Raw genomic sequence first — 144,179 nt, forward strand, 5'->3', positions numbered from 1 at the left:
CCACTGCATGAATATACCACAGTTTTTAAAAAATCTATTTTACTATTAATGGACATTTGTTTCTAGGTTTTAGATACAGCCAATAGCGCTGCTGTGAACTTCTTTTCCAGTATCCTCCAGCACAAGTGCAGGCATTCTTCAGTAATTGAAATGAACAAAAGTTGGAACATTGTCATGGTTCTGGGAGGAGGGGTGGTATCTCACTGAAATTTGAATTTCCATTGCCCATGTCCTGATGAGTTGAGTACCTTTTCATGTTTATGGGCCAGCTGGATTTCCTCTTTGTGAAATGTTTGTTCAAATTTGTTGCCATTTTGTTTCTGGAGAGTCTTTTGTTCATTGAATATATTCTATATACTTATATTCCTCCACTGTGTAATTGCCTTTACACCATCATAATGCCTTTGGATAAACAGGTGTTCTTCATTTTAGCATAGTCTAACATATCAATATTTGCCTTTATTGTTAGCACTTTGTCCTGTTTAGGACATCTTTCCTACTCCTAGATTACCAAGGTATTTTCCTGTGTTATCTTCCCTCCTTAGACTCTCATGTTTAGGCTTTGAATCCATCTGGAATCAACTTTGAACATGGTATGAGGCCAAGTTTCATTGTCTGTCAAATTGTCCTAGCATGAGTAATTTTTCACTTACATCAACAACACAATTGCTTTATTTTGAAACGTAATGGAAGCATTTCTAACGTCAGTGAAATAGAAACCACCTCTTCTTTATCTGTAGGCAATTTGAGGATTTTGTTGTTTTTTGTTAGGGAAAGAAATCATTGTAAAATACATTCACACTATTTTACTTAAACGTTTATATGTCAAGATATTTTGATTTTATCATAAATGATTATTTAAATCACTGGCATTAGCATTCCTGAATTTTGAATCACTTTAATTATGTTAAACATAAATTTTAAGAAGTTAGATAATTTCAACATGTTTTACATGAAAAACATCAAACATCTGATCTTTTTCTTTCTGCTCTCACTTCTAGATTTTCTCAAACAAAAATAAGCAAATGACCTTAAGAATTTTTATCTCCATCCTGGTCTTCTTCCCATGCTTTCTAATAGTTTATGCATATCCTCACAGAGACTATTGACTTAAACTCAGGATGTTTAAAATCAAAATTTTCAGTTTCTCAAATGAAGTAAGGGTCATCATCATCCTAGCCTTTCAGGCTTTAAGATTTGGCCTCACTTTTCGACACTTCTTTTTTCCTGTCTTCTGGATCTAAAATGTCAGTACTAAAAATTCTAATTAAAAATTGCAAAAGGCCTTTAATTTTTTTCTTCATTCCCATTGCTGCCCTCTTAGTCCAGGGCCTTGCCCCTCTCATTTTTGGACCATTGCTTAGGAAGGCCTCCAAACCGTCAGTCCACCCTGCTCATCAATTAGCAAGCACATAATGGGTGCCTGATGTGTTCAAGATATCATTCTGTCTGTTGTGGAAGACACAGACAGGGGTGTGTTCTGGAGTCCGTGCACAGGCTCATAAGACCTGCTTGGGGGGGCACCTGGGTGGCTCAGATGGTTAAGCGTCTGCCTTTGGCTCGGGTCATGATCCCAGGGTCCTGGGATCGAGCCCCACATCGGGCTCCCTGCTCAGCGGGGAGCCTGCTTCTCCCTCTCCCTCTACTGTTCCCCCTGCTTGTGCTCTCTCACTCTGTCAAATAAACAAATAAAATCTTTAAAAAAAAAAAAAAAGACCTGCTTGGGTATGTCTTTTCCCAGCTCTATATTCAGTGATGTCACGTTGTTAGCAGGAACTCAACAATGGTGGGAGTATTTACAACATGGGAATCATCAGATACTGGGAATCAAGGCTTACTCCCTGCCCACCCCCACCAGAACCAACTGTCAAACATTTACCAGTACACCATTAGAGAGATGACTAAGACCCCTCCCTCCTTCAAGGAGCTCACAATCTAGTTGGGGTGACTGGTGCACAGACAACTAGTTATACACTATTAAGCTCAGTGAAAGCTGGGCACCAGGAGAGGCATACTCAAAATGTAATAGAGTAGGAGGGGTGCCAGGGAAGGCTTCATGGTCAGCCTGGGATGTCAGGGAGGATCCTGGCAAACAAAAATGGTGGAGGGGGGAGAATGAGCAGCAGGCTGAAGAAACAGAATAAGCATGGTTTGGAGGGGAGCAAGGCTTGCTGTAGAATGTAGTCCTGGGTGCACATGCATGGGGTTCAGGACCCAGATAAAGGTCCAGTGTGGCTGGTTAGGGAGCGGTGGGCAATGGGGTTGGGTAGGGAGACTGTGGAAGGTGTAGGCTCTCGGGGCAATGAGGTGCCACTCAAGATTTGGGGTGAGGGGCATGCTTTGAGGTTCACCTGGGCGGCTTCTCTATAGCACCACCAGCAATGCTAATGTGCTAACAACTCAAGATAGTCCTCACACTGTTTGGTGACCACTTGCTTTGGGACGTACCACTACACCAGGGTTAAGTCATGAAGTTCTCACAATCTAACTGTAAAGGAACCCAGCACCACAAAGAAGACATGAATAGAAAGGGAAACCCTTTGTCTTAAGATCATAAAGCTCCAAAATGATAAGGCAGTCAGTTTTTACATTGATAAACATTTTTATTCTAATATTATAGTAATAATTCAAGTGCAATTTTCTTTGAAAAGTCAACTCTGTTAAAACAAAACTTGTTAAATATCTTTCATCAAACAGAAGCGTATTCTTTTCAATCCCCACAGCAGTCAGAGCTCTGTAGCAGAGATGAGGTTTCTTTTTTTAAAGCCTACATTTTGTTATTGCTAAAAAATCTGAATTATTTGTCACTATCTCAGAAGCAGTGATTAATTAACTTTTGAAAGCTCTACCAGATACTCTGACATAAAATCATGAATCCAGATATCTGTGTCTGGCAACGACGTGTCCACTAAATAGACCACTACTTTCCGGTCCCAAGGGTTAGCATTTTCTATAACCGTCTGCACCAATGCCACCAGAGGTTTCTTCTCCACATGATTTCGAAATACCATCGAAGCCTCCTCAGACCACTGGTTGCACTTCACCCCTAGGAGCAAGACAGGGAGTAAAAGGGTCAGTGAGGGGTCGGGTGAGCCTTTCTTCGATCCATAATAATGGAAAACTATTCAGTCAATTCCAAAGTAGCTGAAACACACCAGGTTAGACTTTCTAATTAAAGAAAAACCAACAACAAAAGAGCTGCTCAACAATCTTAAAACAGTCCAGCTTATAATAGTTTCCGTATTCTGAATGGGGTTACTTCTGTAAACCTTTACCTACAGACAGAAGTTTCACTGAGATTTATTGCTGTGTTATAAAATGAAGTTATAATAACTACTGCCCATTTCCCTATATAAAGTATATGCAGATTTAAACTGATAATGGGGATAACCAAGGGGAATAAAATATCAATAATATCTGTAACATTGTGTGTCAACTATACTCAACTAAAATAAAATATCAGTGATCTCAATGGCATGTCTCTTATTTATAGACTTTTTTCCTGATGAACCAGATATAAGAAGGAGGAGAAAGAGAAGTCATATACTTAGAGCATACTACTTTTTCAAAATTATATACAATATCATGGCAAAAGCACTGGATTGAAAGTCTGGAGACCCAGTTACCATTCTCAGCTCTTCTATCATGTGGTATGATCTTGGGCAAATCAACTGGCTTCTCAGGCCTCAGTTTATTTATCATAAAATAAACCGGCTGGACCAGATTAATTGTAAACCCCATGTATTTCTAAATCCTTATGACTTTTAAGCTTGAGGACTCACGTTAGAGAATTCTAAGTTAGAATTCTAAATTAGGTTTTAAAACAAAATCCAGGTAAGAATATGTGCTTTTCAAAAAATATTAGTAAACGAACATGAATTAAGTCCACATATACTAGATTGCAGAAACTATAAATGACGTCCCATGGTGAGGAAGGCCTGGGAGTTTCACACATAATTTAACAGACCTGCTATCCATGTAGTGAGTGGTCTACGTTCTTTGAGAACAGAAGAAGCCTAGAGCAGCCTCTAAGCTGTTGTTTCCTGACCCGGGTAATAGCGATAAGAACAGTAGGTAACCCTCCTCGTGTGGGGGAGAAGTCAGTGAAACGGAGCGGCTGGTAGAGGCCTGGTGCACACAGTAAGTCCTGGTGACTGTTAGCCATGGTGCTGGCGATGGGGATGATGGTGCCCTGCACTTGTTCCTCACAGAGATGCCCTCTCTGGACAGTTGACTATCATGCTTAACAACACGTGTTGTTAGCAAAACCTAACATTCAAAACTCAAAATAAAAAAATGTGATCATTAAATCTGGAGAAACCCTTTAGAGGCCTGAATTCAAAGCAGGTCAGTGGTAGCCATGCTCATCTGCAAGATGCCACTTTTCGTTCATATCTAACTACCATGGGCATTTCCTCTGAAATCTAGCAGGAAGGACACACAAAGAAACTGAAAAATACTTCAGAATAACACTATATATAGCTATCGATATCTCCAATAAAAGCTGGCCAAAAATTAAAAAGAAAAAATCTATATACGTAATTTCTTTCATTTCCGAGATCAAATCACTTCTGCTACTGTGCTAAATGTGTGGGATGAGCCAGGGTAAGGAATCAGGGTGGCACCATGTGGTCACAACCCACCATTTCCCAGCACAACAGGACACAGAGAGCCCCAGATGGCTGGAGGTCTGCATCCCTCAGCCCTTCGGCTCCACACTCTATGCTAACATCGATGGACTTCTGGGTGAAACTTCACCGAACTGTGCATGCCCCCCACCGGTGGAATGCACACAGACCGGCCACCAGCATTTGTACTGCTGTCACAAAAAACTAACTGGACAATTTAATTTAATTTAATTTTTTTTAAAGATTTTATTTATTTGACAGCGAGAGACACTGAGAGAGGAAACACAAGCAGGGGCAGTGGGAGAGGGAGAAGCAGGCTTCCCGTGGAGCAGGGAGCCCGATGCGGGGCTCAATCCCAGGACCCTCGGATCATGACCTGAGCTGAAGGCAGACGCTTAACAACTGAGTCACCCAGGCGCCCCACGGACAATATTTTAAATAAGTACCCCTGTACACCTACTAACTTACATCCTCAGATTTTTTATTTTTTAAAGATTTATTTATTTGAGAGAGACAGGGCGTGCAAGCACAAGTGAGGGAGGGGCAGAAGGAGAGAATCTCAAGCAGACTCTCCGCTGAGTACGGAGCCCGAGTCAGGGCTTGATCTCACAACCCATGACCTGAGTCGAAATCACCAGTTGGACGCTCAACTGACTGAGCCACTCATGTGCCCCAACACCCTCAGATTTTAATAATAATAGTCAATACGCCATATGAATGTGGTGAAATTACATACTTGCATGCTGTTAATGGCAATGCAACTGGAGACTCACTTGGCCATAAAGATGGTCATATTCTGGGCGCCTGGGTGGCTCAGTTGGTTAAGCAACTGCCTTCGGCTCAGGTCATGATCCTGGAGTCCCTGGATTGAGTCCCGCATCAGGCTCCCTGCTCAGCAGGGAGTCTGCTTCTCCCTCTGACCCTCCCCCCTCTCATGTGCTCTAATTCTGTCTCAAATAAATAAATAAAATCTTTTAAAAAAAAAGATGGCCATATTCTATGACCTAGGAATCTTTTCTAATTGTGGAAGCCTATTATGTATTTGTATTATAATTTATAAAACGTTATCACCTATGAAGTGAGCACTGTGCTCCTCTATTGGTTATTGAGGTTGTTTCGTTGTTTCTGTATTTGTTTTGGTTAGTATACTCAGGTGCAGGTGTTTTCATAATATTACAGTAAGAGTATAATGACCTAAAGGCTTAACAAAAGGGAAATACTGATTAGACAGAATCTTTTGCAGCTATTAAAAATCATTATCCAAACATAACAATAAAAAAATAAATAAAAATACTTCATGAAAAAAATCATTATCAAGACCATCAAACACACACTCAAAAAGTAGTTAGGACAAAAAAAAATGCTAAAAAAGAAGAAAGCAGCATGCAAGATCGTCCCTGTGCTAAGATGACAGCTTTACGAACACACCCTTATGTGAGACCACGGACAGAAAGGAATACGGAAGAACAGCAGATACGGTAGGAGGGTGTGACGGTGAGATGATTAAAAATTATTTCCAGTAGGGCCAGGAAGTTGTTTGCCAAAGGGAAAAAAAAGAAAAAGGAAAAGTTACGTCAATAGGGCCAGTAACTGTGTGCTCCCTGAGGGCCCAGGACGAAATGACACTATACGCCGTGTGGAGGCACAAGTTCGAATCCTGCAGAAATTACCTGCAAGTTGAGCTGTGACGGCTTGAAAAGGCAGCTTCCGGAACACGTCCACCAGGGGCTGCACCTTCCTTATGTTGACGAGTTCATGCTTGCCATAGTCCAGCTCATACACGGACACCAGCCCGTTGGTCAGGATTCCTTTTAAAAGCACCCGGTGCCACCTAGAGGTACATTGGATTAAAAAGGATGAAAAAATACACAAAGTCAACATCAGCTTTATGGGTAACAATGTATGATAAAAAGAAAAATTAATGTAAATGACGTTTATCGAACTATGGAACTGTACTGTCATCGAGGTTTTAAAAGAAATTGTTTCTTCTTACCCCAAAGGTTACTATTCTCTGCTTTGCCACTGGCTCATTTGATGGAGTCTGTTCACTCAACCCCTGTTTATAGGCATCGTGGAACTAGTGCAGGAGACCAAACACAGAAATCAGCAACCACCACTAAACAGACTCTAAACAGATGGAGGCTGATCGGGACAAGGCAGGGAGATCCCTCCTCTCTGACAGGGGGACAGAGATGGCCACAGGTCTGAGACAAGGGATGGACGTGTGTGGAAGACGGGCAGAGGGAGGTAAGCAGAACTGGCCAGGCTGAAGACACACATGAGAAGAAAAAGCACAGAAGATGCTACAGGGCATGGCAACTGGGAGTGGAGCAAATACCCCCGGAGAGCAAGGAGGAGGAACGTGCGAAGGAAGAGGAAATCAGAGCGTGTGGGAAGAGATTACAAAACATTCCGAATGTGAAGATGACAATTTTAGTCATGCCAAGTGAGGACACTGGAAAACAAAATAAAACAAAACACAAAGTCCAACCCACTGCCCAGAATAAAGAACCTGGACAGGATAGGGGAGTATGGGGGAAGAAGAACATGGTTTCAGATCTGCAGTTCGAGGCACCGGAAAGAAATTCACATGAACGTATTTTTCTCCTCTGGGCCTACATTCATCGTCATTACAATTAGAAAAGCTTAGACTTCAAAGTTAAAATATGAAGGGCCATCTTAAAGTCCTGTAGTCTTGAGTACATGATTGAAGAGTATTACTAAACTAAGGGAAGGAAGATTGTAACATCTAAAAGGTAAGCGTCTATGGAGGCAGCCTCCACTCCTGCATGGTGTGAGTTGGGCTCCGCCTTGGATGGCAGACCCAGCCACCCTCTGAAACAGGTTCATTAGTCATAAGCCCCAAGCCCAGGGCAACAGCAGGCCCTTCCCTGCAACACACTGTTGGGCTGGGGCTGGGGCTGGCCAGACTGGACTGATTCTCCAGCACCCTGGTGGAGAATGGGTCCAGGAAACCCCCAGAGCCGCTATAGGGTGAACTCTAGTAAGAAAACTACAAAGAGGCCAGTTTTGGACACTAGTGATTGGGGGCTTTGGGAGGAAACTCCAGAAACCTTCAGATAAGCCCACAGTGCAGCAAGCAATAATCCATGAGTCATAGAAAGTTGTCATAATAAGTATATGAACTTTGGGGGCCAACAGACTTGGGCTGGAGTCCCCCCGGGACCATGTTCCAACTGTGTCATCTTAGGCTCCTATTTAACCTTTCTGAGCCTCAGTTATCTCATGTGCAATATTTAATTTTAAGTCACTTGCAGAAGCCATATATATCAAGTGCCTAGCACATGACTAGGCACATCACCGGGGCTTGGCAAATGGTCGCCATCATCATCGTTATTATAATTATTACTAAAATGAAGATAAGCTGTGTAAATATAAGTACGTCAGACTGTGTAAGTGCAAAAGGAGAAAAAAATATTTGGTTTCTACCTCTAGCATCGTCTTTAAATTGTACAAGGCAACAGCTGGTGGTCTGTACTTTTAGTGTGTAAATAAGAGGGACAGAGCAGCAAGGGGAGAGTGAGCGGAGGACTTATGTGTCGTGCTTCTCTGTAGCTTTTAATTTTCAACACTAATAGCTTAACTAAAGGCTTCTGTTTGCACTAGATTACTAATTTCAGTACAAGGCCCCTTGTGAATCATCTGAAGAGTTTGTGAAAAACACTGATTCTGGGGTTCCACCCCCCAGAGATTCTGATTTAGGATGTCTGGGGTGAGGAAGGAGAATTCTGGCTCTTCTTAGCCAAGGTGGATTTGGAAACCACTGCAATCAACAGTGTATCTGAAATTCCTAAGCCTTAATTTACCACAGTTGGGAACAGGGCTTAGTAAATAGTCCTGGGGTATAGGCAAGATAGAAACTCTTTATACTTTACACTGATGCAGTTCATGAAGTTTAAGAAAATATCGGATAATCTGTTCTCATATATGATATCCTTGATGATCTAGATACAGATTAGCTGGTTAAAGTCCCAGAGCCTTGGAACAGGACTGTTGGACCCCTGTGGGAGGGGGTCGAGTCTGAAGCACTGCACTACGGGTCTCTGGTTTAGGGGTTCTCCTGCCCCACACGACCCTTGCCCCCAAGTAGGACCTCCCCACTGCTAATCACCATTAATCTGCCCCTCAGATAACAGTTAACATTAGTTTCGTTTTAACTGTGGTTAAATTATTCTGTGAGGAGTTCTGATGTAGGCAAATTGACACAAATGATGTTCCCGGGGGGGGCGGATTAAACCCATGCACACTTAGAGTTGTAAATAACATGACATCGTAAAAATGTTTTTTTTGAAGATGAAAAGCTTGTGACATAGAAGCTGAATGTTTTTAAAATGAGAGCTATGATACTTTTCACTCTTAAGAGTTAAAAATTGTTCTTTTTTTCCTCTCATGAAAATAACAAAACTTTTACAAATGCCTATGCTTGATGTCTTAGGAATGAACAAAAGCATTCTATAAAAAAAATAAAATAAAAGCAGTTTGAACTTCTAAACTGAGTTCTGGGGTGTGTGTGTGTGTGTGTGTGTGTGTGAACAGTTCTTTGTGTGTGGCATCATCAAATAAGCTCTGTCAGTTCTCCTGAGAAAGTGGCAAAGGAGACAGGACATGGGTAGGTTGTTCCTTTGGCCAGGGCTTTTGTGACCTTGTAGTGCAGAGAGTGTAGCACTTGGGCTTCCCTGGGTTGGAACCCACACTTACTGGAGGGCTTCAGGAAAGGAGGATGTGGATCCGAATGTGAATTGTGAGAAAATGGACTATAGTGCTCTACAAATGAGGAACTGTGGTTCTCACTGTCCGAAGGCTGGAGCAGTGAACTACGCACTGTTGCACCTTATAAAAGGTGGTAAGCTCTCTAGGAGCAATGGACAACATTTATCAAGAATCATGTAATCTTTAAACAAGTGATTTCTCTTCTAGGAATCTACCCCAGAAATAAATAATCTGAGATGTGAACAAAGATTTATGTTCATTGTTATTTATAATAGTGAAACACCTGGGAGAAAAAAAGAACCTACATAAGAGAACGGTAAGTAAATTATGATTTCTCTAGACGACGGACTATTAAACATGTTTATGGAGAAATTTTATCGCATGGAAAAATGTTCCCAGGATTATGTGAAGTGAAAAAAGTAGGTGTGGAATTATATATAATATTACTTTGCCAATTGTATGAATATGTATAGAAAAGAACTAGAAGAAATAAATAAGTAGTTTAAAAAAGGTTATTATGTGTGGCTGATTTTCTTATACTTTTTTGTATTTTCTAAATTTTCTACAATAAGCATTTAGTTTTTAAAATGTAAAAGTCATTCTATTAAAAAAGTTATTTTCTGAATAAACAATATTTTGTCTAATAGAAAAGTAGAAAAAACATTTAAACCTTCATTTTAGATATAATTAGGTTTTAACAGGAATTTCATACATGGTCACTAGATTTTTAGATAAATGACATCATTTCAAATATTAAAAAAGGGCATAATTCATTAGTCTCATTTCACATTCAAAATTTCCATTTGTGCAGTTCAAAGTCCCTGTGCAGGGATTAAGGACTCTTAGTATCGCTCTACACATTTTTCTTAGAATAAAATGCTTTGTCCAGGGACCTACTTATTTTCCACTTTTGCAGCATACACTTGGTCTTTTTCCACAGCTACGTGGCGCTCCTCGGACATACTGTAGTACAGAATCATCTCCTCCATCAGAACTTCCAGCTTGTGTATCTCCTGCCAGGGCTGGATGACAAAGTAGCCTGGGTGACAGGCCACTGGCACGTACACATCCATGTGCTCCCCTGGCTTCGACAGGTGGACAGGAGGTGGCAGTTCCACTGTGGAGAAGGAGCTGCTGTGGTCCACCACGGACTTCTTGATGGCATCTGTGAGGCTCTTTCTGAAATTCTCTCCAGTGTTGCCCGGAACGGGGGTGCCACCACTTTTGCTGTTGGGAGAGCTAGCTCCACTGGATACAGCACTCAAAAACACATCCTTCTGATGCTTCCACAAGTCTGCATTCGTAATCTGCCGATTGATACTGCGGTGAGGATCGGGGAAGTTCTTGGGGGTAAATAAATAAACATGTGCAATGCCTCTGGTTTCGTCCACTTTTGTAACCTATGGAAAACACACAAGACATTTCTACAAGTCCAAGTTCACACTAAATTCCAAGAGGCAGTTATAATATTAACATTAAATATAAAACAGAGTATTTTGCACAAAACCCCAACTTGCTAAAATTAATTTTATTTAAGGTAAGATAAATTATCTATCACGGCTGTAGTAGTAAATAGGCTCATAAGTCCAAACAGTCTAGATGCCAGCAGCTGGCTTATGGAAATGAAAACCTCATTAACCTCTAAAAACTGAGGATCCCTTGTAAACCCACTAGAGGTCATTATCACTGAGATGGAGTCTACATATCATGATTAAAAGCTTTTTTTATTAATGACATTTAAAAACACTCACAGTAAAAAAAACAGTATGATGAACCCTCATGTGCTCATCTCCCAGCTTCAACAATAAAAACTAATCACAAGAATGGCAAGATGTTCCATGTGCTTTCCGCCTAGGCTGGCGCACCCTCAGACTGAGGAGCAAGGGATAAAGCTTTGACATTCACTATACCCTTGGGGACCTCTGGTCCAAATGCCTTGTTTGGTCTTAATATCTGCCCTCACCCTTTCTTTGCCCCCTTTCCCAGTAACATGGAGGGAGGGAACCTTTCATGGGAGGGAGAAAAAGAGGGAAAAAGCTACACTGAATAGGTCAAAATTACAGCTTTGCCCCCTTTGCCCAGGAGACCTTTGTCTACCCGGCTACTTCTTTCTGCCAGAGGGGTGAGTGTTGTACAGGAATCCTATAGACTGACAACTGGGATTGTACAGCTGTGTGTCCCAAAGGGCTGGGTGCCTGGTAATTTTTACCAGCTCCTCTGGCTTACCCTGGGAATGACAAAAATAAGATGCTTCCAGCCACATCGATCTCGTACCAAATAGGGCTGGGATTGAAAGGCAGGAACAGAGGTCTGAGACAGGGAGACAAAGCAAGCCATCTATAGTAATTTACTTAAAAATATTTCTCCTAGCAAGATGAATCTATTTAAATTAATTAGCACTTCAAGGTGGTATGAATGAATGACTGCTAATTTATTTTGACATTTATGATAGAGAAGTACCATTTCAAAAATCAATCATTAAAAAACATTTTTATTGAGTACCAAATACTCTGGCTTTAAGATCTTAAACCATAGGTGAGAAAACAATATTCCTTATCATGTGGCAATTGAAGAATATAAAATGGTAATTAAGTGTATAATTGCATAAACATAAGAAAATCCATGTGAGCTAGAAGAATTTAGAGATTTTCATGAAGATATTCCTCAAAGATATTTCATTGTTAAATGCTTATATAAAATAACATTGTTTTCATTAGTTAAAACAGAGAAATATCTTACATTTCTATTCTTGGAAATAAGAGCAATGTTTTTGATACAAAAGTGCAAAAGTACAGAAAAAGAAATAAGGGCTTTTAAATAAAACAGTTTAAACTTTTAAAGGCAGAAAACAGGATTATAAGCAAATGATTTGCTTATAAGCCATTCTACTTTAGAAAAAAAAAGAAATAGAAGACGATTTAAATGATCTTTAGAAACATTTATCAAGAGATAGATGGTCCCTCTGTTGGGAACTTAATTCTTTATCATGGAGCAAAATAGGAGCAGAGAACTATCTCTGATACCTTATTAATAGTGGAAAAATTATATAAAGGGTTTAAAAATAATATTGGAGATACAGGATAAATTCTTAAATAAAAATCAAACCATGAAATATCTTAGCACGCATGTAACCAATCTCTTAACTATGAAAATGTGTCAGATCTGAAAGCATCAGTTTATGGTAAGATAAAATTCTTTCACAGAGAAACAAATAAGCCCTTCTGGCTGACAGCTCTCTTTCCAAATGTTATCAAGAGAACTAACCTTAATGCTACAGTCGGAGCAATTCAAAACAGAATCTCTCAGCCAAAGCACAGCATCTGGTGTCCACATGCCAATAGACTGTGGAAGATCTGCTAAACAGCACTTGATAGCCTGGAAAGAAAGCATGATGGAAAAGCAAACACACCATCTTAAAATAGGTACCGATAAGAAACGTCAATGTTATTTTCCTATAAGTCAGATGTTGCTAAGATAGAAAGCAAGCACCAGCGATAGCTACTAATGATGATTGAACTCTTGGGCTGGACTGTCTGCTATGTTCCTGGCTCTGCTTATTTTTCCACTGCTGTCTTTACTCCTGTTGCTAGCCAGAGCTCACACCAGGCACTTCGCAGACTTATCCTACGATACTTCTGCATGATGGGTCAATGTTGTGACCCCACTTTACAGATGGTGAAATGGAATCAGAGAGTAACTTGCATCGGATCACAAAGTTGTGAAGACAGGTTTGGGACTTATATTTAGGTCTTCCCTCTAAGGACAACTGAAAAAATGAAGTGTCATTTGAATGAAATGACTCTGGTTGCAAAAATCTTTTCAGAGGCTGACATGCTTCGTTCAGCAGTTCCTGAGTACCTGTGGATGCCAGACATTTGTGGTCATGTTTGGAAGGAGGTTGTAATGAGAGTTAAGGAGGGTAAGAAAAACTGAAATTCATAGATACCTAGATGCCTCATTTTCCTCAATGCCTTTTACCTCCCACCACCACTGCACAAACTTCTGTAGAATGACTACAGCAGGGAGTAAAAGGTGACCTTAGGGACTCCCTTCTGTCTCATGGAAGCCTTGAATTGTTTGAGGCAATTTTGTGAAGGGAAGAAACCTACTTCCAGGATTCCTGGATTCCTTATTTCCTCTCTGAGTCCCATTCTTCTTCGGGGGCTCCAGGTCTCTTACTGTATCCCCTGGATGAGGGATGTTTCTTGGTGGGGAGGAGGTCACTTAGAGCAGAGAGAGCACTCTCTTCATGCCTGCAGGGGCCAGGGGGCAAGATGGGCCAGATGGAACCAGCACACTGGAGAGCAGGGGCCGTGCAAAGCAGAATGCCACTTCCTAAGCTCCCACAGAGCACTGTCCCATTAAGGACAGTGTTCAATATAGCCGGATTTTCTAGTTTGTCAGGAGAAGCTGGAAGTCAGGATTTTTGTGTGAAATTTTCTAAGTTTTAAATCTTGGTAACCAATTCACAGTTTAAAACCCTATAACAGGGGCGCCTGGGTGGCTCAGTGGTTAAGCGTCTGCCTTTGGCTCAGGTCATGATCCCAGGGTCCTGGGATCGAGGCCTGGATCGGGCTCCCTGCTCAGCGGGAGGCCCGCTTCTCCCTCTCCCTCTCCCCCTGCTTGTGTTCCCTCTCTCGCTGTGTTCTCTGTCAAATAAATAAATGAAATCTTTAAAAAAATTAAAAAAAAATAAAACTCTATAACAGCCAAGAGCCCAAACCCAATATTTATAGGTCAGCCTGGGCCAACAGGCCATCAGTTTGCTGTTCTGACTTAGACCTCCTGGGGAGATGCTGTCAGCCAGAGGCTTGGCCCCACGGGCTCTTAAGGTTCCCCCAATTTCATATCTATGAAATAACAAATCTAGGCAGGATTAATAGAAAAAATTTGGAGTGGCTTTTAACACTCTCGACAGTCGGAGGCAGAGGGACGGATGCCCTTTCCTCTCCAGCCGGGGAGACTTTTCCAGGTAAGGCTGGCCCCAGGTGGATGTTCCAACAAGGGGAACAGAGGCCAAAGCTGTTACCAAGTGAAAGTGGCATTTAACAAGTTTTAGTATTGTGGCTGAGCAGCAATAAAAGTGATTTTAAAAATTGGCTTCAACACAAGCTCAACAGCTTTTCTGTAAGAGTCATTTTAGAAAAGGCAGTGGTGACAGGAGAGAAGGTACAAAAGCCACGCTAATTATGGTCAAGCACTTTTTATCCACGGAATTTTCATGGTATAAGGTATCTTCTGGCAAATATAAGTCAAGCAGCCTTTTGAAATGATAGAATGTTGGATAACTTTGTTCAAAAAACTACTAATTTCTGTACAAAATCCTCTATTTCTCCTAAGGGTAGGAAATAGTTCTTAATTTTAATGCAAAATAATGCAAAATTCTTATTACCTGAATTTTTATTAATAGAGGAAGATTAGGCAGAAATTAATCTTTTTACTCAAATCTATGGGGGAAAGTCATATAAGAAAATGTTGAATATAGATTGCTTTTTTTTTTAAAGATTTTATTTATTTATTTGACAGAGAGAGACACACAGAGAGAGGGAACACAAGCAGGGGGAGTGGGAGAGGGAGAAACGGGCTTCCCGCGGAGCAGGGAGCCCGATGCGGGGCTTGATCCCAGCACCCTGGGATCATGACCTGAGCCGAAGGCTGACGCTTAACAACTGAGCCACCCAGGTGCCCCTGAATATAGATTTCTTAAGAGAATGGCCACTTAATTAAGCTAAGAACTCTGGAAGTAAGAATTTACTTATAAGATCTTTTTTTTTTTTTTTGAATGTGTACCAGTTTTTATTTATTTGTATCTGTAACATGTACCTGAGGAGTGTGTAGAGAGTCTCAGTGCCCGTGACATTTCCATATTTAAAGCTGATAGACTGTTTTTATTTGTGTACATGTGCATGCTGAATCACAGGTCTTATCCAATATCAAGTTTTCCCCATAATTTCTAGAACAGTTCCCATACACAAAGCTGGGGAAGTCCTGAAGCCATGGAACAATTTCCCAGACTCCTTCTGGATCTCACATTCTCTTTTAAAAAGGTTCCACTGTTGAAAAGTCACATGAGGCAGAATTTTGGTAAAAGAAAAACGTTGTTTTGTCCTCCATTTCCAAGAAACCCAGTATCACGGCCTGTGGAGCCAGGTAACTAGCTACTGTAGATTTCAAAATTCAGATGGGAACTCTGTAGGTGCCAGTAGCCAAGTGGAAAAGACACAGAAATGTTCATACAGATTTTATAAAAAGTTATTTAGAGATGTCATTTAAAATGCAAGAGCGGTGTGGCCCCGGTGCTCGGCCAGTGAGGAGGTGGCTTTATTAAACCCTCTAGCTAAATTTGGAGCCACAAATCCAAATTCATAAAAAGCCAAAACCTTTAACAAATTTTCAATATCTTGCAGCAGTAAAGGTAAAACTTCTTATCCTTTGTCCTCTGTCTCCCAGGCTGGTGCTTCCTGAACGATGATGCCAAGCTGCCTCTTTGCCTGATGGTCTTTCCACTGGATAGGCAGCCCATTCTTTTTACAGCTTCCAGTAAGTGGACGCTTCTCTGTTCAGAGAGTTGTTGCTATTCTTTTCTTTGATCTCCTGTTGAGTTCGTAGGTGTTCAGAATGGTTTGATCCCTATTCAGCTGAATTCCTGAGACCAGACGAAATCCAGGTCTCCTACTCCTCCACCATCTTGCTCCGCCCCCAGAATTTACTTATAAGATCTTGAAGCTGTATAGAAGTCAGCACTGACATCCCATTAGTAAAATGGAATCTCTAACTGCACAACTTAGCCTAATGATGAGACATACTTGAAAACAAACATTTATCAAATGATATTCTGTAAGTTTGACTGGTCTTCTTGTCTAAGTCGGCTAAATTTTACATCTGAAAACCAGTGAACAACCACATCTGGACCATTTCCAATTTTGTTACCAACTTGGACTTCACTCATTATCAAGATCAAAACTGAGAGGGCATCTCACAACACAACTACAAATACAGCCAAATCTCTTCCAGCAAATCTCCCAGCTTGTAACATATAGTACCTGAGGTGGGATCACAATTATTTCTTGTAGAAACCGTGGCGGGATTTCCCTGAGTTCGGACACTTTCACAGATGTCACAGTGCCGGAGTCCAGGAACTGAACATCAAGAGCTCGGCTGCTGTGAACGTTCGTGATCTGCAATGAGATAAATGTTGGTTAATTTATAAGCATATCCAAAAGGCCAAAACACTTCTGTGCAATTACATTTTGTATAACTCTAAAATGCATATAAGAAGCAACAAAGACTATCAGTGTTAAGTTTTCTTATTTTCTATTTTTAAATTTAAATTCAACTAATTAATATATAATGTGTTAGTGGTTTCAGAGGTAGAGGTCAGGGATTCATCAGTCTTATATAATACCCAGTGCTCATTATATCACCTGTCCTCCTTAATGTCCATCGCTCAGCCACCCCATCTTCCCACACCCCTCCCCTCCGGGGTGTTTCCTCTGATTAAGAGTCTCTTACGGTTTGTCTCCCTCTCTGGTTTCATCTTGTTTTATTTTTTCCTCTCTTCCCCTATGATCCTCTGCCTTGTTTCTTAAATTCCACATATGAGTGAGATCATGTAATAACTTTCTCTGATTGTAAATTTTCTTATTTTAAAATGTACCTATTTACCTAATAGGTATTCTTTTAGAATATATTTGATTTTAACATTGAATTGTTAAATAATTTAATCAGTAGTAATCACTAAACTAATAATAAAATGCACAAATATGGTAATATTTACAATGTTTACAATTCTAGGACACTATTGATTATAAAACAACTTGATACATCATTATATATTGATTAAAGATGCAGTCTGTTCTCCAAAATATTAAAATATGAGAAAAAAAACTGTTGTGTCTTAGCAATGAGGAAATAAAGAATAGAGAGAACTCAGAGAAGTTTTCTTGTAATAGGTAAATACTATACATTTTTAAATAATAACAGATTTTGGCATTTTATAGCTTTGTCAAAAAGCCCATTGACAATTTTTATCATTTGTCCTAAGAAACTGAAACTCAGAAAGTCATAGAGAGGTAAAATAAGTCCAAATTAATAATTCAAAAATGGGAAAATTACATACCGAGTCAAAGCAATAATTACCTGTGATCAAATGGCAACATTACAATATAAGATTCTGGGTATACCTTTAAATGTCCAAACTTCCCTTAAAAAGCCTACGTGATATCCGCCATCATTGGATATATAGTTCGCATTTGCCAAATACAGCCCCATCAGGATGGTTATATGGGCAAGGACTTCGTACCTACAACTGCTCTCACTGCCACCTTAAGAATGGTGGTGCTTTCAGTATGTGAGTGTCACGAGCTGGACCACTCTTGGCATGGAAGTCAGACATACCAAAAGTAAAGCCTTTTTCTACTGCTCCAACAAAAATGCTTTATTAATATAATAGCATAACTTTTTAATCTCTTAAGATGATGATAAACACAAACAATATTAAAACAATATCTTAAAATGTATTTTTTATTCAAACATATATCCTGAACACATGTATTGGTATGGCTGGTGTATAATGAATGCTTCTTATATCCAGGCATAACTGGTCAGAGACATATACTTCCACATCTCAAAGAGTTGCTAGTCTCATGAGAGACGATGACACAAATATATAATTAGAATATAATGGAGCAGGACAATAATAAAGCTAGGTACAAGGTGCTATGAGAACATAGAGAATGGGTACCTGACCCAGCGAGGAGGTAGATTTTAGGGCTAGTTTTCAGGAGGAGGGGATGCCTAGAATTGGTACCCTCCTTTACAATGTACTTTTTACTTCTTATATTAGTAAAATGCCTTTATCATAGAAAATTTAGATACTTAAAAGAATGATATGAAAATCACTTATAATCTGTGACAGATTACAATGATCCTCCTAGTCTTTTATCCATACATGTATAAAGAATTAGATTTATTAAAATTAGAACGTATTTGCATATACTATTTCATAATTGGCTACTTTTCACTAAATGTCTCAAAAATACTTCATGTCATTATCTTCTATATCATTTTAATATTACATAAGTCTCTCATACAGGTACATTGTGACTTGTCAAACCTTTTGGCTGGATAACTTAAATTGTGTAAATTTTTGCTCTTTTGAGAAATAATCATACTGGACATTTGTATTTCCTTTTTCACAAATTAAAATTTCATAAATATCACAACTTCAGCTGGACTTTACATGAGGAATGGGAGTAAACTAGGTTGGTAAGAGTCTAGTTAGGGGCTAATCTGAACATTTCAAACACAGGGAAAAGGATGGGCAAGACATACATATTTCTTACGTGTGGGGGCTACAAGCATTTTGGTTATGCTGGAACGTAAAGTGAGAGACAAGGCAAGGCAGGGAATGAGGCTGAGAGAAAGGTAAAGGCAAGGTCCTGGAGAGCCAGACATTATGTCTTAAAGAACCAGACTTTACCCCGTGGATGAGAAGAAGCCAATGCCATGTCTTTTTTTTTTTTTTTTTAAGATTTTATTTATTCATTTGAGAGAGAGAGAGAATGAGAGAGAGAGCATGAGAGGGGGGAGGGTCAGAGGGAGAAGCAGACTCGCCGCCGAACAGGGAGTCCGATGCGGGACTCGATCCCAGGACTTCAGGATCATGACCTGAGCCGAAGGCAGTGGCCTAACCGACTGAGCCACCCAGGCACCCCCAATGCCATGTCTTAAGGAGAAGAATGAGATGGTCGTCTTTATAAGAAGCCGCATATTGTTGGTGATAACACTGGGGGAGGGCTTTGGAATCTGATAGATTTGGTTTTAATCTCAGCTTGTACTTTCTAGCTGAATGACTTCCCTCATTAGTAAGAAGGGGATCATAGGGCTTTATGAAGATTAAGTGAAATCAGTCATATTTAAAAAAAAATTCTGTGTCTGGGAAATAACAAGTCTCATTAAAAGTTGGACGTATTATTATTTGCTATTATTTACATTTTGGGTGACTCACTCTAGTGGCATAGAGCTTGACTGGAGGAAGGTAAGAGTAAAGACAGAGTAAAGACATGGTATTCCAGCGATCTAGGCAAGAAATGACAAAGCTGTGAAAATGGCAGGGTTTGGTGATTAGTTAACACTGGGGGCGGAGGAAAATGCAGGAATCCAAGATAACTCTTCCAGAGCAGGCTGAATGGTTGCATGAATGGAGGTACCACCAAAACACAGACATAGGAGGAAAAAAAGGATGGGAAAAGATAATTTTGGTTTTGGACATTCAGAGCTTGAGGAGTTTGCAAGATGGACAATTCGGCTGGCTTTTGCCTAAATCTAAAGCTCATCAAGGGCTGGAAAACAAACTGGGGAGTCATGAGGACCAAGACAGTAACTGAAGCAACGAGATGGCATTGCCTAGAAGGATGCAGAGGCTGAGAAGAACCGTGAGGCGGGACAGGAGTTGGGGGCACAACACTGACACTGCAGAGCGCAGGTGGGGGGCAGGTTTGAGTGAAAAATAGGAGAAGCAATCAGTTGAACATCCTCTGGAAAATTAGGAGGATTTGATACCATGATAGCCTAGTGAGGAGGGAATTACAAGTCTCAATACTATTAGTGCAGCCCAGAGGCCTGGTAAGAGAAGCCCTGAAAGACACTGGTTGAATTATGCAGCTAAGCTGCTGCTGCAAGAACAGGCTGTTGGAGAGCAGGCAGAAGTCAAGCAGCAGTGGCTGAGAGGTGGCCAGAAGGCGGCACAGGAAGTGAATGCAGACCACTCGGGATGGGTTTGGAGGAAAGAGGAAGAAGTGACGGCCACTGAATAGCATTGGCTGGATGACCAGAGTAAGTTCAGAAGGTGCAGGCACTAAATAAAGCTTAGGCAAGTTACAATGTCAAGAACAATTACATCATTTAAACACAGGATCTGCTTTTCATTAACCATTCTCCCTTCCCTAACTTTCTATGCATCACTAAGAGAATGAACACTTTTGCTACCTCCAAGGCAGATATTGCACAATTTGAGAGAAAAACAAAAATAATACTAGATATTTATCCAAAGTATTTGACATACACCCAAAAGGTATTTTGCCAAAAAGGCAGAACCTGATGCTACACGGGAAGAAACTCAAGCTGTCAGATGCTCTACAAAACGCTGCTACTCTAAAAAGAGAACTACCCTATGACACAGGATTGTATTACTTAGTATTTATTCAAAGGATACAAACATAGTGATCTGAAGGGGCACATGCACCCCAATGTTCATAGCAGCCATGTCCACAATAGCCAAAAAACAGAAAGAGCCCAGATGTCCATCGACAGATGAATGGATAAACAAGTTGTGGTATATATACAAAACGGAATATTACTCAGCCATCAAAAAGAATGAAATCTTGCCATTTGCAATGATGTGGATGAAACTAGAGTATAATACACTAAATGAATTAAGTCAGTCAGAGAAAGACAAATACCATATAATTTTACTCCTATATGGAATTTAAGAAACAAAACAAATGAACATAGGGGAAGGGAAAGACAAATAAGATGAAAATTGAGAGGGAGGAAAACCATAAGAGACCCTGAATTCTAGGAAACAAACTGAGGGTTGCTGGAGGGGAAGAGTTTGGGGGGATGGGGTAACTGGTGTGATGGGTATTAAGGAGGACATCTGATGTGATCACTGGGTATTATATGCAACTGATGAATCACTAAATTCCACCTCTGAAACTCTTCAGAGTGTAGGGATAGAGGGTACATACCTCAATATCATAAAAGTCATCTATGAAAAACCCACAGCGAATATCATTCTCAATAGGGAGAAACTGAGAGTTTTCCCCCTAAGGTCAGGAACATGGCAGGGATGTCTACTATCACCACTGCTGTTCAACATAGTACTAGAAGTCCTAGCCACAGCAATCAGACAACAAAAAGAAATAAAAGGCATCTGAATCAGCAAAGAAGTCAAACTCTCACTCTTTGCAGATGATACAATACTTTATGTGGAAAACCCAAAAGGCTCCACCCCAAAACTGCTAGAACTCATACAGGAATTCAGTAAAGTGGCAGGCTATAAAATCAATGCACAGAAATCAGTGGCATTCCTATACACCAACAACAAGACAGAAGAAAGGGAAATTAAGGAGTCGATCCCATTTACAATTGCACCCAAAACCGTAAGATACCTAGGAATAAATCTAACCAAAGAGGCAAAGAATCTGTACTCAGAAAACTAGAAAATACTCATGAAAGAAATTGAGGAAGACACAAAGAAATGGAAAAATGTTCCATGCTCATGGATTGGAAGAACAAATATTGTGAAGATGTCAATGCTACCTAGAGCAATCTACACATTCAATGCAATCCCTATCAAAATACCATCAACTTTCTTCAAAGAAATGGAACAAATAATCCTAAAATTTGTATGGAACCAGAAAAGACCCCGAATAGCCCGAAGAATGTTGAAAAAGAAAAGCAAAGCTGGCAGCATCACAATTCCGGACTTCCAGCTCTATTACAAAGCTGTCATCATCAAGACAGTATGGTACTGGCAAAAAAACAGACACATAGATCAATGGAACAGAAGAGAGAGCCCAGAAATGGACCCTCAACTCTATGGTCAACTAAGCAGGAAACAATGTCGAATGGAAAAAAGTCTCTTCAACAAATGGTGTTGGGAAAATTGGACAGCCACATGCAGAAGAATGAAACTGGACCATTTCCTTACACCACACACAAAAATAGACTCCAAATGGTTGAAAGACCTAAACGTGAGACAGGAGTCCATCAAAATCCTAAAGAAGAACACAGGCAGCAGCCTCTTTGACCTCAGCCGCAGCAACTTCTTCCTAGACACATCGCCAAAGGCAAGGGAAGCAAGGGCAAAAATGAACTATTGGGACTGCATCAAGATAAAAGGCTTTTGCACAGCAAAAGAAACAGTCCACAAAACCAGAAGACAACCGACAGAATGGGAGAATATATTTGCAAATGACATATCAGATAAAGGGCTAGTATCCAAAATCTATAAAGAACTTATCAAACCCAACACCCAAAGAACAATGATCCAACCAAGAAATGGGCAGAAGACATGAACAGACATTTTTCCAAAGAAGACATCCAAATGGCCAACAGACACATGAAAAGTGCTCAACATCGCTCAGCATCAGGGAAATCCAAATCAAAACCTCCATGAGATACCACCTCACACCAGTCAGAATGGCTAAAATTAACAAGTCAGGAAACGACAGATGTTGGCGGGGATGTGGAGAATGGGGAACCCTCCTACACTGTTGGTGGGACTGCAAGCTGGTGCAGCCACTCTGGAAAACAGTATGGAGGTTCCTCAAACAGTTGAAAATAGAGCTACCATACGATCCAGCAATTGCACTACTGGGTATTTACCCCAAAGATACAAATGTAGGAATCCAAAGGGGTATGTGCACCCCGATGTTTATAGCAGCAATGTCCACAATAGCCAAACTGTGGAAAGAGCCAAGAGAAGATGTCCATCGACAAATGAATGGATAAAGAAGATGTGGTATATATACACAATGGAATATTATGCAGCCATCAAAAGGAATGAGATCTTGCCATTTGCAACAACGTGGATGGAACTGGAGGGTGTTAATGCTGAGTGAAATAAGTCAATCAGAGAAAGACATGTATCATATGACCTCATTGATATGAGGAATTCTTAATCTCAGGAAACAAACTGAGGGTTGCTGGAGTGGGGGTGGGGTGGGAGGGATGGGGTGGCTGGGTGATAGACATTGGGGAGGGTATGTGCTATGGTGAATTTTGGAAGAATGTTGAATCACAGTTCTGTACCTCTGAAACAAAGAATGCAATATATGTTAAGAAAAAAAAAAAGAAGAAGATAGCAGGAGGGGAAGAATGAAGGGGGGGAAATCGGAGGGGGAGACGAACCATGAGAGATGATGGACTCTGAAAAACAAACTGAGGGTTCTAGAGGGGAGGGGAGTTGGGGGATGGGTTAGCCTGGGGATGGGTATTAAGGAGGGCACGTTCTGCGTGGAGCACTGGGTGTTATGCACAAACAATGAATCATGGAACACTACATAAAAACTAATGATGTAATGTATGGTGATTAACATAACAATTAAAAAATTTAAAGAAAAAAAAAAAAACCTCAATGAGATACCACCTCACACCAGTCAGAATGGCTAAAATTAACAAGTCAGGAAATGACAGATATTGGTGGGGATGTGGAGAAAGGGGAACCCTCCTACACTGTTGGTGGGAATGCAAGCTGGTGCAATCACTCTGGAAAACAGTATGGAGGTTCCTCAAACAGTTGAAAATAGAGCTACCATATGATCCAGCAATTGCACTACTGGGTATTTACCACAAAGATACAAATGTAGGGATCCGAAGGGGTATGTGCACCCCAATGTTTATAGCACCAATGTCCACAATAGCCAAACTGTGGAAAGAGCCAAGATGTCCATCGACAGATGAATGGATAAAGAAGATGTGGTGTGTGTGTGTGTGTGTGTGTGTACACACACACACACACACACATACACACACACACACTGGAATATTATGCAGCCATCAAAAGGAATGAAATCTTGCCATTTGCAATGATGTGGATGGAACTGGAGGGTATTGTGCTGAGTGAAATAAGTCAATCAGATAAAGACGTATCATATGACCTCACTGACATGAGGAATTCTTAATCTCAGGAAACAAATTGAGGGTTGCTGGAGTGGTGGGGGGTGGGAGGGATTGGGCGGCTGGGTGATGGACATTGGGGAGGGTATGGGCTATGGTGAGTGCTGTGAATTGTGTAAGACTGTTGAATCACAGACCTGTACCTCTGAAACAAATAATGCAATATATGCTAAAAAAAAAAAAAAAAGAAGATAGTAGGAAGGGAAAAATGAAGAGGGGGAAATTGGAGGGGGAGATGAACCATGAGAGACTATGGACTCTGAGAAACAAACTGAGGGTTCTAGAAGGGAGGGGGATGGGGGGATGGGTTAGCCTGGTGATGGGTATTAAAGAGAGCACATATTGAATGGAGCACTGGGTGTTATATGCAAACAATGAACAATGGACCACTACATCAAAAACTAATGATGTAATGTATGGTGATTAACATAACATGATAAAATTAAAAAAATGGAAAAAAAGAAAAAAAGAACCTCTGTAACAAAGACAAAAAAGGAAAAAAGAATCAAACCCAAGTTTGCAATTTTAGCAATTGAACAAACCAGGTATCAAAAATAGAAGGAAAGTTTCCAGCTCTATTACAAAGCTGTCATCATCAAGACAGTATGGTACTGGCACAAAAACAAACAAATAGATCAGTGGAACAGAATAGAGAGCCCAGAAATGGACCCTCAACTCTATGGTCAACTAATCTTTGACAAAGCAGGAAAGAATGTCCAATGGAAAAAAGACAGTCTCTTCAACAAATGGTGTTGGGAAAATTGGACAGCCACATGCAGAAGAAAGAAACTGGACCATTTCCTTACACCACACACAAAAATAGACTCCAAATGGTTGAAAGACCTAAATGTGAGACAGGAGTCCATCAAAATCCTAAAGAAGAACACAGGTAGCAACCTCTTCGATCTCAGCCACAGCAACTTCTTCCTAGACACATCGCCAAAGGCAAGGGAAGCAAGGGCAGAAATGAACTATTGGGATTTCATCAAGATAAAAGGCTTTTGCACAGCAAAAGAAACAGTCCACAAAACCAAAAGACAACCGAGAGAATGGGAGAATATATTTGCAAATGACATATCAGATAAAGGGCTAGTATCCAAAATCTATAAAGAACTTATCAAACTCAACACCCAAAGAATAATCCAATCAAGAAATGGGCAGAAGACATGAACAGACATTTTTCCAAAGAAGACATCCAAATGGCCAACAGACACATGAAAAGTGCTCAACATCGCTCAGCATCAGGGAAATCCAAATCAAAACCTCCATGAGATACCACCTCACACCAGTCAGAATGGCTAAAATTAACAAGTCAGGAAACGACAGATGTTGGCGGGGATGCGGAGAAAGGGGAACCCCCCTACACTGTTGGTGGGACTGCAAGCTGGTGCAGCCACTCTGGAAAACAGTATGGAGGTTCCTCAAACAGTTGAAAATAGAGCTACCATACGATCCAGCAATTGCACTACTGGGTATTTACCACAAAGATACAAATGTAGGGATCCAAAGGGGTACGTGCACCCCAATGTGTATAGCAGCAATGTCCACAATAGCCAAACTGTGGAAAGAGCCAAGATGTCCATCGACAAATGAATGGATAAAGAAGAGGTGGTATATATACACAATGGAATATTATGCAGCCATCAAAAGGAATGAGATCTTGCCATTTGCAACGACGTGGATGGAACTGGAGGGTGTTAATGCTGAGTGAAATAAGTCAATCAGAGAAAGACATGTATCATATGACCTCACTGATATGAGGAATTCTTAATCTCAGGAAACAAACTGAGGGTTGCTGGAGTGGTAGGGGGCGGGAGGGATGGGGTGGCTGGGTGATAGACATTGGGGAGGGTATGTGCTATGGTGAGCGCTGTGAATTGTACAAGACTGATGAATCACAGATCTGTACTTCTGAAACAAATAATGCAAGATATGTTAAGAAAAAAAAAGAAGATAGCAGGAGGGGAAGAATGAAGGGGAGTAAGTCGGAAGGGGAGATGAACCATGAGAGACGATGGACTCTGAAAAACAAACTGAGGGTTCTAGAGGGGAGCGGGGTGGGGGGATGGGTTAGCCTGGTGATGGGTATTAAAGAGGGCACATTCTGCGTGGAGCACTGGGTGTTATGCACAAACAATGAATCATGGAACACTACATCAAAAACTAATGATGTAATGTATGGTGATTAACATAACAATAAAAAATTACTAAACAAAATAGAAGAAAGAAAAGAAATAGCAGCCACAAAAATCTAAAACCTGCCTTTGAAAAACATATAGAAATATGTGATAAAATATAACAGTCCTCTTTTCAAATTCATAACTGTGCTTGCAAGAAACTAAGACAATTATGAGGGACTAGAAATAGTAGAGGAGTATGTGAACACTGAAGCCAAAGCCATCCTGGGCAGGATGGAAGGAGGATCTGAGACCCCTTCCTCAGGAAGCCAGAACTCTCAAAGGGCTACGCCCTACCCCCGGTTAAAGGGTGACTCTAGAGAGCATTAGGCAATATCTCATGAAACTGAAGACATGCACTCTCTCTACCCAGAAGCTCGGTTCCTTCCTGGGTACCCTGGGAGACCTGCACGGGAAGGCTCCTGGCAGTGCCGTCCATAACAAAACTTTAGAAACAATCTGAATATCCATTGTCAGGAGAATGGGAGTAATCACATTGGCATCTTCATAGACTATTATTAATCAAACCGCGCAAAAACAAATGAACAAGAGCTGCACACACCAACATGGATGAATCTCACATATAATGAAGGAGCATGTGTCAGAAGAATCAATACGTTCTACTATTTACATGCATTTTATAAACGTTTATCTGTTCAGTTATATTTTATTAAGTCTTACTATAAATATTCTATACACATTTTCATTTCTGTATTTCCACTGTATCTATATAAAATATATAGATAGCAAAAATTTGTATGTATAAATACAAATATAGTGAATGTATAAAGAAATGAATGGGAATGAGAAACACCCCATTTGGCTGGCAGCTCCCCCAGGATGGGAGTAGAAGAAGGGGATGCAGACACGGAGCCTCAACCATAATGGGCATGTTTTCTTTCTCCCATGGTGATGAGTACGTGGGTGCTTATTTCATTTTTCACAAAACTTGTTTGTATGTCTAAAATATTTCATAATAAGCTTAAAAAAGAAGTCAAGTAACTGATTTTACCTCTACTCGTAACCATTTTCCTTTGCAATGGAAGAGGCAGACTTTCCCACAGAAGGGTAACGAAACGAAGTACTGGGAGGTCATGTGCTACAAAACAGAAATGCAGGACACTTTTATTACTCTTAGTAAAGAGCGGATTGCTACACCGTTAGAAAAACATCGCTGTGGCTCAGGCCAACCAGCGCACGGGTACTTAGCCAGGCTCCCCGTGAGGAGTGCGCGGTGGTGCGTGTTTGAGGGTGATGGTCTGTCCTGTTTCTCAGACATTTGTTGATGGCACCGTCTACTCTCCCTCCTCACACACAGCTCATAAATCAGCCCTGTTAAAATGTCTACAAACGTTAGTGTGCAGGTCAGTATGATTCATCCAGGTACTAATGCCATCAGTCAAACATGAAGAGGGAGGATGAATCTGCCAAAAAGGAGAAGAGCCTGGATGAAAGTGAGGTTGGGCTAGCCATCCAGAAGGCTTCTTCTTTTCAACTTTTAAAACATTTAGATTCAAAGATGAGATTTTACTTCCAAAACAAATGTTATCCACACAAATAGGGATATCAGTGCCAGTGAAATGTCAACACATCACAGCCGTGGACCTCTGCACCCTCGTCTTTTGCTGTAGTTTGAAGCTGGGGACCTGCCAAGGTCTCTCTTGTTCAGGGTGAATGTTTCTACTCTCCCCAGAGGCAATGTTTGCACTCAGGCTACCAGTGCACTAGGGACTATCAAGAGAGCTTTTCACCACCATAGGTAAGAAGCACATGCATGCAAATAAGTCACTGGAGTCAGCTTCTGGGGATGTCTCCGATTTCTCCAAGACAGATTAGCAAACTAAACTTCAGTAATGACCCTGAGATACAGCTGAGACATCTGGAATGCAGAGAGAGGTAAAGCTACAGATCTAATGCCTACGTTCTAGGCTGTTGTCTGAATACAAGTTTAACCTGATTCAGCAAATATTTTGGAATACCTATTCTATGCATGACACTAGATTAGATACTGTAGTACCTAAGTGAATTAGGTACTTAGCAGTACCTGGTAAAGCTCTGCCTCTGCCCTCCAGAAGCCTATACTTTGGGTAAGGCAAACAAATACCCAAATAGCTAAACTACCATGCTGCAGATGATGCCAAGAGGCACGTTCAGAGGTTAGAGGGAAGGGTTCACTTCTAGGGGCAAGGGGGTCAAGATTGAGGTGGTATTAGGGTTTACTCACTCAAAACCACAGCATATTCTGGATTACAACTATAAAGCCCTAATGGAGGTAAGAACATCACCTTAGAACCTTAAAACAAAACCTCTACAGACCCTGATTCAGAAAAGAATACTAGAATCAAAGGGTAAGGAGCTTATTAATAAATTTAAACACAGAGCCACATTTACCGAGGTGGTAGGTTCTCAGGGACCAAAAAGAGCTTGGAGAGTGATGCCTAGAAGTTTTATTCTCCTCCTAAACTCCACGGTTTTGTCTTTGCCCGAGGAAGAGGACCCTGCTGGCTCTAGCAGACAAAGTCACAAGCAGCTGCACTGTAGCATCATCAGCTCCACCTTGTAAATCACAAGTCTGTCAGTTGCTGAGCACTTACTCTGTGCCAGGCACTGTGTTAAGCAGTCTTGCCACTAGTCTTCACATCAGTCCTACGGATGGATATACACTCTACTATTGTCCTCATTTCATAATGCAGAAACCAGTGGGGTTTTTTTTTTCTTTTCAGTTCCGCAGTCTGGGGCTCTTACCCACTATTCTACAGCTTCTCCCTCAAACTATTCAAAAGTTACACACAATTATACTAGTTAGTGACCCCTCTTGTTTGCAATTTTAGGATTAATTTTAGAGGTGGATGATGCTCCGCCGTACCTTACAATGGAAGTAGTCCTCTATCTTATGCAGAAGATCGTTGAGCTTGTTCAGACCTTTACAAGGCACCTGGCAGTAGAGTGTGCCATCAGAGCAAATATTAGTCACTCTGACATTTGTGTACATAGCATCAATCTGGAACAAAGGACACACCAAGGACACTTGAGAATAGAGCGTAGCTCCTGTCTACTTAAGGGGTATCTACCTCAATCATCTCATTTGTCTTTGCATTTTAAAACCTTTTAAGTAAGCTGGAGAGCAGATTCGATGACAGAATAATGTGAAAAACTCATTTGGATACCTCTCTTTCCAAAAGGAATATCTGATATCATTGGGTCAGGCACAAAGTAGACAGTTTGCATACATTAACTTATTACCGCATTTCATTACCTGAAAGGCTAAGAACATCTTAGCCTTTTGGTTTTGGTTTATTTTCTCCCCATTAATTTGGAGAAATCATTATTACATAAAACATATTTTTGCAACATTAACGGAAATGAAAATAAAAAACTCTCACAAAATCAATCCCATTATCAGCCTACTTTCTAACCTATGTTTATCGGCCACATGAGTTTTAGTAATTTTTAAGTTATAATCATAGTAAAGCCTTAATTTTGGCCATTTTTTAAGTCAAACCATAATATAAAGACAATTCACTGTTGTTCTACCTATTAAACAAATGTTTTCCCAGTGTTGCCACAAAGTCTTTACAATGACCATTTTTAACATCCTGTTCTTCAGAGTGGCTGTTCTATAATTTATTTAAAGACTTCCTTCTTTGAAGAAATTTGTGTTTTTCACAGTTTAAAACTGTAAAAGCTAACAGTTTAAAAAATATCTTCATGGATCTAATTTTCCCTTCTTTTGTATTATCCGCCCCTATTACCTTTGCAAAATAATTTCATATAAAATACAATTTTAGTGTAGAAACTGGAATATAAAATGAAAACCCAATTCTTAATAATGACTGCTTGTGTTTTGGCCTTATTTTCCCCCCTTCAACCACCCCCCTACCTTTTTTCCCTCCATACACAGGTGATCTGTCCCTATCTATTGCTAGCCTAAAATTTGTAACATTCTTTTCCAAAAACTTTCTTCCCTGCGTATGTGTAACAGATGACTATAGCAGTCACCATGCTACCTGAAGGTGAGCCTCCAGAGACTTGTCGCAGATCGCCTTTAAGCAGGTGGCATTAATATTGATGTCATCTTCTCCTGAGGTGTCGTATAGGACAACAAGCGGGATATCCGCTTTTTCAAGTATTTCCACTGCAAAGATCTTTCCACAAGTTAAAGATTCAACCACCTTTACTAAATCAGGATCATCACTTAAAACTTCCAACCCTAAAAAAGATGGAATATTTTAATTTCTACTTAATTAGCAGAATCATTTTAAGATGGAATGGGTTTGTTCTGGCCACTTATTATAATTGTGATGCTACTACAAAATTCTTAGAAAATTTTCTAGGGAAGTGTTGTTTTACAATCTTCTTCACATTACCCATCCTTAGGTCTTAAAATACATATTATAGTGTGAATGCCCTTTTAAATGATTACACAAAGGCAGGCAATCTTAAAACAAAAAGAAAAGTTGATGACCTATCAGAATTTGTACCTCAGGAGAATGGCCTTCACTTATTATATATAAACACATATTCAAACCAAAAAGACTAGTACATATAAGAAGCTATCAATCAGTTATGTCTGCCAGTCATGTATTTGTAATGTTTTTCCTAAAAATTTACCCTTGACCTTTTTCATTTTTTCTAATTAAATAGACAATTATTCATATAAAATGAACATGCATGCATTAGAAATTTATAAAATCACTTTTTTCCTTATTTTTTCTTAAGTACACCATGATGATTCTGAGTATACCAAAGAACTTTGTGATTTATCAAAGAAGGATTAAATCGTATTTAATATTTAACATAATATGGGTATTAGGTGAGTTTTACTGTAGTCTCATTACTCCTTAAATTCTTTGAAAATTGTAATTCTATGTAGCATATACATGATAACTCTAAGTTATTCTATTAAACTAATTAAAACTAGCTCATCATTTCCCCAATGGTGCTATAAGGTCCATTTCTGTATTCTTCCCCTTGAAATCCACAGCACAAGTTCACAGACTCCCTCTGGGCTACCTTTCTCTTGTTCTCATTCTGTTCTCTAGACACGTAACATTACAGCTTTTACCAAACCTCTCACTTCAGCATCCTAAATCTTGGCCTATGTTCTTGATATATTCTTTCAAAACTACCTCCCAGGGGTTTGTAACAGGCTTCTAACATTACTTCAGATTTATCTCACAGAGCCATACCCAGCTCGTCTGATAGATGCATCCTTGCTGAGAAGGAGGTATTTCTCTGTGGGCTAATTTTCATGAAAGAATGGCGGTCATTTGCTGAATCTAGCTCAGGCTCTCCTGGCATGATGCTTACACACTCCCATGTCTTTCCTGGTATGAACGTGGCCACCGCATCCTCCATGGTTGGAGGTTATCCCTACCATGTCACTTGCATACATGTGCCGGAGACGCACAAGGTGTGTTATTTGCTAATTAGCAGCACCCAGAGCCCACCTCAGTGGGAAAGAAGTGGAGAGTCCAGGTCAAACAACAGGATTCAGACTGATCAAACCCCATGATCCAGGGCCTCTAGCATTGTTGCTAGGGCAGTTAGAACAACAACAAAACCTTTAAGATGGCCAATACACATTTTTATAATAAAATATATATAATATAAAATAAAATAAAACATTATAACATATTTACAATGATCACATCTTATAAAGAGGACATTAAGGACATTTTAGGATTTAACTACCCAAAAGTACAGTGGTAATAATGTATCAAAGTGGAGAAAGCTTTAAAAAAAAGTTCCTCTTACCTGCTAGCTTACACTTTGTAGCTTGGAATGAGAGTGAACAGAACTTTGGGTTCAATCTGTATGCTTTGCTCTTTTCAATATTTTCACTAAAACCATAGTCAACATAGCATACCTGATGATAACAGAAACATCATTTAGGTTCAAATAAAAAAAATTTTTTTTTAAAGATTTTATTTATTTATTTGACAGAGACCATAGCAAGAGAGGGAACACAAGCAGGGGTACTGGCAGAGGGAGAAGCAGGCTTCCCGCGGAGCAGGGAGCCCGATGTGGGGCTCGATCCCAGGACCCTGGGATCATGACCTGAGCCGAAGGCAGATGCCCAATGACTGAGCCATCCAGGTGCCCCCAAATAAAATTTTTTTATCCTCACTTCTTAAAAAGCATCTGACACATTTAACTAGTTGCATTTATTTCATAATCAGCATGTTAAGTGGCACCAGACTACCTGGAAAATGCCAAGGGTGGTGCCCCTGACTTAGCCCAGAAGAGAAAGGCTAGGGCTGGGAGCAGGGAAGCCAGGCCTCCTGACTCCAGGCCCCACTCTGCCTGGCCAGTGGGAAGAACGAGGGAAGACTGCTGAACTCAGATTCCTTCATGCCAGCTTCTCAGCAGCACCACCGTCTGGTTCTGCCAGCCCTCACTGCCCCCGTCCTTTCGTTATAACATAAGGGGATGCCCGCCTCACCGTATTCTTTCTCGATTTACATACTTCCACTAAGGATGCGCATCCTTAGACAGCAGTACTTGTTTCTAGAGAGGGCATCACCCATAGAAGGGTACTGATCAGATTCGAAATCCCCAAAACAGCACTTGCGGTGGTCTACTCCCAGCAACCAAGCTTCAGGGGACCAAACTGCTTTCTGTCAATGACAACAGTGATGCCATGGCTAGATGACAGGGAATGTGACACTGTAAAAATAGGTACTTCTTGTTCGTTTCTTTTCAGTGCTGCAAAGCTGGGTTAGGCCTTCGGCTAGCTCAGCAAAAGGCCCAAATCTGCTGGACAGAGTTCTGTGTTTGCAGAAACCTGCAGGACTCTTCCTCACCATTGGCACAGATCATTTACAGCCTGGATGTTACTTCTGGAGTATTAATAACACCTTAAATTGGAAAGGACTATATAAACAAAGCCTCTTTTTTTCGAGAAAAATAAAATCTAGAAACACAGAGCTGTGGTTTAAATGATAACTATAGGATGATAACTAAGAATCTGAGGGAAGGAGTTGAAAACCTAGTATGCTTCTCTAATTCAAACAGACATTATTAAAACAAAGCAACAACCGAAACCAGAGCAAAGGCATGCCTAAGAAATACTGAGTAGCACAGAGCCAGGTGCTTTCATGTCGTGTAGAAAAATGAAGTTCAGAGGCCAGCTTCTTAATACCTAGATTACGGTACTAAACATACAAAACAGAAATTCTCCCCAGCAGGGAATCAAAGGGAAAAAAGAAGAGATGCAAAGAAGGCGAACACCCTTCCAGACCACCTGATAACTGGGTGTGTGGGGCCTGTATGTCCCATGCTGGAGACAATCACCTCCCAGAATCTCTATCCTGATTCAATGCTCCCATAGGCTGAGATCTCTGGCGGGGCTCCCATAGCAGGTGGCCAGCCATTTAAATGTAGGGGCTCATTTCTCCAGTCCCTGATCAGCACCTCTGCTTTCTCCCCAGAGGCCTCAGGAGTCAGGAGCAGTCCTTTCCTTTAATAGCTATCACCACCTACAACTTGGACTCTGTTCTTCCCGGACCTAGAATGGAGATAACATGGTCTAACAACAGGACATAATATGTGAAATCATCATTCCTGGGAAATTCAGAATGTATTCCTAGCATCAAGAGACTAAAGAAAAAGTGCTCCAAAATCTTCAAAAGGTTTCTGTAATGTTTGGAGCTTGTTCTCTTGTCTTTCTTTCTTTCTGAATCAAATATCGTCTATTTATATGGCAGCTGCAGTTTACAAAACATCTGTTCAGGGACTGAGAGTTTGACACGCACCACACTCTGCCCTGTGTCCTTTGCTCTGTGAGGACTGAGTGGAATTTCTCTCCCCAGTGCCCTGGGATCAGCACAAGGAGGCTCACAGTCCTGGCATCCAGCCCCAGGCGATTCCTGGTGCTCTGGCACCATCAAGTGGCCGCAGATCTCCCCATGCCCCGTGAGAGAGAAGTGGCAGACCGTACCCACTTCAGGGCATGACTTCATCCTCCTGTTTTCCATTCTCACCAGGGATCTGACAAGTGGAAAGCAAGGAGGGAATTGTACTCGCTGTCGGGGATAGCACCGTTCGAGAGGAGTTAAGACTTCCTAAGTAGCTGGGGTTTCTCCAGATAAGGGGGGAACTGCATGTCTGTCTGCTTCACGGGGCTGTGGGGAGCCAGCTCAGGCCAGAATTGCTCCAACCACTGCTGTGTGAGAGCTTAGGACTGTACAGCATACTGAGGCACCCCTGTACCCCCAACACTCTCAGCAGCCACGCCACAGCGAGCACTCCCTCCCCATCAGACACTTGCTCCTTCTGGCTTTTACGACCCTGCCCTCCTGGTTTTTACTTCTTCTTTAGCCATTCTTAAGATTGTGTGAAAGGTTTTCTTTCCCAGAGGAGGTTCCAGTGAAGACAGGGTCTCTCGACTGGAGTGTTTTCACCCAGGGAAGGGCATCTGAGACACAGAGAAGGGAATGGAAGGACTTGAGCAAGGGCACAGGACATTCACAGGCAGAAATAGGACTAGGGCCCAAGCTGCTAATCACACTGTGGTCCCCACTGGTTCAGTTCCCTGCTTGGTCCTTAGCTTTTTCCAGATTTTTTTTTCAATTTTATCCACATATAATTTATATTGAATGAAAAATGCCCATTTAAAGTATACAGTTTGATGGATTTTGACAAATGTATGTACGTATATAATGACCACCCTAATCAAGATACAGATCACATTCACCACTCCAAAAAGCTCCCCCTTACCCCTTTCCAATTAAGCCCCCTCCACCTCCTGTCCCAGGCAACCACTGATCTGATTCCTATCACTACAGATGAATTTTACCTGTTCTTAGACATCATTTACTTAGAATCATACAGGATAACTCTTTTGTATCTGGCTTCTCTAACTTGCACAGTCTGTGGGTTTTATCCACGTGACTGTTTTCAGTAATTCATTCCTTTTTATTGTTGAATAGTATTCCATTATATGAATAAACTACAATTTGCTTATACATTCACCAACTGGTAAACATTTGGGTTGTTTCCAGTTGGGACTCTTAATAATAAAGCTGCTGCAAACATGTGTACAAGCTTTTTTGTGGACCTATGTTTTCACTTCTCTTGTGAAATACTTAGGGTCATGTGGTAAGTTTAACTTTATAAGAAACTGCCAAACTTCCAATTTTCAGATTTTTAAAGTCAGGTCAATTGCTCAAAAGTTGGAGCTTTGTAGATTTAGTTAAGGGATTTCCCAAATCTCTCTGTGAATGGCCAGGGATGGCTAGGTGGTTAGGGTGAGCTTGCCCCTGGGGAGGGTCAGCGCCTCTACTATGGAACCATCTGGGGAGGAACAGCAAGCATCCCTTTCTGACCCTCCTGACACTGATCTTGGGGCCAGGGGTTTCAGGGGAGAGTATCTGATGGACACAAAAAGGGTTATTTGCCAGGGACTGACATCACCACAATAAATACGTTTCAAATTATGGGACAGAGGCTGCAGAGATAGAAGTGTATTTCCCTGCTTGCAGAACCTAGACAAAATTGCGCCTTGAGAGTGAGCGAGTTCTCCTTCTCAGTTTGCACTGAGGGAAAGAAGAGGTCATGCGGCAGAGTCTGACCGCCATGAACATGGCCAAGCCTGGAAGTCTTGGAGCCTGCTGATGGAAGAGACTGGAGAAAGAATCCTCTGACCTCCCCAAGAGGACCATGAGGGCTGCCCACTTGGACAGCTCTTGGGGCACGACCCGAGCCCTGTTCACGGTTCTCCTCCACTGGCTGCGGAAGAGGGGAGAGGAAGAATGTCATGTCCTCTGATCTGTATGCTTCCCTGACTCCAGAGTGCTGACCTGGATAGGAAGCCCACGAAGCTCTGATCACTGTTTATTATATATCTCCTGGGAATGGAAATAAAGGCCTTTTCCCGATTACATCACGGATTCTGAATACTACCATGGACTTTTTTTTTTTTTTTTTACTAAAACTCTGAGATAATATGACTACCACTGACTTAAAACCTGACAGGGTTAATCTTTTACAGATATTATCTTGTCAACTTCTGGAAAAAACTAAATGCAGTTAGGAAGGACACAATATTAGAAGTAACACTTACATTTGAAAAATAATGTGTTTGTCTTCATAATGCTATGACAAAGTAAACAGTGCTTGCCTTTATTTTGTTCTCTTCCGTTGAGATGATTTGTGCCCGTAACCAAGCATCCTCCTCTGCATTTACAGCCAGTAACTGCCCGACATGCACAGTCTGGACTGGAGTGACCTTAGGGTTCTTACTGTAATACTCCTTCATCTCATCTTCCATTAATTCCTGAGCAGCAGAATAGTCTTTGCCCACATACCTGAATTAATTAAAGGAAGAGAACACAGATGAAGCAACCCAGGAGGAGGGAAACCATAGGAGTTCATTCACGTTACTCTGTTTTTTTTTTTTCCCATGGCCATCTTTGGTTCCAGTCTCAGACTTGGCTTATACCAACAGGTAAGAGAACATATATTTAGTAAACATTTCCGTCTTGATAAAGGAAAATGTAATATTGTGGAGCTCATGCAAAATAAGACCAGGTCAAACCCAGCAGAGCAAATGCTTGGCAACAGTCCAGACAGCTGGAGGATGTCACAGTAAGCAATCAGGGAACTACAGGGGGGACGCGGCTGAGAAAAAATTCAAGGGAAGGGAAGAAAGGAGATACGGTGGAAAATGGAGATGCCAGTGCAGGCCAGATTAGCAAGAGTGGACTTAAGGTTTTGACTAAGGCTGCTGGAAGTCTTTATAGATTACTGAGAAGAGAATCTAGTTGACAGGTTTGCCCTGAGGCTGGGTTTGAACAAGATTCAAGCTCTGAAAACAAATGAAATTTTAATAGAGAAAAACAAAGCCTTAAAAACACTAAACACGACTATGTGACAACCCATCCTCCCAGCTTACTGAACAAATTTGAACGAATTACCACAAAATGTTGAGTTTTGATACCCTTAAAGAGATGATATCTTCTAGTTAAATCTCTCTTAAATTATATGCTTTCCGAGAAGTCTTTTTCAGGATACGGCCTATCCCCTTCTACAATTTTCTGCTGTTGAAACTGCAGTCATCTTGTTCTAGTTTATGTTATCAAAACACACTATTTCCCTTTCTCCCACAAATAGGCTTTGTTTTTTTTTTTGCCCATCAGTGCTCAGGGACAATTCCATCAAAGCCCTCCTTCCAGGATGTAAACTCCAGCAAAACCAAGTTGGGCGCCTATAGCAGGAGCTGTCCAGGCCACAGGATGCAGCCTTTTTGGCTGGAAGCTATGCTGACCACGGAGATGGGGACGTGCCACAAACACACTGCCCTTTGCATTGTTCCAGCTTTTACCCAGGGCCCACGTGGTCCCATAGAGCTTTAAGAAACTATTCCTTTGGGAACGTTCTCATGCATTCTTAGTAACTATCAGCAGGACAGAACATACCCTATTCAACCTATTTGTTACTCGAGGAAAAAAGACTTTAAAAAGTCCTACACAATACAGAAAGAATGCCTCTTTTGAGGCAATGGCTATTTTAAAACCAAATATGACATGGACATCATTTACTCTAGAAGCCGAAGAAGCCTTGTCACACTCTATGGGTTCCGCTGACTGAGCTCCACAAATGTGAAGGGTCCACCTGCAGTACAGCTGCACACTCGGCTCCGAAGTCCCCCGGGGGGGGGGGGGGTCTGCAGCTCCACCTAAGGGCCCATTTCCTGTGACCTGGACTCTCCCAGGCCTCCTTTTAGTGCTGCTACAGCCCTCGGAGCCCGACGGGCCGAGGCCTGCTCAGCATGGGCCTCTGCTAGGGAGGAGGAGGAGGGGGGAGAGAAGCAGCATGAAATCTGCTCTCTATGGCAAGCAGTAGAGAAGAGTGGCCACACGGCTTTGGTGGGGATGATATTACGGTTGGTCTGATGGTGGGTGGTGGCAAGAATGAGCTCCTGCCTTGTCCCCAAATTGCCTGAGCAAGTGGGCAAAGAATGACATGTAGGCCAATTTGAGTATGCCATTAGTACAAAGCTTTTACAAAGTCAATTTCTGAAACCAGAGACAAGGGATTCCCATACTTGATCGGAGGATTCTGCTACGACACGTCCTCACACCCTTTATGAGTCACCTGCCAGTTTCTAGAGCCTACTGCCTGCCTCCGTGAAGATGTAAACATAAGATAGGGCTCAGCCCAGCTGGAATCTACCAAGTCTCTGGGACTGGGTGGCGGGGTGGAGGGGGGAGAGGATGCCAATGACCTAGGGTCAACCTAACAGCACACATTACCCCTTGTGCTTGCTGGCTGCCAGCCACCATGCTGAACAGGTAGAATACTGACTCTAGGGTTCAAATTTGTGCTGGAGAAAGGGATCTAAACAATCTGAGGGCCTGGATCTAATCATCCTGAAGTAGATTAGAACCTTTTTACTAAAGTCCTGGACCTGATCCAGATTCCTACCAATGCTTGGTAAGAACACCAGAAATCACATGATCTGTCTAGCCCAGTGCCGGGTGCTTGGTCTGACAACAGAACCAACAACTAATAGTAACAGACACCAAAAGATCCTGCCAAGGAAGCAGATTTAGATTCCTTTCTAATGCTAAATGGTAGAAGTCAGCAATGTGCTCCTCAGCATTCTTCCTCTACCTCAATTTATTAGTGAACCACAGTGGGATCCCTAACCCTCAACAACCCATTTACCTCTTCAGGCCATACCACATGTTAGAATAAAAGCTTTATTCATTTCCTCTCTCTGTACCAAACAAGACCTGTCCAAAGCTTCTGTATGTCCAAATGGAAGAACTTGATGTTTCTTGTCTGTTCTTTCACTGAAGGAATTTGATAATTTTTTGTGGTCTTTCTTTAGGCATCCCCAGTTTAGCTATGATTCTCTGGAGAAATAAGAGCCCAAACAATATGGATGTTTTGGTTGAAGAAGCCAGATACTATTCTGATTCAGCCTTTTTCTTTTCTGTCCACAAGCACACTCTAGGCAGATACCTCCAGAGATCCAACTATACTGCTTCCCATTCTTGATCCTGAGTCAGAAACTACAAATTATAGTCTTTTAATATCTTCTATGTATTCTATATTTTCTCCAAAAGTCCACAACAAGTGCCTGGACCTGGACCATTTTTTGTAATTCCAGATATCACCAGCCACTTTGGCAATGACTGTTATCAAAAGGACCAAGTAACCAGAGTACTTTTGGCTCCAAGGGCTAATCTGTTGTATTATACTAGGTAAGCAGTGCTCAGCTATTCTGACTTTTATGAAATGCTACATTGTCCCACATTAAATAGTGTTACCTCCCTAGTGAGTGACTTACTTTTTCTATGGATTAGGTATTGCTTTTGACATAGTTATCATTATGCTTTCAACACAGATTTTGTTTCACATTCAGACCATACTATCATTCCAATTTTTAAAACAATTGGTTATCTTTTCTCACAAGAACAAATGTATAATTAAAAAATCTAACAAATATTAAGAATACATGCAGAGATTGATTTTTTTTAAGTACTTTGATTCCAAGATGCTCACTCTCTACTGGGAGAGACAAATGTACATATACAATTATAATGTGGAAGAAATAAAAATTAATCTAAGAGATACAAACACAAAAAGTTCTGGCAGTTGAGAGAAATGTGCAAGATATGAAAACAAGAATTATTATTATACTTCATTACAATTCCACAGAACTAAGAATATACTATTCTTCCTCAACTCCCAACACCCGTGGGAAGAATAGACAAGTGACAACAGTACACCAGGGTCCTAAAGAATTAGAAAATAAAACCCACCTGATAACCACTTCATTTGTGTTGCTCAGTTCAACCACCAATACTGATGGGGACGCCTCAGTTGGAATGATTAACGGAGGAACAGTTGTATTCTCCACAAAGGTATCAGCACTTTTGGCAACGTTTTCTTCTATCTGCAGATACTCTTGTTCAATCATAGACTTGATATCAAAATCACCATGTGCTTGCCCTGCATCCTTCAGGATTTTGTCAGTGGGCAATGGAAGTTTAGCATAGAGAATGGCCTTCTGGGGATTTCCAGAAATGTAGTCTATGGTGCATACATCAGAAAGCGAGGCAAGATTTTTTAAGGCATCCTCAGGGAATTTCACTTTGTACGTGTCCTCAAAGGCTTTGGGGAGTGCACTGGCCCAAAGACCACTTGAGTATTTCGCCAGCAGCTCTGAAACTTTCTCTTTAAAGTCTCCTGGCATAACTGCTGGACACCCTTTTAATGGTGGTATTTGCTTTGGAGCAGGTAGTGGGGATGGAGGCACTTTTTCACCATCCAGTTCACTTCTCAAAAGCTGCTTTCTCTTAGCTGGATAAAGAAGTAAATCTTGACCACCACTGCAAGGTTTTTCCACCTGAAATTTTTAAATAAAGCAAATGACAGATATCTCAATGGCTATAAACAATCTGAAAACACATTAATGCATTTTTAAATGAGAACAACACTGTTTTCAAATTATTCAAGAGAACAAAAAAGTGTACATTTTACTCTTCTCAACTACTAAGACTTAATGCATTTCCTTCAACTACAAATAACATCATGAGCCACATTTCAGAAATAAACAGGGAAATAAAACAGCATTAATTTCCCTTATGGGGCATCTGGCCTCCAACAACCTTATGAAATCATGAGAGTTCCTGCCCTGTAAACCACACATCTCATTCGGTTCTGTCAAATCCAAAGCAACAGCTTACAAAAATCGACTGAATACAAAGTGGGATGAAGCTGTGAAAAGGTATCAGAACTGTCAGGAATAAACCACTGGGAAGAAAGCTAGGAAATATTTAGACAAAACTGAAGCCCTAGCTGTTCTTCTTCTTGCAGTGTCCTGAGAAAACCCTTAACTTTCCATTACTTAGGAAAAGACCCTCCAGGGATAAGGTGCAGTTTTTACAACCACTAAAGTAGAAAGCTAAAAACTGCCCCTCCAAAGAACAAGGGATAAAAATGCAGAGGGGGAGACGAACCAGGAGAGACGATGGACTCTGAAAAACAAACTGAGGTTTCTGGAGGGGAGGAGGGTGGGGGGATGGGTTCGCCTGGTGATGGGTATTGAGGAGGGCACATTCTGCGTGGAGCACTGGGTGTTATGAACAAACAATGAATCATGGAACACTACACCAAAACAAATTATGTAATATATGGTGATTAACATAATAAAAAATTTTAAAAAAATGCCTGGCATTTGAATGTCATTCCAATCTCTAATTTTTATCTGTATAACATTTCTGAGAGGCATGGCTTGATGGCATCTCTTTGTGTAAGAGAAGAAAGAGAAATTGAGGTATGGCACCATTTTTTCCAAGTTTTAAGCCTTTATATTATTAGACCAGGGGTTAGCAAACTACAAGCTGCAGCCCAATGCAGCTCACCACCTGCTTTTGCCTTGCCTGTGAGCTAATATGACTTTTATATTTTTAAATGATTGAAAAAAATCAGAAGAATTATTTTGTGAGGTGAAGATGATATGAAATGCAGTGTACATGGAGATTTGTTGGGACACAGCCATGCCCATTTGTTTAGGCGTTGCGTTTGCCTGCTTTTGCCCTTCGAGAACAGAGTCAAGCAGTTGTGCCAGACGGTGGGTAACAATGACAGAGCTGTTGGCCCACAAAACCGAAAATATTTACTACCTGGCCCTTTATTTTAAAAAAAGTTTCTCAACTTTTGATTAGACTGAAGTTAGCATTCCCAACCCTCTAAAATGTTCCTTATTTGTAAGATCCTATTCAGCTATCCCTCAGTTGCAATTTAAGCCCTTGGAAGAGCATTCCAGACCACTAAGGTAATAATACTAGCTTGTAAGAAGTCCTCCCTCTCCTAAGAAGAATAGAATATTAAAGTACGCTTCAGTTTTGTCTAAAAATTTCCTAGCTTTCTTCCCAATGGTTTATTCCTGACAGCTCAGCTTTTTAGTAAAGAACATTGACTTCATTTATTCATTTTCTATATAGTGCTTAGGAAGAAAGAATCTAAATATGTATACATAAAGAAGATATTGTCTTGTTACCCAAGGAGAGCTTTAAAAAGTGAAGAGACATAGTCAATTTAATATTAAAATAGATCGCTGTTAATCTGACTATATATTCTAGATGATACATGAGGAAGATGAATATTAACACAAGTATAAAACATTAGGTTTTCCTCCTCACATTCTTCTGCCAAGGTGTATTTAAGTTTTGAGGACTGGGGGAAAAGTCCATGACAGAAAAACCTCAAGCATCAATGAAAGTAGAGGCAACCGAGTTCATGGTTAGCATCTGCTGGATTCCTAATCATCCTTGGTAAACTCCTGCTGACACCTTGTGACCCTCTGGATGGCACATTATATGATAGTCACAATTTATGTCCCTAATTTTAAACCATAGGGATATAAATATTTGGACAACTCCTCATCCTGCTCTCAGTGGTCTCGAGATTCATGTTTTTAAATCTGGAATCTTAAAATGCCAATCTTCACTGTGCTTTAAGACAATAAGATAAAAGAACACAGTATCCAGAGAAGGTTTAAGAAACATACGTTTGGAGTAAAGGGAGAAATAAAAGAGAATTCTATGTGAATTATTCACTTGTCATATAGAATCCCAATTCAGGTAATCTTAGATTTAGGCATGACTGTCCTCCACACCAAAAGCCAGCTGAGCCTTCTGGGCCCACCTTCATTCTTCGCCTATAGACCTCTTCTCAACCTTTTGCAACACCTTCTCTGAAGTGGGTGGTAGAAACTAATTGCAGTGGAATTTCTTATTTATCTAAAACAACTCTCACAAGCCCCATGCCCCAAATGTCCACATGGCTTCTTCTAACTCAAAAGAGGGTAAGATGGATTCTTCAGCTTTATGATTATCTTCTATCCAGTGAGTGAACTGGAACATGAGATACGTCAATGTTTGTTTAACAGTCTCCCCCACTCCCAGCCCTGAAGCTTCCATTCCCACCTGTGCTTTAGATGTGATCAGGACCAATTACCTAACAATGCACTTTAACAAACCTCTAGACATGATCTCTAAATATGGCCAGCACATTGAGTTCTTCTAACTAGGAATTACTATCTTAACAGAAGTTTATGAATATTAGGGCCACTTAGGGGAAACAGAATTCCCTTTCTTTTCTGATCTTTATTTCAGACTAATGCTAAGAGATCATCTGGAATTAGTAAGTTTCCAGGACTGTGTCTACAATAGTTAAGTCAAGCTTTTCCAGTCAGCCTATAGATTTTTGACCAATAAGTTTATCCAAATTCTAAACAACAGTCAAATAACTGGACAGATTTCTTTCCCCAGCAGTTTCATTTATTTTTTAAAGGTTTAAAAAGATTTTATTTGACAGCGAGTGAGTGAGAGAGAGAGAGAGAGAGAGAGCATGAGCAGGGTAAGGGGCAGAAGGAGAAGCAGACTCCCCACTGAGCAGGGAGCTCAATGTGGGGCTTGACCCTGGGACTCCGGGATCATGACCTGAGCTGAAGGCAATGCTCAACCGAATGAGCCACCCAGGTGCCCTAGCAGCAGTTTCATTTTACTGTTATTGTTTAAAGTAGATAGCCACCCCCTAACCCCAAATGACTAGTTCCTTGAACTGTAGGCACTTTCCAATGTGCTTCTTCCTTAATCTCAAGAGGGTTGGTTATAAATCTAAACTCCATTTTGTTCTCCAGTAATTTGGCCTCTTTAAATTCAAATCAGTATTTACTAAGATTAAACACAGGCCTGACTTTAGGAACTGAATCTGACACTAACCAGAGCTGAATGAGATGTCCTTCAACATGTAAGACAAATATTCATGGATATGCTTAGTGATATGGATAATGTCTGGTCCATATACTTTCTAAGCAATCTTTGGATACTGGCTGAAGGGTTACTGAATTCAAAGGGAAAAATAATGAAACTCATATTTTTCAAGTTAAAAAAACAGAAAACAAATTTTTTTCAACTGAAACTTTGTTTTAAAATTTTCACGAAAATTTGTTTTTCTCAGACATTCTACAGTGATTGCTACCTATCCTCCACAAAATGTGTCTTTGTCTCTCTTTAATTATCTGGTAAATAGGCTTACAAAAGATACCTACCACTCTATCCCCAGCTTACAACAATCTCCCCAAAGATAAGGAATTGCTATAATGTGGGTTACAGTGTGGTGTCCATTATTCACTGTGCCCTGGTGCATCTAACCAGATTGTCATGTGATCACCTGTTGCATCCCCCAAGTAGAAAGTTTTCTTCTAGCCTTCACAAATGACCAAGGTAAGTCAACAGCCACTTGAAATGTGGCTTTTGTTATATACTTAGTATGATAATCAGCAGCTCATCATTTCAGTTATCTCTTATAAGGTCGCTTTTCACCTTCTCTAGTCTACCTGATCCAGATACATACCTGAGGAGGGAGTCATGGGCCTTCTGTTCTGTAGGAGAAGATTCCAGATCATAATCCTACCCTTTCCCTCCATGTTTTCTTTGTTTTGTGGCTCTACATTTTTTTTTTTTTTTTTGGCTTCGAATATCCACTCAAAAAACTACCAGTCCAATGACCAGGAAGTGGCATGACCTGGAACTCCACATCTTCACTCACTCCTCTCACCCTCACCCCCAACAGGAAAGACAGGTAGGTGACATAGAAAATTAACTCCCTACACCATGGAGTTTAAACCACCACCTTTGGTACTCATCAGAAAATTCCGGTATCTAATATGCCTTAGACTTTTTATCCCAATAAGTTTATTATATTTAGTTTGATTTCTGCCTCATTTGGAATTACAGTGAAATACTTCTCTCTCACACCCCTCTGGGATTTCATAAGTTTAGAGTAGACATATTAGGTTTGGTATATGTGAGGCCCAAGGATTTCAAACATCAATTTCTTCAGAAGCCCAGTTTGTTCACACAAATGTCTTTATCCTACGCACCTACAAACTTTCTTCTTAATTCTAGAGGTCTTTACTTTTTCCTTTCTAATTTTACCTGTAAACTTAGATTCCTGAAGCCCAAATCCTTTGAGTCTATGGAAGGCTCATCCGCTAACTCCGCAGCATGAGCTACTGAGGTAAATTTATTGTCTCTCGTGGAATCAGAATTTTCTTTGGGATTCTCTAATAGAATTGGTATTGTCCAATTAAATTAAAAAGTTTTCTAAAACAGTTGTATAGGTCTCATCCAGTCACAGTTTTGTTTCCATTGTGGTTCTTTGTGTTGAAGCTTTAAGTTCTTCTTCTTCTGCTTTTTTCAGATTTCATTCATTTATTTGTGAGAGACAGAGAATGCAAGAGAGCACAAGCAATAGAGAGGGAGAAGCAGGCTTCCCGCTGAGCAGGGATCCTGACGTGGGGCTCGATCCCAGGACCCTGAGATCATGACCTGAGCCGAAGGCAGCCACTTGACCGACTGAACCACCCAGGTGCCCCTGAAGCTTTAAGTTCTAAATTTCATTTTATGTGGTCACCATCCAATACAAACCGGAGACAGTACAGTAAAATCACATTTACCTGGAGGCCTGCTTCTGAGCAATCCAAGCATTAGCAAGGTTTTGAACTCAAAAAGAAACCAATTTAAAAACTCAATTTCAGCAGTGAATAAAAGACCCCTAAGTACCTTGCAACAGTGAAAACATCAAAGAGTTACTGACCAGAAGCTAGTACTCTATGGTTAGCCAGTTCACAGAAAGAAAGATTGACTGGTTGATGACCTCCTTAAGAGCTCAGTCTTTTTGTACTAAAATTGAGAAGTGCTGGAAAAGTCAGACCACGGAGAGAGATGAGAAAATGGTGCCCAATGGCACCATTGGGCCACAGTGAAGACAAACTGATAGGTTGAGAGCTGAAATCCATAAGGGCAGTGGGTGGGGCATATACTGCATGCAGGGAAATACAGAGATGAGCTAACCCACACACCTCAATGTTCCACACCACCTACAACTGCCACCCTATCGGCAGCAGTTTACCAATACTAGTGATGCTGAGCCCAAGATATTCAGAAACAGTTACAATTTTTAGTTGCTTCTGTTTAAGAAGTACAAATGTTTGTGGCATATTCCGCAGAGATTTAATCAAAGATAAAGGTAAAAAGTGCCTGTAGAGGGTAACCCCTGAGTGTTTACAAACCATCTGCCCAGAAGAACTCTCCACCATCTTGGATGAGCAGTTTTATAGACTGTATACAATTTAAGGCTCATACTCTCTTTTACCTCTCACCCCTTTATCCTAGTAAGGACTTTTTACTGATGCTGACTGCAACTATTTATATGAGGATAGACTTCAAGTCATTTTGCTTCAGTGTGTCCAAGGTCAGGCTCTTGCTCAGTTTCGTTCAGGAAGATGATGGCATCTGCTGGTTAAATGTGTGCACAGCTTTTGGGGATGATCTTCGCTGGTGGCTGTGGCTTTCACTGTGCCTTCTAGGCTAAGTAGGTACTCTAGGCATGCCCTCATTACCTTTGGTGGGGGCGGGGGTGTGTGCCCCTAAGATAACAGAAACTCACCTCATCTTGGAGTTTCGATTCCTTTGACTTCAGTCATCTACTGCTCCTTATCTTTTTTCAATTTAAATTTTTATTCTTCCGTTAGCTTTTCCTCTATCTTCACTGAGATAAGTTCCTTTGTAGAGCTTGCTGGGCATGTCTCTGGTTTGCTGGTGGTTATAACCTGCTTTAATTTAAGCTGGGCTGCCCCTCAAAAAATAATGGCCTTTTTCCTAAATAGCTGCTATGTGTCTGATACTGCATGGCAGCTGCTTTTTATAGTTTGTCCCACTTCACTCAGCAACCCTATGTGATGGATAGAGCCACATTTTAGAACAGAGTGGGGGCCCTGAGAGGATGATTTGTACACTGAAAGTAATCTAGCTAAGAGATGGCAAGGCAAACACGGAACTCCAAAGCCCAAACTCTTCCCATCCTACTCGAGCGCCCTGTGGGCAGTTGCTCTGTTTCACGTCCCAGCACAGCAACATCATACACATCAACATCGCTGTTCTCATTTCGCCACAGTGCTAGTCTTTCTTCTATTCAGATGTTCACTGAAATTAAATTTAAAAACCATTTCAATGTGTTCACCACACATTATTTTTATTGGTGAATGATTAGAAAAGAAATTGGATTCCAATTAGATATTATGGCTATACTTTGACGCCCTTGGTTTATCTTTTCACTGCTGCTTCTGCTGGCGCTGCTATGTAGATGGTGGCCATCCTATTAAATCCGAGGACGCATCACTGCTGTTTGATTTATGTTCATTTCCTTAGAAATTCAAGTTGTTCGGTTTTAGCCCAGAAATAGCCAGGCTTTAAAAAAGGGAAGTTCAGAGTGTTACTGGAGTGGTTGGGGGGTGGGAGGGATGGGGTGGCTGGGTGATAGACATTGGGGAGGGTATGTGCTATGGTGAGCGCCGTGAATTGTGCAAGACTGTTGAATCACAGATCTGTACTTCTGAAACAAATAACGCAACATATTTTAAGAAAAAAGAAAAAGAAGAAGATAACAGGAGAGGAAGATGAAGGGGAGTAAGTCAGAGGGGGAGACGGACCATGAGAGATGATGGACTCTGAAAAACAAACTGAGGGTTCTAGAGGGGAGGAGGGTAGGGGGATGGGTTAGCCTGGTGATGGGTATTAAAGAGGGCACATTCTGCATGGAGCACTGGGTGTTATGAACAAACAATGAATCATGGAACACTACATCAAAAACTAATGATGTAATATATGGTGATTAACATAACAATAAAAATTTTTTTAAAAAAGGGCAGTTCATGTTGCATGGGCTAACAGGTGGCTTTATTATCTTCTACAATTATTTACCACAATTAAAGAAAAATTCCTGAACACCCAAAAATAGAAAAACATATCTTTGTAAGTGGCAGAACTGCCGTCACCTCCTACGATATTATGGAGATTACTGTACTGATGCAATTCAGAACTTTAAGAATTTTTAGAGTCTGAGGTATTAGGGTACTCAACAATGTAAAGTGCGGTGATTTCTAAGGGGTAGGGAAATGACATTTAACAAAAATACAGATTAATAGTAAACAACTTTTTGTAAAAGCATGAATAATTAGTACAATGGGGCAGTTTTATCATCGCTCACATTTTATGTTCTAGAATTTCATGCCCTCATTCACAAAATGTTATATTCATAATTAAGGCCTGGTATGTCTCCAGCACAACTCAGAACATTGCCCCAGCTATCCCGAGGTGGCCCTGTGTTCTTCCTCTAGGTCTCTGAGGCGGGGCGGAAATTCTTCTCAGCTGAGCTCCTGTCCGGCTCAAGGATGAGCCCCGCAGCTCTCTGTGCAGCATCAGGTAAGGCATTAAATCAAGATACATATTCTGACTCACGTGGGAATGAGAGGTTTCTCCCTCTACCCATATTGCAGAGAGTGGGAAATGTCGACAAAATCTCTGGTATTCAACAGTCATTGTTATGAGATTTGGAATTTTACTAGAAATCAAAGTCTGCCAGAAGCTCTGGATCCTGGGTGACCTCCTGGTGTGGGGTACACGCTAAGTTCCCACCAGATGATGACTCTTTCATGAAGTGACCTCTAGCTTCTGCTTGCCTCTTGAGTTTCTTCTTGAGCCACTCTCTCCTTACCGAAATTCTTTCAGTTTCCTGAAAAAGTGTGCTTTTCTTTCCATCTCAGGGCTGTTACAGGCTGCCTCCTTTGCCTGCTTACTTCAGCTCACCTGTCAGGTTTCAGTGAGCAGCCACCTCCTCCAGGAAGTTTTTCTTGACTCATCATCCTAAGTTGTTTACACATTTCCTTAACACCGTGCACTTCTTCAGCACAGTCACAGGCTTATCATTACTTGTTCAATGTTTATTTTCTCCATTGGACAGTAAGTGCCATAAGGGCAAGGACCATGTCTGTCTTGTTTACAGTTATCCTTAGCACCCAGGGCAGTGTCTGGCTCACAGAAGCATTTTTTTAAAAATGTATTTATTTGACAGAGACCGAGCACAGGCAGGGGGAGCAGCGGCAGAGGGAGAAGCAGGCTCCCCACCGAGCAGGGAGCCTGATGTGGGACTTGATCCCGGGATTCCAGGATCATGACCCATGCCGAAGGCAGGCGCTTTAATGACTGGGCCACCCAGGCGCCCTCATAGAAGCATTTTATAAATCCTAGCTAAACACAGCAGTTAAGAAGAACATTAATAAGACCAGCATTCTAGAACAGCTAAGAGGTGTTACTGTCCTCCTCCTGGGACTAAGTGGGAATTCTTAGGCTCCAGTATCCTTGGGCTAGAGACCTACCATCTCAGGCTCTTTGCCTTTTCACGACAGCTTCTGCACTATTTCCACTTCCCTCACAAGTTGCCTAGGAACCCAATGCAATGGGTTCATCACTGTGAACATGACTATATGCTCTTTAGCTTTCAAAACTCAGTCCACACTTTGTTGTTGGAGAGATCCAAAGGTTAAGAACAACAGAGTCAAAGCATCCTTCCGCCTGCATCAAAAAGTAATCCAACACCCTTGTGAAGTGGCTTATAGCACATAGCTGATTAGAACCTCTATGAAAGTAAAATTTCAGAGCTGCTCTTTGGCCCCAGAAGCTTATGTTGCCCATTCTGATATTCAAATGGAAATACCTGCAGGTGGCTATCTCTGAGTCTGTCAAGTACATATGATGTATCCATTGTATATAGGTATAAATGGGTGATTTTGCTTTCATAACTCTATTTTTCAATCTTTTTTATATAGAATGTTTTATATGACTGGGAGAGAGAGAGCATTTAAAAAAAAATAGGGAAATACGCCATACTTGGGTTTCTTCTTCAGTTTCACAACGAGCTGTATAGAGAGATACACACTACCAAATCTTCCTTACTTGGAATTTTCTATGCTGCATTTGAGAGTGTCCTCGCCTGTAATAGCATTGGCCCTGGGCATGCTATCAGCAGTTCTGCTTTTCAGTAAGGCGAAAAGCAAGAAGTCAGAAGAAAGGGAAAACAACTACGGTATAACTGTTTAAAACTGTCTAAAAATAACCATGGTGTAATTGTTTAAAACTGCATACCAGCAGGCTATTAAAAATATTCAGAGATTATAAGAAAACAGTTTTGAAAGATTAATAGACATCAATAAGACTGGCAGTTTTTGGCATCCTAGACACAAGGCTTTAACACTAAGCAAATTCTCATCCCTAATAATTTATAGTGATTGCATCTGAAACAGTCCTACTCAAAGCTGAGAGACACAGAATATAGATAAGAAAGGTATATTCTATGTCTGTTTCACGTTCTACCCTCACTGCCTGAACATTATTATGCAACAAAGATGAATTTGAACAACCAAAAAATAAAAAGTCAGTTGTTTCAACACCTGAAATTTAGTAAGAAACCCTTCATTTTAGGTAAAGTTTTAACATCAAAGATATACTCTCTCACTTACAATCCTAGCAAGAGAAATTTTGGAGTTTTGCAGACATATAGTTAGGAAAGATGAAAATTTCTCCCCAAAAGCCATAAATTAAGCTACACAGACACTAGTAGTTATCATGGAGTATAAAATAAAAACAACCAGAAACAATAATACATTAGGATCTGTGGAGTTAATTTTTAAAAATTTACTCCAAAGACAACTTTTTTTAATCAAAGCTTTAAAGTGAGTTATATGTGTATCCTGACAAAAAAGGGCTCTTAGTTCATTGAAGATATGTTATTAGTTTATGACTGTCTATAGATTTAAAAAATAAAAGAACCATAAGCATTCAGAAAGGGGCTCTAGGCCCTGCATCTCTAAATTGAGCAGCCTGGTGAAACATCCAAAGTCCCCTCAAGATGAGGGAAACCTGAGGGGGCACATCAATGCTGCTAAACCTGCAGCCAAGGAGAAAACTCTCCCTAGGAAGGAGTAAAAATGGAATGAAATGAACGGCAACCAACAGGAATTCCCATTATAAGAGCAAACCCTATATTCCACATAAATCAGGGGTAACATAGTCTGTAAACATTCCTGACTTTATAAATAAGGCAACAGCCTATTTCCAGAGTTTACTATGTCTCCCTGTTTTCCCACTTTCCACTGTGTAATCTGACACGTGACATGGCCCTAAGGCGTTCTTGGCATCTACAGCAGTGATCGGTACCTGCAGGTACATGGTAAATCGTGTATGAACAAATGGTCTGGATGAATGAAGGAATGACACTTGCCGGGAAAGTGGCTGGGACTCGAGTGGGTGTCAGTGACCTGAAGGAGAAAGTGGTTACAAAACTACATGCTGTCTTCAGGCCAGGTGTTCAGAAAAAGAGAGTGGCCTGTGCTTTACCCAACAAGGTCGGGGGCCAAAATATATATCAAATTAGATAAATGAAAGCCCTCTATCAAACAAAAAAAATACATACATAATTCTGCAAGCTTAGAAGCCCCAAGTAGCTGCTAATGCTGCCATTTAAAATAGTTACATCGTTGAATATATACTATGTAAAGGAAAACATTAAGACACATCTAATAGTTACTTTAGTTTAAGAATCTAATTGTCTCTAATGCTGGCTGAACTAGGATTTCTAATAAACTATTCTGATCCATCATTTTAGTATAATAATAGACTCTCAAGTAAAAACAGGTATAGAAATTGATGTCAGTTCACTTGTCAATTTTTTTCCTCCAAAGAAGTTTGTAAACATTTTAAATCACAACCCTGTATTAATTTAAAAATTAAAATAAGGTACTCTATAAATAGCCAAAATAATAAGCATGTAAAATTTGAAGCTAATAAAGTTTTATTACCAGTAAGTTCAACTTATGAAAACGGCAAAGTTAGCAGTATCTACTGGAAGCAGTTCAATACAAAATGATATACATATTATCACATATTAAATGCACATAAAAATAAAACAAAATATATAAAAACAGCAATCACAACGCACATAGGCCTCAATCTTGACATACTTCTATAAATAAGAACTGATATCTCTAAGGTTAATTGATGTTAACCTTAGAGATAAATATTAATGAAGCAATATTATGTCAAGTGCTTCATGCTCCCGGGGTAAAGGTGATATGACTAACAACTCAAAATCTGAAAGTGGGGCAGGGAGGAGGCATCAGAAGGAAGGAATAAGGAGAAACGTACCGTGCAAATATGAGGCCAGTGTTCAAATTGTTGTAAAATTCCTTGATTAAGTTCTTCTTTATATAACTCTTTGTAAAAATGTGGAAGCTTAGATATCCAAATGCCATTGTTATGCTTGTTTAGTATTTCCTTTATGCGGTTTTGAACCTCATCCATTTTATAAGTGTAAGAGGCAGGAGGCGTGACATTTGGTTTTTCAACAGTCTGATTTAAATTATCTTTAAATTAAAAAAATGATAGAATTAGCCAGAAGGCTTAACATTTAAGATTATCCCCATTACCTAGTATTTGTGTCATTAGGCTTTGTTATACTTCAGGCTTATGGGGGTCAAGGGACTTAGAAGCAAGCAGGATTAGGCCAAGCAGGACTATGGCAACTTCATTCTAAATTTTAACTCTGAAATAACCAGTAGGCTCAACAGTCACCCACAGAGGGAACCTGCTCCCTTTATGTTACAAGAATGATTCCTAATTTAATTTAAACATCAGGAGGATCTTGCCTCGTAAAGAATAATGAAATTTATTATTTAACCAATCATTTCCTAAGTAAAACTAAGAAAGGTTAAATTTTAGACAATACTGGTTTATATGAAATGCTTAAAGTTATATTCCACAAAGCATTAGGATAATGCCTTAATTGTAAGATCAAAGAATGTTTTATAGAAAATAAAAAATTGTCTAGGTTTTAAAATATAATTTTTTGCTTTATTAATGAGAAAAATAATTTAGCAATACACAGAAGTTCAAAAATTGATCCACCTACAGTAATCATCCTAGCCTCAGTTTATAAACTAAATAAAAGCTCTGGTACCCACAGATATCTACTAATTGCTTTTATTTCCTCAATCCAAATCATTTATCTTTTATAAGTGAATTTTTATAAAGTTGTAGCTAGCTCTCTTTACTCACACTTATTTTTTATTTAAAACTTAGAATGCCTGAGCCAACATCCTAAGACAATAAAGAAATTCGAGTGTCCACTATAGCTGATAGTTCTGGTATTTTAAAAACAACGAAATTCATTCCAAACCTCTTCTAAGTTTCCCTGGGACACAGATTAGAGTGTATTAAAGATTAACATCTACAAGCAAAATATGTTCATATTTTAATCAGACAGTATTTCTACTGGGATTCAGCAAATTTTGTTCTATTTTAAACTGGCAGGTAGAGAGATACACAGACTAGTTTGGGAACGCTGGCCTCTGAGGATGCCAGGAAGCCAAAGGGTGAGCGGTTCAAGGATGGCTAGATGCTGACTTTGCTTTATCAACCACAGGGCACAAGACTTAATTTGGCTCAGCAAACAAATGAGTCCACGATGTCCATATAAAGGCATTACTAATTTAGTTAGGTTCTTCCCAGATAATGATACAAAAGGACCAGGAATAAGGAAAAGATGAGCTTCTGAGAACTGGCCAGACCTCCCTTAAAGAGAGAATGTCAGAACTGATGCAAGATTGGAGTCTCTGCTAAATGCACCTCTTCTGTGGGGCCACTGGGAGTCCCCTAAACCTGTGTGCCTTTTGTTAAACAAATCAAGGAAGTAATCTGTTTTATAACAGGTAGGAGAGACTGTGTATAAGTGTGTACATATCAGCTGCCAGGTGAACTGCAGTCCTCCTGAAATAAGTCCTCATGGTTCTATAGAAAAAAGCTCATTCTAATTGAAAAGGATTTACAATCTCTAAAGGGTATACAACTTTACTGAGTAGCCATGTTTCAGAAAATGCCTGTGTAACAGTAATTGATATAAACAGAAATCATATTATTCAATTAATTTCCATAAGAAATACCAGAGATGTGTTCTTACGGAAAAAATTATTTTGACTCAGTAAGAATCACACTTAAAGCAGCAAATCATTTAAAATCACACTTAAATTTCTTGCAACATAAATACTGATTTTGAAACACTGTGTCCCTCAGGTGGGTCTATGAGCAGGGAATTTACACTTTGGTTGGAGAAGACAAGATAACAAGTGTGTGCATTTTTAATCTGCAGATTCTTTGACTTTATTATATTTCTTACAGTTTTAACAGCCCTTTTGGATTTTATAACCCAAGGAATCATTTATATTCATACTTAGATGTTCAGTGGTCCTTGCACACGGTTTAGGGTCCCAGGCTTTTAAATGGTGGAATATCTGAAACCACTTTATGAGTTGAAGTCCCATATTTTTATGTACCCTCTAATGAGTGAGAGCCTGACAAGTGACACAAGTATCTCTGCAGGTGACACACGGAAGTGAAACAGAATTGGTCTGATGTGAGGAAGGCCTATGTCAGAATAATGATATCTCTGGAGGTATTATTTTCTCTTTAGATCACCTCATGTCATGATTTAAAGAAATGAGGAAAGAGGGGAAGAGAAGAGAGATATATTCCAAGTAGGGTAAGGTGAGAGCAAATGTGAAAAACCACCGTCAGATATTTTTCTTAGGGGCTCTGAGGCTCCAGAAGCCAAAAAGTATCATGAAGATAATGTTTAGAAAACATACCACTCATTTCCTTAGCACAGGTTCTTGAGAGATGCATCTGAAAAGGTGGTGGAAGGGATGCCTTTGGGCTAAACCTAAGGTGTTAAAAAAAAAAAAAGGTAAATTAAAATTCTAATAGCAAAATCTACGCCAAGTTTTAAACACCACTTTTCATTTAAAGTCTCTGCAGCACTGAACAGCAAAACAAGTCAGAATATTTGAAAATGAGCAAAAATGAAAATGATACCTGGTATTAGCTTTCATGTTTCATATTCACCCAGGGAAAAATGTGTTAAGAGCTAAATTTATTTTTTAAAATTTTAATGTAGTTATGTTTACTAGTCTTTTTATTATGGTTTTACTTTTAGCATTTTTCTTTTTTTTATCATGTTCAATTAGCCAACATATAATACATCAGTAGTTTTTGATGCAGTGTTCAACGATTCATTCGTTGTGTATAATACCCAGTGCTCATCACCACATGTGCCCTCCTTAATACCGGGTGATGGGTATTAAAAGCTAAATTTAAACTAGAACTTTAAAAGAACTTGGAAGTTAGATTTCCAAGTAATCACCTTTAAGGGACAGCTGTACAAAGTAAAAAAAAAAAAAAAATCATGCAGGAAATAAGCAGTTGAACATAAAGAAATATTTTGGAATGTTACTAAAAAATGAAGGACTTCCATCACCAGATACTGTAATGAGTTATAAAGTTACAACATTTATAATCTTCGAACAGATAAGTAAAATGATAGAGAGCTTAGAAACACTCAATTTACATTGTATCTGAGCATATGAGAAAAATGGCATTCCAAACCACAGAGGGGATTGTTCAAATAACAAGTTAGGAAAAAAGAAACATAGATTCCCCACATCTCATACCCTCCCCCAAATAATTTTTATATAAATTATATTGGATATATGTAGGAAGATTTTTCCAAATAGGAGGACAAAGAAACCACACACACACATACACATACACACACACCATTTGTGTTCATGTCAGTCTCCCTCACTAGACTCCAAGTGTCTTAATGACCTGTTTCCAGTGCCTAGGGCAGTGCTTGGTACAGGCAAGGGAGAGTGAATGTTCTAAGAGTGAATAAGATGACTGAATGAATCAATGGCTGCAAGTTGCCCAACAGTGGGTATGGGACTAGAGTGGGTGACAATGACACAGTACACGTATTTTCCAATTTTTGGATGGTATGGAATACTCTAAAAATTAGACCAATTCTTTGGAATGAAGCACATCTCATAATATTTTAATTCTATAATAAATTATTAAATGGTAGACTACCAATACAACTTACTTAATATATGATGGTATGCAACTATAAGAGCATCATATTTACGTATTAATGCATCTGTGTAATAACAGAAGATGCCAAAACATATCCAACTCCTACTTATGCAGAACTGGTAGGGAGACAGCACTCTTTTCCCTTGCACCAGAGCCATAAAAATGTAAATTGGAACCTTCCCCTGCTCTGAGTCTACTTTGAGGGCTCTAGTAGCAGGCAGAGATGTATGAGCAAAGAGAGAGCATAGAGAGATTATGGCAAGGAGAGCAATGGTTCAAGCATGCGTAGGTCTGATGGACAGGAAAGAAAACAGTTGACATAGCAAAAGAAAGTTTTCAAGGGAAACTGCAGGGACATATGAAAAACAAACATAATAAGATGAAAGAGGTCCAATCAATTTTATAACAGTAAGTATAAAACATGTATCATTTTGTTTCTTAAAAGACAAATAGTGGGGTGCCTGGGTGGCTCAGTGGGGTGGGCGTCCAACTCTTGACTTTGGCTCACGTCATGATCTCAGGGTCATCAGATGAACCCTGAGGTTGGGCTCTGCACTGGGTGTGGAGCCTGCTTGGGATTCTCTCTCTCCCTCTCCCCCCACCCCACTCGCACTCAAAAGAAAAAAAAAAAAAAGACAAATACTTAGACTGATCCAAAAAAAATCCCCCATCAAATCTAAACATATGCCACATATTAGAGACACATTCTTACCCCACAAACACTTGCTTAAGGACCTACTATGTGGGGGCATGGGGAGACAGTAATGATCTATGATTAAGCAAGAGAAACACACCCCTATCTCATGGACTATACATATAGTTGAGAAAACAGACTGTGGGAAGCAGTTATGACATGGCCCCCAGTGATTCTTGCCTTGGTATCCACAACTTTGTGCAATCTATTCCCCTTGAGTCACTTGCTTCTAACCAACAGAATATTTCAAGGTTGAGGGGATTACAAATGATTAGGTTACAAAAGATTCTAATTCCCCCCCCCCCCCCCACTAGCATAATCTCTCCCTTGCTGGCTTTGATGAAGCAAATGGACATATTGGGGAGGCCTATGTGGAAAGAAATTGAAGGTGGTCTTTGGCCAACAGCTAGGAACTCGGGCACTGAGAAAAAAAGGAAATGATTATGCCAACAACCATGTGCATCAGCCCAAAGGCAGATTCTTGCTCAGTTCACCCCAGCCATGGCCAGTACCTTCACTGCAGCCTCATAAGAGACTGAAGCAGAGGACCTAGCTAAGCAGTGTCAGATACCTGACCCACAGAAACTAGGAGATAATAAACATGCGTTATAAACTGCTAGATTTGTATAATCTCTTACATGAAAATAGATAATAATGCACTGACAAAATATATTTATAAAAACCCTCACTAGACTCCAAGTGTCTACTAAGTGCTATGATAGTGGCAATAGGTATAGTGAAAGCACATGATAGAAGCAAGAAGCCAAATCAGGAGGAGAGAAAGGAGGAAGTGGAGAGTAAAGGTTATTGACACATTATAGAGTTATAATAATTTGAATAGTTTGGCACAGCAAAAGAATAGGCAGATAATTAATGATTCTGAATGGAAAGCCCAGAAACTGAGTCATATATTTATAATAATTTATTATTAGTGAATACAACATTCGAAACCAGCATGGAAAGAAAAGATTATGCAATGACTGGTATTAGGACATCTGGCTTACAGGACTGCTAACGCTTATGCTATACAACCACATAAATTCTGGATTAAAGATTTAATGAGATCATAACATTCTAAAAGAAAACAGAAGACCTATTACATAATGTTGGAGTAGAAATGCTTTTCTCAGCCTAACACCTAAAGACAGCAGCCACAAGGAAACAGATTAATAGATGTAACTCTAGAAAATTTTAAAAGTTTTTGTATAATGAAAGTACCAAAATTAAATAAACTGAGGAAACATTGCCAACATATTACAAAGGGTCGATATCCTTAATTTATAAATTATTTTTACAAATGAGAAAAGAAAAAAACAGAAAAGTCGTGCAAAGGGCAAAGACATGTAATTCATAGAAGATCTACAAATGGTCGAATAAACATATGACAAAATTATAACCTCCTTAAGAATCAAAGTCAAAGAAATAGACATTAAAACACAGGTACATTTTTTCACCTTTTAAAGTATCAACTAAAAAAGTGATGCCTAGTGTTGACAGGGGTACAAAGAAACAATCACATCCATATGCTTCTAGAATATAATTGGTATAATCTGTGTAGAGCATAAATTAGTAATAGCCTTAGTATGTATACCCTCCGACCCAATTTTACCAATTTATTCTAAGGTACTAGTTATGAATATATGCAAGGACTGTTCTACAGAGATGTTCAGTAAGAATTGCTTACAATAATGGAAATCACTTACATTCAACAATAGGTGGCTGGACAACGGACTTCCCTGACATGAAAATGATAATGTAGGGGCACCTGGCTGGCTCAGTCAGAAGAGTATGAAACTCTTGATCTTGGGGTCATGAGTTCGAGCCCCACATTGGGTAGAGAGATTACTTTAAATAAACAAATAAAAAAACAAACTTAAAAAAATTGGTAACGTAGAAGTATTCTTTTTTCCCCTCATTCATAAATACATGATTTTATTTGCTGTTTTCAGGGGAAACTTAGGCATTAAGATGTAAGCTGATAAAATACAGATACCTAAAAAAGTATAAAAGTACAAAAACCCCTTAGAATAAATTTTCGTGAACTAAATCTTAATATCTTTAAATTAAAAAACCACAAGCCTATCTATTATGTCAAGGTCATAAGTCAAAAGACACTACATGGCCAGCAGCACCCACAGGTATACCCCAAGGCCAACAAGGTATTTACCTTTTAAAACAGGTTATAAAACAGTAATACACAGCACAATCCCACTGGTATTTTTAAAAACATATACAAATAAATAAAATACATATATTTTTTTAAGACTTATTTATTTTAGAGAGGGGGGAGGGAGAAGCAAAGGGAGAGGGAGAAAGAATCTCAAGCTGACTCCAAGATAAGCACAGAGCCTGATGTGGGGCCCAATCTCATGACCACAAGATCATGACCTGAGCTGAAAGCGAGAGTCAGGTGCTTAACCAACCAGGCGTCCCTAAAATAGATATATTTTTTAAAGATTTACTTATTTGAGGGGGGGAGGGGCAGGAGGAGAGGGCAAGAGAGAATCCTCAAGCAGACTTCCCACTGAGGGCAGAGCCCCATGCAGGGCTCTATCCTAGGACCCTGAGATCATGACCTGAGCCGAAATCAAGTCAGACGCTTAATCAACTGAGTTACCCAGGTGCCCCCAATAGACATTTTTTAAATGTTTACATTTATGTTTGGATTAGAGGCAATTTTTTTATTCCTTTTACTTCCTTATGCTTTGCAAATTTTCTATACCATACACATAGTGCTTTTGCAATCAGAACAAAGCAATAAAGGTATCTTAGAAAATGTTTCCTACAAATATTTAGGATGTACTAAACATACAATAGTCAAACATACAAAGACTCAGAAACTAACAATAAATTTATATTCACTTAGCTTAATTCTTGAAAGATGCCTTTATGATCATGGTGTCTGTTGGCTAATGCCAGACAGCCATTTATTCCTATCCAAAGTCCATGATCTTACTCACTATAAATATACACATAGCGATTTCTTCTCTCTTTCTGGGCCTAATGGGAACCTCGACCTTCAGCACTGTATTTATCTATGTTTTATGGATAAATATATTAAATACCTAATTTAGTAATTTTATCACCTTAATAAAAATACAATGGTCATGAATTACATTATTTTAGAGATAAACATTTCCTTCCCTCATATAAACCAGAGAAATCACAAATCAATCAGATATCCTTACACCTGACCCCTTTCTATTTTACTGGTGACACATGGTAAACTTACCTTGATACCTACAATGTCAGAAAATATCTGTCATGTTATTTTTCTAGAACCTTCCAGTTTGTTAACTGGTTAAGAACTGAGTTCTTAACCACAGATCCTGAAAAAGGGCTTCTGGGGGCCACGAATCTCCTGAATTAATATGCAAAGATGTGTGTATATGTGTACGCATTTATTTTTCTGGGAAGATCATTTATGCCTTTTATTAGCTTCTCAAAAGATTTGGTGAGTCCTCAGATTTTAAGTTAATAGTTTTTACTATTTAATATTACTCTCTCTTTAAAATAAATAAATAAATAAATCTTAAAAAACAAAACAAAACAAAACAAAACTGGTATGCCCCTATAGATGATGTGTCATTTCTCTCTCGCTGTTTTCAAGATTTTTTTCTTTGTCTTTAGTTTTTAGAAGTTTAATTATCATGTGTCTTCCATGTGAGTTTCAATGAATTTATCCTATTTAGGACTCTCCGAACTCTTGAATCTGTAGGTTTACGTCCTTAGCCAAATTTAAGAAGTTTTCAGCCATTATGCCTTCAAATACTCTTTCAGCCCCACTCTTTGTCTTCTCCTGAGTCTCTTCTGAGACTCTGATAATACACATGTTAGGCCTTTTCTTATTATCCCCACAGGTCCCTAAGGCTCTTCTAGGTGTTTTATTTCCATAGGCCCCTCAGGCTCTACTAGGTGTTTTTTGTTTGTTTGTTTGTTTGTTTGTTTTACTTTGTTTTTGAAGGAAGTCTACTCTGTTTTTCATCTTGGGCCATTTCTATTGCTCTATCTTCAAGTTCACTGATTCTCTTCTCTGTCATATTCATCCTGTCATTGAGCTTACCCGGTGATTTTTTTATTCTGGTATTCCATTTTTTAATACTATAGTTTCCATTTGGTTCTTTTTTTTATATGTTCTATTTCTTTGGTGAATTTCCTATTTTTCCACTTTTTTCAAATTATTTGCAATTGTTCATTGAAGCATTTTTAGGAGAGCTGCTTTAAAATTCTTGTCAGATAATTTCAACATCTGATTCATCTTGGTGTTGGCATCTGTCAACTGTCTTTTCTCATTCAAGCTGTCATTATCCTGGTTCTTAATATAACAAATGATTTTTTTTATTGTATCCTGGACATTTGGACATATGTTAGGAGACTCTGAATTCTACCTAAAAGTCATATTTTAGACTACTTAGGTTTAGCACATAGCTCCTGGCCCACTTCTGTAGGCTGTAGTTCCAATGATAACTCATTTTTCAGTGCCCTTATGGTGCTATTCTGGTCTGGTACATTTATTTGTTGCTGTTGGGGCTCCTTCTTGATCTCTGCAGGTGCCACCCATCAGAGCAGAATGTACATCCCTGGGCCTAATGCTGCTAGGTGGAAGGGTGACAACACATTAGGCTGTAGGTCAGAAAGGACCATCATGGGCCTGCTCTTTGGGCTGCTTGGTGCTGGCACAGCCGCCACTCAATTACTGCTGGTGCTACCTGGAGGAAGGGAAGGCACTTGCTTAGGTTGCCTATTGACACTAAGAGACAGGTAGGAGACACCAGACCATAGGATAGAGAATGCCCGCCTGAGACCACAATCCAGAATGTCTTGGTTTTGCTGTCATTTTATAGATTCAATTCAAAATGGATCTTGAAATTTAGGCACACAACTAGAGGAGACGATGGTACCTTAATCACATATGGGACCCAACCTGTGCTTTGGGTAAAGATCCAAGTTTTAACTACGTATTTCCTAGACCTCATCAAAATTGTAATAACTAGCCATAACTAGCATTAAATATATACCACTATGAAAAATTTCACCTAACTTATTAAAAATAATTAATTCTTTCTAAATATTCTAGTATGGGGGACAGTGCTGGGATTTCTGAACACTGATTTAAGAGGATATGATACAACAAAATTTATTTTATAAAGACACGAAAAGAATGAAAGAATGTGATACTGATTCATCTATATCAGGAGTTGGTAAACTTTTTCTGTAAAGGGTCCACTAGTACACATTTTAGATTTTGCAGGCCATACTATCTCTGTACAACTACTCAACTCTGTGGTTGTGCAAAAGCAACCACAGACAATATATAAACAAAGGGATGTGGCTTTGTTTCAATAAAACTTTATTTACAAAAAAAACAGGCAATGGGCCAGGTTTGGCCCAGGGGTCGTAGTTTGCTGACCTGAATTACATTATAAGATTTAAAGCCATGGGTGCCTGAGTGGCTCAGTTGGTTAAGCGACTGCCTTCGGCTCAGGTCATGATCCTGGAGTCCCTGGATCGAGTCCCACATCGGGCTCCCTGCTCAGCAGGGAGTCTGCCTCTCCCTCTGACCCTCCCCACCTCATGTGCTTTCTCTCTCTCATTCTCTCTCTCTCAAATAAATAAAATCTTAAAAAAAAAAAATTTAGAACCAGAAAGGAACTTTGAGATCACCTAGTTTAACCTTTTCATTAAATGAATGTGAAAACCACAGCCCAAAAGATGAAAGAATTTCACTTATTCACCTGGCTAGTAAATGGCAGCACCCAAACTATGACTTTAAGCTTGCCCTTATTCTGTCCAATATTCTGATACACGGATGTATGATGCTACTGTATAATTATAGATATGATTATTAGAGCATAGTGGAATGCACAAATCAGTAAGATTTTACCAAAAATTTACAAAAGTAATTATAAGAAAGGTTTTCAGAAAAAATTGTAAGTTATGCTGAAACAGCATCTTAGAATAACTCGTTAAGAGTTTTTTTTTCCTGTGAGAGCTTTCAATGTGAATTTTATAAGGAGAGATTACCAAAAACGCAGAGAAAATATAAAGATATTCAGACAATGACATTTAGGTAGCAGGGAAAGTGGCCTTGTAGTAATGATGCATTTCCCTTCCACATGTGAACTTACATTAGATATAACAGAGAGTATTTCCTTCTTATCCTGAACAAACATTTTTAACATTTATTATCCTACGTTCACCATACTTTTCTCCTTTTAGCCAGATAAAGCCCAAATACCTGTTGTTGGTAGACATGGTCACATGCCTCTGCACTGGAACGTCTTTGAATACTTCACTTCCAATAGTTGTGTGTAACGTGTAAGGCGGCATTTCAGCATCAGACTTAACTCCAAGAGAGTTTCCTCTGTCTCTTAACAGTGTTGGGTTAGGTTTTTTGCTGATAGAAAAATCTGAAGAAATTCCTGGTTGTCTGAGGGTTGCTTTTGGTTTTCCTAAGAAGTTAGGCATACATAATAAAATCAATTAGCTTCCCAAAAGTCTAGTTTTCACTCTGCCATTCCCCTGTCCAGATGTTTTCTGTGGGTCTCTAGTCTCAGAACAGTTTGAAAGAACACGAGGAAGTTGCCACTACAGGGTTTGTCAGTGGGGGAAGAATAGATTGGCATTTAGCAGGTGAGATTCTTTAAAATGTGGCTTCATATGTTAAACGAGCCAGTTATCATCTCTCTACTCAGCACTCAACCCTTCAGTGGCAGCCACCTCATGCTGCTACAAATGCAAAATACTCAGTCCTCCTATCTCTTCTCCATCAGTTTAAACTCTTCCCATCGTCTAAGGTCTGGGTCAAGTCCCCCTTCACTGTGAAGCCCTCCATTGCCAGTCTCACCTCAATTGCTCCCTTGTTGAAAATGCTCACTATGGCATTTAGGCATCTACTCTTTTCTATTACCATTGAACTATATCTTGAGAATTTAGTTTTAGAATGATTATAAGCTCTTTGAGATAAGTGTTCAGTAAACTCTGGCTGAGTTGCCTACAACACCTTTGTGTATTATATAATTCATGGTTTTTTTCCCTGAAAATAGAGGATTTTAGTATAAAAGTATAAAGACATGATTTGCTAAATAAGGCATTAAATCCCAGGTTCTTGGTTCATCCAACATTTTGGATTAGGCTTTACCCCAAATAACTTAAAAGAATAAAGCAATACTTGGCCACAATAAGCTTAATTAAAATCTATTCTGAGTTATTTCACGCTGTATAATAATTTAGTAAGTTATGCTCATCATCTGGTGATGGAAGTCAATTTCAAATGGAAATACTAACTTTAGGATTCCCCCCTTGACATGTGAATGTAACAAACAGAGGTGTTTATCATGAATACAAGCAATGCTTCCATAACTCTATAGGACAATGTATTCATACACAGGCTTAAAATTTTAGCATATGAAAAGAACTTACCTTCTAGAAAAAATGGCATGGTTTTCTTTACTCTCATCTGACAATTAACTTGCCGTCCGGTTTTCCTTTTAGAACTCCTCTGACGAGCCACAAGCTGAGCAATTCTTGCAGTTTCTGTGCAGGCCATGGCATAGCAGGTAATCTATTCACGAGAGGCAAGGTGAGAGGAGAAACATTTCTCAGATTCACTGGTGCCTAGAGGCTCATTTTTTAAAAGTGGATCTTAGCGAGTTTACACATCCCAAATCAAACTATATGCAAATATTTACGTCTCTCTCCTTGATACTGTAGAGCAGAATTACATATTCTACAAGAGAAACCATGAATAGTCTAGCACACTGAATAATCTTTCCTCAAATTGAAAATTGTATTTATTCCTTAAATAGGTATTCATTAAGCATCTACAATGTGCTAGGTACTATGGGATTAACAAATGAACCAGAAGAAACCTGTGTTCCAAATATTATCTCATATAACCCTCGAGATATATTTTATTCCCATTTTATACATGGGCAATGGAGGCTCAGGAAAGTTAAGCAAACTTCCTGTCACACAGCGAGGCTATCTCTCTGAATCCTAAGTACATACTCATAATTGCTATTCGTATTACCTCTCAAAGACCACCCAATCCTAATCTTGTCACTGAAGTGAATTAACTGGGTGACTTGGGAAAAATCAGTTTACCTCCCACATCTTAGTATTCTCACCTGTAAAGAGGGAGTGGGCTTAGATCTGGGGTTTTCAAGCTGTTCAATGGCAGCTCTGGGGCCTCACAGTGGCAGTGGCAGAGGGGTGAGGGCAAGGCAGGGCAAGCTGAGGCCCTGGACCCAGTGGCATCTGCTTAAAACACAGCAGCTCAGCTTTTCATCTTTTGAAAAAAAACGGTGTGATATATAGGAGATATTTTTCAAGTATGTAGGTCTCTAAAAGCCCCATCATAGTGTTAAAAAGTCTCTGATTCTAAGCTGAAATCAAGAACAGGAAAGCAATGAGGCTTTACATAAGCCAAGGCATACTCTATTCTTTGGCCCAGTATTTCTATTCCTGAAAATATATTACAAGAATATGATTGAAAGGAAGAAAATTTTACATACCGAAAATGTGCAACAGGGGTTATTTTAATAATCAAAATTTGGAAATATTAAAAATGTTCATAATAGGACCACAGGGTTGAGTAAATCATAGCCTAGTAACCATATGAGGCATTATTAATATATTAATTAATTCATGAAGACATTTGATCATTCACACATTCAAACACATATTTATTAAGCACCAACTATTAGGGGTGAAAAAACAATCATTCATCCTCAAGAAACTTACCAAAAAAAAAAAGACACAAAGAGACTAAATAGAAAACACTGTGTCAAGTGCTATCTTGGATGTATTACAGAGTGCCAAGTAGACAGAAGGGGGGCTTAAAGCTGTGTGGGAGAATCAGGGATGTTGAAACAAGTTTTATTATTAATATAATAGTTAATTAATTTATACATGCTCCTTATAAAAACTATTACAGATCAGGTGAGTCTTCCCTTTGATCACTCTCCTAATCCTGGTTCCCTTTTCTCTCCTCCACCGCCTTCCCTATGCCACCAAACAGAACAACAACTATTACAAGTTTTGGGGAGAAATAGCCCAGATCTCTTTTATCTATTTACACATGCAGAAATGTACCCAGAAGAATGTGCTGTTTGGGGAGGTGGGTGCTTTTTGTCTTTTGGACAATGGTTTGTCTATATCTTTCACACTGTGCATTGGGCAGACACCAAGAGGTGAAACTGCTGGGCCACAGGGTATGTGCAATAAAACATTTCATTACTACACCAAATTGCTATGTTATACATAAAATATTCTTCCAGAGAAACTAAAAAATTTAAATAACATGATCATAATGATGTGAAGGCCAGAACAGCCTAGAGAAAGAAGGGATTCAAGACAAGGAGAATGGTAGGGATAACCCTGTAATAATCAAAGTGCTGAACGATCCATTAGGGATTGAACGAGGGTCCAGAAAATAGGAACAGATAGGAATGAGGTAAAACAATGAGAATTTATAAGTATCTATTGGCTTTGGTAACTAGGAGGTCATTATGACCTGGGCAAAAACAGCTGTAGCAGGTTTATAATGCATGGGGTATGACACCTGGCAGTTAGGTCTCCAGTACACTTATTTTGCTTGAGCGCTGAAGACTGGGTAAACTTTAACTTTAAAATGTTTTATTTAATGTGATTAGAGTCTTATCTTTACAATGAAAAGAATTTGAGGGAAAAAGTAAGAGACCTCAGAATCTAGGTTGTGCTTTGGATGCTGTTCTATCACTACCAGTCTCAAACCACTTAGCTAGTACTTTTCACTTTGACTTCTATTCTAGTTAGGAGATGAGAAGTGCCAGGTAGGCAATTAAGATTGGTTTGACTCTTGTGACATGCACAATTACCTTCTTACCTCTCCAGATCTAGTCTCTATCCTCACAACTGCTGGCACACTTCTCAGATAGGCTTCTAGTGTAGGGTAACCTAACTGCTTAAAGGGGATCCAGTCTCCAGTCAAGGATCTGTACTCTCCTTGGAGCCGGGGTAATGCTATTCCGTTCTTATGAGACTGTAGGACAGCTCGTAGCATTTTTGAAACCAGATCTGCTTCCAGCATCTTCACCTATAAGAACATAATAGAAGGTTACTATAATAGGATTCATTAGTCTGTGGATTCAAATAGATTTTCAGAGTGTACACGTGTTAGATTATCCCATCAACTATTACAGAATATTTTCTGTGCTATTACAATACAGAGAAATAACTGCTATGGTAGAGAAAAGCACAGAATACTATGAGAAGACAGGGAAGTCAGATGGGCAAAAAGACTAGTCTGGGGAAGGAAGGGAATTTTTCCCAGATAAGGGGAGGCCTGAATGGAATCCTGAAGGACACGAAGGAATCAGCCAGGCAAGGAGGAAAAGGGTGTGTGGGGTAAGGATGGAGAGAGGTATCAACCTCAAGTAAAGGGAACAGGAAGTTCAAAAGGCACAGAGTTCAGAGAGAAGTACATGGTTGATTCTGAGGAATTCCAGGCAGTTAAGTGGCTGGACATAACTGAACAAAGACTCTAAAGTTATAAGCTGAGGACTGAAAGAGGTGGAAAGAGGCAGATCCAGATGAGACCCCTATATTATGTTAATATGTGCATTTTGGCAAACATAATGTGGGACCTTAGAGATATTTTAAACGGGAATAAAGTGATCAACTCTGCATTTTAGAAAAGGTAACTATTCAGTAGTGGGGATGATAAATGAAAAGGAGAAAAACTAATGAGTTGTAAAGATACTTGGAAATGTGGAGGACTTGAAAACAGCACCCTGGGAATAAACAAAAACTCAATTTAAGAGGTGATTAGAAGGTGGAATCAACAGAAATTGATTAACTGGTTTGCATAATGAAGGAATTTCCCAAGTTTCTAGCTTAGAAACATGGTGGGAAGTAATGACCCACACTGAGATGAGGTAGAACAGGTTTGTAAGAGAGAAAGAGAATGAATTCCTTTGGGACATATGGAGGCTGGGATGCTTGTAGGTCAGCCGCACAGATATATTAACTAGGAATTCACGTTAGAGATCTGAGGTGGATTTAGAGTTGCTGGCCTTCAACATATATGTGGTACTTGGTATCCAGGGAGTCAAAAATAAGGTTAAGGATGGACCTCTATGGAAGTCTGTCATTAAAGCATGGGCAGAGAAAGAAGAACCTATAAAAGGCTGAGAAAAAGTAACCAGAGAGACAGAAGTAGAAAAGGCAGAGCTGGTGTCATATAAACACAAAGAGGAAAGAACCAAGAAGAATGGTATATTCAAAAGTGTCATACACAGCAGACAGGTCAAGCAAGAGAAAAAATGAATTTTCATTGGTCAGTAACTGGCATTTTTCAAGATTAACCACTCACATTCTCTTTGGACTAATAGTAAATGGAATGGTGATACAAGGACAGAATGACATTCAAGAAGCCAGGAGAAGTGGACTTAGGAAGGCAAGCCGTGGACAACTTGTTAAAAAGTGCTTCCTTCCACAGTGCTACCCAACAGAACTTTCTGCGCTGATGGAAATGTTTTATATCTGTGCTGTCCAATACATGTGGTGACTGAGCACTTGAAATGTGGCCAGCATGACTGAGGGACTGAATTTTTAATTTAATTGGAATTAAATGTGGCTAGTGGATACTATATTGGACAGCACAGAATTCTAGACAGTCTTATTCTTTCTCTGGTTTAGAAAACAAAAAGGAGGCATAGTATACAATGCTAGCATTTCCCTCCTTTGTCCATTTTGAAAAGGAGATATGATATCAGCTTATTTGTGAGTGCTCTTAATTATAAATATGATACTCAAATGAGAGCAAGGTTTACATGGCAAATAACCTAAATACTCATTATATACTTCCCTCTGCTAAACATTAACTCTGTTCAAATAGTCACCACCAGCACCAACATTTAATTAATACTATGTGTATATACACAATGTGTAGTATAATATTATTTGAAAGGGGAATGTGATAAAGACATATATTGTAAACCTTATGGCAACCACTAAAAATTTTTAAAGAAGCATAATTAATAAGCCAGTAGTAAAGATAAAGCAGGATAAAAAGTTAAACCAAAAAGCAATTAGATGTAGACCTGAAACTATATACTACTGTATGTAAACTATCCTGGAATTAAAAAAAAAAAAATTAGGCAAAAAAGGGGGAGCAGAAACAACCACCACCACAAAGAACAGATAACACAAATAGAAGACATGTGGCAAAATGGTAGATTTAAAGCCAACCACAGCAATAATTACATCAAATGTAAACGTTGAAAATATCTCAATAAAAATTTAGGATTGGTGGAGCAGATATAAAAGACTTACCTACACACTATATACGAGAAACAACCTATACACTATATACGAGAAACAACATAGGTTCAGAGTAAAAAGATAGAAAAAGATACGCCATATTAATTAATACCAAAACAAGGAATATCACCCAGGATAAGGACAGACATTACATAATTAAGGAGTTAATTCATCAGAAAGATATAACAATCCCAATGTGACTGCACCAAATATCAGTGCTTTAAAACACATGAAGCAGAAACCAATAACTGAAAGGATAAATATCTTCACAATTATTTGGAAATTCAACACTTCTTTCTCAGTAATTGGCAGAACCAGTAAACAAAAAATCAGTAAGGATATAGAAGAGCTGATTAACAACATCAACCAAACTGACCTACTTGATATTTATAGAAGACTCTACCCCAATAATAGCAGAATACACATTCTTTTCAAGAGCCCGTGGGGCATTCACCAAAACAGAATATATTCTGGGACTTAAGACAATTCTTGACCAATTTAGAATAGCTGAAATTATACAAAGAGTATCCCATGACCAGAAAAAAATTAAATTAGGTATCAGTAACAGAAAGATATGTGGACAATCCCTATGTATTTGCAATTTAATGCCGTTTCTAAAACACCAAGGGTCAGAAAGGAAGCCTCCTTCAGAACAAAAACATCAGAAAATATTTTTAAATAAATGAAAACACAATGTACAGAGATATTTGCTGGATGCCGTTGAAACAATATTTAAAGGGAATTTTGTAGCATTATATGCTTATGTTAGAAAAGAAGAAAGGTCCCAATTCAGTGATCTAATCTACTATCTTGAGAAAAGAGAGCAAATTATACCAAATATAAGTAAAAGGAAGGAAGTAATGAAAATAAGAGCAAAATTAATGTTGAACTGATGAAACACATCAGTAATAACATAGAAAAGTTAAAGAAAAAAATCAAGAAACCAAAACTAGTTTTTTAAAAAAATCAATAAAGTTGATAAAGAAAAAAAGAGAGAAGACACAAATTATTAATGGGATTAAAGAACCCATCAATACAGGTCCTATAGACATTAAAAAGCAAATATAATGAACAACTTATGCCAATAAATTGGTCAGTTAGATGAAATGGAGTAAATTCATTGAAAGACACAAATTCTAAAGCTTATTCAAGAAGATATAAATAACCTTAATATCCCTGTATCTGTTAGAGAAGTTGAATTTGTAGTTAAAAACGTTCACACAAGGAAAACTCAAACCCAGATGGTTTTATTGTCAATTCTACCAAAACTTCAAGAAAAAATAATACTACTTCTACACAAACTCTTCCAAAAAACACAGGGGAAGGGAAAACTTCTAAACTCATTTTATGAGGCCAGCATTATGCTGATACTGAAACCAGAAAAAACATTATAAGAAAAGCACAAACTAACATCCCTCATTAACATAATTGCAAAAATTCCTAACAAAATATTAACAAACCAAATCTAACAATATGTAAGAAGGATAACACATTATAATCAACTATGGTTTACTCTAGAAATGGAAGACTGGTTCAACATTCATAAATCAACCAATGTAACTATATCAACAGACTAAAGGATAAAAACTACATGATATCAATAGGTGAAGAAAAGACATTTGACAAAGTTCAAAATCATTTACGATAAGGACTCTCAGAAAATAAGAATAGAAGGGGACCTCCTCAACCTGATAAAGAATATCTGTGAAAAACCCACAGCTAACATAATATGTAACAAAAGAATGAATGCTTTCTCCCTAAGATTGGTAAAAGGACAAGAATGTTCACTCTTCATTCCTATTCATTATCACAATGGAGGTCCTAGACAGTGCAAAAAGACTGATTTCAAGACTTACTATAAAAGTATATTAATCAAAGTAATGTATTGTCAAAAGGACTGTCACATCAATGGAACACATACATAATATGTACAAGAATACATAATCCAGAAATAGACCAACATATATATAGTCAACTGATTTTTGACAGTTACCCAAAAAATTCAATGGACAAAGTTCAAGAGTGCTGTTTAGCTTGAAAAAGCTAAAACTGTAAAATGTCTAGAAAAAAACAAAGGAGTAAATCTTTGCAATCTTGGATTTGGCAAAGATTTTATTTTAGAACACAGAAGAAAAAATTGACAAATTGGATCTCATCAAAATTTTAAATTTCTGCTCTTTTAAATTTAAATTTCTGTTAGGAAAATTAAAAGACAAGCCACAGACTGAAAGAATATATTTTTATAACACAACTGATAAAGGACTGGTAACCAGTATATAAAAACAGCACTCAAAACTCAATAAGAAAACAAAAAGCCCAATTTAAAATGTGCAAAATATTTGAACACATACTAAAGTTTACTAAAGTAGAGATGTAGATGGCCAAAAAACACATTATTCTTTAGGGAAATGAAAATTAAATCCGCAATGAGGCATCACTACCCATCCACTAGAATAGCTTAAACTTTAAAAAAACCAACAATATGAAGTGCTGATAAGAATGCAGAGCTACTAGAATTCTTGTACATGTCTGGTGGGCTTGCAAAACAGTACTTTGAAAAAAACAGCTTGGCAGTTTCTTATGAAGTAAGAAGCATATACTTATACAATCCAAAAATCTTACATGTATGTCATTACCCAAGAGAAACAATTACATATGTTAATACAAAAACCTGTAATTAAATGTTTATAGTAGCTTTATTCATAATTACCACCAAATTAGAAACAATCCAAATGTCTATCAGCAGGTCAATGAATCAACAAATATGGCACATCCATGTGGTGAAGTACTATTCAGTAATTAAAAGGAACAAACTATTGATACATAAAACTATATGGATGACTCTCACATGATGCTAAGTGGAAGAAGACAGACACAAAAGACTATATGCTATATGATTCTATTTATGTAACATTCTGGAAAAGGCAAAACTATATGCATAGAAATTAGATCAGTGGTTGCCAAGGGATGGAAGTTTAAGGAGGGGATGGACTACAGAGAAGGCACAGGGCAATCTGGGGGAGTGATGGAGATATTCTATATCTTGATTGACAAACTATGTAAGTTTGTCAAAATCCATAGTACTATAAACCAAAAAAAGGTGACTTTTATTATATGTGAAGTATGTATCAATAAGTCTGAGAGAAAGAAATTCTTTCAAGTTGTGCCACTTTGCAGGCAACTCTCACCTTCTCATATACACTGTCCTGGCTCCCGGCAACCACTAATCTGCTTTCTGTCAGGATAGATCACTTTTGCCTGGTGTTCTTGAGTTTCACCCATGTTTCCCCATTTATCAGCAAATACTTCTTATACTATGATAAGCAGTATTTCACTGTGTAGACATGCCACAATTTATTTATCCATCTCAATGTTGATAGACATTTGGGTTGCTTCCAATTTGGGGGTATTATAAATAAGGCTGCTTTGAATTGTATAAATCTTCGGGTAGACATATGTTTTTCTTTCTCTTGTGAGAATCCAAATTCTGAGATTTGGATTTTCTAAAAGTTTAATATACATAATAATTCTGGGAGGAAAGTATTCTTCATTCTATAGATGAGAAAACCAAAGCTCAGGGAAGTTAAATAACCAAGATATGACAAGGTATACGGAAGCCACTCACAGGGATGGTACAGATTCCAAGTCAGTGAGACAGACAGGCACTCTAAAGAGTAAACAGAAAATTCATGGCAGCAAAAGATGACAGCTGCAGAGTCTCAGAACCTCCATTCCCTTTGGAGGGACACTTCAAGTGTGTTGGGTAGCAGCTCAGAGAGGATGGCTTTGGGACCTATATTTCAAGGTTGCCGGAAGTTAAATCTAAAGTGTAAATTCTGGCTCTTATATAGTACACTCCCAATGTAAGAGACTTTGATTTGTAATGGTTCCTGACTCAACAGTCAAAGATCACTGAACCTTTACCGCACAGTTATTTCTTCAAGTAGGAAAAACTATAATGGAGGCTGGCCAGGTTCTAATATGCAAGAGGAAAAACCAAAGGATAACCTACTAACCTCTCAGAGCAAAGCCTCCCCAACTTTTTACCCCCACCTTTCCCACCTTCTTTCCTTCAAAACTCTGTCCCTCCCACCTGTTCATCTAGAGCTCTTCTGAGTAAAGTTGGACTTTGCATCTCTGTGTATCTGCAAATGGGCCTTGACTATGAATTATGAACATGTGATGTGTAGATATGATGCCAGGTGGTCAGCACACATGTAGGCATACACCCACTTGGGTGTAAGCAGTATACCTGGATCTGTTTAGACTAGATGGTTTAGGACATTTGGCTCTTCTCCAGTCAAAAGTACTATAAATTCCTGCTGAGAGTTTCAGTATGAAGGACTTATCCTTCACCTTGAGAAGGAGTTTCTACTGCCTCCTCCTTCCCTTCTTTCTGGAAAGAGCATCTGTTCCATTACCACCTCTTCACTGTGGTCTACTTTTCCCCGGCTACATTAGTGGGTGGGCAGAAATCACTAATTTGTGGGAGTAAAAAAAAAAATTCTCATAAATGCATTCTACTCACTAATGGACATCCTATGACTAAAATATAATGGAACTCCAATATGATGCTGGCTTGAAAGGACAAGTCTAATCCCATCTTAGAAGCTAACCAGAGAGTGGTTCTATAGGCTGCCCTATATGAAAGCCTTCCACTCCTCCCACCCTTGGGAGAATCACTTCAGACCACTTTCTCTGAAATGTCCCCTCTACCTTCCTAAGTTCTGCTCTGAAAGAACTGCCTGCCAGCAAGGATCTCCCAAACATTAATTTGGGGGTGCTGCTAACTAGTAGTTGATATATTGATTTTGATTTGATTGTTGGGAGAGACGAGGGATTGTGTAAGGCTGTGCCCATGCCTCCTCTTGCTGGTGTCTCCAAGTTCAATATCACTGTGCAAAGAGCACTTATTTTCCTGGGACAAATCCTTTCTCCTGGGGCTCTGATCCCCTTCTCTGTAAAATGAAGCAACTCAGTATTAGTGGTTCTCAGTTCCTTACCACCATCACCACATGATACAAGAAGACAGATAGGCTGACATTCACAATTCCCCCACTCCTATCTCTGTGGTGATCACTCTAGTCCATGCCAACACCTCTTGCCTGGATTGGGGCAACTGCCTCCTAGCTGGTCTTAGCTTCCACTTCATCTCTTAGAATCTATTCTTCACACAGGAGCCACACCGCTCCCTGCCTCAGCTCCTTTGGGTATTTGCTCAAAAATTACCTTCTCAGCAAGGCCTTCCCTGGCCACCCTATCCAAAATCAGAACTGTTATGCTGGCTGTCCAGTGTTCCCTACACCCCTTCCCTTACCTTATTCCACTCCTTCGCACTTATCACCACACAGTACTCCTTATTTAATTATACCATCTGTTTCCCCAACTTGATTATGAGCTCCATGAAAGCTGGAATTTGTGAGGTTTTGTTCACTACTGAATCCCTAGTGCCTAGCCCACAACAAGAGCTCAATAAATACTGGATGAATGAATGAGAAATCCTCCATCTCTCTAATACTCCTTTTCTACTTACTAAAATAGAGCATAATGCATGTGAGCTATTAAAGGAATCATCTTTAATTTACTTTATTTAAAAACGACTTCCAGGGGCGCCTGGGTGGCTCAGTCGTTAAGCGTCTGCCTTTGGCTCAGGTCATGATCCCAGGATCCTGGGATCGAGCCCCACATCGAGCTCCCTGCTCTGCGGGAAGCCTGCTTCTCCCTCTTCTACTCCCCGTTTGTGTTCCCTCTCTCTGTGTGTCTCTCTCTATCAAATAAATAAAATCTTTAAAAAAAAAAGACTTCCAAATTTTAATGATTGTTATTAACTAACTGAGACAGCCACTTATGTCACCAAGCTTTGGTTGAGAACCATCAGGTAGATTATTTCAAGGCCCTTTCACTCTGAGCTAGTGTTCTCAACGAGTAGGCCCAGGTCAGGGACACAGTGTTACCGTAAGTTCACACATCCCGATGAGCTGTAGGCACTGCCTGTATACCGGTAAGTATCTCACACTTACATGTATTCCTGTTTTTCAAACAGTGTGCATATACTGTTGTGATTCACAAACAAATTGATACTGAATTCACAAGAGCTTTTAGTTGCCGTAAGTTTTTGGAGGGAAAGGTGGTCCCTTGGACTATGAGACTGAAGATCTCAAAGCTGGGGAGAAGCAGTTAAGCACAGTAAAGCCTGGGAGGGAAAATGTGACTATACATCTTGTTCAGATGTAGGCAGTATTCTCATGCTTGTCAATTTCTTCCAGTTGGATCTGTGATTCCTACATTAACATTATTACTTTGGGCAATGAACAAAAAGAAAGTTACAGCTAGAGCTTTAAAAAAATCATTATTTTCTAATTTATATTGCTTTAAAATGCTCTAAATTTTAATTCCTTGATTGTCATGGCATTTTTTGAGATTTTCTGAAGATGGCAATTACACTCAATAACTTTTGGAAAAAGCAGACAATACTTTCCTCTAACTATAAAAATGAAGTTTATTATGTTGGATGTCATCCATTAGAAGCACAAGAGAAAGTTTATGGGAACTGCAACTGTGTGTCTCAATGGCAAACCGTTAGCCATCCTCCCCCAAAAAATTAAGTTTGGAAGCTTCTCTAAAGTGGCTCCCCAAATCTTTAAAGTTGCCCTTTTGACCTTTCAACTCTCTTTCTCCTTTATTTCTACTTTCTGAAAGTGTTGTGAGAAATATTAATTCTGAATTTAAGAAAACTCAAATTACTTTTATTTTGAGAATGTTATGCAAGTCCTGGTGACCATAAGTTAGGCTAGGTTGAGAGAAATAAGGCTGGCTAGCTCTGTTTTAGACCACAGCTTCTCAGGTTAAAATTCTTAAGGGTTTCCTTAGACAATATAAGGTCTGCTTGAGCTGAATAAGAATCCTAAACAGCAAAGTAAAGTGGAAGGGGGTCTGGGGAATTATTTAATCAGAGTACTTTGACCTCAAAAACTGACCTTAGGGAGGAAGAAAATGGCCACAGCAAATTACACTTGACTTTCACTTCCTTTGTCTTGCTCTTTTTCCTCCTCCTTTCCTTGCCTCTCTTCTGAATGACAAGCATCAACAGTTATATGAGCTTAATAGGGTACTTGGCATTCAGTAGTTACTTGCATTTCCTGGAAGCCTGGTGTGGATGGGAAACTACCTATGAATATATGCATTAAATGTCTAAGAGCACAGTGAGGCATTGGTATACTGGAGACACATAGTACAGCATTAAATTTGAAATATCAGAATTTTCCCAGATTTTCTTATTTGCCTCATTAATATACTTACGAACTGGAAAGCTTGGTAAGAAAGCCACTGGATCTCCTCCAAGATTTCTCACTTAATTAGTAGACAAAAAGTCACTTACTGCTTTGGCAAAGGCTCCGGGAGCCGAGATTCCATGCTAGACCACAATCCCACAATGTTCCTGCATCCTGCCCAGCTTAGGAGAATAGCACAGGATGGTGGGCCCAACCTCAGAGTAGAGAGCGGAGAGAAGCATGGAACACTGGTGGGCACCTTCAGTCCGTCTCCTCCAAGCCCTTCAGTTTAATAATGAGGAAACTGAGGCCCAGAGCAATTACTCAGGACTCATGTATTTTTACGGCCAGAACCGCAAGATCCCAGATCTTCTGGTTCCCAAACTTAGGACTTCCTTTTAGACAGCTGCTCCAAATGTCTAGAATTGGCTTCTGCAAGTAATTTGGACTTAGGGAACACTGACTTAGTGATCAGCCCTTAAAGTGGCATGAAACAGGGATCAACCACGTTCTGATTTAAGGGTATGTGCACCCAAATCCAAAAGAATCTTTAACTGTTGCAAATATTCAGTGGTGGCAACTGACATTTCCTTTTATCCTTTCACTGTCCTTTTTCTTTTCACTACACAATAAATCACAGAGCACTCCAAAGTGCTAATAATGTACAAGAAGTGGGACAAGGAGTAGGGGAAAGTAATAACTTTTAAAAAAAGTGATATTTAAATGATTTAAATAGCCTAAAATAATTCTCACACTCAAAACTGTATTTTGGAAATTCACAGCTTTTCTCCTTAATATACCTGATAATCATCTTGAAAAAGTCTTATTCTGAAGAATGTGGTTTCATGTCCTCTAGGTACAGTCTTTACCACTGACTAACCGTCCCTGACTCAGTCATTTACATGTTATGTGCTTCCCAGAGCCTGAGATTCCTATCAGCTAGCCCAGCTGGTCCAGCTCTCACCTGTGCTTTCTCTTCTCTACATTTCTCTTTTCTCACCTATTTCCAACTGTACTATTTGGCTCATCTTCCTCACTGTCATAAATTTGAGTTGCAGAGTGGCACTAAACCCCAGAATAAATCTGAATAATTGTTAGGGTAAATTGAAATCACCGAGTAATCTCTCTTACCTTCTTTAGTCAGCTACACAATTTTTAGTACCTCCTTAGGGCAAATACTTGTGGTAATTGGCTGCCCTTTTACTTGAAGACACCATTTTAGCAACAAGCCAGGCCCTCAAAGTTCAGAATGTCTGTGCCAAAAAGACTTTAGATATTATCTAGTTTATCCCAAACCCCTCATTTTACAAATCAATAAACTGAGCCTAAGAGAGGGAAGGTTTTGGTCTAAGACCCTTCCAGGATGATTTCTCATCTTGCAACAGTTTAATATGTTCTTTTTTCCTTCCAATTACAGTATAGTCTACTTGTTACCACCTGAATTACGCCTTTACCAAATCTTTTTAAAAAGAAAGATAGTAATTAACACCTTCAGGTGATGATATATTTCCATAGGGTATCTTTAGGGAGCATTTATTGTTGTTGTTGTTGTTGTTATTATTATTGTAATTTCAAGCTCTAAACTGTACATGCATTACTAACTACATACTATGAATAAGTAAGAGCTTTCCATAAATCTGCATATTAGAGAAAAAACTCTCGAGATAATAAAGTGGCTTAGTTAGGATTTGGGATCTTAATCCTAGTTTTGCTACTAATTAGCTATGACTCTTTGAGCGAGGCACTTTGGGTCTCTTTTTTTCATATGGAAGATAGGAGGATGGACAAGGTCTGTGATTCTAAACTTTCCTCAGAGTCCTTCAAGTCCTGAAGTGGGATCCAAAGATCTAATGGAAACTACAGGTTGGCTTCCTCCTGACAAAGCTACACAGCTATAATATTGAGTTTGCTTTGGAGTGATTACCTATCTTGTGCTGACCAGCAGTTCTAACTGGCATATATACACATCACAGCTAAAAATGACAAAATCGATTCCTTTTAAATAGTTTGAATGAAAAAATTAAAAAAAAAAACACATTTGGCCAAAGAATGAATCTTTCAAAAGTACAAAGACAGGAGTAGAGGGCAGAGAAAATAAGTTTTGCATAAAGAAAAACCAATTCACATAAGTATGAAATTACATTTCACGCGAGTACCAAGGAACTTGGGTCCTTAACTGTATTCATCTGCTGATCCTGAAAGTGCCCAGATGCAAAGCACTCTGTCGAATCTCTGTTCTTGAAAACAGCACTTGATCGAACACAGAATAGGCACTTAGAGTTGGATTATAAAGTATTTTCCTTTAAATTCATATTAAGTCTCCAACTAGATTACCTTGCACAGAGAATTTAAAGAGAAGTCCTTCAAGAAGTTTAAATCTCTTGGCACAAAACACAGTTCATTCAGCCACATTCAACCAATACACTTAAAAGGGCATTAGCGGGGATTATGTTCCATCTCCAGTCTACAGGGACTGAAGTCCCAAGGCACTGTCAACCGCTGCCTCACAGTCTCACTGTGTTTAACTAGCAAAGAGGAAATCTGTATGCCACCAAAGGGCCCTGGGCTGGGGCACAGGAGATGTAGATTCTAATGCAGCTGGCTCAGGAGCAACCCAGCACAGTACTTTGCATGTAACCGATGCTCTGAAATGTCAATCAAGTGGAAATGGCAAAATCCCCACCACGTGCCACTTAATGTTATATTAGAGGACTCCAAGAAACGGAAATCCAATTATGTAAAATATGGGAAGCTTGGGGAAAGGAAAAGAGTTAACACTTCTTGACCATTATAATAAACCAAAGGATTTACAGTAGTTACCTCACAAAAGCTGTGTGGAATTATGTTAAACATTTCCATCGGATACACAGAAAACCAGGCTCAAAAAAAGTAATTTATTCACGATCCACAATTAGTAAGAGGAGAAGCCCAGATTTCCAACCCAGGTCTGCCAAGCCCACACTATTTGCAGTATGCAACACCCACACATCGAGGCAGCCGAGGATGACTTAGAAATTTGAGTCTAAGTTTCGCTTCTGCCATTAGGTTGTTGCATATCACTAGGCAGAACGCTTTACTGCAATTTTTCCACCTGCACGATGGGGGGTGGGTGGGGTTCACCCAGATCAGCAGTTTGTTTTGTTTTGTAGGGCGATTATCAGAATCCTTTTGGGCCAGGACTTTTTCTAATACAGGTATTTCCCTTTCTTGCTCTCTGAAACTATTTGGGACTGGTACTCTTTGGTTATAACCGGAAATATATTATACCCTGCAAGCGGAACGGAGCAGAAAAGTTGTGCGGGCTCCAAGCCCCCTTCCATTAACCTGAGGCTGAGCACCCGACCCTCTTAGATCTTGATCAAAGTTAAGAGACAACTCATTCATGAATTCATGTTTCCTTCCTAGCTGTGTACCCGCCTGGGGCTCACGGTTCGAGAGCCATGTATAGTATTTGTGCCCTGCATTACCTGAGCGGCCTGCATTGGCTGGTCCGCAGAGAGGCAGTGCCTTTGAGGGACTGAAAGCTCACGGTGTAAAATACCGAGCTCAGACAGCCGAGGGCTCTGATATGCCCTGCTCCGGGCGGGCGGCTGTGGAACCACTTCCTGGTCAGCCTCTCCCGCCCCTCGTCCACACCCCCACCGCTGCATTTCCCCCGTTGCACTGAGTGTCCCGGCGGCGGGAGGGTTTGTCAGGCTCCCCGGCGGACGCCCAGCCTGTCACCCAGCGGCCGGGGGAGGGGTCCCATCAGAGATTTAAAACACAACGCTCTGGAACTCCAACTCCCCCCGGGGCATCCCCTGCGGCTGCAGGGAAGAGGCCCCAGGCCCGTTCGAGTCCCGCCCGGGCCACTGTCCCCGCTAGTGATCCAGGTGCGCCGCGCCCGCCCGAAACCTCGTCCGACGTCGCCCCGCACCTGTCGCGCCCGCAGCAGCAAGACCTGCGCTCACCTCGTCCCGGGGGCCCACGGCCCGTCCCCGCGCCTCTGGGCCCAGCTCCCGTCGCCGTCTCAGCCAGGGCCACAACCGCGGCCACCGCCCACTTTCGGTTTCCCCGCACGGCCGGAGCAGCCGCCGCGGCTCGGGAATCACCTCAAGCCCCCGCCCCGCCCCGCTCCGCCCCGCCCCGCTCTGCCCCGCCCCGAGGGCACCCCGTCCTCGGCTCTGCGCACGCGCGGGCTCCCCGGCCGCGTCGGCCCACGCCGGCGTCCGCGCGTGGGAAAGGAAACCGACGCCGCCTAGCGGTTTCTGCGCGTGCCCACGCACGGGCCGACGGCGGAAGACGACTGCGGGGCGGGCTCAGGCGCGCCTCCTCGTGGACAACCCAAGTACGGGCGGGCTGCGAGGGCCCGAGACCCAGCGGGACCCCGCAAGACCTCGCCAGCACTTGTGCGCTCCTATAGCCGCCTTCATTCGCTCGTCAGACATTTCATTCAACTCTTGCTCGTTCCTTTCGACAATTGCGGGGTAGTTACTTTTCGCTCTTCCAGACATCGACCTGGTCCGCTGTTTCCCTTAGGTTTTTTCGCAAGCGTCACCTTTTCAAGGAGGGTGCCACTTTCAAAAGTGTCAGTCCCCGATATTTTCTCTCTCCGCAGCTCTCTCTCTTAGCACCTATTGGGCACACTATATGTATTTTACAAATCTTTTTCATTGTCTACTGTCCTCAAATTAAAGTTCTATGAGCACAGGGATCTTTGTCATGCTCTCCAGTCTATTCCCAGAGCCTAGGATTGTGCCTGGCACATAAGGGTGACATAAATTTTGTCAAATTCATTCCTTCATTAATTATAAAATTTGAACACCTAATATTCACTTATTCCTTCTACACATTAATTCAACCAACATATATTTGGCATAGTGGTTTGTATTCCTTAAACCAACAGTGAACACTTCCCCACGTTTATTCTACATGCATTACTGGGGTCTGCTGTTTTTTCAAGCAGTATTTTTTTTACAGCTTTTTTGAGTGTAATTGGCATACTGTAAACTGCGCATTTAGAATGTATAATTTGATATTTTCACTATGTGTACAGCTGTGAAACTATCACTGCCATAAAAATAACGAACACATCCATCACCCCCAAAGAGTTTCCTCAAGTCACTTCTAATCCTCACTTCTTGTGCCTCTCTGTCCCTTGCCCCCTCAACTGCTGATCTGCTTTCTGTCACTATAGTTTCCTTTTTTCCCCAAGGATTTTATTTATCTATATTTACTTAGAGCAAGCGCGTGGGTGGGAGGAGGGTCAGAGGGAGAGGAAGAGAGAATCCTGAAGCAGACTCCACACGTTGAGCACAGAGCCCGAGGCAGGACTTGATTCCAGGACCCTGAGATCACAACCTGAACTGAAACCAAGACTCAGATACCGAGCCAACTGAGCCACCCCAGTGCCCCTGGTTTGCTTTTTCTAGAGTTTTATATAAATAGAATCATACAGTATATGTTGTCTTTTGGTGTGTGTTGGGGGGGTGTCCAGCTTTTTTCACTCAACATAAATATGCTGAGATTCATCCATGTTGTTGTGTGTACCAATAGCTCATATCTTTTTATTGCTGAGTAGTATCCCAGTGTATGGGTGTAATAAACTAACCATATGATCCAGCCATTCCATTCCCAGGATTTACCCAAGAGAAATGAGAGCAATGTCCACAGAAAGACGTGGAGGGGAATATTCATAGCAGCCTTGTTTATAATAGCCAAAAATAGAAACAACACAAATGCCTATCATTAGGTGAATGGACAATCAACTAGTACATATTGAACACCCACTATTATGTAACTTTTATGGAATGCCTACTATATTAAGGCATAAGCCTATGCTTGAGGAGCTTTTTTTTTTAATTTTTAGTTTTTTTTTAAGTTAACTCTACATCCAACGTGGGGCTCAAACTTATGACCCCAAGATCAAGAGTCATGTGCTGTACCATCTGAGCCGGCCAGGCGCCCCTTGAGGGACTTTTGATTCAGTGAAAACAGATAGCAGGCAATGAAAAGGTAGACTGGAAGTAGACCACGGAAGGCTAAGAGCCCACGCATGGGAGTTTGGGCTTCTCCCCAGAGGTGGTGAGGAACTATTCAAAATCTCCTTTGGATGCTGTTCTCTTTGATACTCCCACATCTAGTCTCTAACTAGATCTGCCCAAATGTCTCTCCTTGGCGCTTCTCTCCATCCCTGCTGCTGTATTTCAGTCTGTTTAGGATCTCTCTCCCTTCCAATCTGCTCCAAACACTGCAGTGGATGTAATAGACCTAAAATATAGCCAGACCCAGTTTGGACTCTCCAGTGCTAATAACCTCCTCTGGCTCTATCTTTAACATGGGAAAGATGTAAAAAGCATCTCTCCACTGAAAGAGTGCCAGTTAGAATAGAAAACTAGGAAAAACTCCAGAGTCCAATATACAAGGTAAATCATAAAAGCAATGTAATTTGACCTCAAGTCTGAGATTATTTATCTTTGCAAAGGAATTCTCTGTTTGGACTGTCCTACATCTAAAGAAAAATGATGCTAGTTTTTTTTTTTTTAAATCGGCTTTTTCAATGAATATTTTACATATATTTTAAATGTACAGTTTAATGAATTTTGACAACTGTATTCAATCACGTGTCCACCCCCACCGTCAAGATGTAGAACTATTTCATCATTCCAAAAAGATCCCCTGTGTCTCTTGGGGTGTCTGGGTGACTCAGTGGGTCTGACTCTTGATTTCAGCTCAGGCCATGATCTCAGAGTTGTGGGATGGAGCCCTGCGGCGGGCTCTGTGCTCAGCAGGGAGTCTGCTTCTCTCTCTCTCTCTCTCTCTCATTCCCTCTCCCTTTGTCCCACCCCCTGCTAGCACTCTCTCTCTCAAATAAATAAATCTTTAAAAAAATTTCCCCTGTGCCTCTTTATAGTTAATTTCTTCCCCCTATCTCCAGCCCCAGGCAGGCATTGATCTGCTTTCTGTCACTCTACCTTTGCCTTCTCCAGAATATATATATATATATATATATATATGGAATCATACAGTATGTAGACAGTATGTAGTCTTTTGTGTCTGGCTTCCTTCACTCAGCATAATGTTTTTGAGAGTCACCCATGTTGTCACATATATCAGCAGTCTGTTCCTTCTTATTGCGTAGTAGCATACCATCACAGGTATGGATATGTCATGATTTGTTTATCCATTCACATTTGATACACATTTGTGTTATTTCCAGTTTGGGACTATTATGACCAAACTGCTATAAACAATCACACACAGGTCTTTGTGTGGTCACACATTTTTCTTGCATAAAGACTTCGGAGTCGAATTGCTGGTTGTAGAATAAGTGTATGTCTAACTCTATAAGAAAATGACAAACTGTTTTCTTTTTTTTTTTTTTTTGCCAGTTTGTCTGCGTTTTATTGACGCCAGTGCTCAGGCTTTGACCGCGTACTTCCGCAGCGGGTACAGCCACTCCTTCCCCTGCTGCTTCTTGGTCTTCAGGTTCTCCTCGTGCTTGTTCAGCCGGCGGCGCATGGCACGTGTCTTTTTGGGTCGCAGATCCAGGGGCTTGTACTTCTTACCCTTGTAGAATTCCCTGAGGTTCTCTTTCTGCGTCTGGTTGATGACTGTGAGAACACGGGCGATGGATTTGCGAAAAACTCGGATCTTGGAGAGCTTGAAAGCCGCTCCACCTGTCACTTTGGCGACACGCAGCTGGGACAGCTCCACCTTCAGGTCTTCCAGCTGTTTAAGCAGCTCCTCTTTCTTCTTGCTGCGAAGGTCTCGAGCCTTAATCTTGGCCATGTCTGCACAATCTGCCGCTGCCGCCGCCAGAAAGAAGCCAAGGAAAGAGCTGACAAATTGTTTTCTAAAGTAGCTGCATCATTTTGTTCTCCCTTCCTCCCACCTGCCAGCAATGTATGAGAGTTCCGGTTGCTCCAAATCTTTCCAGTCCTTGGAATTGTCAGTCACTTTAAGTTTAGCCATTTCAGTGGATGTATACAGATATCACATTGAGGTTTTTATTTTTTTATTAAAGATTTTATTTATTTATTTGAGAGAGAGAATGAGATAGAGAGAGAGAGCATGAGAGGGGGAGGGTCAGAGGGAGAAGCAGACTCCCTGCTGAGCAGGGAGCCCGATGCGGGACTCGATCCTGGGACTCCAGGATCATGACCTGAGCCGAAGGCAGTCGCTTAACCAACTGGGCCACCCAGGCGCCCACATTGAGGTTTTTAATTTGCATTTTCCCATGACTAATGATATTGAGCATCTTTTCATGTGTTCATTGGCCCTTCATATATGTTCCTGGATAGTGTCCATTCTGCAGGCAGATTTTTGGCTAAGACATATCAGGAGGTTCTCAGAAGTCCATGGATAGCTAACATAGCAAGGAAAGGTTAGGAAGTTTGTTTACTTTCTTTGGAAATGGTCCAAGGCTCAGAGAGTTCAAGAATTAACTCCTAACTCTGATTTCAGGGGAATCAGAGATGACACAAACTGGTTGTTTTTCAGACACAGTGGTTCTTACCTTTTGTGGGAGAAGGTCAGAATATGTGAAAGCAACACATGGATACAAAATTTGGCATATGATCTCAAAAATGGTTTGGGGGCACCTGAAGTCCCACTAGGAACCTGTGTTAAAAACTGCCTTATATGAAGGCGTATATCCTGAGGCCAAAAAGCAGAGTTTTCAGAATGAACGAGACTGAGGTGGAAGGTATTCTCTCTCAGCAAAAGCCTAAGCTCATCTTTGGATGACAGGAGTGGGGGCCAGGAGCATCTGTGGCTCTCCTTCGGGAGAGTCATGCACACCTCCCATCCCCAAGGGCTGTTGAGGGGTTGTGATCTGCTCAGGTGGCATTTGGATATAGGCGAGGTGGATAGGAGGGAGATCGGGAGCAGCGGGCCAGTGGGCGGCAGCCTGGCAGGTAATCTGTGCCCATCCAAATACCTCACAGAGAGAGAAAGAGGTTGTCATGGAAACAGAGTGCAAATCAAGGTCCAGGTGTGAGGAAGGAAGAAGGATTTGTGGCCGCCTTTTCCTAGGCTGAGAAAGGTGGGAATATTTTAAGTGTGAAATGTCTACCTAAAGCCCTTCATGCATTTTTGTCTACACCTGGGAAGCCCGCTTGTTTGGAGAGACCCACGTTGGACACAAACACTGAAGTACCTGTACAAGGCAGACAAGACCAAAGCCATTGACTGAGGCGCATCTCTGTCCTTCCCTCCTTCCCTTCTCTCAGTCCTGCAAGCCACCATGTAGAAAGAAGGGGAGACAGCAACCGTGCTCCAAGACCATGTCTATGGCTCACTTCATTTTTATCTCACCTGATGGAGTGTGTGGTGTGTGCGATACACTCTAAGGAAGAGACCCTCGTAACCCTCTTCTGAGTCTCTCTGACTTTACTCTGCCTTAGGCAGCTGAGCTCTTCCACTCTCCAAAATTTAGAGTTGCAATTTTAGAGACCTCTAGTTATTCTCATCTTACTTCCCATCTGAGCTCATCTGTTTCTTCTCTATATTGTCTCCAAAGGGAAAACCGAAACCAAAACTCTCATGTCTATCACCTTGCATACCACAAAATGAGCTATAGGGTTAATTCCTCTCCTGGGAAATCTTCCTTGTAGCCCCATCTGAAGGTGACTGCTCCATTGGTTGAGCTCCTAGAGCACCTTATTTGTGCCGCAAAAATGTTTCAGTAGGGGAGGATGTTCTATGTCTCACTATGTCTCATCTCCCTTATGAACAACTCGAAAAGACTTTAGATTGTATTCATCTTTTTTTTCTCTGAGTGATTAAATTGCAAATAATTTTAACAATAATAAAGTCCTTCTTAAAGTTAAACAACAACATATTCAACGTTATATATGTAGATTAATTAAGCCCAGCCTCACTGGTATTTTTTGCTTACATAAGGTCAGGAAAAATAGATTCATAACAAAAGGAATCTTTGGACAGATCTATGTTATTTCGATGAATCATTAACATCATGATCGCATCCTCTCCGGTCAGCTGTTGCCTCACAAACAAGTGCAGAGGAATTTCTAGACAATTGCATTTGTTTTAACTGAGTAAGGAGAAACAAAACAAAACACTGAAGGGAGAGATTGCTGGGGCCCTGGTAAACCTCAGGATGTGCTGATCAAGCGAAACTCCCTAATCTGCCCACAAAGGCCTCCAAGGTGAGTCAGCTGAAAGGGGCTAATCCCCAGAAGGGACTGATCCCTAAAGCTGTAGAGGCCACACAGCCACCGAACACTGGAAAACAGGGGATAACAAGAGCTTAAAGCCATATTGTGTGGAGCAAGGTCATAGGACCCATGGGGGAGGGTCTTGGCTGTCTAAGAGATGGCTTCTGCCCCTCTGGAGCTGTGGCTCATTCACACAGCCCAGCCTTGGACATGGCCCAGGGAGAAGGAAGACCCCAAGGATGCAGATGTTAAGTTGTCAGCAGGTTAAGGGCCCACATGGAGGTGGGGTAACTAATACTCTAAACAAGGCCAGCAACTATAGTGTTATGGATTCTGTAACAGTCAATAAACAGACTGGTACAAAAATTATGCTGCAGTAGATGCTAGGGATGAGGAAGGCAGGAGGCAATGAGAAGGAACCATGTAAGTATATAGGAGACACTCAGTATCGGTTAGCTGACTCTGAAATCAAAGCTGCAGATGGTATTAAAAAATGTGGGTTCGGGGGCAACTAACTGACTCAGTCAGTAGAACACATACCTCTTGATCTTGGGGTCATGAGTTAGAGTCCCATGCTGGGGGGGAGAGATTACATAAAAATAAAATCCTTAAAAAAAAATGTGGTTTCAGATTCAAAGTGTACTATTCTGGGAACATCATTGGCCCACTTAAATGTTTGACCTTAAACAAATCAAAGTCTTTTGTTGGATTAGGAGCCCTTTGGGCTCATTTTAGCCTCAGATTTGCATAAGTGGCAATGTTAACCCAGTAAGTAGCAAAAGGAGCCTTCACGAGGGACTGTTTGGTCAATTACCATTCATCGATGGTTCTCCATGGGAGCAACATCTCCCCCCGCCTCCCCAGGGGCACTTTGGACATTCATGAGGTTATTTTAGGTTGTCCCGACGATGGGGGCTACCTCCTGGGATTTAGTGGTCTAGGCCGGATACTTGTTGTCCTGCTGCATAGGGAAGAGCTCCCCCATATCCGAGAAGTTCCCTTTGTCCCAACCAACATCTGAATGTCTTGCCAGTCATTCATGTAGATGAAAAACCTCTGCTTTATTTATAAACACAAATAACTTTTTCATGGTTTTACTATACAATGAATTTTAGATGTTATTTTATCTGTGGATTTCATTTCAGGAGAGTAAAAGGAGGGATTACAAAATATTCATTATAGAAGAGGGTACTGGGTCAGATAGGGATTGAGTGCTGCTTCTAGAAATCCCCCAACAGCCAGTCCTACCCAAAGAGAAGCTGAACAAGATATTCTTGTTTACTCCAACAGACTTAGGGATGAATGCATGTATTTAGCTTTATTAGAGTTCTGCATCACCCCACTCCCAAATTACCTAATTCTCCCTAGCACTTACAACCAGCTGAGGAGATTAAAACACTGTTTTGAGGGTACTTCCTGGAGTTCATTTAGCCCATAAGTAGAAGAGATGGTCTTCCAATTCTCTCTTCATCCTTTTGCACTTAATCTTTTCCATTTAAAACTGGAGCCCCTGCTCTCAGCAGCAACTTCCTTAAAACAGGGTGTTTTATATTTGCAACTAGAAAATTATGACACTTGGAGGCTAGCTATTGGCTAAGAAAGGAGCTAGCAAGCTGTTGGCCAGAGTAAGCCACTAAAGGAGATTTTTCTCTAGGTAAGTGGTTCTTAATCTGAGAGCAACACAGTTTGTCAGCACTGACAGAGCATTTCAACCTCTTTTTGTGCAGTACATGTCCCCAAAAAGGGGTTTGAAGGTTGATGATAGATGATAGATAGATAGATGATAGATAGATAGATAGATAGATAGATAGATAGATAGATAGATAGATAGATATATTCCCTAATCATGGTGATTGCAGTGTTCTATTGCTTGGCACATACAGGTTTACAATAAATATTTATTCAATGTATGAATAAATAGGGAAGGATTTAAGTCCATCCTCTTTCTATAATGCTATGCTGCCTCTATGTGTACCTGATGAATGAAATAAGGGACTGTAGAAGTAAGCAAAGGAAAATGCATAAAAAGTATAAGGACAAAGTAAACTTTTTTCCCTTAAAATCTCTAAGGGAAGCCATAGACCTGTATAATAGAGGTTAACAAATAGCTTGCACCAAATCCAGGTATCAATTTATGGGCTGACAATTGTTCAGAAAAAGACTTGATCTTTACTTTGCCATTCTAGATCTACAGAATTTTTCTTTTCTTGTCTCCAAACGGTTCCAATCATTTCTTCCGATTTTCTTCTCTACACCCTTTTCCTTCCTGGGAAGGCACTATGTTCACCTCCAAGCCAGCCTGGTGGATCCTGGATGGCAAAGTGGAGAACAGGTTGGAGGAGCATAACCTGATACTTCTCCAGATGCTTGTTGACATCAATGTGACTGTCAACTAGACAGACTGCCCTAATGAACCATTTCAAAACATTGTTCCTCTGCATGGACCACTTCTATATCAGTGGGGAACTTCCCCTTGTGTATGAGCCCTGTCTTTATTGGGCAGGCGGCTCTGGAGGTCAAAATGCCATTTTAATCTAAAAACTCTCTCTCTAGAGTGTCCACTCATGAGCTTTAGTGTTACCTATTGGCCAAAGAGAAAGAATGGAATCCTCCCTACAGAGGGGAGCTTGTTTGATATTTGGAGAAGGCTATCACAACCTTCCTAATGTCTTCTCTTGGTTAAATGTCACACTTACCTCCTCTAAGCAAGCTTCACTTAATCCGATTTCTTGAAAGTGGTACCCAGAACAAAGTCCTAAATTCCAGTTGGTCATTTCCTTGCAAATAAGCAAGACCCATTTAGAAGGTATTTATAACTCAGATAATGACCAGATGTTCTCAATAGCAGAATTTGTAACTGTTTTGTCAGAATTTTTCCTTGGGTTATTTGGAGCCTATACTGCTAACGTTGAGAAAAGCATTGCTCTGGATGATTCCAAGTCTCAATTGTGATCTTGTAATTTGTCTGGGAAGGTCAAGTGGTCTTTGTTTGAAATTCCAAGACTTGTGGCTAGGGATTATGACATGTTGCATAAACCCTATTGCTGGAAAGCTGATTTTATAACTTGTGTGCAATGTTTGCAACATCATCAGCAACCTATTTAGGACTGTGGTGCTGACAAGATAGAAGTGGAGTCTAGGCCAATGTTGTGTAAACTTGTGTCCTTGGACTTATTCTTGGGGGTCTGAGAGTTCTCAATAAGAATGTAAAATATTTGCATTTTCACTTGAATGATTATCTAAATAAATACAACCACATTTTGCATCTTCTTGATGACTAGAACAAAGCATTGCCGTGCTTAGAGATATGTATAAGATCTTTACAGGAAAACTATAACTCTGATGAAAGGGACCAAAGAATTGCTAAGTGGAGAGATAGTCCATGTTCATGGATAGGAAGACCCAATATTGTCAAGATGTCAGTTTTTCCCAACTTGATCTATAGAGACAATGTAATCCCAATCAAAATCCCAGCAAGTCATTTTATGGACATTGACAAATTGATTCTACAATTTACATGGAAAGGTTAAAAAAAAATAGGACAGCTAACACAGTATTGAAAGAAAAGAACAAAATTGGAGGACTGGCACTACCAGACTTCAAGACTTATTATAAAATAAAGCTACAATAATCAAGATAGTGTGGTAAAGGGGTGTCTGGGTGGTTCAGTTGGTTAAGTGTCCAACTAAGTTTGGCTCAATATCTCAGGGTCTTGATATTAAGGTCAATATCTCGGTCAATATCTCGGGGTCTTGATATTAAGCACCTGCATCTGGCTCCCTGCTCAGTGGGGAGCCTGCTTCCCCTCTCCCGCTTCCCCTCCCCTCTGCCCACACATGCACTCTCTCTCTCTAAATTAAATAAATCTCGAAAAAAAATAGTGTGGTATGGATGAAAAAACAGATTAGTAGAACAGAATAAAGAACCCAGAAATAGACCCACACAAATATAGTCAACTGGTCTTTCACAAGGGATGAAAAGCAATTCAATGGAGAAATGATAGTTTTTACAACAAATGGTTTTGGAACAACTGGACATCCACATGCAAAAAAAAAAATGAACCTTGATAACTGTCACAAAAATTAACTCAGAATGTTCTGATGTAGATTATAAAACTCCTAGAAGATAACATAGGAGAAAATCTAGGTGACCTTGGATTTGTCAATAACTTTTTAGATAAAATACCAAAAGTTTGATCCATGAAACAAAACATTGATAAGTTGACCTTCATTGAAATTAAAACTTCTACTCTGCAAAAGACATTGCTAAGAGAATAAAAAGACAGGCCACAGACCAGGAGAAAATATTTATAAAACACATTATCTGATAAAGGACTGATATCCAAAATGCATAAAGAACTTTTCAAACTCAACAGGAAGAAAACAAACAATTATCTAATTTAAAGATGGGCAAACGATCTGAACAGACACCTCAGCAAAGAAGATATAAAGATGGCAAATAGGCATGTCCAAAATACACAAGGAACTTCTAAAACTCAACAATATCTCAACTTGTAAACAAAATCTCAGAAACAAACAAACTCATTAACTCAAGAAAAAATACCTCAAACCATTAAAAAAATGGGCAATAAAAAAAAGTATGGGCAATAGATCTGAACAGATATCTCATCAAAGAATTTAAGCAGATGGAAATAAGCATATAGAAAGATGTTCAACATCATATATCATTAGGGAGCTGCAAATTAAAGCCACAATGAGATACTACCAAACACCCATTAGAAGGGCTAAACGCAAAACACCCCTGATCATATCAAATGCTGACAATAGTGTGGAACAACATTCCTGGAGGGAATGCAAAATAGTACAAGCACTTGGGAAGACAATTTGGCAGTTTCTTAAAAAGCTAAACATAGTCCTACCATATGATCCAGCAATCACGCTCCTAGATATTTACCCAACAAGAGCTGAAAACATGTCTACACAAAAACCTGCACACAAATATTGAACAATTACTAATAACTGCCCCAAACTGGAAGGAACTGAGAGGTCCTTCAATAGGTAAATGGATAAACACTGTGGTACATCCAGATGATGGGTATTATTCAGCAGTATAAAGAAATGTTCTATCCAGCCGCAAAAAGACATGGAGGAACTCTAAATACATATTGCTAAATGAAAGAAGCCAGTCTAAAAGGCTACATATTTTTGATCCCAACTCTTTGACATTTTGGAAAGGGCAAAACTATAGAGAGGGCAAAAAGATCAGTAGTTGTCAGTGTTTGGGGGAGGAAGAGAGGAAAAGAAGAGGTGGAACATGGGATCTGAGCCTTGTACAACTATTCTGCTTGATACTATAATGGTGGATACATGGCACTCTGCATTTGTCAACACTCATAAATTGTATAACAGAAAGAGTGAGACCTACTATAAACTATGGACTTTAGTTGTTAATAATGTACCAGTATCGGTCCATAAACTTTAACAAATGAACCACACTATCACAAGATGTTAAAAATAGAGTAAACTATGGGAGAAGGGGGTGAGATATACAGTATTTGGTGCTACTTGCTCAATTTTTCAATAAACCTAAAACTGCTCTAAAATATGAGGTCTAGTAAATATTAAAAAGTGAGACAACATTTGAGAAAAAACATACAGTACAGAAAGTCAATTGTAGCTTATCTACTTTTATCATTACTTCACTGCAACTATTTATATCAGGATCCATTATTTTTTTTATGTATATTGGTTTTTGGCCCAGACCATAATTTACTGACTACAGATTCTGCTATTATAAATTTTAGGGATTATTATTTTTACCAGTCATTTTTCTGGGGTGAAATTACGCATATCAAAATGTTTTTCAAATATATTTTTTCCTCCATTAATTTTTAGTCAGTGATAATTAATCTTCACCATGAGGAGTTTTAAACCACTATTTAGTTTTATTCTGTGTGTATTATTTTTACTAGTATATTCACCATGAGGGTCAAACATGGTGGGGTCAACAGATTCTAGTCTTTGATTTACAGAGATATAATTTTGACTCAGCTTTTTAGGTACATGTTTCTTGCTTAAAAGACTTCACCAGCCCACCTCTACCCACCCCATTTATGAAATAGGAAAGGTTTTTCTCAGATCTTGTAAGGGACAAGCAGATGAACACCAACACAGTGGTTCCCATCATTCTGCTGGAACCCAAAGCAGAGGTCCCACTCACACACTGTGGTTTAGAACCGAGACTCTGTTCTCTCTGTGAACGAGTGAACATCAAGGAAGGAGAGGCTGCGGATGCCCTACGCACCTGAAAATAACCGCCTCTCCTCCTCTTCATCTTGGAGTTCAGGGTAGCAAAGAGCACTGGTAGTTTCCACAGTTTTCATTCCTCCTTTGCTTAAAAACACACAGTTTTAATTTAGGCAGCAATTCAACAAATGAAGAGACTAAAGTGCCTAACCTCTGTGGCAGCTAAGCGTGACCAGACGAAGTTCAGGCCAATGACGTATGATCGGAGTTTGGTGTGGGACTTCAGGGAGGCTGGCCAGATGGCACAGACAGAGCTGGGAGGCACAGACACCTCTTTTGCCCTCCTCCTCCCTCTTGCCTGCTGTCTCAAGTGCAGATGGGGTGGCTGGTCCAGGCTGGAGCTCCAGCAGCCACCCTGGACCAGGGACAGACTTGATGAGGGAAACCACATGCTAAGATGCTGGAGAAGGACAGATGAGCTGGAGTCCTCCATGATGAGCAGTCCAGGATCAGTAAGGATTGCCTGCCTCCAGAGTTTTTGGGGGGCTTGGGGCATTTGTTTTGGTTTTTGTTTTGTTGGCAAATGTCCTCTACCACAGGGGATGTGGGCAAGTTTTATGAATACAGAAAAGGGCAGGTTGGCGAGGACAGCCCATCTCCCTGAACATAGGCCATGTTCTCTGCTTATTGTCAGTAAGTTACAAATAAGTCAGTGCCCATTGTCCATCTGCTGGGGGGGGGGGTCACTGGAGTTGTCCCACAAGAGAAAAAGACTTCTTTTATATGAGAAAGATATAAATCTCTTTCTTGTTTATGCCATATTATTTTGGGTTTTCTACTATATATAGGCAAATCCAAGCCTAACCAAAATATGAGCTTTGCCACTGAATCACTGTGTGATCTTGGACAAGACAGGTCCCTTCTCTGGGGACAGCCCCTTGTAGTGGCAGAGACAGGTCAGAGGCAGCTTGCATGATTCTGAGACTTGGGGTGCTTTTGCCTGGCTGACACCCATGTCCTCTTCCGTTGGGAACAGTACATCAGTATTTCTTTGGGGAACTGCCCCTTCCCCACCCTCTGTCCTGGTTAAGTGAGGCTGACACCCCTCCCTTGGGTCCAGTGGAGCACATGTGACCCAGGCCCCAGCAGCTGTGGGATGCACAGAACTGGCTGAAGGAGACCAACCTCATGTGTGGATCCACTGTTGCAATGCCCAGGTGTACACATCAATTTGAGGGCTCGCGTGTATGCACTCTTCTCGGGTCTTCCCCAGGGCCCCTTGTGTGTGCCTGGCTATGGACACAAAGCCTGGCTGCCGTGTACTGCGTTCCTTTCTGTACCCATGCTACTCCACCTTCACACCCCAACCAGCTTTGATGGGGCCTGACCTCACTGAGCATCCATGTATGTGGCTCTGTATCTGGTCTCTCATTGCACAATTAGGAAACTGAGGCCCAGAGTGAGTCAGGGACTGGTCTGGGGCTCAGGAGGTGGGCAGAGTCTAAAGGAAAAGGAAGAGCTTTAGGCCAGGGCTCAACACCTCCCGAAGGGGTTTACTTGATGTTAAGAGTCTCTAAGATCCTAGGGGGACCCCTGTCTATCCCCTTGCCATATAGGGTCATTTTCTTCTCCACATCCTCACATGTGCACAGACATACTCACTCACATTGACTTCTCAGGTGGGGACCATGGAGGTGTGGTCAAGAAAGAGCAGACACAGGGGAACTTACAAGAGGGAGAGTTAGAAAGAGGTTGGAGGCAGCTCTGTCATGGGGCAGGGACATCCATTTTCCTAACGACCTGCTCAATAGGGGAATACCTAAGGTCCCAAGGATAGCTTTGAGGGGACAGGACTGGGGTTTTGCAGTCCACCTCTGTGGGCACCTGGAACCACAATGAGCCCACAGCCCCTAGTGTGGACAGTAGCTACAGAAGAACAGGTCAGGAGACAGATCCGCAGCAGACCAGGGGACAGGCGATGCAGGGTGGGGGACAGGTGAGGAGGACAGGATGTGCCTGGTGTGGGGGGTAGAAGGAGCTGGGAGCAAGGCCAAGGCTCCCTCCAGGCTCCCCTTCCCCAGGACCTCACTTGTGCTTCTTGGGATCATCTCCAAAACAAATGACTTGTCCCCAAGTCCTTGTCCACATTTGGGGAACCAAAAACTATGCTGAGATTCTCTACAGGCTGTGTGCCTTTGAGCAGGTTGTCTCAGCCTTTTGGACTTGAGCTTCCACACCTGTAAAACAGGGACAAAATCCTACCTCATCAAGACATTAGAAGAGGTTAAAGCATGGGAAAACCCAAACTGATGCAAAATCAAAATGCAAACCAGGTAAAAGAAATAGGAGTTGATGAAGTCAAGGAAGGAAGGTACGCAGGCTGTCCAGGTGCCACAGAAAGCTACTGGTCAATGAGACTCGGCATGGTTAGGCCACCTAATCCAGGAAGATGAACTCAACAAGGAAGATGGCACAATGGAGCTTTCCAGAGAGAAGGATCTGAGTCTCACAAGATTAAAGAGGCCCACAGGAAAACTAAGGAGGCCTGGAAAATTTTCCTCAAAATGCTTTAATTTGGTCAGGCAAATTGCCAAATACCCAGTCAAGACTGGATTAATTCCCTGTTGGTTGCATGGTTGCAATTATTTTACACTGTTAAATGTAAAATGTATTCATGCCCATACATTTTAATCATTTCGTTTTCCAAGATGAAGGGTCAAGTGTCCCTATTGGAATCATGTCCTCTGAAGTACTGGTCTTTATTTTAAGTGGCCCACTCCTGTGACCCACCATTGCTGCTAACCACGTGGAACTCCCCTTTTCACCTCCACGCTCCTCATTGGAAGTGATCTCCACATGGGCAGAGACCACACCATGTCCTGGTCACCGATGAGGCTACAGCGCTGGGTATAGAGCAGGGATGGATGGGTGGACAGATGGACAGAAGGAGAGAGAAGGGTGTCCATTAAAAATGAGCCTTTATGTGGGGTGGGGTGAGGGTGTCACAAGTACAGGCCCTGGATCGTATGCACGGAGCGCTTCCAGCTGTCCTTCCAGCTCTGAGCCTCCTTCACCTGCACCATGTTGTCATTCTGGATCTTCTTCAACTCCTCTTCAAATAGTGCTAGATATTTCTGGGAGCAAAGCAGCAGGGGGAGGCCAGATGAGGAGGGACTTCTGGACTCTGGGCCCTAACGGAATGCTGTAACCCACTGGCAGGTAGCTTTTAACCTACTCCAGGCACTGGCAAGAACTCCACAAATCATCCTGCATGTAATCTGCCCAACCACCCATCAGGCAGGTCCGGTTGTTCCCTCATTTTATAGATGTGGAAACTGAGGCTCAAAACCTTGCCTGGGGTCACCCAGCTAGAAAGAACACTTGTTCCTAACTGCCATCCAGCGTGGTGGCCTCCCTGGAGCTCAGGGCTCTCAGCTTCCTTGGAAGGCTGATCCCTCCAGACCTTGAGCACTTACTGAACTCAGCAGAGTGGTCCCCTTCTCCCTGGAGCTTGGCGTGGTGGCCAGGGAAGGGCCTGGGCTCTCCCAGCATGGGGATCAGCCTATCTTGTCCATGTCCACCCAGTGCCGCCTACTGCTACCGGGGCTTCTGTGCCTCTGACTAGTCTGGCCCCTCGCTCTAACTCAACCGTTCCTCTGGAAGGTCCTCCTTCATCCTCCAGTCTGGGTGGGGTGTCCCTCAGCACTGGGGCTCATATGCCACAAGAGCCACGCTATCACTGGGATTGGACATGACCTGCAGATCTCATCCTTGGGCCTGAGAACATTAACTGTCTTGAGTGTTGACACCACCTCTGGGGCACCCTGATGTGGGTCATCTGCTCCACGGGCCAAACCCCAGGGCTCCCTGTGATGGGAAGCTCCCTTCTTCCCAAGGCAGCCAAACAGCTGCCCTGCGCTCCCTGGGGCCTGCCCAGCGCCCCCTGGTCTCTCCACTCACCAGGTAGACGGCATCTCGGGCTTCCACAGCTGCCAGGTGGCCCAGGGTCGTTTTGGTGGTGGTGATGGATGATGTTTTCCGGAGGAGAATCTTATTTTGGATGGTGACTTCAGTGGGTTTGATTCCTGGCCACTTCCTACAAATAAATATGCATGTCAAAGGCGGACAGGCTTGTCATCATCATCGGTCACAGCGCACCTTCCAATCCCGGTGGAAGAGTTTAGCAGATCTTTTTTTTAAAAAAAAAAAAAAAGATCACATCTGAAACATCTTCATTAAAAGGAAAACCCTACTGAGCATTTAACATTAAGCTTCTTCAAGTTCTTTTTTGTACTTTCACGCTGTTTAAATCCGTGTGCGTAGACGGTCTTGGCTTCTGCGTGGGGCGGGGGGTGCGGGGGGAGGAATGTCACACCTCTGGTTGTCTCCCTTTGCCAGGCCTGTTTCCTCAGCAGGGGGCCGGCCAGGAGGCAGGCACCCATTCCTAGCCCATTTTTCCTACTGGGCTGGGCAAATCACTACCTTACTTCTTCCAGAGCCACATTCTTGGAGCCCACGGAACAAGCACTTTGACAGCTCACATGCAGTGGTTCACAGTGCCACTGGCAACTCGAGAATGTGCCCCATACTGGGATGGGCCTCCCTTTCTTTGCAGGCCCACCTTTGTGGGTCCTTAGCAAGGGAACTAATAGCTGCTGAGCCCTTGTTATGTGCCAGGAGCACTCTAAGGAAGACCTCGTTAAACTTTCTCTTTATAATACCATGGAAGTTGGGCTGCCATGCCCATTTCACAGGTGAGGAAACTGAGGCTTAGAACATAATGCCTTTCCGGGATACCTGGGTGGCTCAGCCATTAAGTGTCTGCCTTCGGCTCAGGTCATGATCCCAGCGTCCTGGGATCAAGCCCCGCATCGGGCTCCCTGCCTCGTGGGAGGCCTGCTTCTCCCTCTCCCACTCCCCCTGCTTTTGTTCCCTCTCTCACTGTCTCTCTTTCTGCCAAATAAATAAATAAATAAAATCTTAAAAAAAAAACAAAAACATAATGCCTTTCCAAGGCTTCCAGGTGCCCCTAACCATTCCACTGCCCTGTGCTCCAGGAAACACGGCCATGGATGATACCCCTCAGTGCTCTCGGCTCTTACCTGCTCCCCCGTTCAATCAGGGGCTTTTCACTTTCTTCCTTCAGGGAAAGTCTAGCAAGTTTCCTCCGTATGAGGATTGATGTTTTCTGTTTGGGGGACTCCATCCCTGACAGGCAAAAGACAGGTTATCACCATGGCCTCACGCACAGTCTAAGATCGAGGGGATTTCCCCCTGACCTTACGTTTGGAGGGATGAGGACTTGCTCCCCCTCTCCCCACTTGGGAGTCTCCAGAGGGACGCGGAGCCCAGTCCCACAGAGAAGCTGAAAGCACCAGATCTGTAGGCCTGGGATGGAGGGGTGGCGGCCAGTGGCGGCGGGCAGGGGGCCTGGCTGAGCGATGGGAGGTATGGTTTAGGTGTTCTTCCCAGCTCCAAAGCCCAGGGCATGATGCTTTGACCTTCGCACAGCTTCCATGAGCCTCCAGATAAGCTTTGGTGTAGACTAGCTCAGATGGGTTCTGAACGAAGAACTACCCCTGGGGCAAACACATTCAAAGTCCCTCTGATGTCTGGCTCACTGACCTGTCCTTTGATGTGCTTTCCTATGGGGTGAAAGCCAGCAGGGAAGGGCAGCCCTGATCTGCCAGGGAGGGCAGGGCCAGGCCACTTGGCTCCGAAGCCTGAGTTACAGCAGGAAAGGCCTCCTTGGGGGCTGATAGAGGGGGCCTCCCCAGCTCCACGGTTCCTTCCAAGGTACCAGGAGTACCTTCCCTGCTGGCTGCTCTGCCCATTCTCCCTAATCTCTAGCCCCGCTTCCCAAACAAGGCTCACACTGGCTGGAGAGACCTCCAGTACGGGAAAATAACCAGTGCCTCAACATCCATATACATGCTGACCCAAAAAGTCCACTTCTAGGAACCTATAGCCCCAGAATAGAGATATAAGGACGCAGATGCTCCCTTCAGCACAAGCACAGGAGTGAAAAACTGAAAATGGCCCAATGTTCAACAGCAGGAGACTAATTAATAAAGTATGACACACAGCAAGAGAAAATGCTCAAGAAGATGACTGACTTGGCCAACGTCCACCTGAGGGTGAATTAAGTTATAAAAGAGCACACACCCTATAACACCCCCCCGACACACATACTCAGGCCTGTGCCCAAAAGGAAAGGACTGGAAGGATGAACAGCAAATAGTAAGGGCACTCTATTCTGGGTGGAAAGACTGTGTTCTTTACTTCCTTTGTAACTGATAGTGAGTTTTTAATTTTATTATAAAAAAATGTAGTGTCCTTGTAATGAAAGCTTTTTAAAATAAAAATATTTTAATTACTCACTAAGTTAGTGATAAATTGATAACATTTAATACATGATTCACATCTTTATATAGTAGCTTGTTAGGAATATCTGTCCAGTTTGTGGTTTGTCTTTCAATTTTTCGACATTTTTCTTTGTTTTTATTTTGGCCACAGAGGAGTGTCAGCCATTTCCTTAATGGCTTCTGGCTCTCATCTCATACTTAGGAAAGCTGCCTTTACCAAGATTATGAAAATATTTACTATTAGGGTTTTATTTTTTTACATATAATTTTTGACCCATTTGGGGATTTGCTTTTTTAATTAAAAAAAAAAAACACCTTATTTTTAATGAAAACAAAAATCCATCAGTCCTGTCAGTGGAGAATCTATTTTCATTCTGGTGGAATTGGGGGAAAAGCAGATGCCCGTGGCCCATCACCCTCCACCTCACCGACCCCTGGGGCCCAGGCAGAAGGCCGGTGGTACGACTTACTTGCAACCTGGACATCGTCGATGGTGACCACTTCATCCAACTGCAGCAGGAACTTCTCGGTGAAGGTGGCCAAGCTGGCTATGAAAAACCGGCCGTACTTCCTGGTGAATTCCTGGGGGAAACATGGGCAACCTGGTGTTGCAGGGAGAGGAGTCTGCCTCCAAAGGCAGGCTGAGGGAGGACTTGGGGAGCTAGTAGGTGAGATGAGACCAAAGTCACGTGTCGGCTATGTATGTCCAAGGTAAGTGGCATCTGGTCCTCAGCCAAGAGGCCTCTCCCAAGAGCTGACTGGGCTTGAAGATAGGAAATGATTCAGAAGTGGCAAAGGGATGCCCACAAACAATTCACTAAAGAGAAATAAATAGACATGGATCTCGAAAAAAGAGGTTCGCATTAGTAATTTTAGAGTAATTCATTTAGAAATCAAAAGATGCATGTTAAACCAGCCAATAATGATGAACTAACCCTATAACACCTGCCGACTTTCATGCCCCTCTTCGGCCAGGGCGCCAGGTAGGGGCCATGCTCAGCACTGTTGCTGGACTGTCAGTCGGGGGTGGGGGCGAAGGAGAGGCCTCTCTGGGGGCAGTGCAGCCCTCAGCACCCAGACCTGGGAGTCCATGGCACCACTGACCTCGAGCTTCTCTTTGTTTGCCACAATCACAGTGTCTAAATCATCCTGCCTTTTCTCTTCCACTTGACACAGAGACTCCATTTCTTGGAAATGTGTGGGATGTCCAAGATTCAGATGGAGCTTCTGGGCATTTTCATCCTTCAATCGAACAATCCAGAAATCAGTGGGGGTTTTGACCTGGTCTCTAGGTCAGGACCAAAATGTCATTGGCCCATGCCCTCTGCTAATAAAGGCCAGGGCCAGAATGATGTGTGCTCTGACCCAGGTGTGTGAAGGGCCATGGATGGGCAGAGGAGACAAGATAGGGGCAAGGCTGGAGCTGACGCTGAGAGCTAGGGAATGGGAGAGCCAAGCAGCTGCCTCAGCACAACCAGGGCCTTAGTCCAATAAAATTGATGGCATCCATGTCCCATGCCTCCAAGGACCAGGTAGACCATCATTGTTGATGTCAATGACCACACTCGCACAGAAACAGCAAACCCACCAAGTAAATCCAAAAAGAAACTTATTGAACACCTTCTATGAAGAAGGTATTTCTCCAACGCCCCATGCCCCTCGGACCCTGTCCAACAGTCCCAACCTGGCCAGTTCTGCCTATGCCTTGCCTCCATTTCTGAGCTCCCAGGGCCCTTGGTCCTGGAGAGGAAGGGCTAGTCTTGGGGCTCCCACCTTCCTTTCCTCCAGCTTCTCCTGATAATTCCGGAACCGTCCCCGGATCTCTTCGGCAGAGGCACAGAATCTTTTCCAGTGGTTTTCCTTGAAGTTCTCCATCACCAGCCAGCACACCTGGGGCAGCAGCTCCTCAAATCTCCTCAGCTGGGCCCGTAATTCTATAGGAATTGGAGGTGGGGGAGCCAGGGGAGGGGACAGAACAAAGCCAAGGTGCTGCAGTGATCGCTCCCACAAAGTCCCAAAGCAGTGTCCCAAAGAGAAAGACCTGGTCTACAACGTGGCAACAGCTATCTCATCAGAAGGGGTCGGGCAGTCAGAGCAGTATAGAAAATACTGGATTAAGCAAATTCAAAGTCAAAGGGCTTCCCTTGAACACTCTGCAGGACTTCCCAGCTCATGAAAAGTTCAGTGAGTCTTGAAGAGTCTGTCCCATCTGTTACCCTTTCAAAGACTGCCTTGATTCTAGTCCCCTTCTGTCCCTCCGGACCCCTAAGTAGCTCTATGTTAGGCTTACCTTCTCATCCATATCCCTTTACCTCTCTCCCAGATTGTCATCGCTTTGTTTTTCTGCTTTGTATTTTGGATATTTTCTTGATAGTAAAGCCATTCATAATTTTAAATCTTCAACTATTTATTTTTCCAATTTAGAAGTTCTATGTGGTTCTCTTTCCTACCTACTTGGTCATTTTAATAGCCTCTCACTCCTTACTCATGTTTCCGGTATCCTTTTCTAATTAATTCTAATAAATACATGATTTTGTATTCTGTGTCTGATATGTTCAATATCCAAAGTCTTTACTGATCTCATTCTGCTGTCTCACGCTTAAGGGGCCCATTTCCCTTGAGTGTGTGTGTGTGTGTGTGTGTGTGTGTGTGTGTGTGTGTGTGTTGTTTGTCCGTTTTTTACTGTGAGCTTTTATTTTGGGCATTTGATTTGTGAGAATCCTTAGAGGTCTGAACTGAAGGCGGGTTTTTTGTAGAGAGGATTTATAGTGTCTCCATTGATAAGCAGCTGGGCACCACTAACTCAAGATCATTTTAAGCTAAATTATCAGCTGGAAGTCTTTTGGATGATCCACAAAAACAAAGTCAAATTCAAGTGCAAAGCCTGTTTTATAGTTATGGATTCTTTTATTTTTTAAGATAAATTTTATGTATTTATTTGTCAGAGAGAGAGAGAGAGTGCACAAGCAGGGGTGAAGGGCAGAGGGAGACCCTGGACTCAATCCCGGAACCCTGGGATCACGACCTGAACCAGAGGCAGCTGCTTAACCAACTGAGCCACCCAGGTGTTCCAATAGTTGTGGATTCCTGTTGGAGTTTTCCTTCTGCTTTCCCTAGTAGCAGGGTTTTTAATAAGACCATTTCCTTCTAGTCGCTGGTGGTGGTAGTGGTGCAGGAGCAGGGAGAGGGACTTGGTTTCTGTCCCATTCGTCCTACTCTGCAGCTGGAGCCCTGTGGGGTCCCAGTTTTCTGTGGCTGTGTCCTTCCAGACTTTCTACCTTGGGTGGTCTGGGGCTTTGTCTCCTGTTCCCAAGGCCCTGGAGGCCATGAAAACAAAGTCTCACCTGGGAGTCAGCAAAGGCCTTTGGGCAATGTGTTACTATTCAGTTTCTCTCTTGGAGTTCCTATTTTCACCCAATTTGGGGCCTTTGTGTGTTTCTTACTTTACAGCTAGCTCATCAATACATTCAAAAGACTTTATCACAAAAATATTATATCCGATACTTTTAAATGTTTTCAGTGGGAAGGTTGGTCAGGATACTGGACTCCCACGCTGTAGGAAATGGAAGTCTCCATTTAATGGGAGCTGTGACTCTTACGGAGAAGAACATAATCTGCAGCATTTCCCAAACCCATGTGACCACAGAACATTTCTTTTGAGGAAGGTCATAAAGGATGGGATCCCAGAGTTCATGTGGGGAAATTCTGAGCTAGAGAAACAGTTTGAAGTCCAGTCGCTCTACTGTAACAGCAGTGAGACCCACTATGGGTGATTTTCCCTGGATGTGGCAGGTCTGTGACTGGCTGAATCCTCAGAAAAGCCTTATATGGTGAGTGTTGTCTTAATCTCCAGTGTACACACAAGGAAACTGAGGCTCACAGAAGTGAGGTGACTTGGTCAAGGTCATAAGGTGGGGAGATGGCAGCGCTGGGTCTTGACCCTAGGTCTGGGTGTCCCCTGATCCTCTCCCTCTTCTACCCATGCTTCCCCTCAACCAACAAACAGGACTGTGATGGGCCCTCAGGCGTCCTGCCTTAGAAGGAGGAATAATTAGGACTTACAACTGCATACAACATGCATGGCTATAAACAAAGATGCAGAGGAATGTGGAGAGATGGGCAAAGGTGGGAGCTGGGTGTGTTTTCACAGCTTCTTTAAGGTCATTACAATAAGTGTGAATGGCACAATGTATCCTACCTGCCTGTTTTCGTGTCCCTACTTTCCAGGAGGCTGTGCCTATCAGGGTCATCAGAGGCCAGCACAGGCCAGGCATACAGTAGGCACTTAACAAATACCCATGGAAAGTTTTCTTCAAACGGTCAAATACAGAGTTACCACATGACCCACTCCTAGTTATGTACATCCAAGAGAAATGAAAGTGTACATCCACAACAAAACTCGTGTGTGAATGTGTGTAGCAGCACTATTCACAGTAGCCAAAGGTGGAAACCACCGAAGGAATGGATAGACAAACTGTGGTACGTGCACACAATGGAATGAGAATCGGCCATAAAGAGGAATGAAATAGGTGTCACCTGATACAACATGGATGAACCATGAAAACATTATGCAAAATGAAAGAAGCCAGTCACAAAAGACGACACGGTACATGGTTCCATTCATATGCAAGCCTGGAATAGGAAAATCTACAGAGGGAGAAAGTAGCTGAGTGGTGCTGAGGGCTGGGGCAGTGACAGAGGGACAGGGGTTCCACACCTGACAGTGGTGATCATTGCCCAGGTCCGCGAGTATACTAAAATCCACTGAATTGTACACTTTACATGGGCGAATAGTATGGCATGTGAGTGTCTCGATAAAGCTCTCAAAAGTCATCTGGGCAATGAACAAAACATTCTTAATGATGCATATCACCAGATTTCTCAAGAAAAGTGATCTTTTTCAGCATTGTTATTTCTCCCAGTTAAATCCGATCAATGCTTTTACCTCATGCTAAGATGTCCGCTTTTCACAGGGAGGCTCCTGTGCCTCCCCTGGTGACCTCCAGGTCAGGAAGGCGTCCTCTGGGCTTTGAGGTCCAGGCTCTGCTCAGGTGGTGGCACGTGCCATGCCCCTGACCTGCCCGCCCGCCTGCCGCCCGCACCCACCTATGAGGCAGGAGTTATGGTACTCGTCTGTCTGCATGTGGTACTCCAGGATCTTCTTGCAGATGTTCTCGGCACACTGGTCAAAGTTTTCGTACATGCAGTCAGGCCTGGTGATGGTGCGCTTCTCTCTGTGGTAGAACTCCTGCAGGAGAGGCTGACCATCACCACGGGGCTCTGGAGCATCACCATGGTCCTACAACCTCCACCCTGTTCTCCACGCTGCCTAGCCCTTTCTCCTGATGGCCCCTCTGCCAGCCACACTCTTCCTACCCAACTGCCCTTTTCACCACTGTCATTATCCCAGTCACGAGGCATATGTGACCAAATGGCAAAACTCTATTGGTCCTTCAAGACCCAAATGGAATCTTATTTCAATGACTGGGTTGAGAACTTTCTATGATGCTTTCTATTAAGTGCCAAGCCAGGTACTAGGTAGGCCAAGGGCCACAGATATGGAAGACTCAGAGCCCCTGTTCTGAAGGATTTGCAGCCCAGTGGGAGGCTGACAGAAACATGCACAGACAGCCCTGTGTGGGGTGTGCTGGAACTGGGCACTGGGTAGCTCCCATTGGAGGCCCCCCAGGTGCCTGCTCCAGCAGCCTCACCCAGCTCCCTGTGGGGCCACCATGTCTGTTGCCCGTCTGCAGGATGCTGGCCTCCCAGCGACAGAGACTGGGCTTGTTGCTCTTGGCTCACCCAGTATCTGACCCACAGTGTCCAAGAGATGTGTGGTGGCTCAATAAATGGATAAATGAATGAATGAGGTTTAATTTTTAGGAAAACAGCACATGAGGTGACAGAAGCTAGGTAGCCGTGTTCGTGGGAGCTGGAATTCCTCAATTTCACCCATAAGGCCATTATCAGCAGAACAGAAGAGGCAGAGGCAGCTGCCGATGTGTGGCCAGCAGCCGGTCAAGGGACAGGCAGAGGTCTGTGGCTAGCGGCCCTCACCTCTACAACGTTCAACAGATGCTCATTGCTCTCCCAGAGGAGGGTCAGGATGATCCCTTTAAAATCCCTGCAACACACAAAAGACAGATCCCTAAGGGGCCTTATCTAATCACATGAAATGGTGTGGACAAAACCAAATGGACAGAACATTCTGAGTGCACAGTGGCCCAGCCAGAATTGGACAGTTCCTGTGATGCCCAGGTGTATTGTCATCCGATATTTCTATTTGTCTAGTTTAATGCCTCTCCTATGTGACAATCTGGGTTTGGCCCCTTCCAAGAGTCTATTCTTTCTTGGCCTCATCACTCCTTGTAGCTACTTGCTCCTGCCCCAGGACCTTCGCACACACTGATTCCTCCCCCCAAGAACACTGCTAACTTTCCTGTTGGTCACATTTTCTACTGCTCTTCCTCAGATCCCAGCTTGGTGGCAATTCTCGACCATCCTATTCCCATGCTTTCAGAGTGGTTCTCAGCCCTACAACACTCCCCACAGGGGGATTTGGGATTGATTTGTGTGACTGGCTGATTAACCTCTATCTCTCCCAGAAAAAAATGGTAAAGTTCACCTGGACACAGACTGTTGTATCTATTTTTGCTTACCATGGAACCACCAGTCCCACTGCAGTATCTGCACTTGTCAGTGCCTCGGGATCAGTTGAAAGAAGAAAGAACAATTTCTTATAAATGTTAATCAGATGAGCAAGCAGACTTCCTGTAGGACCAAACATCCTCCTTCTGGCACCTCTGGCCAGTAGGCTGACTGTGTGCACACCAGGGCTCTATTGAACAAATCTGCACAGATGCACTGGCTATTCCTGTCCAGCTAGGTCAACCTTCTCTATAGTAGGAATGAAATAAGGGACAGGTGTCTTAGAACCGCATGTAGCTGTGGGACACTTAATTTTGCACAATTTCTGTTAAGTGATGCAGCGACTGCTGTACACACATGTTGTTGGCCAATTTCTAAGATATATGCATATCGGTCACTTGATGTTTCATTTGAAAATGCACTCATCATAATTAAAGAAAATTAGAAATAGACTGAAGAGCAAAGGAAAAAAATGAAGGCTAACATTTTATGATATTTCCTTCTGCTGCTTTTAAAATCAGTTTGGAATTAGGTTCATGTATATTTTACATTCTGTTCACTTGCTAAGTGTTCCCCCACATTAAGATATCTTTTTAAATGGCTGTGTAACATCACTGACTATATAAGCACCATGGTTTGCAATCTCCTATTTTTGGAATGTTAGGTTTTCCCATTTTTAACCAGGATAAAAAGTATTGCATGGCGTAGCTTTGTGCGAGTTCTCTCTTCTCGATAGGATGGTTTCCTCGGGAGAAACACCTAAGGTGGTGCACGACAGGCATAATTGTATGCCCTTTACTACCTTCCCAAACTGCTTTCTGGAAAGATCTTTTGCTGTTGGCTATGACAAAAACTCTTTTTGGCCAGCATTAGACAGACTCCTTTGTATGTTTTCACTATCCCTTCCTAAACAGTCCGCTGTGTGATTCATGCCACTGGCATGATTTGACTAAAGATAATGTGGAACCTCAGTGGCTTCTCTGGGAAACTTCACGTCTCCCCAGACTGGCCCATCTAAGTCCTCTGCCTTCCCCTCACCTCTGCTCCTTGACTTCCTCCTCTCCCCACCTCCATCTCCCCTTCAATTTCCTGGTACCCTTCGACACAACCCCCTGCAAAGCCCCACCTCTGTCCACCCTGCAGGACATTTCTCTTCCCATTCCCGCCCTCACCTCCCACAATCCCTTGAACTCTAGGCCTCCCATCCCTCTCGGGGCTCTCAGGGGACCGGGGAACCCTAAAAACAAATGCCTGAGACTGAAAAGGAAAAAGGGCTAGTTGGAAATAGGTTGAGCATTTTAGCCACTCATATACACCCCAGAATTCAAAAACTCTTATCGAGTATACCTGTTTTCATGGCAATACAACTATTCACAGGAGTTCAGTAAGAATCCATCTTCCTTATAATGGGACATAACTGGAAGTGCTGCTATATAAGCAAGGCTTTGACTGGAATATCATACGGAGAAGGACACATAGAATCAGATGTGACCAGACAATTTTAAGGAACTAAGGTCAACTGCATGGAGTCAATGCTTTTTACAAAGCCCTCTTGGAAAAAGCAGCCTGTGCTTGGCTTACAGTGTTCCCAGCCTTACGGATGAGGAAGGAAGACCCCTTTCTGGCAAGCCCAGGAGCCTAGGATACTGTGGGGCCCTCAAGAAGAGAGGGTTTCACCTGAATCTAGAGGGAGTGCAGGTGAACTCTGGCCTGGCTTCCTAGCCTCAAGGGGCTTTTGAAAGTCTAATCTGAAATTCTTTATGAGGAGTTCCAGCAACACAAACTTAAAGAGATCTTTGTGGTCAATTACCATTCTTACTGCACCTACATAAAGAATCAGGTCAAATCTAAAGAGATCAGGCTTGTTTTGTAGCAAGCATCAGAAAGAGGGGTGATAGAAGTTTTATGCCTCAATGGAAAACCACAACACACTCTTGTGGGTTAGAAGATTCTAGTCCTGTTCACTGTCTTTCAGATTTCATTACCTACCTGTAAACTGGACTGGGATCTTGCCATCTTGCACAGTTTGTCAGTCCTTACCAAACTCTCAGTTCTTCTAGTTTCCTTCAATATCTGGCTACAACTCCCCCAGTTAATGTTTCCAAATTCTCTCCCACCCTGCTGACTCGAAGCCACTGAGAACTAAGCCTGGCTGCCTGGATCCTTATTGGGACTTTCTGTTGTTTATAGCTGGCTTTCCCTCCAAAATCTAATGAAGTCCAGCAAGCTGATGCTGGACAAAGGGCCACCATAATGCCTGGAGCTGCTCCTATGTGGGCCACTCAGGATGCTTCAAGTCCAACATCTAGAAAGCTTGACCAGCTACCCTACTACTGAGTCTCAACGGATGGTTCAGCTGGTCTTTAAGGAACAAAAGTTGACTGAATGAGAAATGAACTTATACTGGTCAAAGGAAAGAAGAATGTCTCTTCTTTCCTTGAATAAGAGGAGGGACTGACCATGACTCTTTGCTTGACCAAACTTTAGAGAGGCTCTTCTGAGCCTACTTCTTGACTGGGCCTCATCCTTGGGCACGGTCTTTGGCCTGCTGGGTCCTACGTGAACAAGATACTGTTAATTCAGTTTAGACACAACCTTCCACCCTCATGTTGGATCACCTTCACAATCCGATCACCACGGCCTGCCTGCAGCAAAAATCCTGCTAAGTAGGTTTAGCAAGAATCCTACTACCCTTGAATTTTCCATCCACTGACTTCCTCACTCTGCACATTAGCTATAGATCTTCTCTTGTCCTGAATGTATTCTGAGTTGAGTCCCACCCCTCCCCAGCTGGAACAGTCTTGACACCTATTGCAATGGTCCTGCATGAAGTCCTCCTCACTGTTTTAACAAGGATCAGAATAATTTTTCCCTTAACACCTCATACTGGCAGTGCTGGGAGGGACCATCTGCACCCTCCCATGATAAACTGGGAACTTCCTCTAAAGTCTATTTACATATTGGTTAATCTCAGGCAAAATATGTAATGGATTTCTTCCCCTTTCATTTGTTTGCATTCTAGTGAGAATTCGTGTTTTCTCCAAATGTTTGTTCCTAATTTTATTTCCTCCTTGCGTGTGGTCTCTTCCAATTCTCCCCTTACCCTACTGAGTGCTGGAAAGTTCCTTAACAATTTGCTGGGGGAAGGTGGGGAGGGAGAGGAGCCAATTTTTGCTTTGTTGGCCTTATTTACCACTATTGTGTCTTTGCTGGTTGTTACTAACTTTTAATTGCAGTTTATCTCAGAGGAGTTTAAAAATTTATTTGCCAAAATTTTCCATCTTTTTCCTTGTGATTTCATCTAGTGTTTCTTGGGGTGACAATCCTGTATACTCAAGGGAGGCCTGTGGGTGACTTGCTGGCTCCTCCCCACAGCTCCAAGAAGAGGATCCTCTTCTCCCCACAGTGCACAGAGAAGATGAAGGCTTGAGGGGAAGTCACTTAGCCAGAGTCCCATCGTGGGGGGCAAAACATCATCAGTCTGATTCCATTTTCTGACCAATTCACCACTGAGGTAGGCCAGGAAAGTCTCTCCCCTTTCAGAGATTTCATAAATGCTCGATCTATTTATTATTTTTTCTGTTAAGCCTGTGATTTTTTTTTTCACCACAAAAATACCATGATGCATCCATATGGTGGCTAACTATTTAGCAGTACAAAGGGATGAACTATTGATACGTGCAACAACTGGGGTGGATCTCAAGGGCATTATGTTGAGTGCAAAACGCCATTCTGAAAAGGTCATACACTGTATAAGACCATTTATATGACATTCTTGAAGTGACAGAACGTTAGAGATGGAAAATGGATTAGTGGCTGCTCAGGGTTAGGGATGGTGAGGGAGGCGGGTAGGTATGGCTATGAAAGGATAGCATGAGTGACTGAACGGTTGGTGGTGATGGCACAGTTCTGTTTCTTGATTAGGGTGATGGTTATGTGAATATACACATGTGATAAAATGACAGAACTATACCAAATGAAAGAGACAGTCAAGGTTTTAATGATAAGGAATGTCTTTTTGTGTGGGGGACAAGGGAGCATCTAGCTGCTGACTTAGACCCAACTTCTAGGCGACCTGAAGTGAAAGCCACCCTTTTTTTGCAAAGTTCACAAAACCCCAGAGATAAGACCAGTGGAGCAAAAAAGACTGATAAGTAGGGGTGCTGTGATGGTGAGTTCCCTGATTAAGGGGGGGTGTGTGCATCCATTGTAGATTTTGACTTTCTCTGAGGGCCCCCAATTTTCTGAAGTTGAAATCTTGCTTGTTTGCTTGAAATGTAGCCATATTAAGTGGAACAGAGTTTGCTTGAATCAATGAAATAAAGGAAAAGCGGAATGGGGGAGATGAAGCATTAAAAAATTGAAAAAAAATACCAACACCCACAGAAAAAAACCCCCAACCTAAAAGGGGTATGCTGCCCAACTACCCCAAAAAGCTTAGCTTGGAAAATGAGAAATTTTGGTGAAAATGTCTTGCAGTGAATTTAGGTGAACTGGGATGAGACACATTGACCTTGACCCTTACCTATTCCCCACACCCACCTCTCCTTCTTATTTTCCCCCCAGCTGTGTCTGGTTCAGGCACCTGCTAACTGAGACAGTGGGTTAAAATAGAGTTAAAGGATAAGGTACCACTTACTCAGCTGGAGGCGGTGGCTTCTCCCCGAGCACCTGGTACTTTCTGTCCATTCGGTTGGGCTTGGAGTATCGTGTGATGCTGTGAGACACAGGCAAGTCAGTGCTCTGGAGGCTGGGGTGAGCGCACAGCTCTCCTGTGGCTGGAGGCTCCAGGCCTGCCTGTGGGACACTGTGACTCCCGTGTCTGGGGCAGAATCCTTCAAGATACTTCCCTACTCCCCATCTGCTATGGAGACAACCTTATTGTGGGGGTGAAGTCCTTATCCCTAAAACCCACCCCAGGACCCTGAGAGGGAGGGAAGGGCCAGAAATTGTGCATCCTTGCTTCCCTGTGGTGAGGACCCAAAGAAAAACAGGTTGAGGTGCTTTTCAAATAAAAGGACACTATGCCCACACCCAAAGAACAAATAATCCAATCAAGAAATGGGCAGAAAACATGAACAGACATTTATCCAAAGAAGACATCCAAATGGCCAACAGGCACATGAAAAAGTGCTCAACATCGCTCGGCATCAGGGAAATCCAAATCAAAACCTCAGTGAGATACCACCTCACACCAGTCAGAATGGCTAATATTAACAAGTCAGGGAACGACAGATGTTGGTGGGGATGTGGAGAAAGGGGAACCCTCCTACACTGTTGGTGGGAATGCAAGCTGGTGCAACCACTCTGGAAAACAGTATGGAGGTTCCTCAAACAGTTGAAATTAGAGCTACCATTCGATCCAGCAATTGCACTACTGGGTATTTACCACAAAGATACAAATGTAGGGACCCGAAGGGGTACGTGCACCCCAATGTTTATAGCAGCAATGTCCACAATAGCCAAACTGTGGAAAGAGCCAAGATGTCCATCGACAGATGAATGGATAAAGAAGATGTGGTATATATACACAATGGAATATTATGCAGCCATCAAAAGGAATGAGATCTTGCCATTTGCAACGACGTGGATGGAACTGGAGGGTGTTATGCTGAGTGAAATAAGTCAATCAGAGAAAGACATGTATCATATGACCTCAGTGATATGAGGAATTCTTAATCTCAGGAACAAACTGAGTGTTACTGGAGTGGTTGGGGGTGGGAGGGATGGGGTGGCTGGGTGATAGACATTGGGGAGGGTATGTGCTACGGTGAGTGCTGTGAATTGTGCAAGACTGTTGAATCACAGATCTGTACTTCTGAAACAAATAATGCAACATATTTTAAGAAAAAAGAAAAAGAAGAAGATAGCAGGAGAGGAAGAATGAAGGGGAGTAAGTCAGAGGGGGAGACGAACCAGGAGAGATGATAGACTCTGAAAAACAAACTGAGGGTTCTAGAGGGGAGGAGGGTAGGGGGATGGGTTAGCCTGGTGATGGGTATTAAAGAGGGCACATTCTGCATGGAGCACTGGGTGTTATGAACAAACAATTAATCGTGGAACACTACACCAAAACAAATGATGTAATATATGGTGATTAACATAACAATAAAAATTAAAAAAAGGACACTATGCCCAGTTAAACTTGAATTTCATCAAGCAGTGAATAATGTTTAGTGTAAGTATGTCCCATGCAACATCAGACAACCCTAAGCAACATCGACTACATTTTGTAACCACTGAGAGACTGACTATACAAATGGACAAGAGCTGGACTCTACATAAAAAAAGAACTCTGACCCAGACCCTGCAGCAACCTGCCCAGGAAACCAACTCCTCATCTACCGTAAACAATTCAGGAAGCCAGCGTGATACAGGTCAGACTTGCAGGAAGCCATATTGTTACCTCTTGTGGCAATCCAAAATGCTAAACAATAACTCCTGTAACAATAACTCCAGCTCCACAAGGCTAGAACCTGATTACTAACTGACAGCTTCCCTAAATTTTATCCCTGCTTCCAACTTAGGACCAACCAGAGAAAGCCAAATACACAGCCCTAAGTGATCACATCAAATGCCTGCCGCTAGCTGGTCTACCTCCAGCTTCCCCATGTCAACAGCTTCCGTAAAGCCACACCTAAAGCCCTCCCTTTCTCCACCATACAGCCTTTTCACTCCCTTGCCTGACTTTGAGTCTCTGCTAAAACCTAAGTGATGATGGCTGACCCCCTTCCTGTACCACGCTCCGAATAAATAGGCTTTGCTTTTCTCATTTGGTTGGTCTTAGGTTTATTTCCACATTGCAGATGGCATTCATGTTCAAAAGGACCTCTCAGAGGTATGCAAAGCAGGAATTTCCTCACTACCACTTCCTCAGAACCAGGAATTAAACCATATAAATGACGGCTCACAGAGAATCCAGAAGTCAGTTTAGCCACTGGCTCTGTTACCCACCTTCTATAAAGTCAGTGTCAGGGGAAGCGGGGCCCACACTCACTGAGCCATGAGTCTAATGACCCCAATGGGAGCATGGTGGGCAGAGTGCATGGCCAGGATGCAGAGGTCTAGGATTCCTCCTGCAAGGGAAGCCATCTCCAATGTCCCGCTATATTTACCAGGATGATGGGTATGGGAGGAGGCCTGGGATCCAGCAGCTGTCACCATGGAAAGCCACAGAACATCCAGATGGGTTCTCAAGGTGGGAGGCCCATGTGAGCCGCGTCACTCAGCAGGAAAGTGCGCAGACCTGACTAAAGCCAGCTTTAGAACCAACCTCTCACTGGATCCCTTGGGGTCTCAGAGCTGTGAGCACAGGTGGTACATTCTGAGGACAGTGTGGTGAAGCAACAGGGTGGTCTCTGGCCTAATGTCTGGGGGGTGAGGGAAGGCATCTGGGAAGGGGAGATCCTGGGCAGCCCGGCCTCCCTACCTTCCTGTTGAAGTGGCACTGGCACTGGACAAGGCTTTCCTCATGAAATGTTCCCCCCGGTTCTGGTGTCGCTTCAGGCCTTTGGGTGATGAGTGAATGCCCAGGACAAGAACAGAGGATCCGAGGTGAGGATGGGCCAGGTGGTAACACCAGCGCCCCCACCACCAGTGCCCTGAGACCCACAGGCTGCTGTGCCTCTACCTGTCTGGGAGCGTTCTTTGTCACACTGCTGGGTTGAGCATTTTTCGTCAGGAAGTCTGAAACCAAAGGAAAGGAGATGAGCTTTCCCCCCGTGACCATGAGGACAGCTCAGGCCAGGCACTGGGTACCATCCCAGTTAGCCCACAATACCATGTGTATCAGTCCCATTAGAGCCCCATTGCAGAGGAGGAAACTGAGGCTCAAGAGGAAAAGCCCCTATACAAAGTCACAGGCTGTCAGGGGTGGGAACCTCATGTGTGGGACCCCACACATGGTCCCTGAAGGCTCAGGGCCATAAACTATGGTGGCAGGGCCCTGTTGTACACCCCATGGCCACTCACTTCAGGATCTTCTTGACCACTTCCACAGCTGGGTCTTCAATCATGGGCTTCCCCATGCGGCTCGGCTGGGCGAAGGACTCGGGGGTGACCAAGTCTATCTTGGCCTCCTCTTCAAGGGCTTCTGAAGACATCATGATGTCACTCTCTACCTCTAGGTCGGTCATGACATTGTCCTACAGGCCCAAGAGAAGGACCTGAGTGGGTGGGCCCAGCCTCAGTGCCAGGGATGCAGGCAGCCTGGGTTCATGTTCCCAGGGCCTGCTGCTGGAGGCCAGCTGCCTGATTCTCTGAGCCTCGATTTTCCTTTTAAAAAATGGTAATGGTCATATCTCCTTCAAAGTGTCATTCATGCATGCATGCATGCATTTTAGTGTGCATGTTGGCTTTCAAAATGTTTCCCAAGTACCTGCATTCAGCAAGGCTCTGGGACACAGTGTAGAGAGGTAACATGTGACCCTTGTCTTTACGGGGTGTACAGTCTGGTCAGAGAGACAAACATTTAATATGCGTTTCTACAAATAAATATTTGGTCAAGACAGGGACCAGTGCTGTGAAGAAATTCCAGAGTCATGGACTTATAAGGCCATGTAGATATGTCCAGGCACTGTTCTTGAAAGGGAGGAGTGAATGAAAGTGCCCACAAGTGAGTGGCCCAACACCCCCCACAAGTTGGATCTTAGAGAAAGGGTAGGAGCGGTGGCCCACAGTGAGTGCTTAGTTAGGCTGATTCCTGTCTTACTGAGTCTCGTCTCAGCAGGGGGCTGTAAGAGGGCAGGACCCCAGCTGGACTCCCGAGTTCTGTCTGGAAGGGCGCAGTACCGGTGGTGTGATGGAGGCTTAGTATTGGTGGCGAAGAGACTCCCCGTAGAAGGAAGCACTGGTGGCAGTAAGGTGGCCAGAACAGAACTTGCGGGGGGTCCACTTATGCCCACACTGGGTCTATGACACTCCCCCCGTGGAAGTTGGTTGGGTGCCTCAGGCATTCAAAGCCTGGTGTGAGAGGCTGAGTATGGGGTGAGGGTGACACAAGCTCTGCCCTTTTGGGGCACAGAGTCCAGAGGGACAGCCCCTACAATGGAGACCTCACTCTGGGGTCTGTGAGAGAAGGCTCAGGGGTAAGCCATGTCTTTGGGGTGGGAGTGAGGGTGAGAAATGAAGAGGCCATGGAGGGCAGACTGAGGAGGCTGCTGTAAAGGCCCAGTCTAAGGGTCTGGATTTCACCCTGAAGGCAGAAGAGTGACACAGTCAGACTGACCTTCTCCAATGTTTGGTCTGGCTGCAGCTCAGGGAGTAGATCATGAGGGGCAGTGAGAGGGAAAGGGCCCACAGGTGGGCAAGGAGAGGGGGTGAGGGTGGGGTGGGGAGAAGCCAGTGGTTGCTCATGGGTGTGGGTAGGAAGGAAGAGGCTGGAAGGTAAGGTTGCCTGAGAGCCAGCTGGTGGGGTAAGCTGAAGGTCCTGGTGGAGATGAGGAGGTGGTGTCAAGAAGTGAGGGGTCTTCTAAAGAGACCAAGGTGAGGAAGTGGCCTATCTGGGATTTGAACCCAGATCTGACTGCATAGCCTATAGTCTTTCCAAGGCATCCTAGTAGGCCTGGTGTCTAATAGGAGCCTGGGAGTCTCCTATTCCCTTAGGCTCTGCTGAGTCCTGTGGGTCTCCTAGGAGCTTAGACCTGATGGCTCCCCCACCGTCCCCCACTGCCCAGTCCCTTCCTTTACTGTCCGTTACTTACAGTAAAGACCACTTGAGTCACAGACACTGTGTCCAGCCTACAATTGAGGTAGTGAATCCTCTGGCCCAGTTTTTCTTTCCACGTCTGGACGAAGCCAAGGAGGTCTTCCGAGGTCACCGTCTAGGGGAAGAAAGCCACAGGAAATAGGCTGAAGGACGGCCAGTTGCCTCCCTCTGAACTGCAGACCTCTTGGTTCTGTGGAGGCCCCTCACTTTCAGGGAGGGCTCTGGGAGAGTGGGAGATGCTGGCCAGCTCTTCTGGGCAGTTGCACTGGGGCAGCAAATCCTTCAATGATGGGGCATCAGGAATTCTAGTCCTGGTTTTATGGGTTCCTTCTGGGCAAATGATTTAAATTTGCTCAACTTGGTTTCCTCATCTGTATGGTGGGGACCCAGAATGCTCCCTGGGATCTCTTGTAGCTCTGACACTCTTAGAAGGAAATGTTTGGCCCGAGATGGCCAGGTTGTGTAGGAGTGAAATGACCACAGCCTTTCTGGAAGATGACCTAATAAGGTCAGATACACATCCCCCTCTAGCAGCAATCCCCCACCCATGCCCTGAGGTGTGCAGGGAAGCACCTGTAAGGATGTTCAGCTTCACCGTGCATCCCACATATCACTTGGCAGTCCTCACACTTGGTCCCCTGAATCGTTCACTGACCTACGTAGACAACCCAGGCCAGGAGGTGCCTTGGCCTCTTCTGCTTCCTTCACTTCCAGTGCACTCTGAGTCCTAACCATTCCCCTGCCACTCAACTCTGGAATCAGATGTGTCTGCTGGCAACCTGGCCAGGCCACTATTCTCTCTGCCTCAGTCATGACACCCTGCCTCGCTCCTCCTTCCTTCCCTGCCTTTCTGCACACAGCAGCCAGGAGGCCCTCTTCGTGCGTGGCAGTGAGCATGTGACCCTAGCCACAACCATCCCTGGTCCCCACTGCCTTCACCACTCATCCCATTGTTCCTGTCTCCTGATCACTGCTTTGCAGAAATAGCCAACCAGTCTCCTCCATCAACCCACGATTGCCTGCCCAGCCAAGTTCATGCTCCCCTGCCCTGGCCAGGAGGCTCTGCAAGCCCCAGGCACCCTGTCCAACACCCTGACACCACCAGGAGGGGACAGTGAGGGGGTTGGGGAGGTGAGGAAATGTGGAAGGGCAAATGTTTCTGCTCTGGAAGAGGCAGAGCTGTCCCTAGAGGGTCTGTTGAAGGGGTCACTTCAGATTAACCTACTTTCCCCGTGTTCCCCAGGGATGTGCTGAAATTACTGCAAGAAAATACAGAGGTCACTGGGGGCCCTGCAAAAAATGAGAATAAGATGAGGGACATGTATTCACTCTGTGCTTTGTGGATGTTTGAACTTTCTTCAAGAAGCATGTGTTACTATGCAAGAAAAAGTAATAAAGATAGAAACTAAATGTCCTCTCAGTGTTGACAAAAATAAAACCTCAACTCAGTCACTGAAATGGAAGAGAAAAGACTTGGTGAGGAAGGAACATCCCACTCAAGAAACCTCCAGCTGAGACATCTGGTTCTCAAGTGCCTGGTTGAGCTGCTGAGAAAACACTGCTCAGAGAGGCCAGGACAAATGTTGAACAGGACACAGAGAAGTGTGCTCATGGGGGAAAACAAGCAAGGAAACAACATAAACATGCAGAGACCTGCTATGCTGATCCACATTGCTTTCATTTGGACTCTTCACAGTTTATACGTAGAAAACAGAAGTCACCAGTGTATGTGCAATGATCAAAACACCAAGCAAATGAAAAATCAAACAAAAAAGTGGTTGTTCAGAGGGTAGAGTCCCACTTCTATTTTTCATCTAGGGCTGAGTTCCAATTACAGGGAAGGATGCCTGGTGACATCAGAAGGGGAATGAGGTCAGACGGAAGCCCCACACTCACTGCACTCTACAAGCCTGCCTAGGAGGGGCTGGGGGCTGGAGGAGGTGGCTGTGTTTTCTTTTCTTCCTTAATTTCACTGAATAAAGCAGGGGTTAAGTGGGAAGGCTCAGAGGCCTCTCTGGAGCTGGAGAAATCTTGATGAAAAATGTAAGTTTACTTCCAGTTTATAATTCTTGTGTAATGCACCTTTACTATTCATAGCTTAGTAAACACCAAATACTTACTTTTCTATCTCCCTTTGAGTTTCGACACATTTCTACTTTCCTTTGGAGCTGTTCCAGAGAAGAATTTAATCCATCTGTTTGCAAATTGGATTTTGCGACCTAGAAAAACCAGAGGTTCCATGATTTGTTTCTAGTTTCTATTTTGATCAGGAAAATGTTCAGCAAAATATATTATCTGACAGATGAAGTCAGTATTGAAAAAATGAAATGGGGGGGAATGCACAATGTTATCAGAAACTAGATCAATGCAAATGTAAAAGCATTTTTTGTTTTGTTTTGTTTTTTACTCTCAAACAGATAAGGTTTAAAAACAAAATCAACAGGGCGCCTGGGTGGCTCAGTCGTTAAGCGTCTGCCTTCGGCTCAGGTCATGATCCCAGGGTCCTGGGATCGAGTCCCGCATCGGGCTGGTGCGGGAAGCCTGCTTCTCCCTCTCCCACTCCCCCTGCTTGTGTTCCTGCTCTCGCTGTCTCTCTCTGTCCAATAAAAAATAAAATCTTAAAAAAAAAAAAAAACAAAATCAACAACCCACAGTAGTGGTTGAGGGCACTGTCCCACTGGTGAGTGTTGTCTGCATAAGCCACCTGGAAAACATGAGAAGCCCTAAAACATTCATGCTCTGCCCTAGTAATTTCAGCTCTGGGAGATACCCTATGGACATAATCAGAGTTTCCTGTGCAAGGGTGTTTGGTATAATAATAAGTGAAATCCACCAAATTTTCCTCCAAAAAGGAATGGCTAAGTAAAAATAGCAACACATTCAGGAGAGAGAAGCAATCATAGTAGTGTTTTTGAAAGAATCTTTAAAGATTTTATAACTCAAAAAATTGTATAAATAGCAAGAAGCCAGTTTTGTTCTTTGTGCATATATACATATATGTATTATATATTATATATGCACACATATATACTATATATGAACTCTTTCCATATGTGGAAAAAAGCTTAAAAATAAGTCAAAATCATTCCTGGCTTTATTGAGATATTATTGACATATAACATTATGTAAGTTTAAGGTATACAAATGTGTTGATTTGATACACTTATATATTGCAAAATAATTATCACCATAACGTTAACTGATACCTCCACCACATCAAATAATTACCATTTCTTTTTTGTGATGAAAACATTTAAGATCTACTCTCTTTGCAGATTTCAAGCATATAACGTAGTATTATTAACTATAATGCCATGCTGCACATTAGATCCCCAGAACATATTTGTCTTATAACTGAGTTTTTACCCACTGACCCTCAGCTCCGCATTTCCCATACCCCTCAGTCCGCATTTCCCATAACCCTCAGTCACCATTCTACTCTCTGTTTCTATGAGTTTGGCTTTTTTAGATTCCACAAAAAAGTGAGATCGTACGGTATTTGTCTTTCTCTCTCTGACTTATTTCACTATGCATAATGCCCTCAGGGTCCATACATGTTGTCACAAATGGTAGGATTTCCTTCCTTTTCATGGTCAAATAGTGTTCCATTGTGTGTGTGTGTGTATATATATATATATATATATACACACGTCTTCTTTATCCATTTGTTGGTTTAGAGACACTCTGCCTGTTTCCACACCTCAGCTATTGTGAATAATGCTGCAATGAACATGGAAGTGCAGATATCTCTTCAAGACCATATTTTCCTTTCCTTTGGATATATACCCCACAAAATGGGATTGATGGATCATATGGTGGTTCCATCTTTAGTTTTTTGAGGAAGCTCCATACTGTTTTCCACAGTGGCTGCACCAGTTTGCATTCCCCCAAACAGTGCACAAGGGTTCTTTTTTCTCCACACCCTTGCCATCAGTTATTATCTCTTGTCTTTTTGATGATAGCCATTCTAACAAGTGTGAGTTGATACCTCATTGTCATTGGGATTTGTCTTTCCCTGATGATGAGTGATTTTGAGCACCTTTTCACTTACCTGTTGGCCATTCGTATGTCTTTTTTTGGAAAATGTCTATTCAGTTCCTCTGCCCATTTTTAAATCATATTGTTTGCTTCTTTTGCTATTGAGTTATATGAGTTCTTTATATATTTTGGATATTAACCTCTTATCAGATATATTATTTGCAAATATTTTCTCCTATTCCATAGGTTATCTTTTCATTTTGTTCTTTCTTTTTTTTAAAGATTTTATTTATTTATTTGACAGAGAGAGACATGGCGAGAGAGGGAACACAAGCAGGGGGAGTGGGAGAAGGAGAAGCAGGCTTCCCGCCAAGCAGGGAGCCCAATGCGGGGCTTGATCTGAGGACCCTGAGATCATGACCTGAGCCGAAGGCAAATGCTGGATGACAGAGCCACCCAGGTGCCCTTATTTTTGTTCTTTCTTTTGCTGTGCAGAAGCTATTCAGTGTGATGCAGCCCCACTAGTTAATTTTTGCTTTTGTTGCTTGTGGTTTTGGTGTCACATCCACAAAATCATTGCCAAGACTAGTTAATATCAAGGAGTTTTTCCCCATGTTTTCTTCCCAGAGTTTTAAGGTTTTGGGCCTTACGTTTAGGACTTTAATCCATCTTGAGTTAATTTTTGTGTGTGGTGTAAGATAGGGGTTCAATTTCATTCTTCTGCATGTGGTGATGCAGTTTTCCCAACACCATTTATTCAAGAGACTATCCTTTCCCCCATTGAGTACTCTTAACTTCCTTGTCAAATATTAGTTGACTGTATATGTGAGAGTTTATTTCTGAACTTTTGATTTTGTTTCATTGGTCTAGATGTCTATTTTTATACCTGTACCATACATTTTGGTTATTATAGCTTTGTAGTATTGTTTGAAATAAGGAATTGTGATGCTTTGCTCTTCGTTTTCAGGATTGCTTTGGCTATTCATAATCTATTGCAGTTCCATAGAAGTTTTAGGATGGATTTTCCTATTCCTGTGAAAAATTCCAATGGGATTTTGATAGGGATTGCACTGAATCTATAGATAGACTTGGGTAGTATGGACATTTTAACAATATTAATTCTTCTGATCCATGAACATGGGATATCTTTCCTTTTGTTTGTGTCTTCTTCAATTTCTTTCAACAGATTCTCATAGTTTTCAGTGTATAGAACTTTCATCCCCTTTGTTAAATTTATTCCTAAGTGTTTTATTGTTTTTGATGCTAATGTGAATGAGATTGTTTTATTTCTTTTTTAGATGTTTTGCTGTTAGTATATGCAAATACAACTAATTTCTTGATGTTGATTTTGTATCCTACAACTTTACTGAATTTGTTGATCAGTTCTACCAGTTTTTTTGATGGATTTTCTATATATAAGATCATATGTTCTGTAAACAAAGATGATCTTACTTATTCCTTTTCTTTTGAATGCCTTTTATTTCTTTTTCTTGCCTGATCATTCAGGCTAGGATTTCCAGTACTATGTTGAATAGGTGTGGTGAGAGGGGGCACCCTTGTCTTGTTCCTGATCTTAGATAAAACACTTCCAAACATTCATTGTTGAGTATGATATTAGCTGTGGGCTTGTCACATATGGCCTTTATTATACTTATGTATGTTCCTCCTTTATGTACTTTATTTAACAAATTTATCAAGAAAAGATGTTGTACATCGTCAAATGCTTTTTTTGCATCACTTGTGATGATTAAATGATTTTTATCTTTTATTCTATTAATATGGTGTGACATTGATTGATTTGTATATATAGAACCATCCTTGCATCCCAGAGATAAATGACACTTGATCATAGTATATAACGTGCTGTTGAATTTGGTGTGCTAATATTTTGTTGAGGATTTTTGCATCTATATCCATCAGGGATATTGGTCTGTAGTTTTCTTATAGTGTTCTTATCTGTCTTTGGTATCAGGGTGATGCTGACTTTGTAAAATGAATTTGGGAGTATTCCCTCCTATACTATTTTTTTGGAAGAGTTTGAGAAGAATTGGTGCTAAATTTTCTTTAAATGTTTGGTAGAATTCACCCATGAAATCATAAGGTCCTGAGTTTTCTTTTTTGGGAGGTTTTTGATTACTGATTCAATCTCCTTGTTCATTATTGGTCTCTTCAGATTTCCCATTTGTTCATGATTCAGTCTTGGTAGCTTTGTTTCTAGAACTTCTTCCATTTCTTCTAGGTTATCCAATTTGTTGGCATATAATTAGTCATAGTAGTCCTAAGATTCTTGTATTTCCGCAGTATCGGTTGCACTGTCTTCTCTTTCATTTCTGATTTTATTCGAGTCTTGTCTCTTTTTTCTTAGTCTAGCTAAAGGTTAGTTGATTTTGTTTATCGTTGAAAACCATCTCTAGTTTTACTGATCCTTTCTATTGTTTTCTGATCTCTATTTCATTTATTTCTGATCTGATTTTTGTGATTTCCTTCATTCTGCTAACTTTAGGTAATTTTTTTTCCTAGTTCCTTGAGGTATACAGTTAGGTTATTTATTTAAGATCATTGACTTCAGTTCACATTTTGGTTTCACATTCAAGAGTTCTGTGCTCTTGTCTAAGTCACTTAATTACTCTCTGCCTCAGTTTCTTTTCTCTAAAACAGGGGAAAAAACAATACTTGCTTCATACAGTTCTTGGGAGGACTAACACAGCTGATCAAAATAAGTCAGTTAGCAGGATATATGGTGCATAATAACACAATGAATCCTAGAGGCTATTATGTTAATATCTGTCTCCCTGGCTGGAGTTCAAGTCCCATAGGGCAGAGCCCACAGTCGTATCCCCAGCACTTGGGACAGTGTCTAGCATGCAGGTGAGGAATGAATCTGTCCCACCTCACACTTGATGTTCACTTGCAGATTTGTCAGCAACCGCTGGATTTTCTCTATGAAAATAAGGTCCACAGACAGGTTATGGAATTTGCTTTCAAACTTGTTGATGACATCATTGGCCTGTAAAGATATATAAAAAGTAAAGGAGGGGGGTTTAATTTGGAACTTACAGACTTTGGAAGCAGAGGGGGACAGGCTCAATTTTTTGGAAAAGGGGGCTTGGCAGACCCATCAGGCAATGAGCAAGGGTGACCTGGGAGCCTGGCTGGAGGTCAGGGGCAGGACTCCCTGACCTGGTCCAGGTATTCACTCTCCATCTTCTCCATGTTGATCATGATTAAACTTTCAACAAACTCTATTCGGGAAGCTTCCTTCTCCAGTCGATGACACAGTAAGTCAATTTCTTCAGAAGAAAAGTTGCCTCCCTCAGAAAACAATCTGAAAATAGTTTGAGAGAAATACAAACCACTGATCAGACCTGAAACTTCCCACCCATTCCAAAACCTGTGGTTGACAAAGCTTTAGAAACTATAAGATCACAGAAAAATGAATACAGGTGATTCAAAGATGGAAGCAGTGAAATAACCCAAATGTCCTTCAAGGGAGGAACAGAGAAACAATATGTGGTGTTTACACACAATGGAGTAGTACCCAGCCTTAAGGAGGAATGACATTCTGACATATGCCAAATGATGACTCTTGAAGATACTATGTTAAGTGAAATAAGCCAGACACACAAAAGGACAAACACTGTATGATTTCACTTATATAAAGCACCTATGGTAGTCAAATTCACAGATACAAAAAATGGAATTACAACTGTCAGGGGCGGGGGGAGGAGAGTGGGAGTTAGTATTTAATGCATTCAGAGTTTCAGTTTATGAAGATGAAAAATTTTGGAGATGGATAGTGGTGATGGTTGCACAACAATGTGAATGTACTTAATGCTACTGAACTAACTGTCCACCTGAAAAATGGTTAAAATGCAGAGTTTTATGTCATATATTTTGTCACAATAAAAAAGTAAGGAAAACAAGACCACTTCTCGAGAGAGAAAGCCCAGTGCCCACAGAGGCCCTGGATGTGGGCTCCCACCTGCAGTGCTTGATGAACTCAATGTTGGTTAAGCGAAGCTTGCCCAGGCTCTCCTCCAAGTACTGGCGGAAGCTGCGCAGGGACACCTGGATGACATCAACATAGCTAAGCAGCTCCCGGTGCAGCGTGCTGCTGAGACTAACCAGCCTGTGGGACACAGGAGGGCAGGGTGGTGACCCGGGTATGGAAGGGCAGCCTGGGGGCTGCTTGAGCTCCACTGCTGTGCCCAGCTGTGGGGTCACAGAACCACAGCCATGTTCCTCTGGGTAGAAAAAGAGGCTAAAAGGAAATTCAAAATGCCAGTGTGTGCAGGACAGTGTGGAACTCTCCATGTGCTGTAGCAGAGGACATCCCTCTCCTCTCTCTAGCCCTCGCCATCAAATTACTAAAGGAATCCCCAGGTCCCACTGGATCTTCAGCCTCCCTGCAGTGATCTGTCTTTCTCTAACTCCCAGCAATGTGGCTCCTGGGGCTGGTGCTCCCCTGAAGGAGCACCCTGCAAGTTTCCTCTTTACCTTTAAGTCCACCCTAACCAGCAGCCTCTTGTGTACCAGAAGCCTGTGAGGGCTCCTCACCTGTTACCTGAATGAGGACTCCATGAGCACGTAAGAGCCTCCATCTCAAATCCCTGAATGGCCTCCTTGGAAGCGCTCACTCTGACGTGAGCACATCCTCACCTCAAGCTGGGCCAGTGCTCCTTCCTAAGGGGAAAATTCTGTCTCCTCTTTATCTTCCTCCAGCCCAGGCCGGGGGGCGGGGGGGGTTCCTGAAGGAAGCTCTTCCTGATTCCCCTTGATGGAAGTGGGCTTACCCCACATGGACATTTCAGGGCAGGTTAGTAGCATCCCTGCATCCTGACCATGTGTGACCTTTTTTCTCTCCCTGGCTGCTCACCCAGCCCCCAGCCCCCAGCCCCCCACCAGACAGTTCACACAGTTAGACTCTGACTTGTGTGAAGAGGTGAGCTGAAAAGAGAAGGTTGCTGTGGGGCCTGGAAAACTGACTCGTGTCCACCAGGATAGAGCAGCCAAAGGCTGGCATCTCTTGTCTGGGATTCCAGGCACCTCACCTCTGGCTCTTTGTGGCATTCAAGAAGATGTGCTCCATGTCGTAAATCTTGCGGCAGAAGTTTTTGCTCTTTATGTTTTGCTCTTCTTGGAACTGGCAGAACATCAGCCTCTGCTTCCTTAGCGTCTCGGTCACCCCAGCACAGTGGCTGTCCAGCCGCTCTTGATGAAGCAAGAGCTCAGCTGAAAAAGGACGAGGGGGAGCTGAGACCCTCTGGGATCCTCTCCTGGATGTGACAGCCACCCTCACCAGGGCCTGGCTTGGGAATGGGTGCAGATCTGAGAGAGGCCAATCTGAGAGACTGCCCCAGGGTCTCTATGGAGAGGAGGCTGTCCAGGCTGTGAGCGGGGGGGGGGGGGGGGGGGGGGGGCACTTCTAGGGTGGAGTAAACGGAATGAGGATTTGGCTTCAAGGGCTCCATCAGAGGCCTTTAGAGCTGGCAGATAGCCCCATCTTCCTACTGCCTGTAGGTGAAAGTGCAGTCATCCCAGCTCTGCCAAAATGAGTGCAGGGACTCTGGGACCTTGTTTCTCTGACCTCAATCTCCCCATCGTGCACTGGGGCGGGGAGCCAGGGAAGGGGCAGGAAATCAGCCTTCATAGAGCATCTCAATTTATATTTACATTTAATGCACACATTTTCCAGATGAACACAATGAGGTTCCAAACCCAAGCAGGGCTCCCCAGGCCGCAAGCACAGGGACTCCAGGCCAGGCTGTCTGATTCCATAATTCCGTCACTGTTCCAGGCAGGGGGAGTTTGGTTGGGACCATGTGGGGTCACTCGGGGAGCTCAAAGGGTCTATAAAAATGTTTGAAGTGTGACCCAACTGAAAACCCAACAGGGTCATCGAGGATCCAAGTAAAAGTACGCCACCTTCTAGGAGCCCTCTGCCTAAGAGAGAAATGGCACCTCTTTTTAAGTTATAAATTGTAAGCTTAAATTAATGGGTACCACTTGTTCATGATTCCCACTGTACCCTTTCAGGGAGAGTTAATTACCACCAACAATATCCCCTTCTGCAAGTAAGGGAGGGATCAGAGAGGTCAGGTAACATGTCCAGAGTCACACAGCCAGAGAGGCTGATCCTAATAGCTCTGATTCCTGAACTACAAGCTTGCCTCTAGAACACCTGCTATGCAGGTATGTATCTGATAGGTGTGTGAGCAGATCTGGCATTCACACAGCTAAAACAGGACAATACTCTTCATTCTAGTATCTAAAGTCCTGTTTAAAAAAATTTTTTTTTTAATTTCAAATGTGGGTTCTGAGTACTACCTTGTCTGCCAGCCTGAGGGGTGGAACCCTCACACAGGGGCACCTAATGAATGTAGAACCTCGGTGGCACAGACTCCAGCTGTGTGGGGCAGGGTGGCCTTCTCAAGCGGGGTCTGTACCTGCCCTGACATTATGGATGTCCTTTTCAATGCGCTTGGCTCTTGGCTCATGCAGATGCTGACGCAGCTCCAATTCTGAATCCAGCTCATCAATCTTGGTGGTCACCATGACCCGGGTTTTGAGGACACATTGGTCAAACCACTTCTCTAGGTGGTCAAAAAAGCCAGCTCGAAGTCTGGGGGAGAGACAAATGAGGGTCAGCTCTGCCAGTGGCAGTGACCAGGGAGAGAGCTTTCCATATTGATACAGAAAGTTCTTCCCCCTTTCACTTCTTCCTTATTTTATTTCCCAACTATATTATATTCCTTTGTCTGGATGGACCACCATGAATTTAACCAGACTCCTGCTGGAGGACACTGGATGGTTTCCAACCATTTGTTCTTCAAAAAAGCCTGCAACGTCAAGTGTAAAATTTCTATAGGATACATTTCCTGAATTGGAATTGTTGAATCAAAGGCTAGAATACATGTGTGGATCTTGAAGATATGACTTATCTGCTTTCATGGCAAGGCAACCGGAACTGCCATCTGCAATAACAGTTCCCATTTCTCCACAGCCTCAGAGAAGATTGCCAAGCTTTTGAATTTATCAATTTCATCATGGTTTGACTGAAACTGAGCATACTGGCATGTGTTTAAGACTATTTAATTTCTTTTTCTACATACAATCCATTAATATCTTTTGCCCATTTCTCCATTGTGTAGATGCTGTTTTTCTTATCAATTTCTTTATATGGGCACTCCTTATATATTGGGAACATAAGGTCACTTGATTGTGATGTGAGCTGCAAATAGTTTTCCCAACTCATCACTTCTTCCTTATCAAAATTTATGTATTGTTAAGATGGCTATGTATTGTGAAAGTGTTGGTTTTCCCCCAAATTTATTGATAGATTCAATTCAATAAAATTTATCTATAGATTCAATGCAATCAGGACACCTGGGTGGCTCAATTGGTAGAATCTGACTCTTGGTTTTGGCTCAGATCATGACCTCATGGGTCATGAGATCAAACCCCACGTCGGGCTCCAAGCTCAGTGGGGAGTCTACTTGAAAATTCTCTCCCTCTGCCCCTCCCCACCTTGCGTGCACACACACTGTCTAAAATAAATGAGTAAATCATTTTTAAAAAAATAAATAAAAATAAAAAGCTCAGCAGATGTCTTCTTCCAGAAACTGATAAGCTGATCTCAAGTTTATGCAGAAATGCAAATGGCCAAGGATAGTTAAGGAGAAGGCTGAAGTTGGAGAAGTTACACTACCAGTTATTAAGATTTACTATAAAGCTACAGTAATCAGGCAGGGTGAGGTAGTAATGCAAGGATAGAGACACAGAGAAACAGAAAGGAAGTGCGGCAGAGTGGTGGGGAGAGGAGAGTCTTCTGGGGTCAAGTGGTTATCCATTTAGAAAGAAATGAATCTGACTCCTATCTCACACATAAACAAAATTAATTCCAGGTGGATTTTACATCTATATGTGGAAATTTAAAACAATAACATTTGTAGCAAATACCATAGGAGGATACTTTCATGACCTTAGGGCAAGCAAAGATTTCTTAGATAAGACAGAAAGCACCCTAACCCTAATGAAAAAATGTTGATGAATAGGACCTTATTACAAATAAGAATTTCTTTTCATCAGAAGATGCCTTTAGGTGAGTTAAAAAAAAAAAAGGCAAGCACAGAGAGGGATAAACATTTGCCACGTATTTACCTAACAACAACCTCATATCTAGGATAGGTAACTTACTCACATAAATTAATAAGAAAAAAGATTGACAATCCACCAGGAAAAAATGAGCAAAAGATTTGACTAGGCATTTCAGAAAAGATAACCAAATGGTCAACAAGTATATGAAAAGGTACACATCATTACTCTTCAGGAAAATGCAAATTAAAATCACAATGAAACACCACTACATGTACACTGGAATGGCTAAAACAAAAACTGTTGGCCATACCAAGTGCTGATGAAGATGTGGAACAAATGGAACTCTCACACACTGTTGGAAACTGTTAAAACAAAATCACTTTTGAAAACTCTTTGGTAGTATCTTTTGGTTGTATCTTCTCAAGAGGGAGATACATATAACCCTAAGTCCCAACAATTCCACTCTCAGTTATATATCTAACAGAAATGGAGACATATGTTCACCAAAAGACTTGTACAAGAATATTTAACCCATGGAATGGGAGAAGATATTTGCAAGTGACATATCAGATAAAGGGCTGGTATCCAAGATCTATAAAGAACTCATCAAATTCAACACCCAAAAAACAAATAAACCAGTCAAGAAATGGGCAGAAGATATGAACAGACAACTTCTCCAAAGACAACATAAAAATGGCTAACAGACGCATGAAAAAATACTCCACATTACTAGCCACCAGGGAAATACAAATCAAAACCACAATGAAATACCACCTTACACCAGTAAGAATGGCTAAAATTAACAAGACAGGGAACAACAAATGTTGGCGAGGATGTGGAGAAAAGGGAACCCTCTTGCACTGTTGGTGGGCATGCAAACTGGTACAGCCACTCTGGAAAACAGTATAGAGGTTCCTCAAGACATTAAAAATAGAGCTACCCTATGACCCAGCAATTGCACTACTGGGTATTTACCCCAAAGATACAGATGTAGTGAAAAGAAGGGGCACATGCATCCCAATGTTCATAGCAGCAATATTCACAATAGCCAAACTGGAAGGAGCCAACATGTGCTTCATCTGATGAATGGATAAAGAAGATGTGGTTCATATATACAATGGAATATTACTCAGCCAACAGAAAGGATGGATACCTATCATTTGCATCGACATGGATGGAACTGGAGCGTATTATGCTAAGTGAAATAAGTCAAGCAGAGAAAGACAATTATCATATGGTTTCACTCACATGTGGAACATAAGAAATAGCACAGAGGACTATAGGGGAAGGGAGGGAAAACTGAATGGGAAGAAATCAGTGAGGGAAACAAACCACGGGAGACTCTGGACTCCAGTTAACAACTGAGGGTGCAGAAGGGAAGGGGGTTGGGGGAATGGGGTAACCAAGTGATGGGTATTAAGGAGGGCACATGATGTGATGAGCACTGGGTGTAACACACAACTTATGAATCACTGAACACTACATCAGAAACTAATGACATATTATACGTTGGCCGATTGAACTTAAAAAAAAGAAGAAGAAGAAGAATGTTCAGGGTGGCATTGTTCCATTCCCGAATAAAAAACAACCCAAATGTGCCTCAGTAGTAGAATGGATAAAGAAAATGGGTTATGTATTTTTATAATGGAATACCATACAGAAATAAAAATGAGCTGAAACCACATTCAAAAATACATACGAATCTCACAAACATAATGAAAGAATTCCAACATAAAAGACTACATTTTCTATGATTCCATTTAAATAAAGTTCAAAAACAAGCAAAAGAAGTTAGAATATTTGCTATCCTTAAGGAAGAGAGGGCGGTGCCTGGAGATGAATACACGAAGGGGCTCCTGGAGAGTTGGTCATGTTCTATTTGGGGGAGGGGTACTGGTTACCAGATGTGTTCCCTTTGGATGATTCATTCATTCATGATTTCTGTACTTTTCAGTATTGTATCCTTCAACATGCAAATCCAATTAGTTTAACACAGAACTTATTCTGGTTAATTCCAAGGCCAGATGGCATAGTGTTTGGTTCAAGACTCTGGAATCACATGGTCTAGATTCATATCCTAGATCCAACTACTTCCTAGCTCAGAGACCTTATCCAAATTAGTAACTCCCTGAGCTTCAGTTTCTTTGTAACATAGGCTAATTATAGTACCTCTTTCATAGTTATTGAGAGCATTAAATCTCAATAAATATTAGCTCTTGTGGCGGTCCTTGCTTTTCTTCTTTAAGGAGAAGACAGACAATGGCCTGTGACAGGGGAAGGAGAAAGGATGAGTTTCAAGTCAAGAGACATTTTCAAGGTAAGATGATGCTGAGGTCAAAGAGAAGAGTCCAAAAGCCTGACTTAACTCCTTCTACTCCCTGTGCATGTCTGCACATAGGAGGTAGACTAATCAGGTGATCTCTAGCTGGTTAGTCCTGGCTATGACATTGTAATGTCAGGAGTGCAGTGGAAATGCTATCCTAAAGCCAATTGTAAATTTCCACACTGGGTCCAAATTCAAACACAGAGGCCCAGAAACTTGGGAGTTAGGGGAGATAAATTCTCAGTGGTAGAATTATGGGTCATTTTTATATTCTTCGTTGTACTTTTTTCCATTTTCCAATTTTTGGCAATTAATGTGTCATATAACCAGAGCCAAACACTATGCTGATATAAACTCATACCTAGGGTCTATAGCTACATAATTTAAAAAAAAAAAAAGGAAGGAAGGAAAGAAGAAAGGGAAACTGCAAGATTCCACATGTGCCAGGGGTTCTAAAATCTTGCAGGGAAAACACTATTTCTTACGTACAAGGTCCAGGCCAGCAAGGCATCCTGGGACAGGCGGAGGGGGTTACTCTCACAGAAGATATTTGTGACTACAAATAATTCCTGGAAATTTACTATTTTTGTTTATTGTTTCTCATCTCAACCCTCAGTTGCCTACACATTTTCTTTTTCCAGCCGAAACTAGTCCAATCTTTTGTTATAATACCTCACCTTGTTAATAAACTTAGGACAGGAGAATGAGAATAAAAGGGGTTTCTACTCACTGTTTCTTAATTTGTAAAACTAGTCTGGATGGAATGATCACTTGTTCTAGGAAGTTGGCACTGGAAATGTCATTGATGAGAATGGTAGAAAGGTTGGAATGGGGCTTCTTGCAACTCTTTTCTTGTTGTTCCAGGGTTAGGAAGACAAAATAAGTGTGTCCACTGGAGGTTGTGAAGGACTCCATGTCCTCGTCGGAGATCTCCCCCAGACTCTCTTCCTGGGCTTCAGCCTATGCAGAAGAAGAGACTTTAGACTTGACATCATCAGACAGACCTGGGGATCCAACCACAGGATCCTTGATATCAAAGTTGTAAACCTGTGGGCTGAATCTTGCCTGTAATTATTTTTTGCCCAACATAGTGCTTTCAAAATCGGGAAATTCTACAAAGAATTTGGATTTTGGATTTCTCTTAAAAATCAGAAAATCTGGCAATTCTGAGTCTCCATTCCCACATGGCATTATTGGCTGGAGCTGAGTAATGACTGCACAGGTGCCTTAGACTAAATGGTAGGTGCTCTCCGAAATTCATATCCCCAGTGTGTTGCTATTTGGAGGTGGGCTTTTAGGAGGTGATTAGGTCAGGAGGGAAGAGCCCTCATGAATGGCGTTAGTGCCCTTATAAAAGAGTTGGCTCTTTCCACCATATGAAGACACAGTGAGAATATGGCTGTCTATGAACCAGGAAGTGGGACCTCACCACACACCAATTCTGCCAGCACCCTGATCTTGGGCTTCCCAGCCTCCAGAACAGTGAGAAATAAATTTCTATTGTTTATAAGCTACCCAGTCTATGGTATTCTGTTATAGCAGCCCCAACAGACTAAGACAATCATCTTCACCACCTGTCACTATTTTACACTTGGTCTCCAGACCTCTTTTCTATTACATCGCTGTGGGCATTTGAATTTGGGATCCCTGCTCAAAGACAAGTCTCCTGAGCCAATTCTTCTAGAGCAATGTAGGAAGAGAGTCTTGCAATTTCATGATTACGGAATTCAAGTTACTGGTCTATGAGTTGGAATGTGTTTTGAGGACAAATTTATTAATATGAGAGTAAATTCCCTGCACTCCAAGGAGAGCTCTGTCTGCCAACTTGGATATGGGTCTTTTCTGCTACACAAGAGCATGGGAAGAGAGAGGGAATGGAGAGACTAGGTTGGTCTATACAGGAAAGAAGAGCTGGGAAAGAGATGACCAGGGAAGCACAAGGAAAGCCATACAGTTAAGGGGTGACTTCAGAGTAAGTTGCAGTATAAGATGTTAGGAGAAAAAAGTGAATTTTAAAAAGCATTGTTGTGAGATAAGAATTGGATTCCTGTTGACAAAATAAAAGACGTGCATACATTTGTAAATCCCAATGGATACTGCACCACTGGGGACCCCAGCTTGTATTAGGGATACGCAGAGTGAGCCTAGCACGCTCTCCCCATACCCAAGAATGGATCCATTGCTGGCCTACCTCATCCATAAATAAACTGTCATGTTCCTCCTCCTCCCCTTGCTTCTCTTCCTCTTCGTGCTCCTCCGCTTCCTCCTCCTCCTCCTCCTCCTCCTTCTTCTTCTTCTTCCTCTTCTCTTTCTCCTCACTCTCCTCCACCTTTGCCTTCTCTTCCTCCTCCTCCGCCTTTTTCTCCTCCTCCATCTCCTCTTCTTGAACCATCACATTTTCCCGGTTCAGGGATGATTTTAAGGAGCTGTCTCTCTCAACCTGCATTTTTTCTGATTCCTGAACAGATTCCTCACCGGACTCATCCATCTCGTCACTCAGTACAGACTGCTCCTGCTGGCTCACTGCCGTCTCCTCGGTTAAGGAAGACTCAGATTCGTGGTCATCTTCTTCTGCCTCTTCTGCCGGCCTGGAGGGACTTGTCCCGCTACTTTCACCTTCCTCACTTGTGCTCATTTCCACTTTAGCCCTCTGCTTGCTTCTCCATTTCCTCATACTCTCCTGGAAGTGCTTTTCGTGTGCTTCTGTTGATGACCAACCCCAAGGCACAAGGAAAAACAGGTTACCAAGGTAGCCTGGATTGGGCCCATCCAACCCACAAATATACAAGAGTGAAGTCAGAGAGGATTAGACTTGAATTATAATAGTTACCTGGTTCCCTGAATTTGAAAATGACTTCCCCATCCAAGGTCTACAAAGAAAAACCACAGGGCACTGAGTGAGCTGCACCGCCTTTCTCCAGAGTACCACGTCTAAGGGCATCTCTTCACATTTAAGTAGAAGCACCCACCCCTCCCCTTCAACATCTGATATGGGCCTTGACTACTTATTTTCCTGGGGTAATCAGAGTGTTCCCAAACCAGGGAATCAGTTTTCCTTAATCCCAAGCAGGCTAGCAAATCTTTCTATCACATAATAGGCATGAGTAAATAAACTCTCATCCTCACATTTTTGTAGTGATCCAGGGCAAAGAGCAAGAAAGTATAAATTGAAGGATGCAGACAAAGGGGCAGAAATCTGCTGCTCCAGTGCTGAATGTGAACATAGTGCCTGGGAGCCCCTTCATTAACCCTATAAATTCCCTGTTTCACAGACTCTAGATGTAGTCATGAATATACTGTGCCATGGATAACAGTGTGGGCTGTAGAGTTTGCAGGTCTGGATTTGAATCCCAGCTCCTTTCAAGCTGTGCGACCTTGGCCAAGCTCCTTAAGCCCTATGGGGCTCAATGTCCTCCCTTGTGCCATGGAGATCATAATAGCACCTCAACTTGAACCCAGGTAACCAGACTGATCTCAAAGTGCAGATGGTGAGCTCCCTCTCCTATAGCTTGAGCGCCACCTCAACTTAGGTGCCAGAGGAAAAATTACCAAAAATGAAACAGAGATCCCTCCTCTCTGGGGGGATTCTCTGAGGAGCTGGGGACCCCCGTATACATGAGAAAGCCTCAGCGAGGTTCAGTGATAACTGCAAGCAGTGTCAGGTCTGGCCACGCAGGACCCTGGCTGGCTGTGTGGGAAAGAGACAAACTCTAGGAGGGTCAGACCAGGACATTCCAGGTAGTCGTGCATTTACCCAGGGAGCATTCACTGTGTCTGAACCACGTGCAAGACACTGTGTGAAGCTTAAGTGAAGCTGAATCAAAATTAGTGAGACATACCTGTCCTTCAGGAAACACCTACTCTGGATGTTCGGCACTCCTGTCTTTGCCGGTAAACCAACATACAAGCACACCCAGAGAGAGGAGAGTGGACAGGCGGTGAGGAACGTGAGTGGCTGGGACACTTGTCCCTGGTAGTGGAAGGGTGGCAGGCTCTGGGAGGTGTGGAGACAGAAGGCTGCCAGCAGAGGAGCAGGCTGAGGAAGGCAGGGGCAAGGTGGGAACCAGACGTGGGGGCCGCTGTGGTCATCTAGGACTGTGAGTTGGATTTGGCAGGGGCGGCAGGGTTGGCGGGGCAGTGGGGGGTGGGGAGGGGCGGCTACTTCTGAGCCAGAGAGAAGGCAGGTCTGAGCGGTATTTTAGGAGGGTTATGTGGCAGTGGTGGGGAGGATGAACGGAACTCAGAGTCCTAGAAAAGAGTCTTTTCATCCTAATTCCATACAAGCCTGAGGCCTGAATTCGGAGCCCTTCAACCTCTTTTAATCTAAGAAGGAGATGGTCTCTTTTAGAAACGCCTTCAGCTTCTTACCCCTTGCTGTTCTGACAGAGTCTAACTCAGCAGGGGTTCGTGAAGGCTTATGAAGTGAAGGCAGATCAGAGCTAGAAGGTATCTTTTCCCCTTTGCTTCCCGGGGAGTGGCTGGGTGTTTGCACTGCTTTCCATACCTGTTCAAAGATCTCACGAACGTAGAAGTGTCGGCTGAGGGTGGAGCTGTAGGAGTTCAGTTCTTTCAGTATGATCACGGGGTACTCCATCACCTCCTTTGTCAGGAGCTTGTGGAAACACTCATACCTGGGGGGGTGGGGTAGGCGAGACCACTGTCTAAGGGGGGGGCCACTCCACCGAGTGTGGGAGACCCCGACCAAGAGCCCTGCCCCAGGCCGCTGGGAGATGGGCTGGGGGCCACAGTTCTCTCCACACAGAGCCACTGTCTGTGTTTCCTTTCACTCTGGCAATCCTTGGTTTGTTTTGCTCTTTTTCGGATCCTACAAGGAATACACACTCTTTGTAGAATATTTGGAAAACATACACCAGGAGAGTTCTCTGTTGGAACATGGGTTCCCATTTCCTGTCCACAGTCTTAACCCTGTCCTTGAACTTTACCTACATCATCCCACCAAACACTCCAATGCCCCAGGGATCAGGCCTTTATCTGTTTCCCAGGTAAGGAGACAAGCCTGGGGGGGGCGGGTAGGGGGTGACTTATTTGCCTCAAGATGCACTTCTGAAACTAAGTACTGAAGCTAAGTATTGCAATCATTTGGCAGCACAATTTCATTTCTATGAATGGTCCCTATGGAATTAGTTGTACAAAGGCACAAAGATACAAGACAGTTCACAGAGTACTGTTTTTAACATTGAGGAATTGGAACCAATCTTAAAAAGCTCATCAACTGGGAGATGGTTAGACCATTATGAAGCACCCATATTGATGAATTCTGCATGGTCATTAGAAAACGGACATCTATCTGCAGTTAGAGATCTACTTGCATTGCATTGTATGATCCAACCTTTATTTAAAAAACACTGTATATGTGTTTATATCCACATAAATAAAGGTACATGCCCATGAAAAGGAAGAGGTGGACAGGAATGAGGGGGAAGTTTCTACATGTTTGGATTGGTTAACTTTTTTTTCTTTAACAAAGAGCACCTGTGTTTTAAAATCTGAAAAGGTAGTGGGAGGGCCCATGCTCTTGACCTTTAAACTACAAGGCCCTTGGGGAAGGTATGTGCAATGGTGAGTGCTGTGAATTGTGCAAGACTGTTGAATCACAGATCTGTACCTCTGAAACAAATAATGCAATATATGTTAAGGAAAAAAAAAAAGATAGCAGGAGGGGAAGAATGAAGGGCGGGAAATCGGAGGGGGAGACAAACCATGAGAGAGGATGGACTCTGAAAAACAAACTGAGGGTTCTAGAGGGGAGGGGCATGGGGGGATGGGTTAGCCTGGTGATGGGTATTAAAGAGGGCATGTTCTGCATGGAGCACCGGGTGTTATACACAAACAATGAATCATGGAACACTACATCAAAAACTAATGATGTAATATGTGGTGATTAACATAACAATAAAAAAATTTTTTAAGTCAATTAAAAAAAAAAAAGATAGAGGTACCTCCTCTCCTCCCCCCAAAATAAAATAAACTACAAGGCCTTGAAATCTCCCTCCATAAACTTTTTAGATCAAAGTTCTTCTGGAAGCTTCTGTGTTGGCTGAGAGCAGAGCTGCAAAGGATCACTAGGAATTCTCCAAAGCTACAGGAGACATTTTAATCTTGAGCTTGCTGAGCACACCTTGGGCTCCTAAGCAGGCAACCTCTGATCTTGAATATGAATTTCAGGCCATTCCCTTCTGTCTTTTGGGATCTGGTCTGCCTACCTGTATTTCATATTCTTCAGGAAATCTTTGGCCTTTTCCAGGTGAATCTTCAGTGTTTCCTCGTGGCTTTGCTGCCTCAGCTGGTCCAAGAGCTTATCAAGGTGGGCCTCCTGGGCCTGGCAGCCACACCCAAAATAGGAGGAAGCCGATGTGAGTTACCAAACTCAAAACTCGCAGAGTGCCTGTGAGTGACATGCAGAGAGACCCCACCACCAGAACGGAGGGGCAGGTACCTCAGAGCAAACGCAGGACTTTTTCCTACAAAAAGGGGCACCAAATGTGCCGCCACACTTACCCTCAATGCCCTGGGCTCTTCTCTCTGTTGATAATGTTCTTCTCTGTCTACTTTACATCCCTGGAGACCCAGCTCAGATGGGACTCCTCAGGGACATGTCCCTTATACCCACCCCACCTGGGCAGGCCCCAGCTACACCTGCCCAAGGCGCCTGTCCCTTGCTCTCCTTGACACCAGTTGTATTTAAAATCACATGCTGGGTGTGCCCCTCCACTCCCTAGACTGTGTGAAGGCAGGTGGGGTGGGGGCCCAGCTCATTTCCTGTGGGCACGGCTTGACTGCCATAAGCAGATGCTCTGCACCGCCCCTCCCCCCCACCTAGTCTGTCTGTCTCCCATGCACACTCTCTTACAGACACATTTGGGTCCAAGCACCCATCACTAGCCCAGACCTGACAGGCATATTTCTTCCACTCCCATCCACCCCATGACCAAGGTGAGCCTTGATTTCTCCATCTGTGTAAGTTTTATAGCTGGAGGTTTTACATTTCAGTCTAAGATAAGTTTGTCGTTAATTTTTATTTATGATACCATAAATATGGTGGGATTTTTTTTTTTTTTTAAATCTGCATGCCGGCTGAGGTTATAGGCCACCCCGCAGAGCAACTGACCGTCTGGGCGTGGCCCTCTCTCCCGTCCCTGCAGGGGCTCCTTGGGGCCCTGGGGCCGCACCTGCTCCTCCGGGCTGTGCCTGTGCCGCTGTTGCTCCAGCCTCTTCTCCAGCCCCAGATCCTGCACCGACAGCAGGCTCTGATGTGTCTCCCACAGCTGCACGGCCTCTTGGAAGTAGCTGAAGAGATCCGAGCTCTGCCATTCTGTCTGCTTTGCCAGGCCCTCAAAGGATTTCTGCAGCAGCAGAACCCAGAGAAGGGGCTTTAAAGGCCAACTGGCCCAGGGTGAGGGGAAGGCCCCCCCCCCCACAGGGCTCCCTCACCAGCCAGTAGAGGGCCCACCTCTCCAAGGACTGGCCGTCGCTGCCTGGGCACCAATCCCTCGGGGTCATCTTCCTGGGTCACACTTTGGCTCATGGCCCTCCCTCCTCTGGGACAGCTTCTGGTCTGCCCAAAGCTACGCCCTCAGTCTGGCTGACCCCGAAGGCCCATCTCTAGACCTGTCCCATATCCACTGAAGTCACTCGTGGGAGGAAGGAGAAGTGTGGAGCCTCAAAGAAAGCAGGAGCCACCAGACACCAGTTCCAAAGAACTCCTTCTTTGGAGTTCCCTGATTCTTAGCATCTGAGCCAAACACCACACTCTGCTGTTAAATCCTCACCTCTCCCCATTTTATGGATGTATTTTATGCTCTCATTGGGGCCAGGGGTCAACAAACTTAGCCTAGGAACTAAATTTGGCCCTCTACCTTTTTTTGTGGCCTGAGAGCTAAGCAGAGATTTTACATGTCTTAACGGCTGAAAAAAAAAAAAATCCACGAAGGTACTGAATTATATGAAATATAAATTTCAGTGTTCACAAATAAAATTGTCTTGAAGCGCAGCCACACCCATTTGTTCCGGCGTTGCCCACCGTGGCTTTTGTGTGACAAGAGCAGAGCGCGAAGTCGCTACAGAGACCTGACGGCCCACAGAGGAATGCAACATTTACTCTCTGGCGCCTAGCAGAAAATGTTTCTCCACCCAGCTCCAGATTCTAAGCGTCTTGGGGCAGGGGCTGATTGCTCCTTGTGGCCCTTGGACGCACAGGCTCAGCAAGGACTCCGAGGAGCACCGCTACCCCAGCCCCAGGGAGGCATGGCCATTGGCGGGCAGCTGGGGGGTTGCGGGGCAGCCCGGGGCACTCAGTGCGGAGAACCGCCCCAGGGGGGCGGCCAGGACCAGGGAAATGGACTCACTGGTGACAGGAAAGCTGGGGGCCCCCAGACTCCAGTCTTCTCATAGCCTGGCACTCTAGGTGGCCCCCCACCCAGCTGCGCGGGTCCCCAGCTACGCACATCCCAGAGCTCCAGCTTCTCCTCCACCTCGCTCTGCAGCACTCCCACCATCTGGAAGAAGTACGGGCTCACCAGGCTCTCAGCCTCCTCCTCGGTGAAGGCTTTCCAGTCCAGCAGCTGCTTCTGGAGGGGAACAGGGCAGAGCCTGGCTTAGGACCGGGGAGCGCTTCACCTCGGGGCCCGGCCCTACCTCCCTGAGGTCTGCCTCTCACCCAGCCTCAGGGGAAACCCTCACAGCGGTGGAGATGGTCCATCTTTTCGGTCCGCCCACTGAGTCCAGGCACTGTGTACTATCCCTGCTGTCTCACTGAATCCCCTGAAGGCATTCTCATTAGCCCCATTTGACAGATGAGGAAACCAAGGCTCAGAGAAGTGGAGGAACTTGCTGGAGGCCACACATCTGGCAAGTGGGGGTGCTGGGATCCGAACTCAGAACTGTCGTCCTGCAGACCCCAGAGACATAATCAGCCATGCTATGGCCTCAGTGTGGCTGCAAGTCAGACGGGGCTCCTACTTCCTATAACTGAATTCCTATTATGCCAACTGGAAAGCAGGCTCTTCATATTAATAAAGCCTTGGTTTATGCACAAACTCTAGTATCTCCCACAAATAAAAAGTGTCTATAGTTGTGTACTTCCAATGCTGCTGAATAGGAATACCAAGCGCCCTTCCTCTGTCAGGCCTAAGATGCTCTTGGGGCATGTGCTGACTTCAACTTATTCCACTGCTGTGCCTGGCAAAGGGAAGTGAGAATGGGCACGAGGGTCAGCACTGAGGGTCCCTGGCTCTCGGGAGGTCTTAGGCTGCCCCCCTGGATGAGGGGAGGAAACTGTCAGGGGCATGGTGCTGGAAAGGCTCTCCTCGGGCAAAGGTTTCCCTCCCACCTCTCCCTCCAGGCTTTAGTTCTGAGGCTTGACACCCTGAAACAGCTGACTGAGAGGCACGTGGCTGGCCCGAAGGCCACAGGGCAAACGGGCAGCCCCTGGGCCTTTTGCAAACTTGGTCTTCTCATCGTCAGACAGGGCTGGTGACACCCAGCCTGCAGGAACTCATGGATTCAAGGTGAGCCTGTGCAAGCAGGTGGCGCAGCCCCCAGGGACGCAGCACTGGACCCTGCACGGCACCGTGAAGCACTCTGCTCCCCGTGAATTCTGCTCACCTCACAGTCTCGGTGGCAGAACAAAAGCTCTACAGACTCATGAGGGGGAGGAGGAGCAGGAACTTGTTGGAGCCCGGAGGCAGGGAGAGGGCATTTTGATCAAATATCTCCTTGTACCCCAGAAAAGCAGGCACTGTCATTGAAGTGCTTTGTGAGGGACCCACGGTCTCACCGTCTGACAGGGGCCAGCGGGGTGGACAGAAGGGCTGGGTGTGACAGCAGTGGCCGCACTACCTTACAAAAGCGAAGCCCTGGAAATAATCCCCCTGATCCGATCTGCCCTGGATCAATAATGTCAAGTGCTATAAGGGGTACAGACAGTCAAGGCTGAAGCCTGACGTGATCAGAGAGTGTATCACTTCATCTTGGGGTCAGGGAAGTCTTCCTGGAGAAGGTCAGGCTGGGCTCCACCTTGAGTGACAGGTGGGAAGGGCTGGGGAGGAGGGGTCTGGGCGGAGTGAGGAAGGAAAGTGGGGGATCCAGGCTGGAGGGGGGCAGGGGCGGGCCAGGAGGGGTGCCCACCTTGCACTTCTGCACATGGGCCAGGCACTCCTGCCACGTCTTCTCGTACTGCAGGCGGATCCGCATCATGCAGTCCATGTGGTAGGTATCTCCGTGGGCAGAAAGAAAACATGTCAGCTGCTCTTCCAGAAGGAAGAGAGATTAGTAAGAGTTTCCCGTCCACAAGGGAGGCAGCTTCTCTCTTTAGCGAAGATAACTGAGGTGAGATCCATGGTCCTGATTCCAAGCAAGGGCTGGGATCTCCTTCCTCACAAAGTCCCCAAACACCCCAAGGTAAGGGCCTTGAATGAGGAGTTGCCTTTATCTGTTCTGAATCTATTCTAACCCTGATTCTTGACTCCATTTCAAGACTAATGGAATTCCAGATGGTTGCACCGAATCATAAAACAATAACAAGGGTGCAAATTAACGAGAGTTTACTGATCAGTCTGTGCTTAGTTCCTTAAGAAGTGAACAGGCCAGCAGAACACTCAGAAGCTGGCCGATTGGTTTTCTCTCCTCCCCGTCTACTGTTTCCCACTTTCTAATAAACTCGGTGTGACTCTTGGTGTCTAGGACAAGCAGCTGAAGTTTAATGTCCCTGGCAGTTCTAGAAACTGAAAGACAGCACGAAGATTCTGCGACAGTCGTTTCTGGGTGAGGCCTGAGGAGGAAGGCAGGGTGCATGGAAGCTGGGTAGATGGAGGACATGGGCGGGGGGGCGCGGGGAAGATAATGCAGTGGAACTGATGAGCAGCAGCTCTGAAGCTGGTTTCTCCAGCCCCAGGGCGGCTTCCTAGGCCAGCACATCCCCACCCATCCCATGAAGTCACTGTGATCTGGGCTTCCACTCCTGTACCCCTCTGATCGCTTCCCACTCTGACCTCCTCACTCCCTGCTCAGAACTTTGCCCTGGGTTCCCGCTCCCACCGGAGAAAGCCCAGCCTCCTGCACATGGCCACACAGCCAGCACAGTCTGGCCCCCTGGCATCTTCCAGCCTCCCCCACCATGTTCTCCTTTCCCCAAAGGCCCCAGCTCTGTCTTGCCCCTGAGCCTCCTCACATGCTATTCTTCCTGCCAGAAAAGCTCCCCTCAGCCCTGGGTTTGGCTAACTCTTGCCTTGCAGTTCTTGACTGGATGAACACTTCCCTGGCAAGGTCTCATATGACCCTTAACCAAGCTGTGTCCCCAGAAACATGCTGGTCACCTGTCTGCTCTTTGCTGTAACATCCTGCATGGCCTGACTTTTGCCCTGGATGGGAAATACCCAAGGAGCAATCACCCTGCTGGGTACCAGGGCCCAGCCCCGCACCCGTCCCCAAGAGGTGCCTGGTAAATGGCAGTTATTGCTATTATTTAGGGTCTTGGAGCTCTTACCCTTGGTATTATAATTATAATACCTTTGTGGTTTTAAACCTGAGAGCCCTGGGAGCAATGATGGATACTCTTAACCAAAGTACCCAGGTCAAGTGCAGGTGTGACTTCATTAGCTGTGTGACCATGGGCGTATAGGATACCTCTCCTCTCTATGCCTCTGAGTCCCTCTTCTTCACAGGGGGACAATGACACTACTGACCTTACCAGGTTGCTGTAAGCCTCAAAGGAGATGGAAATATCCTGTATCTTCTAGAGCAAGGTTTGGCAAACATTTTCTATAAAAAGCTAGATAGTAGATATTGCCAGCTTTGCCAGCCATAAAGTCTCTGTTCCAACTACTCTTTTAAAAAAAAGTATTTATTTGTGAGAGAGAACAAGAGCATAAGCAGGGGAGGGGCAGAAGCAGGCTCCCCGCTGGGCAGAGAGTTGCCGTGGGGCTCGATCCCAGGACCCTCGGATCAGCCAAAGGCAGACACTTAACAACTGAGCCTCCTTTATTATTCCTCTTGGGATCCCTATTTTATTGAGGAGCAGTTTGAGGCCAAGAGAAGTCATGCCTTCCCCAAGGCTACACAGTTCGGACAGCACAGAGCTGGGGGTCAAACCCACATCTCTCTGACTATAAGACCACCTGCTTGGCATCTCCTACGCCCAGTACCTGGCCCCCAACCTGTCCCCACAGGGGTTCATCAGAGCCATCCCTCTGGCTCCTTGCTGGGGTCAAGGTTCAGAGATCAGAGTATGTGGCTGGCATGGCTGCCAGCTGGGCAGTGACCAGGAAGCTGTGGGAGGGAGGAAAAGGGCTCTACCAGGCAAGTATGGGGAGATCCTATATGAACTCTCAGAGCTCACTCTTCCATCTGCATTCCCTCCCTCCTCCAGGGGGACATGCCCCACTCCTAAGTTTATAACAGACTCACATAAATGACTGGCTACTACATGAACAGGGTACTGAAGAGACCTGAGTGGCATCCCATAAACCTCACTTACCAAGGTGCTTATTTAGGGAGTTGAGAGAAGACTGCCATTCAGTCAGCTGAGCTTTGCTGTAATTGGGGGGCAGAAGGTCACTGGGGAAGGAAAATATGACAAGTAAGCCATGCTTGAATAAAATATTCACTTACCAGAACAGGCAGTATCTTTAAGGCACATAGCCCCAGAGTATAGTATCTATGTAAATATCAAAGAAACGGTTGACTTGCTGGGGATTTCCTGGTGCCAAAATATAACTCATAAGAGGTCTATTACCCAAAGATACAAATGTAGGGATCCAAAGGGGTACATGCACCCCGATGTTTATAGCAGCAATGTCCACAATAGCCAAACTGTGGAAAGAGCCAAGATGTCCATCGACAGATGAATGGATAAAGAAGATGTGGTATACACACACACACACACACACACACACACACACGCACACACACACACACACAATGGAATATTATGCAGCCATCAAAAAGAATGAAATCTTGCCATTTGCAACAACGTGGATGGAACTGGAGGGTGTTATGCTGAGCAAAATAAGTCAATCAGAGAAAGACATGTATCGTATGACCTCACTGATATGAGGAATTCTTAATCTCAGGAAACAAACTGAGGGTTGCTGGAGTGGGGGGGTGGGAGGGATGGGGTGGCTGGGTGATAGGCATTGGGGAGGGTATGTGCTATGGTGAGTGCTGTGAATTGTGCAAGACTGTTGAATCACAGATCTGTACCTCTGAAACAATACCTTATATGTTAAAAAGAAGAAGAAGAAGAAGGAGAAGGAGAAGGAGAAGATAGCAGGAGGGGAAGAATGAAGGGGGAAAATTGGAGGGGAGACGAACCATGAGAGAGGATGGACTCTGAAAAACAAACTGAGGGTTCTAGAGGGGAGGGGGGTGGGGGGATGGGTTAGCCTGGTGATGGGTATTAAAGAGGGCACGTTCTGCGTGGAGCACTGGGTGTTATATGCAAATAATGCATCATGGAACACTACATCAAAAATAATGATGTAATGTATGGTGATTAACATAACATAATAATTTTAAAAAAAGGTCTATTAATATTAACAAGTCTGTTACTTAGAAAATAATACCGAGAACACCTGGGTGGCTCAGTCGGTTAAGTCTCTAACTCTTGATTTCACCTCAGGTCATGGTCTCAGGGTGGTGAGATGGAGCTGGCCTGGAGTGGGCTTACTATTCTCTCTCTTCCTCTCCCCCCCTCCACTCCCCGGCCTTACATGCATGCGCTCTCTTTCTCTCTAAAAAAAGAAAAAGAAAAAAAGAAAAGAAAACTGAATTTCCGTAATGGAAAAAAACAAATGGTTCATATCACTTGACAAAGGAAGACTACTTGCCTCCTTCTAGGAACCGAATCTGAGATAATAATATAAATGCATACAAAGTTTACGCATTAAGACAGATGCTTAATAGTAGTGTTTATAAGCACTCAAAAAATCATAAACAAACTTCATATCCAACTATAGGGTTCTGTCTAAATAAAGTACAGTGAATTCTCTTCTGAAGTCACTACAGATAGTGCCACAGATTGAAAAACCGGCCAATGTCCTTAGGGGCTCCCCTCAGTCTATCTCTCCACCCCTGAGCTGGGCCGGGCCACGTGATTTGCTTTAGCCAATGAGACGTTAGCAAACGAGACCCTGTGTTGGAAAGGCTTGTGTGCCCTCCTTGTCCGCCCTTGGTGCTGGGAGCTTTGCCTACCCACCAGAGAAGCCCCAGCTGTCCCAGCCCAGGCTCCAGGCATGGGAGTGAGGCCATTCTAGACCATCTAGCCTCAGCCTGACCAGCCCAGACCAAGGGAAACACCCTGTGGGAAACAACCCACAGAATCCTGAGAAACAAGAAATGCTTGTT

The 144,179-nt window shown here is 42.5% G+C and overlaps 3 protein-coding genes and 2 long non-coding RNA genes across 8 annotated transcripts in view; 2 read left to right on the top strand and 3 right to left on the bottom strand.

The window, feature by feature from the left end:
- Window positions 1–2,582: 2,582 nt before the first annotated feature.
- Window positions 2,583–80,431, bottom strand: TDRD7 (tudor domain containing 7). 3 transcript variants are annotated; one of them, XM_027616330.1, is made up of 17 exons: window positions 80,286–80,431; window positions 66,627–66,836; window positions 64,181–64,322; window positions 62,997–63,210; window positions 54,783–54,856; window positions 52,288–52,505; window positions 39,997–40,583; window positions 36,345–36,531; window positions 31,979–32,090; window positions 30,229–30,431; window positions 29,088–29,222; window positions 27,234–27,320; window positions 16,403–16,537; window positions 12,624–12,734; window positions 10,257–10,759; window positions 6,299–6,459; window positions 2,583–3,046 (listed from the first exon to the last, which is right to left on the bottom strand). In XM_027616330.1, the coding sequence occupies exons 2-17, from the start codon at window positions 66,828–66,830 to the stop codon at window positions 2,826–2,828; spliced, it is 3,294 nt and encodes a 1,097-aa protein (XP_027472131.1). In that variant the 5' UTR covers window positions 66,831–66,836; window positions 80,286–80,431; the 3' UTR covers window positions 2,583–2,825. The 3 variants fall into 3 exon arrangements, with proteins under 3 accessions (XP_027472131.1, XP_027472132.1, XP_027472133.1); XM_027616331.1 differs by lacking the exon at window positions 66,627–66,836; XM_027616332.2 differs by lacking the exons at window positions 66,627–66,836; window positions 80,286–80,431 and adding an exon at window positions 64,888–64,990.
- A 3,302-nt stretch (window positions 80,432–83,733) lies between these two features.
- LOC113935082 (60S ribosomal protein L35-like) lies at window positions 83,734–84,117 on the bottom strand. The gene has a single exon (XM_035723781.1). It carries the CDS (start codon window positions 84,103–84,105, stop codon window positions 83,734–83,736), a length of 372 nt encoding a protein of 123 aa, XP_035579674.1. The 5' UTR covers window positions 84,106–84,117.
- An 11,179-nt stretch (window positions 84,118–95,296) lies between these two features.
- The window catches only part of CCDC180 (coiled-coil domain containing 180), a 63,227-nt gene continuing 14,344 nt past the window's right edge, over window positions 95,297–144,179 (bottom strand). The window contains exons 12-39 of one of the 2 annotated variants that reach the window (XM_027616950.1): window positions 142,312–142,391; window positions 139,965–140,053; window positions 138,284–138,406; window positions 137,009–137,182; window positions 136,043–136,158; window positions 134,323–134,449; window positions 132,649–132,688; window positions 132,010–132,521; window positions 130,549–130,778; window positions 125,845–126,020; window positions 124,450–124,630; window positions 123,381–123,527; window positions 122,579–122,723; window positions 122,289–122,405; window positions 117,541–117,639; window positions 115,416–115,535; window positions 113,686–113,858; window positions 113,345–113,400; window positions 113,144–113,222; window positions 110,354–110,431; window positions 105,124–105,190; window positions 104,173–104,314; window positions 100,840–101,000; window positions 100,171–100,308; window positions 99,537–99,648; window positions 97,804–97,909; window positions 96,662–96,797; window positions 95,297–95,835 (exon numbers count right to left, since the gene is read on the bottom strand). In XM_027616950.1, the coding sequence (XP_027472751.1) occupies window positions 95,704–95,835; window positions 96,662–96,797; window positions 97,804–97,909; window positions 99,537–99,648; window positions 100,171–100,308; window positions 100,840–101,000; window positions 104,173–104,314; window positions 105,124–105,190; window positions 110,354–110,431; window positions 113,144–113,222; window positions 113,345–113,400; window positions 113,686–113,858; window positions 115,416–115,535; window positions 117,541–117,639; window positions 122,289–122,405; window positions 122,579–122,723; window positions 123,381–123,527; window positions 124,450–124,630; window positions 125,845–126,020; window positions 130,549–130,778; window positions 132,010–132,521; window positions 132,649–132,688; window positions 134,323–134,449; window positions 136,043–136,158; window positions 137,009–137,182; window positions 138,284–138,406; window positions 139,965–140,053; window positions 142,312–142,391 (3,856 nt within the window). In that variant the 3' untranslated portion in view covers window positions 95,297–95,703. Of the gene's footprint in view, window positions 95,836–96,661; window positions 96,798–97,803; window positions 97,910–99,536; window positions 99,649–100,170; window positions 100,309–100,839; window positions 101,001–104,172; window positions 104,315–105,123; window positions 105,191–110,353; window positions 110,432–113,143; window positions 113,223–113,344; window positions 113,401–113,685; window positions 113,859–115,415; window positions 115,536–117,540; window positions 117,640–122,288; window positions 122,406–122,578; window positions 122,724–123,380; window positions 123,528–124,449; window positions 124,631–125,844; window positions 126,021–130,548; window positions 130,779–132,009; window positions 132,522–132,648; window positions 132,689–134,322; window positions 134,450–136,042; window positions 136,159–137,008; window positions 137,183–138,283; window positions 138,407–139,964; window positions 140,054–142,311; window positions 142,392–144,179 lie in introns of those variants that run through there. The other variant, XM_035723834.1, reaches the window with a different exon arrangement.
- On the top strand, window positions 117,326–132,403 carry LOC113935134. The gene is made up of 3 exons (XR_003523908.1): window positions 117,326–117,463; window positions 130,683–131,057; window positions 132,285–132,403. It is a non-coding gene; the product is annotated as an uncharacterized LOC113935134 (long non-coding RNA).
- On the top strand, window positions 133,658–134,823 carry LOC113935135. The gene is made up of 3 exons (XR_003523909.1): window positions 133,658–133,765; window positions 134,205–134,264; window positions 134,737–134,823. It is a non-coding gene; the product is annotated as an uncharacterized LOC113935135 (long non-coding RNA).

The sequence above is a fragment of the Zalophus californianus genome, chromosome 13, assembly GCF_009762305.2.
Source record: "Zalophus californianus isolate mZalCal1 chromosome 13, mZalCal1.pri.v2, whole genome shotgun sequence".
NCBI lineage: Eukaryota > Metazoa > Chordata > Mammalia > Carnivora > Otariidae > Zalophus > Zalophus californianus.

Coding starts and splice junctions, on each gene's coding strand:
- TDRD7 (XM_027616330.1), bottom strand. CDS start 66,830: ATGCTGGAAGCAGATCTGGTTTCAAAAATGCTACGAGCTGTCCTACAG. Junction 40,584..52,287: donor ACTGGCCTCATATTTGCACG/GTACGTTTCTCC, acceptor TAAAAATTTCAG/GTGGAAAAACCTTGCAGTGG. Junction 36,532..39,996: donor ACAAATGAAGTGGTTATCAG/GTGGGTTTTATT, acceptor TAATTAATTCAG/GTATGTGGGCAAAGACTATT.
- LOC113935082 (XM_035723781.1), bottom strand. CDS start 84,105: ATGGCCAAGATTAAGGCTCGAGACCTTCGCAGCAAGAAGAAAGAGGAG.